Genomic DNA, 142,535 nt, shown 5'->3' with positions numbered 1-142,535 from the left:
CACAAGGTTCACCACCAGTCAGACTGCATAGGTATCTGCTGCACAGTTCATTTACAAACATGATTACTAGAGCATACACACAAAGCACTTTTATTTCAGGTATTTTGCTAAATATGATGATTCATCACTTTTGATTACTCTTCTACTGCACTCAAAGTATTAGGCCATCACTGCAGCCTGCTCGGCCTTGTTAGACGGCAGATATATTGGCAATATCGCTGATGATATCGCTGATGTGTTTCACCACTTCCATGCTTCTGGGATTTAAAAAGGGTGTGTGGTGTGTAAAAAAAGATTGGCAAATTACTTGAGAAAGACTGTATGGATACTTGCAAATTTAAGACAGAAAACCACTGGTTGAAAAGAATAGAAGTATTACATGATGGGTTCTGCAATAGAGAAGTGAAATGAAAGGCAGGAGATCAATGCATCTGTGATTGGTAAGGCGGTTTGAGAAGTCTGGACGAACATAGCAGTTACATCAATTGGATGTAGACTAAATGTAAGCCAGCACTGCACTATAAGGTTAAGCAAAAATATCTTAGGTAGGCAAATTATTGTTAACCAGCATCAACTATGAATAGGAAATTAAGGTAATAGGCAGTATTTATTTGACACAAATACTGTGTCCATGCTACCCAGTGAGAGATGACCAGATTTTTTATTTATTTTTTAAAACAGTGACAAACAAACACGAAGTGCTGAAAAAAAGCAAACTGTTTCCTTCAAGTATTTCTGGTTGGGATATTGAGTTATTTTTTTGAAATTATATATTTTTTTAGCAGTTTCAGTCTGTAAAGTGGATGAAAAAAATATTTGACTGTCCCTTTGGGGACAATGGCTTTAGTGTTACACCTCAAGAACGGTTGAGTCAAGTTAGACATACACGATCAGAAATAAAGAGCTAGATGAGGAGTTGAGAAAGTATTGCAATGTATTAGTGCTTTCAAAATGTTATTTCAAAAAGCACTTCCCACTCAGATTTCCAGTGGGTTAAGAAAACACCCCTGGGCCCTTGACAAAACGCTCCACGGTTAGAACCAGACAAAATGTGCAAGGTTTAAAGCTATATGGCATCTCTGAAACCAGATCCTTATGTTGGTGTCTCCTATTGATTACAGCTGGAGTTAGCGCGCGAAAGAGACTGAATACTCCTGAGGTAGCGATGCAGCCAGTCTGCATGGTTACTTGGTTTTGTGGGCCCATTTCAGATCGTCAGACCTGGGCTTCTCCCCAGTCACACTCTGGATCAGATCCTCAAGCCTAGACCAGAACCCCAGCTTCTCCAGGGGATAGTTCAGCCAGCCTAGGGAGATAAGACCATTATGGCTGCGTTTAGACAGGTAGCACAATTTCTTTTTGACCAACTATTTTGTTTTTTTCAAAGAGGGTTACAGATACAGGTATAACATCAAAACTCATTCATTCAGATATATTCAGTTATCATTTTCTTGTAACTGTTGGCTGCCACTCAAAACAACAGGAATGCATACAAAGATAAAGAACAGTATCAATAGTTTTGTAATATTTTGTATCCAAGGAAAAGAAACAAATCACCCCCCAGCCATTCCCCAACCATGCGCCCCGCCGGAAACAATATTTCAACATGTTAATCTACCCCCTCCAGCCTGAGTCTCCACTTACATTCCCCCAATTGTATGATGATTTCTTACGTTTTATCTGTGAGCAAGAATAAATAAACTCAAACTAAAAAAAAAAAAGAGTTACCTGGTAATATAAATGCTTCTTCTCAGATCTTTGAATGCCCTCAAACCATTACTATCCATGATATCGCCAAGGGAGAGGATAACACATTTGGATGACTGGGGCAATGTGTAGGCTGTCCTCCAGATTGCAAGGCATTATTGTTAAATATTGGATTCTGGGTATGCCATTTCATTTCCCAGTTGCATAGACAGGCAGCCCAATTCTGATATTTGTTCCACTAATTGGTATTTTTACCAATCAGATCAGCTCTGAAAAAGATCTGATGTCAAAAGTGATTTGTCAAAAGACCCAATTAGTGGGGGGGGGGTAAATAAAATCAGAATTGAGCTGTATAAATGCAGCCAAAGGGGAAAAAAATAGTCAGCTGCCAATTTAGTTTAATGATATTTTCCCCTTACTCGTATCCTGACAGACATATTCTGATACACACAAAGCCCATACCCACAAGCACTGACCTGTGGTGATGCAGAAGTATGTCTCGTGGGGGGAAACGTGATGGATGCGATGGTGCTTGCGGGGCAGGATGATGTGGCAGTTCTGTAGAAAGACCACCCAGCCTGGCAGCCCGAAGTATGTGTGCGACCACTTGTGAATCTGGTTGGTTAGGGTAACGAAAATGGCCAGTGCCATCACATAGCAGTGCCAGGGGTAGTTGTGATAGTGCTCCGCTATATGTGGATTGAGAGAGAGAAACAGAGAGAGCGGGAAAGCGAAAGAAGACTAGTTTAGGGCTCTAGAAAAGGAAGTTTTCAGATGCCAGAGCATTGGCTCAGTTGAATGATAATTGTGCCATGTTTGACAGTAGCTCACCAGGTGAGAGGGTGAGGAAATTGAAAGTCATGTGTGCTAATGGGACCAGGGTCAGCATGCAGTTGTCACCATTTGTCTCAATGAAGTCATGGCGGGTGATGGCTGTAGGGTCAATGTGATGCTCCCTGAATGGTCGGATAAAGGCCTGGGGCAAGATATCAGAAAGTGGATTCAAAATAACAGGAGAAACAGTCAATCAGAAATTAAAGACAACAATTCGACAACACACATTTTGGGGACAATATCTTGTCAAATCCAGTCCCGTTAGCAAATGCATCTCCTACTTTTCCAACGATGGGTAGCTCCACAGATCCCCAGGTGTCAGCCCCCCAGTGGACTAGACCAGAGGCAAAGTCTGCAGTCAGTATTCCTGCCACTGAGCGAGAGAGAGAGAGCGGGAAGAGATGGAGGGGACATGTAAGCAAACAATCGTGTAAATCAATGAGAAACATAACATGGGATGTAAGCCTATTCTAATGACCGGTGCTTCAGCTGTGCTTACCAATGCCCAAAAGGATGTACCACATATGACCCAGGTGGAAGTTAACAAGGAGGTGACAAAAGTTGAAGGCCATGAGAGACAAGCAGAGGACAACACTTATCCATTCCTGACATCTTTTTCCTGTGGAGACAGACAAATTAACATACCATGATTAAAGAACTGTAAAACCATAGAGAAGGCATAGGGGTGGATCTTCAAAGTAGTTAGACAATATTATGCCCAATGATATAACCTCCGAATGAAGGAAAAGCTATATACACTTGGAATGCTCCTGCAGCTTTTTGTGCAACATTTCGACCCAATGGTCTTCAACAGTTAGCAAGCATCTTTCTTTCATGACATAACTTTTTGTACCCTGTACCTGTGAGTAAATGGATGTGCAGTCACCTAACCGATAACCTTAGAAGGCTTTCTTACGCTACATGCTTTGCTGTTGTAGCTACTCATTTCATTGCGAAGCAGCTGGGACAGAAACACTGAGCTGATTCTTACAGCTCAAAGACAGTTCAAGGCCAAGCTGCCTTATAGCTCAACACCCCAGGCAATACCCTGCAAAGTAAGTTAGTCTCCTTACACCAGAGCAATGCTGTGCCAGTAAAGAGCTCTGTTCCAGGGCGTTTATGTGCAGCTCAGCCTCAACAGTGGAGGATCAGCTGCACATAAACACCATGGACCAGAGCTAATGAGGAGCCTGACCAGTTGTAGTGCTATTAGGGCTGACAGAGGAGCATTCTGGACACAGCAGCACCTATGCATTCAGTGTCTTTCAATGAGAGTCAAGCAGAAAAAAAAAGAAAAAAAACTTTCAAAAGCATCAAGTACAAAAGGTAACATACAAATAGGTTGTGTTTAGAGTTCAACTGACTCAAATAAGGAAATGCACAATTGGTACAGTGATCTGTCCTCATACATTAGGCTAGCTTTCATTAATCTTTTAAAAATACTGGGTGTAGTTAAACTGAAGTGTCCACCATTAATTTATTATGACGGAGCTTTGGTCAGTTCCTGACACCACGCACTTAGCAATTAGGGCAAATTGTTTTGAAAGGTCAAGCATGCCCCTCCCAGTGTACGTGTGGAGCGTTCTGTGTATGGCTTTTATAATATAGTTACAGTTGTAATGTAATTTCTGTATTCCGGAATTGTACCTGAACTGAAAATACTGATATTAAAATGCCTAACTTCTTTCCCGTGATCCTAATGAGTAAAATCCTGAAGTTTAATTGGCTGGTCGATATGCGTAAGTATTGTATAAATGTAACGTTAGTAGGCTACGACATTCCTGAGTGGCGTTGACAAAAGAGAGAGCTGTTGCCTCACCTGGCGAATACAAATTCGCAAGTTCCAGAGCCCCTGCGTGTTGGGGACCCCACCGCGCTGTACCTCGACCGGCTCCATTTAGCTCTGTGCTCTGTAACTCTTGTCCACACCCGTTTTCGTTCACCATTCTCGCCATGTTCCACTTCTGGTTCAACCCCTTTCCACAGCCAGGAAACCAACAGATATAGGGAGAAACTACATAACAAGATACACGCCTTTATGAATGATCGAGCGCGCTCGTTTTACAAGCCGCTTGCGCCTGGCAAAGGTGTACGCTTCGGTGCTCATGAATCTGATATCTATCTCGGTCCGCTCTGGTAAGAATCAGGCTATCCCGGGGTGAAAATAATGCGGGATTGTTTTGCCTTAAAACTGCGTTGCCTTTCTAACCCTATCACATTGAGCCTGCTATCTAAAGCAGCCAATTACGGACTCGTACTTATTCCGTAATCAGGCGAATAACCAATCAGGTAGTGAGGAGAACGAACGCATTGCCTGACCCCACCCTTGAGTGGCCAATCGGGAGCATGTGAGTTTGGCTGTTAAAGCGGCCATCAGCGGTTGCAACAATAACAAATAAAATACCCGCCCTTGTTTCGGTAAAAAGCTGAGGGAGGGGGAAGGAGAAATGTAATCGTTCTCAAATTCATAGATCGAGCTATGGATGCTTGGACTGACCATCCATGATACCAAAAGTATAGTTTTAACCATGTTTTAAGGCTGAATAGGATTTGTTTACAGTTACTTTGTTTTTAAACATTGGAGTAAAACAAGCTTACAGTTTGGGTTATGATGGGGTACGAGAGTTGACCTAAACTCATCAGGCATTTATAAGTTATATTCTTCAAGAAGTAATGTGTAAATATTAATTTACAAGTCCAAAAGTAGATGTAACAACTGCAGATTGCCCCTTTACACGTCAGACAGCGTTTCCAAGTTATACGTGGTAGGCAAACCTAATGCTAAATTAGAAGAGAGATGGGCCTTTAATTTAAAGGCAGTCATGGCATGTCAACGATGTTGAAATTATGTTTAGACCAAAACACTTTATGGTTGTATACTACAGTTTTTACAATTTCGTAATTTAACTTAACTCTCACTGACCTGTGTTAGGCCTATTTGAGATCATAAATCAACCAATTATCACAATAGAGAATTTTCCTGGAAACTATTGGGGTGATAGCCCCAAAGAAAGTAATGCAAGTCACAATCAACATAAACGTTTAATAGCCTAATAGAAAGCCTAGTCAGAGATCTCCTGAAGATCTCCTGAAGTTTACAGTCGAGTGAATTGTATCTTACAATACCGCTAGATGGCAGTGTATACTAAATATAATTTTCCAAAATCATTGAACCACAAGTCACCAATTGTTCCTTTTCCCAGTCTTCTCAATGGAAAGTGTTGACTCTGTGGGTTACAATATGGTAGGTAATGGATTTACACTCTGCCCTAAAATGTGTGATTTGATATTTCAAGTAACTCTACAAATGGTTTCAAATCTACAGTGGCAAAACCTTAATCTGTGAGTGTCTGTAGAATATAATATAATTTATTAGTAGGATATTATAGTTAGGCTATTACTACAGACAAGTGTATTTTAAAATACACATATTTAAATACTCCATGCATTTACACCCGGGTCTGTTTGGTCCTAGCGGTATTTAAGATAATGTATATGGAAACAAGTATTTGAAAATAGTTTCTAATAGTAGGCTATTTATAGAACATTATTTGAAAATACAAATAGAACTAGTTGATTTGGTCACATTATTGAACAAATACTAAAATACACAGCACATAAGTATTTAATACAAACACTCAAATACACATGTATTTGTTAAATAGACTCAAATACACATGGATTTGAACCCAGCTCTGTAGGCTCCCACTGGGCACAGACATCAATTCAACATGTAGTCCACGTTGATTCATTGATTCAACCAGTGTTGCCTATAATACTAGTAGTATGGTTAGTTGTGAAATTCTCCCTTTCTAAGGTCCTTCTCAAAACCTCTACAGGATCCCCCCCACAAGTTTACATTCTTGTTCATCTAATTTACAGTAGCTATTACAGTGAAAGAATACCATGCTATTGTTTGAGGAGAGTGCACAATTATGAACTTCAAATGTATTAATAAACTAATTAGGCATATTTGGGTAGTCTTGATACAACATCTTAAACAAATGTGCATTGGCTCATTGGATCAGTCTAAAACTTTGCACATACACTGCTGTCATCTAGTGGCCAAAATCTAAATTGCGCCTGGGCTGGAATAATACATTATGGCCTTTCTCTTGCATTTCAAAGATGATGGTACAAAGAAAACACCAAAAAAGCATGTTTTTTTCTTTGTATTATCTTTTACCAGATCTAATGTGTTATATTCTCCTAGATTAATTTCACATCTTCACAAACTACAAAGTGTTTCCTTTCAAATGGTATCAAGAATATGCATATCCTTGCTTCAGGTCCTGAGCTACAGGCAGTTAGATTTGGATATGTCATTTTAGGCGAAAATTGGGGGGAAAGGGGAGGATCCTAATTACAATTCAGAGCATGAAATCAAGACGGAAGAGGTTAGTTAGAGGGGAACATATCACACCAGCTCCGCCCATTCTTTCACAGTCTATATAAAACTTTCCTAGACTCTCACTGCTGCAATAGACATCAACTTTACTCGTCATTCGGGTGACATTGACAACAACTTTCTGCTGAGTAATAGCTAATTCTTCAAGTTTCTTGTTTTCTTCAATAACTCAATATTGTCACAGTGACATTCAGTCGTGTGACAATCAATATACGTTAGTGTTTTCAGACAGAATTAGGCCTGCTCGCGTAGCCAATTTCCTGGGCGTCTGCCCCTGGTTTCGATGTTCCCGCAATCCAGCGGGTGTTAAGATCCATGGAAGTGGCCGGTTTCTACGACAGGGATTGCTTTGCTTTCCAGAGTACAAACTACATTATCAGGCCCATTAGCGATAACAGCACTTGTAAGCAGCCCATTGACGGCTCGATGACGGAGCTTGGCATAGCCGAGAACGAGAAAGCGATAGATTTCAGTGTCTACTTGGATCCTCCTGCTGCGCACTGTCAACAACTGGCAACACAAAACGAAACTCATCAGAGAGGGGTAGACATATTCGCAGATTTCCTTGCCGAGGAAAGCAGGATAAAGAGACGTTCATCATTACAACAAAACTACAGAAACTACATATCTCTCAACGAGCGGGAGACAAGTGTGCACGAGCATAGAGAGCCATACGTCCTGGGCTATCCTGAACTGCAGGAGACCCGTGTGGACACCGTGTTCAGCCCGGAGTTTCTTGGGAACCACTTTAAATCCGGTGAAAGAGACGAGTCTCAAGAGGACCCAAGAATGGACAACGGTTCAACTGGCTACGACATGAGGTATCTTCATTACCAGTCGACTCCAAGTGGCAGCCTTGGTAACATTTCCACTGCATCCTCGTCTTCCTCCAGTCCACCCGGTACACCTGCACTGTCAGGTAAATGCACGTCGCCTTCGCGGGGCGGGAAAATGTCGTCTGGTGTCAAGGGGAAGAAGCGACTGGAAAAGAACAGTGAGGAATATAAGCAGAGGCGGGAGAGGAACAACCTTGCTGTTAGAAAGAGCAGGGATAAAGCCAAAATGCGCAATACGGAGACGCAACACAAAGTGCTGGAACTGGCCGCAGAGAATGATCGTTTACAAAAACGCGTGGAGCAGCTGTCAAGAGAACTTGCCACCCTGCGTAACTTGCTTTCTGCCACTGGTTAGTTAGTGTAAGCCACACCGGAGTGCCCACACACCGCTGGAAACCGGTACTTTATCAGGCACTGACTTAAAAACCCATGTATTGCTGTGCCATAATTCTGAAAAAGTGATTCCAATATGTTACGTTTGTGTACAGAATCTATATGTGGAAAAAGCCCCCAACAGTTTACAAGACACGTCGTGATTAAGCACAGAAGGTGCATGGAATGTGCAACCATTCATGATTCTTGACTTGTCACCTTCATTCTGTGTTTATTCATTTTGTGTATGCAGTATTTCTGTAAGGGCTTTGTATTTTATATAGAATATTGATAAATATTCTGTTATTTAAAAATACCTTTCTTTATCTGGAGCAGTGGTTATCAAGGGAAGTGTTGTAGCCCACTGCAGAGGTATGATGCAACTCTTTGTAACAGTATTGTCAATGAATTAAGTCATCTCTTAATATGATGAAAATGTACACATGTTTTAATGGTACTTGATATTTTATTGAATTAAACAGATTTATACTTTGATATTATTCATTTTGTATGTTGTTTATTTGTGACATTTCAAAAAGGTAGTAGATCATTTGACTGGTGTATTCCACTCTCTCGTTTCACACACATACATACACATACACAGAATTAAATATAACAATTTATTTATCTTTTCTCTCACATACATGTGTAAGAATTCAAGGTGTAAATAACTCAAGGAATAAAAATATAGGTGTACATAAACTCAAACATAAGGAAGCTTATATCTCTTATTTTAGACCCGTGGGCGCAGTGATTTGGAATATGATGACTAATTTGCATCTAATGATAGTTATTCAAAATGATAAGTCATGATATTGAGAACCTAAATGTAAATACCAGTATTACTACAGCGTGATTCAGTTAAACAATTCAGCAGTGTATTGGTGAAAGAAGACATACCAACTGAGTCTTTTTATCCAATGGCACCATTATCTTAAGCACACACCTCTGTCAATAGTCTGTTGGGTCCACTGACCCACAGAGGGGTTCAAGGTCTCACAAACCAAGATTAATCAGCAGCTAACCTGCCCAAACACACCACCACAGTCCTGCAAACAGCTTTTTGAAAACGTGTATAACCTGCCAGCCTCAAATATCAAGTGGCATACTTTAATATTTAGCCTATGAGACGACCCAAAAAGAAGAGTGATTTTGGATGTGGAAATAATAATAATAATAATGGTCAGTAGGACTAGATAAGCAAGTTCAGTTTTAGTTTCAACTAAAAACTAGTCTCAGTGGAACTGGCCGATAATACCAAGTTGCCATTTCTCCACATGAATGTGGAAATTACTTAAAATACTATCAAACTTGGCCCTCGAGTTGCCGTAATAATACACTCTTAGAAGAAGAAAAAAGGTTCCAAAAGGGTTCTTCAACTGTCCCCAGAGGAGTACCCTTTTTGGTTTCAGGTAGAACCCTTTGGGGGTGTATCTAAAACCCTCTGGGTTTTAGGGTACATAGAACCTAAAAGGGTTCTACCTGGAACCAAAAAGGGTTCTTCAAAAGGTTCTCCTATGGGGACAGCCGAATAACCCTTTCAGGTTCTATATAACCCCCCCTGTCACCTCACTCATAAGAACATCTTTGACATGGGCATGGCCTACTGTATACCCATGACAATGCAGGGCGGAGGTTTGGGAAGGATGCCAGTTTCAGGAGAGAGAGCAAATTGTGTATGTGTGCTTTATGTATTTCTCAATGAGGCTTTGTTACTGCACCCAATAGCTCCAAGAACATTTTCACACTGTCATTCTTCCTTGTATCACACAAAATAGAAAATACAATGTTTTGAACGTACTGGATTTCACAACACAACTTCCCATAATGGAAACAGAGTATATTGCTCAACAACATCTTCCTGTTCCATCAGTGAATTAAAATGTCACACCCAATGAAAAAAAAATCCTCTATGCAATTTTAACTTACAAGACAAATCTAGCAATAGGTTGTAATACTTAAAGGGATAGTTCACCCAAATTATACTGTACATTCACTTAATTTGATTGATTCCTAAAAGTAGTGGACACTGTATTGTCTTGTTTGGGTTTGTTTTCTAAGCTGCAGCATAGCATTAACATCATTGAGTTCTACCCTCAGTTTAAATGGATTGGCTTTGGTTATTGTTCTCAGTCTGACACACACACACACACACACACACACACACACACACACACACACACACACACACACACACACACACACACACACACACACACACACACACACACACACACACACACACACACACACACACACACACACACACACACAGAGTGGTCAAACTTGTTTCTTGGGGTGACCTTGTAGTCCTGGCCCCTGCAGCTCCTGGATCCTCCCGGATCCTTGCTAGTGCCTGTTTCAGACTGAGGAGAGGGAATTTCCCACACATATTACCGTCAATGAGCAGTGGTTGTCCGTAAACTCCACATTGCATCATACCTACTGCACACCAATAGCCCTCCTAAAAACTCCTCTGGTAGAGCAATACAAACAGAGCAGCCCCACCTTGTGTTTGAGACTTTAAACAGGACATGGTAAAATGGTAAGCTATCCCTCACATCTATGAATCACTAGTTTTGTTTATTTAGAGTGAGATCTAGCTAGATAAATTATAGCCTTTCTTGTTGTACTTTCTTTCTATTTATGTTCAATGTGAGACTTCCCTCAAAACACTCTTCCCTGAAGACACATGAAACAGTGATATGTCAACATATCTGTGACTTTTTTGGACACCATAGCATTTCAACATGATATCAATATGCAACAAATAAGTGTAGGGACGATATTGAACACTGACCAGGAAATGTACCAAGTTGACTTTTGTTGAATCATATTAATTTCTAAATTGTGTGTATGGTATACCCTTTTTGGGAAACTAAATTACATTGCTCTGTCAAAACAGTTGCATTTTACTGAAGTAATAACACATTTATAAACTATACATTAGGTGTAACTCTTTTTTTATAAATATTATTTATACACATTGGCTATAAGATTCAGGCTGGTTCCCAGACTTGCCCTCTACCATCCTCTGACCAGCTCCCTTCACTCAAGCCATGAACTGACCCTCTCCATCTTCAGAGGATGCAGCTTTCAAAGACTTGGCCTCTATTGGTTGACCTGTCATGATATATTTATATAATATATTGTCAGGCAGATACTCACTGTATCTGATTATATTTTATGTTAACAAACAGTTCACTACTACAGACCAAATAGCTGATTTCGATTTTACACATGCCAATAAATGGATAGTTCACCTAAATTACAAAATGACATATTGGTTCCCTTACCCTGTAAGCAGGTTTTGGACAAGGTATGACATCAGTTCGTGCTTTGGTTTAGTTTCCCTGGCACTAGTTCCACATGCTAATGTTTTAGCATTTGTGACACAAATCACATTAAAGTCATGGGACCAATATTAGCATTTCTTACTCACGTCATGTTTAAAACCTCCATAAGTGAATTTGTTGAGCTTCACAATCAATTTGAGATACTTTTAGATGATTTGGACATGATGCGTGAAAAATGCTAATATCAGTCCCATGACTTGAATTTGATTTCATGCCACAAATGCTAAAATGTTAGCATGTGGAAACAGTGCCAGGGAAACTAAACCAAAGCATGGATGCTGTCATACCTTGTCCATAGGCTGCTAACAGGGTAAGGAAACCAATGTGTCATTTTGTAATTTGGGTGAACTATCCCTTTAACCTAGATAAAAATGGCAGTAATGTGAGAGATGTGCTCCCCGGATATCCGGAACATGGGCTTGCTACGGGAATTCAGAAATGCTGAGATACCGTAAGAGGCAGGAGGATGATCTGGCTTGGAGTGAACCCAGATTTCAACAGCTTCTGTACTTCTCCTATTTTACTGTGAACGGCTGCAAAGAGGCAGCACTGACGTGCAGTAGCAGGGACCTGTGGTCACTGCAGAGCAAGTATTATGGGTCTTGTGAAACAGAACGCCATCCTGCTCTTGCATAAGGGAAAACATTAGCAGGTGACAAAACAACCATATACTGTATGTAGGTGTCAATTTAGTTTACCTTTGGTTACAGTGTCATACTGTAATTTGTATGTAGAGGTCAGAGATACGTGGCAAGCCAGGCCTCTATACCACCCAGAATACAATTACACAGTACAATTAAATTAAGTTGATCACTTTCTCAAACAATGATGTTATATCATACCGTATTACAATTCATAGATGCGTATGTAAACAAATAGAAACAACTTAAAAATGAGATTGGTGTTGCAAGTGAACCTGATATTGGCAATATGCAGGCAGGCAGGGGCAGAAAAGGCTACCACCACCTGAAGGGATGTAAATCAACCGTTCGTGTGGTGTCAGACTACTCACAATGGCTCTGACAATGAGCCCACATGCGAGATATGGCATCTTTACCTTTCTGATCAGATAGAGAACGCGTTAAATCAGTTCTTGTATTGTCATAAGTGATGAAAGTGTGCCTTAAATACACACAAAAGGATATTTGATCTGTGAATTGAGTTTCTAGTCACATTTTATCAGACACAGAAAAGCTTAGAGTGTTGAACATCTGAACTAGAAAGTTGAAGCATCTATCAAGTCATTGCTCTGTTCCTCAATGTACTCCCTGAAAACTTCCTAGATTACAAGTACTAAAGCGAAGGTCCGGTTTCCTTTTGACATGACCTTCAAGTTCTTTAAACCTCTTAAGGATCTGACCCTTTTTTTTAAATTTTCACCTAAAATGACATACCTATACATATATACAGTCGGTGGCCAAAATATTTGAGAATTACACAAATATTAATTTTCACCAAGTCTACTGCCTCAGTTTGTATAATGGCAATTTGCATATACTCCAGAATGTTATGAAGAGTGATCAGATGAATTGCAATTCATTGCAAAGTCCCTCTTTGCCATGCAAATGAACTGAATTCCCCCAAAAACATTTCCACTGCATTTCAGCCCTGCCACAAAAGGACCAGCTGACATCATGTCAGTGATTCTCTCGTTAACACAGGTGCGAGTGTTGACATGAACAAGTGGAGATCACTCTGTCATGCTGATTGAGTTCGAATAACAGATTGGAAGCTTCAAAAGGAGGGTGGTGCTTGGAATCATTGTTCTTCCTCTGTCAACCATGGTTACCTGCAAGGAAACAGGTGCCGTCATCATTGCTTAGCACAAAAAGAGCTTCATAGCCAAGGATATTGCTGCCAGTAGGATTGCACCTAAATCAACCATTTATCGGATCATCAAAAACTTCAAGAAGAGCGGTTCAATTGTTGTGAAGAAGGCTTCAGGGTGCCCAAGAAAGTCCAGCAAGTGCTAGGACCGTCTCCTAAAGTTCATTCAGCTGCGGGATCGGGGCACCACCAGTACAGAGCTTTCTCAGGAATGGCAGCAGGCAGGTGTGCGTGCATCTGCATGCACAGTGAGGCGAAGACTTCTGGAGGATGGCCTGGTGTCAAGAAGGGCAGCAAAAAAGCAACTTCTCTCCAGAAAAAAACATCAGAGAAATACTGATATTCTGCAAAATGTACAGGGATTGGACTGCTGAGGACTGGGGTAAAGTTATTTTCTCTGATGAATCCCCTTGCCGATTGTTTGGGGCATCTGGAAAAAAGCTTGTCCGGAAAAGACAAGGTGAGCGCTACCATCAGTCATGTGTCATGCCAACAGTAAAGCATCCTGAGATCATTCATGTGTGAGGTTGCTTCTCAGCCAAGGGAGTGGGCTCACTCACAATTTTGCCTAAGAACACAGCCATGAATACAGAATGGTACCAACACATCCTCCGAGAGCAACTTCTCCCAACCATCCAGGAACAGTTTGGTGACGAACAATGCAATTTCCAGCATGATGGAGCACCTTGCCATAAGGAAAAAGTGATAACTAAGTGGCTCTGGGAATAAAGCATCGTTATTTTGGGTCCATCGCCAGGAAACTCCCCAGAACTTAATCCCATTGATTGACCAACTCCAAGCATTAATTATGCAAGAACGGGCTGCCATCAGTCAGGATGTGGCCCAGAAGTTATTTCAAATCAAATCAAATCAAATTTTATTTGTCACATACACATGGTTAGCAGATGTTAATGCGAGTGTAGCGAAATGCTTGTGCTTCTAGTTCCGACAATGCAGTAATAACCAACAAGTAATCTAACTAACAATTCCAAAACTACTGTCTTATACATAGTGTAAGGGGATAAAGAATATGTACATAAAGATATATGAATGAGTGATGGTACAGAGCAGCATAGGCAAGATACAGTAGATGGTATCGAATACAGTATATACATATGAGATGAGTATGTAAACAAAGTGGCATAGTTAAAGTGGCTAGTGATACATGTATTACATAAGGATGCAGTAGATGATATAGAGTACAGTATATACGTATGCATATGAGATGAATAACGTAGGGTATGTAACATTATATAAGATAGCATTGTTTAAAGTGGCCTTCTGTAGCTGATATAGTGGGTTTCCCCGGGACCACCCATCAGAATGTATGCACACATGACTGTAAGTTCGTCTGCTAAATATATAATTATATTATATATTTTACATCATTTCATCAATTCCCATTATTAAAGTGGCTGGAGTTGAGTCAGTGTCAGTGTGTTGGCAGCAGCCACTCAATGTTAGTGGTGGCTGTTTAACAGTCTGATGGCCTTGAGATAGAAGCTGTTTTTCAGTCTCTCGGTCCCAGCTTTGATGCACCTGTACTGACCTCGCCTTCTGGATGATAGCGGGGTGAACAGGCAGTGGCTCGGGTGGTTGTTGTCCTTGATGATCTTTATGGCCTTCCTGTAACATCGGGTGGTGTAGGTGTCCTGGAGGGCAGGTAGTTTGCCCCCGGTGATGCGTTGTGCAGACCTCACTACCCTCTGGAGAGCCTTACGGTTGTGGGCGGAGCAGTTGCCGTACCAGGCGGTGATACAGCCCGCCAGGATGCTCTCGATTGTGCATCTGTAGAAGTTTGTGAGTGCTTTTGGTGACAAGCCAAATTTCTTCAGCCTCCTGAGGTTGAAGAGGCGCTGCTGCGCCTTCTTCACAATGCTGTCTGTGTGAGTGGACCAATTCAGTTTGTCTGTGATGTGTATGCCGAGGAACTTAAAACTTGCTACCCTCTCCACTACTGTTCCATCGATGTGGATAGGGGGGTGTTCCCTCTGCTGTTTCCTGAAGTCCACAATCATCTCCTTGGTTTTGTTGACGTTGAGTGTGAGGTTATTTTCCTGACACCACGTTCCGAGGGCCCTCACCTCCTCCCTGTAGGCCATATCGTCGTTGTTGGTAATCAAGCCTACCAATGTTGTGTCGTCCGCAAACTTGATGATTGAGTTGGAGGTGTGCGTGGCCACGCAGTAATGGGTGAACAGGGAGTACAGGATAGGGCTCAGAACACACCCTTGTGGGGCCCCAGTGTTGAGGATCAGCGGGGTGGAGATGTTGTTGCCTACCCTCACCACCTGGGGGCGGCCCATCAGGAAGTCCAGTACCCAGTTGCACAGGGCGGGGTCGAGACCCAGGGTCTCGAGCTTGATGACGAGCTTGGAGGGTACTATGGTGTTGAATGCCGAGCTGTAGTCGATGAACAGCATTCTCACATAGGTATTCCTCTTGTCCAGATGGGTTAGGGCAGTGTGCAGTGTGGTTGGGATTGCATCGTCTGTAGACCTATTTGGGCGGTAAGCAAATTGGAGTGGGTCTAGGGTGTCAGGTAGGGTGGAGGTGATATGGTCCTTGACTAGTCTCTCAAAGCACTTCATGATGACGGAAGTGAGTGCTACGGGGCGGTAGTCATTTAGCTCAGTTACCTTAGCTTTCTTGGGAACAGGAACAATGGTGGCCCTCTTGAAGCATGTGGGAACAGCAGACTGGTATAGGGATTGATTGAATATGACCATAAACACACCGGCCAGGTGGTCTGCGCATGCTCTGAGGGCGCGGCTGGGGATGCCGTCTGGGCCTGCAGCCTTGCGAGGGTTAACACGTTTAAATGTCTTACTCACCTCGGCTGCAGTGAAGGAGAGTCCGCATGTTTTCGTTGCAGGCCGTGTCAGTGGCACTGTATTGTCCTCAAAGCGGGCAAAAAAGTTATTTAGTCTGCCTGGGAGCAAGACATCCTGGTCCGTGACTGGGCTGGTTTCCTTCTTGTAGTCCGTGATTGACTGAAGACCCTGCCACATGCCTCTTGTGTCTGAGCCGTTGAATTGAGATTCTACTTTTTCTCTGTACTGACGCTTAGCTTGTTTGATAGCCTTGCGGAGGGAATAGCTGCACTGTTTGTATTCGGTCATGTTACCAGTCACCTTGCCCTGATTAAAAGCAGTGGTTCGCGCTTTCAGTTTCATGCGAATGCTGTCATCAATCCACGGTTTCTGGTTAGGGAATGTTTTAATCGTTGCTATGGGAACGACATATTCAACGCACGTTCTAATGAACTCGCACACCGAATCAGCGTATTCGTCAATATTGTTATCTGACGCAATACGAAACATATCCCAGTCCACGTGATGGAAGCAGTCTTGGAGTGTGGAGTCAGCTTGGTCGGACCAGCGTTGGACAGACCTCAGCATGGGAGCCTCTTGTTTTAGTTTCTGTCTGTAGGCAGGGATCAACAAAATGGAGTTGTGGTCAGCTTTTCTGAAAGGAGGGCGGGGCAGGGCCTTATATGCGTCGCGGAAGTTAGAGTAACAATGATCCAAGGTTTTTCCACTCCTGGTTGCGCAATCGATATGCTGATAAAATTTAGGGAGTCTTGTTTTCAGATTAGCCTTGTTAAAATCCCCAGCTACAATGAATGCAGCCTCCGGATAAAAGGATTCCAGTTTGCAAAGAGTCAAATAAAGTTCGTTCAGAGCCATCGATGTGTCTGCTTGGGGGGGGATATATACGGCTGTGATTATAATCGAAGAGAATTCTCTTGGTAGATAATGTGGTCGACATTTGATTGTGAGGAATTCTAAATCAGGTGAACAGAAGGATTTGAGTTCCTGTATGTTTCTTTCACACCGTGTCTCGTTAGCCATAAGGCATACGCCCCCGCCCCTCTTCTTACCAGAAAGATGTTTGTTTCTGTCGGCGCGATGCGTGGAGAAACCCGCTGGCTGCACCACCTCCGATAGCTTCTCTCCAGTGAGCCATGTTTCCGTGAAGCAAAGAACGTTACAGTCTCTGATGTCCCTCTGGAATGCTACCCTTGCTCGGATTTCATCAACCTTGTTGTCAAGAGACTGGACATTGGCGAGAAGAATGCTAGGGAGTGGTGCACGATGTGCCCGTCTCCGGAGTCTGACCAGAAGACCGCCTCGTTTCCCTCTTTTTCGGAGTCGTTTTTTTGGGTCGCTGCATGGGATCCATTCCGTTGTCCTGTTTGAAAGGCAGAACACAGGATCCGCTTCGCGAAAATCATATTCTTGGTCGTACTGATGGTGAGTTGACGATGATCTTATATTCAGTAGTTCTTCTCGACTGTATGTAATGAAACCTATGACCTGGGGTACTAATGTAAGAAATAACACGTAAAAAAACAAAAAACTGCATAGTTTCCTAGGAACGCGAAGCGAGGCGGCCATCTCTGTCGGCGCTGGAAGTAGGGCGGATTGCAGAGGTCTTGAAAAAGAAGGGTCAACACTGCAAATATTGACTCCCGAGGGGACCCACCAATCCTGTAGAGGTTAATTAAATACAGTGAGGGAAAAAAGTATTTGATCCCCTGCTGATTTTGTACGTTTGCCCACTAACAAAGAAAGTATCGGTATATAATTTATTTTTTAAAATTTCTTTTTAAAATGGTACCTCCTTTTCTCCCCAATTTCGTGGTATCCAATTGTTCATATTGTTAGTCTTGTCTCATTGCTACAACTCCCGTACGGGCTCGGGAGAGACGAAGGTCGAAAACCATGCGTCCTCCGAAACACAACCCAACCAAGCCGCACTGCTTCTTAACACAGCGCACATCCAACCCGGAAGCAAGCCGCACCAATGTGTTGGAGGAAACACCGTGCACCTGGCGACCTGGTTAGCGTGCACTGCACCCGGCCCGCCACATGAGTCCCTAGTGTGCGATGAGACAAGGATATCCCTACCGGCCAAACCCTCCCTAACCCGGGCAGCGCACAACTCCGGCTGCAACAGTCTCTGGTGGCACAATCAATTTATAACATTTTTGGCATGCGTTTTTCTGGATTTTTTGTTGTTGTTATTCTGTCTTTCACTGTTCAAATAAACTTACCATTAAAATTATAGACGGATCATTTCTTTGTCAGTGGGCAAACGTACAAAATCAGCAGGGGATCAAATACTTTTTTCCCTCACTGTATAACAGAATAAAAATGTATTCTCCTCATAACAGAAAATAAATATCTAAGAATTACAAGTTTTATTGTCTTGTAATTTTTTACAAGACCATTTACTTTTCAATCAAGAAAAAAAAAACTAGTATTGAAGAAAGGGAGGTATGTTTTTTGCAACTGGCAGTGATCAACAGGTTTCTAACTCTTTTTTTCTGGTGCTTACTGCACCAGATTAGTGGATAGTTGCGCAATAAGATCCTAGTCATATCGTCTAGCTACACAATGTCTCACGCTCATCCATGTACAGGTGAGCCGGCCCACACAGGCTACTCAACAGGAAATGGGGTGTGTTGGCACACATTGTTTGAATAGATGAACACACCACCCACATCAAGCAAAATGTGACAAACCTCACATTCATTTGAACCTTTCCCCTTATTTCCATAATTGAGTGTAGCTGATATTGATAAATGTATTGATAAATGTAGAAAATTATAACAAATAACAGTACATTTGTAAATATCTACAAAAAAACAATATATTTCACAATTTCTTCTGCCACTACCAAAGTATGTACAACTTTACATATAATGATAAGTCACCAATATGAAAAGCAACACAGCAGTGTCAACTGTTGTGGTGGCGGAGGCCCAGGGAGGTCAGCTCAATTAAGTTTGTTTTCATTATTACCCTCTTGTTAACTTCATCAGTCGTTGCCGTGTTTGATGAGCCCTGGGCCAGAGGAAGGAAGTGGGAGATTCAGAGTATATTGGAGGGGTAAAACACCAGCTATACAACTCAGAAATATGTCTGTTTAAACAAAGAGCAAGCTGCTGTGACCTACATGCCTTAACCGAACCTCTTAACACCAAGCAAGACCGCATGTCTCAGCCATAGCAGGCCTGACAGTGACAGGGTGTCGACACCATCAGCAAACGGGGACAGGAACAGGAACCAGTACTAATGCTCATGGGTTAGTGTCATAGCAACCGTCTCCAAAGAGATCAACTTCAGAAACTATGTTGCGTGGTCGGGATAGCAATAAGACAGTAACAGTGTTTTTCCATTAAAGTGAAGAATGCACACTCAGTTTAGGAGTGTCACGCCCTGACCTTAGAGAGACGTTTTATTTCTCTATTTGGTTAGGTCAGGGTGTGATGTGAGGTGGGCATTCTATGTTTTGTTTTCTAGGTTTCTTTATTTCTATGTTTTGGCTGGGTATGGTTCTCAATCAGGGACAGCTGTCTATCGTTGTCTCTGATTGGGAATCATACTTAGGTGGCCCTTTTTCCCTCCTTTCAGTGTGGGTAGTTAACTTTGTTAGTGGCACTTAGCCCTGTAAGCTTCACGGTTGTTTTTCGTTTGTTGTTTTGTTGGCGACATTTTACAATAAAAGGAAAATATACGCGCACCACGCTACGCTTTGGTCCACTTCTTTCAACGGCAGTGACAGAACTACCCACCAGAAAGGGACCAAGCAGCGTGGTAAAAAGGAGGACTGGACATGGGATGACATCCTGGACGGCAAGGGATCCTGGACGTGGGAGGAGATCCTGGCCGGAAAGGATCGCCTGCCGTGGGAGCAGGTAGAAGCAGAGAGGAAGTCGAAGGCAGCTGGTAAAGGGGCCCAGCGTTATGAGGGAACATGGCTAGTAAGGAAGCCCGAGAGGCAGCCCCCAAACATTTTTTTGGGGGGAACACGGGGAGTTTGGCTGAGTCAGGTTGGAGACCTGAGCCAACTCCCCGTGCTTACCGTGGTGAGCGCCGTACTGGTCAGGCACCGTGTTATGCTGTGGAGCGCACGGTGTCTCCAGTGCGCATTCACAGCCCGGTGCGCTACCTTCCAGCTCCCCTTATCGGCTGGGCTGGAGTGGGCATCCAGCCAGGTAAGAGGGTGCCGGCTCAGCGCATATGACCGCCAGTACCTCTCTACGGCCCAGGATATCCTGCGCACTGTGTCTCCGGTGCGTCTGCACAGCCCAGTGCATCTTGGGCCTGCGCGCCGCACGTGCCAGGCCAAAGTCACCATCCAGCCAGGACGGGTTGTGCAGGCTCTACACTCGAGACCTCCAGTGCGCCTCCGTGGCCCAGTGTATCTTGTGCCCGCTCCAAGAACCAAGCCTCCTGTATGTCTTCCCAGCCTGGTGAGTCCTGTGCCTGCTCCCGGAGCCAGGCCCCCTGTGTGTCTCTCCAGCACAGTGATGATCCATGGCAAGAAGCCTCCAGTGATGATCCATGGCAAGAAGCCTCCAGTGATGATCCATGGCACGAGGCCTCCAGTAATGATCCATGGCAAGAAGCCTCCAGCAGTGACAGTCTCCAGTCCGGAGCCTCCAGCAGCGACGGTCTCCTGTCCAGAGCCTCCATCAGCGACGGTCTCCAGTCCGGGGCCCGCAGCGAGGGTCCCCAGTCCGGGGCCCGCAATGAGCATCACAGTTGTTTTTCGTTTTTTGTTTTGTTGGCGACATTTAAAAATAAAAGGAAAATGTACGCTCAACACTTTGGTCCACTTCTTTCGACGGCCATGACTAGGAGGCTGGTTTTGGGTGAGTCAAAATTCTCTGAAAACCTACAGAGGATTTGTCACACTTTGACGTTCAGTAATGAAAAAATCCAAGGAAATAATGTTCTCAGAAAAATAGATAATGGAAGTGAATTGATCTTTCATTCAGTGAGACACTTCTGGTGGAGGTATTATGAGACATCACACGCTGCATTACTTGCATGCATGACCACCAAGTACTGTGTAAGTACATGACAAGACAAATGTGTCTGCATCCGTCTATTAGGTTCTAATGACTCCAGCTCCCACAAGTCATTAAGCATTTCTCAGATGGTTTCGTTTTCTGGAATTTCCAGAACCCCATATGGCCCCCATGAAGTAATTCAGAGTATAAGAGAAAGAATTCGCTTTTATACCCTAAGGGCCTCTCAGGGCTGGCTGGCCATTGGGAAGTTCCAGGTTAATGACTAAACTCAGGACATACATTAGAATACCCTGTAGGGCAGGATTGACTCCCTTTCTGATTAGTACTGTACTGAAGTCACAGGTTCAGCAGAGGAGGCTAAGCAAAGAACCAATAACTAGGTCTATGAATGTCAATTCATTGTCAAATGTAATCTCTTGTCCATTTTATCACTGAAAGTTTTTATTATGACTACATTGATCAATTAAGTCACCTAGTAAAAGGCAAATAAATATGAATCAACATTCAGCAACATTGTTCACAGCAGACCATGAATATATACAATATGCAATACAAAATATATACAAAAGTTTATTCTTTAATAATCTTCTTAATTCATTTATTATCAGGTAGTCAATCATAGTGTATTGTTTTGATCCTATCATATAAACGGTGCTTCTTGTATCATCATCATATTTTAGCATGATCATCATCATCATTATCAGCAGCATCATCAGGAGCACCATAAACATCTAAACAATCCTGCTAATGTAAACTTTTTGCATAGTACAGTTTGTACTGAATAGAGCAGCTATGCCTTTAAGACCACTTCCTATCACTGGAAATGCCTTGGTAGTACTTGTCCCAATGCCGACTGGTGCTGCCTGTTCCATCCTGTCTCTTGACGTCAGCAGAGCCTCGAGGTTTGGGAGTGCTATTACTCACTCTTTAGTTGCATTCCTCTGATGCATGTAACACACACACACTCACTTACCCCCTAGTTTTTCCTAGCGCTGTTAGTTAAACTACTAGTCCTGGGCAACAACAGTGTTGTTACCCACATTCAGGGCCAGTTCCAGGCATAAGCGACATAAGCAGTCGCTTAGTGCCCTGGTGACTTAAAAAAAATGAAATTTAGAGTAAGAATAGTAGAATAAACCAGATGCAATTTCAAAATTTGGTTGTGCATCATCAATTTTTCTCTTGTCATGTCAGTCACTGGTGGTTACTGAATTAGCCATGTTAACTAACAATTTGTAGAGCGGTAGTTAGTCTAGCCAGCTATCTAAACTTATATTAATAATGTCAGAATACTGACCGGGCACACAGGGCACGTGTCCAGGGGACCCCCATTGATTTTGTTAGTCATTCTCACTCAGATATCATATTAACATGGCATAAGTCATTACAAAATGTATTGAATTGCCTGAAATCAGCTCTAAAATTACAAAAATGTCTCTCCACCCCATATCACAATTGGTAGAATAGCAGAAAACCTGTTTCTTTCTGCCCCATGGCAAAATTAGTTAAGTGCATGAAATTTGTTATAAATGTACACGTTTTCTCTCAGCCCCATAGCCACATGTGTACAATTCCAAAAAACTTGCTTTAAAACTGCAACATTTGCCAGTGGTGGAAAAAGTACTCAATTGTTATACTTGAGTAAAAGTAAAGATACCAAAATGTCTGAAGTAAAAGTAACCCATTAAAATACTACTTAAGTAAAAGTGTAACAGTATCTGGTTTTAAATGTACTTAATTAAGTACAGTGGTGAAAAAAGTACTAAATTGTCATACTTGAGTAAAAGTACAAGTAAATGCTACACATCAAATTCCTTAAAATAAGCAAACCAGACGCCACAAACTTTTTTGGGGGGGGGGGGCAATCGCCCACACTTTGACATAATTTACAAACGCAGTACTTGTGTTTAGTGAGTCTGCAAGATCAGATGCAGTAGGGATGACAACGCTTTGCTGTCTTGCCTAAGCATTCGAAATGTAACGAGTACTTTTGGGAGTCAGGGAAAATGTATGGCAGTGAAAAGTACATCTTTCCTTTAGGAATGTAGTAGAGTAAAAGTAGTCAGAAATATAAATAGTAAAGTGTATATACCCAAAATAAGTAGTACTTCAATGTATTTTTACTTAAGTACTTTACACCACTGACATTTTCTCTATGCCCCATGGCAAAAATAAGTACAATTGCAGGAAATTAACAAAAAATGTTCTCTCCACCGTCAAGAGAGGGGCCACTAAAATGTTTTGCTGCAACGTGGGCAACCACCCAACCAAATATTGCTTAGGGCCCCCAAAAGGCTACAGCCAGCCCTGCCCACATTTGGTCTGATACACTAAAACATGCCTGAAGTATTTACAGATATTTTACCTTTGGTCTCATTGTCCCTAATGATAGACCACAACAGTTGTGTGAGTAGTGTATAACCATGAAGAACACTAAGCCATGGCTTGCATATCATGTGTACTTAAGAAGGCCGCAAAACATGGCAACACACATCAAGAGGAAGACAACCATCCAAAGCCTTTATGAGCTTGAATGTTTGTTTTCCCATGTGGAAGTTGTACAAGCTGGACAATAGTGGCAAAAATAACTATAAAATTAATCTGTACAATCACAATGTCAACACTGAAGAGGCAGTTTTGCTCCTGTCTCCTTTGCCTCCGTAATATAATGGTACTAACCAAGGACTGAAATGATGGTTAACCTTCTAGAATCTACGTTCTGTCTAAGCCCTGTCAACTAGATGCAGCCGTGGGACGATATTTTGTTGATAATTTGTAGACTGCAAATTGACCGCAAGAAGCCCAAACATAATGTTTGATTAAAACATAATAATTTCCAGCCTTGCTTACATTTGTATACGATCACTTGTCTCTCTATTATGTGTGGGGAAACACAGGAACAGATTTCTTAAATTACAATCACTTGGAGATGATTTCCTGGTGTTATTATAGTCTTTTATGTCCAAAATCAGAAGAATAAAACATAAAATAAAACTTGGGGTGCCAAATGAAACCAAACTTGGGCCAACCTCGGGCCAGTTGGGGAACCCTGCCTTAAAGTATATCATTTATTTTTAAACGTGATTTGATGAAACGTTGAATTTGGCATGGCTGCTATTAGCCAATAGAAACTCAAGGAATAACAACAGAAAGTATTTTTTTTAAACGAAGTATGTTCTGAAGTGTCTGTCCTATATCTGAGAGATATAAAAAAGATCAGGAAACTATTTGTATTTATTTTGACATGTATTTATACATACAGTAAGATTATTACTGATGAATAGTTATGGAAAACAGGAAACGTGTGGGCTACACTGTACACAATGTGCCCAGGTATGTGAGTCATACGTTTGTATGATGACACAAGGAAACTTGATTTGTCTGTTTATGTTGAAACTTGGGCTGTTTGCGTGTACTAAAGAGCCCCCTTGTGGCAACTTCAAAACCCTGGTCTTGCACAGCCTACAAAGTGTGTCACAGTAAATAACAGATATAATAAGACATTATTAAATGTCGGTATTTTTTGCCAGGTCAGCATTATCTGTCAATGGTCAGAAATCAGAATCAGTCCACAAGTGTTATACTGCCAAAGAGTTGTATTATTAAACCAAGATAGACCACTGTCTGTCGTTTCAAACGAGAACAAATCAGTCAAATTGGGCAGAACAAGCAACGAGGTGGGGAGAGCCAAGAACGAGCTAGCGAGATCCTATTGTCGTGTTCTAGCAATATTTGCATATTTCCGTTAGGGAACTCCTATTCTGTGAAGTGCGCGGTGTGCAATAACTCGAATCGTTTTGTAGATTTAAAAGGTAAAGTCGACAAAACGTAGTCCACTCTGTTCTTAACAAATTCTGGTTTTGGGAACAGAAAACTGTATTGAGATCAAATGTTTAATCGATTAGATAATTAGCATAATCTCGGCCAACATCCATCTCGTTCCATCATCTCCCACTGCCGGCCATTATTTGGTAGTGAGTGGAAACGCCAAGCCGATGCTTCACATTTATACATCCGCTGAAATATCGGTCTCATTGTTCTATCTGTGATACCGCTGTATGCTGGACACTTCTTTAAAGTCTACTGATTTAGCTGCTTAATGTCTGAGGAACAGAAAGGCCTATCTCACCTATCAAGATTATTGGTACATTGTGGTCTTCTGGGGAGAAGCAGTAGCTCAAAGAGATGTCTGATCAATATGCTCCCTTAGTATGGCGGGCAAGGCTAAGCCTAGCTTCAATGACCATTCTTAGGTGAGACATTCTCTTCTAATGCCCTTTTCATATTGGTGATGTCAATATGATCATAATTCAATCTCATACAACAAAAATTAGATTACAAGGAAAGTACAGGGACTGATTTTATTACCACAGCCTTTGTTCAGAATTCAGTCTGATAAAATAAAATCTTACAATTGACTCAGTTCCAAAACCTAGAACAAATCAGCAGTACATTTTTTTTTATTAAAAAAGGAATACAATGATGGATGTAAAAAAGAAAAAGCCAGCACAATGAAACCTGATCTGAAAAAAGTATCAAGAAGGTGTGTCCTTGGGTAGGCTTTCATACATTCTAGAGAAAAAGTACAGCTGTTGGACTCAGGAAGTAAGTAGTTCTTTTTGAGTCACTAAAGTAAATTAAACTCAGTTGAACTAATCTCATTAAAAACCTGTTTATTCAAAACTGCAGGATGTTTATGTGGGAAAAAAGTAGTAAGAACAAACTTAACAGCACAGTCCCATAACATAATATAACTGATCACCACTACAGTGTTTTATTCCATGTGCTGGTGTTTGTTGGTTGGTTTGAGACCCCAGGCTCCCTGTCCATACAGGCAGGATGGGTTTAGCTGTCAGAGGATGGGGAAAATAAAGGTCAATATAAAGTATTTGTATTGCTAGCGAAGGGGGCGTAGGGTTAGCTGCTGTCTGTGTCTCCATATAGTAGGCTGAGCTGGCATTTTTGTGCGTTAATGCAGCCTCCTGTGTTCAGATACCTGCTCTTTAATTACTATGCAACGCTCACCTGATGCATTCCCCTCCTCCTTACACATTCACTTTGTTTCTTTAGCATGAAAAGCTTCTGCATTATTCATCCAATGTGGTGACAGCAAGAAGTTACTATCCCTGAATGATATATTTAATAGGTTTGACAACAATAACAAATTGTTGCGAAATCATTGGAGACTCATTTTGGAATTTGTACATCAGCGTTAGCTGGAACCACTTTTTGAAACAGGCTAAATGTGAATACAGCATCTCAAACTAGGCCAGCCAGAACAGCTCAATACGTGTGTGCGGCATTTCCATTCAAAGCACATTATCAACAAGACACTCCTGCTTAAATGTCAAGTTAGGAATGAATACGCGGTGGGAGAGAAAAGGGCCAGGAATCAATCTTGAATACATTTCAAATCTGACTTGTATTATTAACTTGTGATGTTTTCCACTAAGACAGCAGATAGAAATCAAGCATCAGTAGAAAGCTGTTAACTCTCACTAAACACTCGCTCGCTTGCCCTCTCACTCACTCAGCTCTCGCCAAAAGGCCCTAAAACAGGGCAGTGGTAGGGAGCTCTCCTATGGCCTGTAAATGACCCACTGTATGCACCACTCAACCAGTGGAAGGCAGGGAGGGCAGTCTCTCTCAGACAGTGGCCACCCCCTAGTCTCAGTTTACTCCTGGGAATAATACTGCCCAATCATCTCAAGGAGAAAAATGTGTCTGTTTTCTTTTTACTAACGTCTCCGCAGCAAATCATTATGTTGGCACTGCAGGGTTGCCACAAATCAAGCACTGAGTAACTCCTCTTGACCAATTTTTTATTTGAAGAGCTGGATTGAAATAACTATTTGGTAGAGAAAGGTGAATAGCCAATGGACATTATTTGCAAAGGCTGAAATGGAAGAACACTTATGAGTGTGCCATTTGGTAACTGAATATAGGGTGCATGTGTGTAGGTAGGGTCAACTAGTAAACCATTCAGCTCATAGAACACAGAAACAAACACACACATCTTCCTTTACTAACGACTATGATGAAAAATTGTTGCTCACTCATTTGATTTTACATCAACACCTGTATTTGGGATGCGACACCTGAAAATTGAGGTCCTGAGAGTCCAAACTGACAGTTCATATGGGAGCTACGGTGGGTGACAAGGGAAAAGGGGCAGTCCTTCCTCCCACACTCACGCTCTGTTAAGAAAACAAGTGAGCGAGTCTGAATCAATCAATTTGCTGAAATCCAAACAATCCACTCGACCCAGTTCACCCTGCAAAAAAACAGACAAGAGAAAGGGAGGAGCAAGAGAGGGAGGAGGGTAGAGGAGATCAGTGGAAACAGGCCCGGTAACAGATGTAAGCACCCAGGGCCAGGGCAGTGCAGAGGCACATGTTGGCCAGCAGGGGGGTCCAGGCACCCTGAGCCTCAAGGCTGTCGTCTCCTGCTGCTGTTGCCTGGTCCTGGTTCAGCCCCTGTTGTGTTTCAGTCTCATGCAGCCGGTGTGGTTCCATCAGAGCTTTGGGATCTGGTTCTTTGCTTCCCACCTGGCAGCCAGGTTGATCAGCGGGGACGGTGGGAGACTGGGAGGTAGCACCATCACCACCACCCCTCCATCGCAGTTCAGTTTCTGGTGGGGCACTACCATAGGAGAGAGATATTCAGGGGGGCAACAACAGAGAGATAGGGGATATTAAATATTGCATATATGAAGTCTAGATTGCTAGAAATGACTAATTGAGCTGATCTTATTTACCTGCGAGTGTGGAAATTATTCTGCGCAACAACAATCTCTTCAGGAAAGAAGGAAGGTTCAACCGTGCCGTTGATTGGACCTTGGGGTCGGGAGTGGGGCGGGGGAGGGGTGAACTCTGGAGGAACGTCCTCTTCGTTGGAGAGCTCTTTCCACGACTCCTTAACGTAAACATTTAAGGATTGATGTGGGTATTATTTAAACATTCAAAGGCTTTACAGAGAAGAGAATAGCTATGACTTTTTACAGTACATTATGAGGGGAGACCTCTACATCTAGTTAGGGCTGCCCAAATCCAAACTATTCAAATAAACACGACCTAATTAGCCTTCTTCAATTTTTCATTAGAGGACAAGTATAACAGCATTCTATGGCCAACGAGGAGACCATATTTGGATGTGCTTGCATGATCTACTATAACACTTTGGTTCGTGGCAGCAACTAAAAGAGAAATTTAATTGACCTGCAACGATGTGTCTCCCATGATGCACTTGGCACCTTCAATAACAGCGAGGTAGGAAAATCTGAGTTGGTCAGCGGTCTGAATCAGGCCCATCCGATAGCGTCGCATCTCCAGCAGCACGTCACGAATACGCACAGTTGATGGGTCTTTGCGCATGGACATCTGCAATCAGAAATGTCACAGAAAGTTAGTTACAAAACAATAAATAATAACCTGGCATGAAGTTATGACTCTTCATAAAGTCAGAGAATGCACAACTCATTCTCAATACCACATTTGCACAATTTCCCCTTGTAGGAGGAATAAAGTTTGACATTTTTAATGGAATTCCCAGTCCAGTACTGACCAGTAAGAGGCAGGTGTCGACGAGACAGAAGGTTCCAGAGCGGCCGATGCCTGCGCTGCAGTGCACCACCACAGGCCCCTGGTCAGAGTTGAGGCACCCAGACTCCCGCACCTTAAACAGGAAGTTGAGGAAGGAGGCTGGAGATTCGGGCACCCCAAAGTCAGGCCAGGTGGTGTAGTGAAAATGTAGGATCTCTCTAGTTTCCAGAGTCTGTAAGAAGAACAAATAAAACAGAATAAGCATAAAATAGAACAGAGATATCGATTGCTGTATTGCCCTATCATAACAAGTATGAACAAGTAAAAATAAAATAAAAATGTAATGTTATAAATGACTTTGGAACGTGATAGTCTGGAGTTGCTTGTAGAAGGAAGTCATAAACCCGTTGCTTGTATACGGATGTCATAAACCCACCGAAGCTGCTTCTAAACACTTTATTAGGTACACCACCCCCATTCACAAAAATGGTCCACGTGGCCGTGAGCCTATATAAAGCAGGAGGCATCGGCGTCGAGGCATTCAGTTATTGTTCATTTGAACGTCAGAATGAGCAAAACGAGTGACCTAAGCGACTTTGAGCATAGTATGATCGTCAGGTCCCAGTATCGCAGAAATGTCCGGCTTCCAGAGCTTTTCACGCACGAGTATGTAGGGTTTACAGCCAGTCAGCGGCAGTCCTGTGGGCGAAAACAGCTTGTTGATGAGATATCGAAAGAGAAATGGCAAGAATCGTGCAAGCTAACAGGCGGGCCACAAAACAGGCAAATAACGATGCAGTACAACAATAGTGTGTAGAACAGCATCTCGGAACGTACAACACATCGATTCTTGTCACAGATGGGCTATTGCAGCAGACTAACACACAGGGTTCAACTCCTATCAGCTAAAAACAAGAAGTGTCTCCAGTGAGAATGCGATCACCAATACTGGACAATTGGGGGGGAGGGGGGGGGGGGCTGGTCCAATGAATCCCAGTTCCAGCTGCTTCATGCTGATGACAGGGTCAGTATTTGGCATAAGCAGCATGAGTCCATGACCCCATCGTACCTGTGTCAACGGTACAGGCTGGTGGCGGTGGTGTAATGGTGTGGGGAATGTTTTCCTGGCACACATTGGGTGCCTTGGGGGATGGGTGTAGCTAAGGGGCTAGGTGTACCTAATAATGTCCACTGAGTGTATATACACAAACACCACACCCCCAAGACATGCTAACCTATCACCATTACAATAACAGGGTAAGTTTTTGGGGGTAGGATATTTCTGCATCTGTAACTTTCTCATTTATTCAGGATTATCCGTTATCATGATAGTGTTTAGAAACATATTCTATTCCTTCTTACAATAAAAGTGACTCAAATGACACAGTACGTTATTTACCATTAATTTATGCTGGGAACAAAATCATCTGAAACACAACCAAAACAAACAGCAAATGCATCCAACAAATTTGTCACAAGCTTGATGTCATTGCGTGCTATGAATATGGGAACAAATACTTAACTTTTTACTACTTCAACACACATACAGTACCAGTCAAAAGTTGGGACACACCTATTCATTCAAGGGTTTTCTTTATTTTTTTTTTTACAATTCTCTACATTGAAGAATAATAGCGAAGAAATCAACACTATGAAATAACACATATGGAATCATGGAGTAACCAAAAATAGTGTTCAAGAAATCAAAATATATTTTAGATTTTACAAAGTACCAACGCTTTGCCTTGATGACAGCTGTGCACACTCTTGACATTCTCTCAACCAGCTTCACGAGGAAGGCTTTTCCAACAGTCTTGAAGGAGTTCCCATATATGCTGAGCACTTATTGGCTGCTTTTCCCAAATCACCTCAATTGGGTTGAGGTCAGGTGATTGATGGTGACTGATGCAGCCCTTCATCACTCTCCTTCTTTGTCAAATAGCCCTTACACAGCCTGGAGGTGTGTTTTGGATCATTGTCCTGTTGGAAAAAATGATAGTCCCAATAAGCGCAAACCAGATGGGATGGCATTTCGCTGCAGAATGCTGTGGTAGCCATGCTGGTTAAGTGTGCCTTGAATTCTAAATATATCACAGACAGTATCACCAGTAAAGCACCCCCACACCATCAAACCTCCTCCTCCATGCTTCACTGTGGGAACTACACATGCAGGGATCATCCGTTCACCTACTCTGTGTCTCACAAAGACACGAAGGTTGCAATTTGGACTCATCAGACCAAAGGACACCGGTCTAATGTCCATTGATTGTGATTCGTGGTCCAAGCAAGTCTCTTCTTATTATTGGTGTCCTTCAGTAGTGGTTGCTTTGCAGCAATTCGACCATGAAGGCCTGATTCACACAGTCTCCTCTGAAAGGTTGATGTTGAGATGTGTGTTACTTGAACTCTGAAGCATTTATTTGGGCTGCAATCTGAGGTGCAGTTACTTCTAATCAATGTATTCTCTGCAGCAGAGGTAACTCTGAGTCTTCCTTTCCTGTGGCGGTCCTCATGAGAGGCAGGTTCATCATAGCTTAATGGTTTTTGCGACTGCACTTGAAGAAACGTTCAAATTTCTTGAAGTTTTCCAGATTGACTAACCTTCATGTCTTAAAGTAAAATTACTTGGTCTTTTACCAAATAGTGCTTTCTTCAGTATACCACCCCCAACTTGTCAAAACACAACTTAATGGCTCAAACACATTAAGAAGGAAAGAAATTGCACAAATGAACTTTGAACAAGGCACAACTGTTAATTTAAATGTATTCCAGGTGACTACCTTAACTTCTCTAGGGCAGGGGGCACTATTTTCACCTCCAGATGAAAAGCGTGCCCAAAGTAAACTGCCTGCTACTCAGGCCCAGAAGCTAGGATCTGCATATAATTGGTAGATTTGGATAGAAAACACTCTTAACGTTTCCAAAACTGTTACAATAATGTCTGTGAGTGAGTATAACAGAACTGATTTGGCCGGCGAAAACCTGAGAAAAATCCGTCCAGGAAGTAGGGTTTTTATATTTTTGTAGTTTTCTATTCAATGCCATTACAGTATCCATTGACTTAGGACTCAAATTGCAGATCTTAGATGTCAACAGTCTTTAGAAATGTTTTCAGGCTTGTATTCTGAAAAATGAGGGAGTAAGACCAGTCTGAATGACTGGAACCTGAAGTGTCACAGAGCTTTTTCATGCTCAATCCCGAGAGTGCGCCTTTCTTGTTTGTTTACTTTTTATATTGAGGCTGTTATTGTCCGGTTGAAATATGATCAATTATTTAGGCTAAAAACAACCTGAGGATTGAATATATACATCGTTTTTCATGTTTCTATGAACTTTACGGATACAATTTGGATTTTTTTGGTCTGCCTTTTGTGACTGTGTTTGAGCCTGTGGATTACTGAAGAAAAGGTGCGAAAAAAACGTTTTTTGGAAATAAAGAGACTTTATCGAACAAAACAAACATTTATTGAGTAAATGAATGTCTTCTGAGTGCACCTATATGATTAATCATCAAAGGTAAGTGATTAATTTGATCTATATTTCTGACTTGTGTAACTCTTCTACTTGGTTGGTTACTGTTTCTAATGATTTGTCTGCTGAGCGATGTTCTCAAATAATCGCATGGTATGCTTTCGCCGTAAAGCCTTTTTGAAATCTGACACCGTGGTTGGATTCACAAGAAGTTCATCTTTAAACCTATGTTTAACACTTGTGTGTTTTCTGAATTTTTATAGTCAGTATTTCTGTTTTTGAATTTGACGCTCTGCAATTTCACTGGATGTTGGTCAGGTGGGACGCTACCGTCCCACGTTCCCTAGAGAGGTTAAGCAGCTGGTTGAGAGAATGCCAAGAGTGTGCAAAGCTGTCGTCAAGGCAAATGGTGGCTACTTTGAAGAAACCATTTTTTAAATTTGATTTGTTTAACACGTTTTTGGTTACTACATGATTCCATATGTGTTATTTCATAGTTTTGATGTCTTCACTATTATTCTACAATGTAGAATATAGTAAAAATAAAGAAAAACCCTGGAATGAGTACTGCATGTGTGTCCAAACCTTTGACTGGTACTGTAAGGGAATTTGTTCTAATACTTTTGCTCGCCTAAAATGGGGGAGGCATGCACAAAAAGTGCTGTAATTTCTAAACGGTTAACCAGATATGGATGAAAATACCCTCAAATTAAAGCTGAGAGTGTGCACTTTAACCTCATAGTCATTGTTTGATTTCAAATACAAATGTGTGAAAATAGCACTGTAACACGAAATGTAACCATTTGTTCAATGTTTGTTTTTATGTAAAAGTATTTAATTAAAAATGATAATAGGATGCTGTGTTGGGATCCACTGGTTCTATGGGTGGATAAATCTGAGAAGAACAGAAGAGGGCACAACGAGGAAGAGGAATCTTACCGACAGATTTTCCAGCTCCAGCTGACGGACAGTGTAGTAAGACTTAATGTCTTCTGAAACAAGTGTAAGCTTGAAATTTGTGTCTTCAAAGATTGCCTCCCTCTCCGCTCTAGGTGGCCAGTACTGTGCACACTTCACCTGAAAACAGAAGTGCATACATCTGATAGGGATATTTACATTGAATATGTACAGTACCAGTCAAAAGTTTAGACACCTACTCATTCAAGGGGTTTTCTTTATTTTTTCCTATTTTCTACATTGTAGAATAATAGTGAAGATGTCAAAACTATGAATTAACACATATGGAATCATGTAGTAACTAAAACAAGTGTTACATTTAAATATATTTGAGATTCTTCAAAGTAGCCACCTTTTGCCTTGGTGACAGCTTTACACACTCTTGGCATTCTCTCAACCAGCTTCACCTAGAATACATTTCCGTCAGTCTTGAAAGAGTTCCCACATATGCTGAACACTTGATGCCTGCTTTTCCTTCACTCTGCGGTCCAACTCATCCCAAACCATCTCAATTACGTTGAGGTGGGGTGATTGTGGAGGCCAGGTCATCTGATGCAGCACCCCATCTCTCTCCTTCTTTGTCAAATAGCCCTTACACAGCCTGGAGGTGTATTGGGTCATTGTCCTGTTGATCAACAAATTAAAGTCCTGCTAACCGCAAACCAGATGGGATGGCGTATCGCTGCAGAATGCTGTGGTAGCCATGCTGGTTAAGTGTGCCTTGAATTCTAAATAAATCATTGACCGTGTCACCAGCAAAGCACCCCGACACCATCACACCTCCAAACATGCAGAGATAATCCGTTCACCTACTCTGTGTTTCACAGACACGGCGGTTGGAACCAAAAATATCCAATTTGGACTCATCAGACCAAAGGACAGATTTCCACCGGTCTAAATGTCCATCTTATTGGTGTCCTTTAGTAGTGGTTTCTTCGCAGCAATTGGACCATGAAGGCCTGATTCACGCAGTCTCCTCTGAACAGTTGATGTTGATTGGTCTGAGGGCTGCAATTCCTGAGGCTGTTAACTCTAATGAACTTATCCTCTGCAGCAGAGGTAACTCTGGTGGTCCTCATGAGAGCTAGTTTCATCTTGATGGTTTTTGCGACTGCACTTGAAGTAACTTTCAAAATTATTGAAATGCATTCCAGGTGACTACCTCATGAAGCTGGTTGACAGAATGCCAAGAGTGTGCAAAGCTTTCATCAAGGCAAAGGGTGGCTCCTTTGAAGAATCTCAAATACAAAATATATATATTTTTGTTGGTTCCAACATGATTCCTTAGGTGTTATTTCATAGTTTTGATGTCTTTACTAGTATTCTAAAATGTAGAAAATAGTCAAAATAAAGAAAAGCCTGGAATGAGTGGGTGTGTCCAAACTTTTGACTGGTACTGTATAATATTGATATTTTGAGATAGGAAGAGGAAAGGCCCTTATGTGAACCACTTTTCATTGCCCCTCTGTCTTACTTAAACAGAGTAGCGCTCTCGAACTGGAGGCCCATAGTGGTTAATGAAGTTCAATATTCAAGGCAGATCATATGAATGAAATACTAATAATAATCATTGATATACTCACAGATCCTTTCTCAATGACACGGTTCAGCATCACCACTCCCATGGTTCCCTGCTCCCAAACCATCTCCCAGAAGTGGCCACATGTGTTTGGAAGGGGTCCCTTTAGAATAAGAAGAGGGGGAGGAGGTATTGTTAGAAATAGCCCCAAGTTATGCTGCAAGCACCTCTCATCCGTTCTTTTTACGTCAATCAGTAATAAATGTGACCGGCTACCAGTAGGAGCATGTCGGTGAAGATTCAAATGAAGTGTTACCCACTTTTGATATAGATATCATGACACTCAAGACAGAGTGACACTTTTACACAATCCTAAAATGAAACCTCATTGAGTGTACATGTTAGAAAATAACCCATGTGATGATAATATGATAAACCATTTATTCTTTATCAGCAAAACGGACAATACTGATAAACTGGTATGTATGTAAGTATGTAAACCTCAGTGCTTCAGCATGGACATTTGGTTAAAGAACTTCATGACTATGGAATGAGCGGAATCAGACCTCCAGGACTATTACAATGGACTAAATGGTCATTGGGACATTATAAGAAAATATATAAACCAGAGAGCATAGCCTACTGTGGGTGCGTTCATAAATTGTCTCTGAGTGCCAGAAAGCAAATTCAGAGCTTTGTCAGATTGTCCGTTGGTAAATTCAGAGCGTTTCGATCTCTGAGCGTTTAGAGCGCACACTGGATGCTCTGGCAGAGGAGTAGGGTTGATCCTAAAGTTAGCTAGCTTGTTAGCTACTTTCAGACATAAATGAGAGAACAGCTCACTATAACCATTTTAATTGCCTAGCAGAGCTGGTTAGGCTGTTTTCATGTTATCCATAGAGTTGGTGACTGTAACTGTGCTGCTGGCAACAATTGAAGTAAGCTTTTTTTGCCAATGTTTACTGACTCCGGCCATATTCAACAGGTATTGAGTGTTCGTAAATTCATCAGTTATTCTGCGCTCTGGTACACTCAGACGAGAGTGTATAGATATCCAGAGTGAATTTACAAATGCGCCCTATATCAATTGTATACATGTTTATGAACTGTACCCCTCCCCCACACCAGGTCACACAGGATGCCCGGCTTGCTTTTGAAGGGTTTGCTAGATGTTGTTTATTGTCATATATGGATGTTTGTTGTCACTGTACTGTTGTTGTCTTTATAAATTAGAAGTTGGACATTCTGAACCAGGTAAAATTGCTGTGATCTCTTGACATAAAGACAACAATTTATTCCCACAACCTTCTAGCCCAGAGTACAAACCTGAGTAAGAATGTAGCTTCTCTGTGCCTCGTCTACAGAAATTAGGCTGGCGTTAATGTAGTCGTTCACACCCAGTTGCAGGCGGATTCGGCTGTGGTCAACTGCAGAGAATGAAAGAACTTTGATGAAAAGAAATCCCTTTTGACTTTGCAATTTGTAATATCCTACGGGACTTCTGTTTAGAGATTCAGTTCTCAAGAGACATTTGTACAGTACATCCAACAGGTCTATCTGTGACTGAAACACAGCAGTGTTTATTTCTAATCCATTCAACTAAACAGGAAATACTATCTCTTTCTTCTAATCTAAATCAAAAGATAGAGTTGGAATGGGACTAAAGTAAACAACCAAGATTTAAAATACTTCAAGTCTAGTGTATGGTTGTTTCACTTTACCTCAAACCAGGAAACAAGAACATATGGACACCCTGGTTGACATGTGACTGGTCTGTCCCATAGGGTTTAGGTTTGGTTTTTGCATCTTTGTGAAAAGAGGAAACCACAACAGCTTTGCTGTGTCGAGTTACCATGAAGGAAGATTAAAAATATATACTTTAAAAGCTTGTTCTGTTGAACTGCTTCTGAGGAATATGACCTTGAAAGATCCATCTGTTGCCATACATGAGATGTGTCAAAGACTACAGCTTAACACGGTTCGGCCACAGTATATAGCACCTAAATACAAAAACAGTGTTGATTTTGAAGAGAAAATTGTGCAGGTATCAAAAGCTGTCCTGCATAATGCATCAACTTTATTATAAACTGTACTTTTATCAAATGTGTCAGTCTGTTATTATTGTGTTATTGGCATGTTTTTATCCTATGTTATGCTTCTGTAGAGATTCAATTTCCTTGGTGTCCACATCACCAACAAACTAACATGGTCCAAGCACAACAAGACAGTCGTGAAGAGGGCACGACAAAACCCATTCCCCCGCGGGAGACTGAAAATATTTGGCGTGGGTCCTCAGATCCTCAAAAGGTTCTACAGCTGCACCATCAAGAGCATCCCGACTGGTTGCATCACTGCCTGGTATGGCAACTGCTCATCCTCCGACTGCAAGGCACTACAGAGGGTAGTGCGTACAGCCCAGTACATCACTGGGGACATGCTTCCTGCCATCCAGGACCTCTCTATATATTTTACTGCTGCCCTTGAATTACTTTTATTTCTTATTCTTATTTTTTTTACTGCATTGTTGGTTAGGGGCTCGTACGTAAGCATTTCACTGTAAGGTCCTGTTTTATTCAGCGCATGTGACTAATACAATTTTATTTTATTTGTATCTAGGAACGAAGAATCTCAGCAGCTCAATCCTCATTCCTCTATATGGAGTCAAGAGTACAAAACTTACATGGGCTGACATCTCTGTAGCGATTCCGAGTTTTGTTTTCAGGTAATTTGGCAAGTTTGCAGGGCAGCTCACTTGATTGCTGACGGATTTCCTGAGAGCAAAAACAACAATACATTCAAACTTTATTTCTTAACTTGGGAGATATCTTTGTTTTGGGAGGCAAATGGTTGTTCCTATGGATGCACTCTCACTGGTATTCTCCCCAAAAAGTGTTCTGTTTATTACAACTAGTTTAAACTCTAGCTGGGTCTTAATGAGCATGTACTACTGTGCAGATGTATGGTGTGTCTGGATGATTCTGTGTTTCTTGATGTTCAAATACCATTTTCTAAAACGAAGGTTGTTCTTTACAACACAATAACAGGATACTTGTGGTATCTACTCTTAGTATGACATCTAAATGATATTTCCCTGAACCAAATGTTTGTCTGCAGTTACACAAATTATGCTGACACTATAATAGATAATTGTCATCCACCACATTATTCTCAAATATGACACATCTTGGCCACACAGTCACGCGTAGGCAATGTCTGTAATGCAGAGTATTTTAATAGTTAATAGATGTGTTAGTTGGATAAATGTGATTGAAATTGTGGTGTGCCCCTTTTTGTAGTAACATTCATGATGTCTGAACTGTGGCATGGAGTAAGTAGGGGAATCTGTCTACATTTAACTATCGATGACTCCGTCAATGACTGCCAATGTAACAACACTAATATTCTACAAGGTTTCAAACACGTGCAGGTAAACGTTACAAATGTGACAACCTGCGTTACATGGCCTACTCGATTTTACAACTGTATCATTCGAAACAGTGGGGCTTGCTAGGACAGCACCGAGGAGATTGGTCATTAAAAAAAATCGGAACAAGGTAATCTAGTTAGCTGGCTATGGTATCAAAATTGGTACATACTACATCTGAAATAATACTTTATAACCACGACACACGTGTAATAAAGTCGTTGTAAACCGACAATGTTACCATCTAGCCGACTAGGCACAGAACATGAAACTTCAAAGCCACCTTGATTTGCCAAGACGATCCTAACGTTACCTGGTAAATGGCGTTCCAACTCCCGGGTTCATCGATTGTCCGAAACTCGGCTTCCATTGCCTTGCTACAGCCGACTCTTTTCCCGACGACCAATCGATATCTATTTGTAAAGGTTAGGCAAATTGGACAGACGTTGTCCAACAAAGTGGACAACTCTTTCTATACTGTTTTTTATTTTCAGTTGCTACATAGATTACTGTTACTATTTTCTCTCTCGGCCTGGTTTTACCGGAAACACGCCGTTACGCTCCTCCTTATCAAGACTGTCCTTGGGTGGTTCTAATCCCCGCCTTCATTTCTTGATATTGGCCAATCGAGTAACGTATTTTACGGAAGTGTCAGGAACGAGGCCAACCAGTCCAGTCCAAATAACGGGGGTGAGGCCCCAAAAACCTATGGGTTAATCTTACTTGTTTTATTTTTTCAGGAATTTTCACAAACAAATAGGAACATTTTGCGTACAAGAAATAAACACTTGTTCTAATAAACAGACCCAGCAACTAGAAAATGCATAATTCATAATAGAAAATATTAGTTTACTTAAATAAACAAAACTAAGACTCAAAGTGGTCTAATCAGGGATCAGAGTACAAAAGTTAATTTAAAGACGTAGTGCTTGTTTAGATTGAACTAATTTCAAAGATATCTTGATCAATGTAGCCTAACCTCATTCAAAAAGATTACAAACAAAGAGGTAGTTTTTAAGAAACTACTATATTTAGCATAATAATCTAATTATTGTACATGCATTAATCATGTATGTCCTCCATTAGCAAACCAAATCTGACATTATTATAAGTTAAAGTGGGTATAATAAGATCATTATAATGTAATTCAGTATTGAAATGCATTCCAAAAGGTTTTAGTGAGTTGACGTGAAAAAATATGTTCTGCCATTTCAATAGAGTTACAAATAACACAATGATTAAAGTCAAAGTTAAAACTCTGTCTTAAGAAATCATTACATGTGTAAATGTCATTCACTGTTTTGAGATGAACTTATTGAGCTTTAGGTGATAAAGGAAAATAACAGTATGTGGTCCTTATTCTGACTAAATCCTAATAAAATCTTGTAAAATACAGTGCATTTGGAAAATGTTCAGACCCCTTGACTTTTTCCACATTTTGTTATGTCCCCCCTAATCAAGCTACACACAATACCCCATAATGACAAAGCAAAACAGGTTTTTAGAAATGTTTGCAAGTTCATAAAATATAAAACACTGAAATATCACATTCACATACAGTATCAGTCAAAATGACATTCCTACTCATTCAAGAGTTTTTCTTTAATTTGACTATTTTACTGTTGTAGAATAATAGTGAAGACATCATAATGATGAAATAACTAATGTGGAATCATGTAGTAACCAAAAAAGTTGTAAACAAATCAAAATATATTTTATATTTGAGATTCTTCAAAGTAGCCACCCTTTGCCTTGATGACATCTTTGCACACTCTTGCAATTCTCTCAACCAGCTTCACCTGGAATGCTTTTCCAACAGTCTTGAAGGAGTTCCCACATATGCTGAGCACTTGTTGCCTGCTTTTCCTTCACTCTGCAGTCCAACTCATCCCAAACCATCTCAACTGAGTTGAGGTCGGGTGATTGTGGTGGCCAGGTCATCTGATGCAGCACTCCATCACTCTCTTTCTTGGTCAAATAGCCCTTACACAGCCTGGAGGTGTGTTGGGTCATTGTCCTGTTGAAAAACAAATTATAGTCCCACTAAGTGCAAACCAGATGGGATGGCGTATCACTGCAGAATGCTGTGGTAGCCATGCTGGTTAAGTGTGCCTAGAATTCTAAATAAAATCACAGACAGTGTCACCAGAAAAGCACCATCACACCACCTGCTCCGTGCGCCACAGTGGGAACCATCTGTTCACCTACTCTGCATTTCATAAAGACACGGCGGGTGGAACCAAAAATCTAAAATTTGGACTTAGCAGACCAACTTTCCACTGGTCTAATGTCCATTGTAAGTGTTTCTTGGCCCAAGCAAGTCTATTCCTCTTATTGGTGTCCTTTCATAGTGGTTTCTTTGCAGCAATTTGACCATGAAGGCCTGATTCACGCAGTCTCCTCTAAACAGTTGATGTTGAGACGTGTCTGTTATTTGAACTGTGAAGCATTTATTTTGCTGGTAACTCTTGCTTGTAACTCGAAATAACTTATCCTCTGCAGCATAGATAACTCTGGGTCTTCCATTCCTGTGGTGGTCCTCATGAGAGCCAGTTTCAACATAGAGCTTTATGGTTTTTGTGACTGCACTTAAAGAAACTTTTCAAATTTCTTGACATTTTTTGGATTGGACCTTCATTGAACCTTCATATCTTAAAGTAATGATGGACTGTCATTTCTCTTTGCTTACTTGAGCTGTTATTGCAATAATTTGGACTTGGTCTTTTACCAAATAGGGCTATCTTTTGTATACCAGCCCTACCTTGTCACAACACAACTGATTGGCTAGAATGCATTAAGAAGGAAATAAATTCCACAAAATAACTTTTAACAAGGCACAACTGCTAATTTAAATTAATTTCATGAAGCTGGTTGAGAGAATGCCAAGAGTGTGCAAAGCTGTCATCAAGGCAAAGGGTGGCTACTAACACTTTTTTGGTTACTACATGATTCCATATGTGTTATCAAATCCAATTTTATTGGTCACATACACATGGTTAGCAGATGTTAATGCGAGTGTAGCGAATTGCTTGTGCTTCTTGTTCCGACCATGCAGTAATATCTAACAAGTCTAACAATTTCACAACAACTACCTTGTGCACACAAGTGTTAAGGAATTAATAAGAATATGTACAAATAAATATATGGATGAGCGATGGCCGAATGGCATAGGCAAGATGCAGTAGATGGTATAGAGTACAGTTTATACATATGTGATGAGTAATGTAGGGTATGTAAACATTTTATAATGTGCCATTGTTCAAAGTGACTAGTGATACATTTATTACATCCATTTTTTTATTGTTAAAGTGGCTAGAGATTTGAGTCAGTATGTTGGCCGCAGCCACTCAATGTTAGTGATGGCTGTTTAACAGTCTGATGGCCTTGAGATAGAAGCTGTTATTTCATAGTTTTGATGTCTTCACTATTATTCTTCAATGTGGAAAATAGTAAAAATAAAGAAAAACTCTTGAATGAGTAGGTGTGTCCAAACTTTTGACTGGTACTGTATATATAGTAGGAATGAAAAACATGCACATTCACATTAGAGGTCTGCTTGTGCGTATGTGAGTCGTGACGTATAGTCATCGTGTTTTTGTCAAAGGCTACACTGACTGCGGAAGGCTTTCCAGCAAGATTTGTTGCGACATCCTTGAAATTCATATTTTGTTAGTAATTACTTTGAAAAACTCATTCGCAATAGCCCACACTATTGCAGGAAAGCACACGCTACCATGGATCACATTTGGCATCCTCAACTGTGACTTGGACGTCTGCCATCATTGCATTGGAGTTAGCTAGTTAGCTTGCTAATGCTATCTAGCTAGGTGGTGGGTAGTTGTATTGCTTGATACTGTGTGTGCCATTCGTGTTCCTTATTTGGTAGTTTGTCTGTCATATTCATTCAAACCATTAACTCGTAGTTAGCAACGGTTATCTGCGGCTAGTTGGCCTTGGCATAACCACCTGCTAGTTAGTTAGCTATTTGAAGATGGAAAACGTCATAAGGTGACATCTTATTTAAAATCCTTGCTTTGAGTAAATCTAATTCAAACTCAAATTGGACGTAGGCCAATGTAACGTAGCTTATTTAACGAGTACAACTTCCTTCCAATTCGGCCCATACCTGGCACTAACTCGGAACCTCTGCCTTGCTGGCACACGTGACCCCCCCTAAAGCGAGCCAGTCGGCGCTACGCGAAAATATAGCAATTTGTTGGCGCATGTGGGGACACTTCAGACTGAGGAGTAAGTTCCACACATCCCCATGTGCTACACCAGTTTAGCCAAATAAATGGAACGTTAGCTAGCTATCGGAATCCAGCTGTGTTCGAATACTCGTACTTAAGTATGTAGTATGATTATTGGTCATAGTATGGATATAGTTAGTATGCCAAAAGTTCCCGGATGTCATACTACATTCGCCAAAATACAAGTATTCTTAGTCCGATGAGGTGTGGTATATGGCCAATATATGCCGGCTAGGGCTGTTCCTATGCACAACGCAACGCGGAGTGACTGGACACTGCCCTGAGCTGTGGTATATTGACCATGGCCATATACCACAGACCCCCGAGGAGCCTTATTACTATTGTAAACTGATTACCAACATAATTAGAGCAGTACAACTAAATGTTTTGTCATACCTGTGGTATACTGTCTGATACGCCATGACTTTCAGCCAATCAGAATTCAGGGCTCAAACCACCCAGTTCATAAAAGTATACTTTAAGATCCCTGTCACGCCTAAAGATTTTTCAATTGTTTAAGATGCCATTCCCTCAGGTGTTGCTTTATTATTCAGGAAAATGTCAAGACCTGATCCTCAGAACATGACCTTAACCCCCGCAGTAGGGCTTTTGCCTTTTGGTAGGCCGTCATTGTAAATAAGAATGTGTTATTAACTTACTTGCCTAGTTAAATGAAGGTTAAATAAAAACATACCTATGATTAACCCTGTTGACTCATTGGTAGGAAAGATTTGTTTTTCTTTTGGTCCATTCAACAACAATAGAGCTATACAAGCCTTTTTTTCCAACAGGTTGTTGTATCTATACTTTATGTCATGCTTTATTGGAATGGTTTTATTGATAATATCAGTTGGAAAAAAGGTTGGATGTTGCTACACATACATACTTATTAACAAAATGAAGGAAGTTTCTTTTTTTTTTTCACTATATGAATTAGTTTTAAAAAATGTAAAAAAATATATATATTGTAGTGACCACCCAGAAACAGTGTTGAATCTTTTTTGGCATTGTATTCATGTAAGAAATCTGTGGCAAGACATCAGTAGATTTATAATTGAACACATTTATGAAGATGTACACTGATTCTTTACCTATGATATAAATAAGTGGAAACAATTTTATGTAATTTTAATTTACGTAATTATTATTTTGGCCAAAATTATTATTTATAAATGTAAATGTACAAATAAAACACATTTTCTTACCTTACAAAAATAAATTGAAACATATTTTAAAGACAATTAAATACTCTACCAACAAAAAAGCTTTTAGAATTATACATGTATGTATGTCCCTTGAGGTCCTTGTGTAATGTGATATTGTACCCCCTAGCCCAATTGTCCTTTGCATATTCTTTATATGTACTTCGGTTCCCCTATGTAAAATAAAATAATAATAATACAAAAATAAAAACAATTTCTCTGAAAAATAAATACAAATAAAATCCTAAATAAGCAGTGGATACAATTGCCGTGCTTTGAGGGCCCATAATGCAATTCTTCAGAAAATGGGCGTGCCTTCACAGCATTTTCAGGTTTGAAGAAAATGTTGCAAAATATAAGTAATTACTTTTCATATAAGTTACGTTACACATTATGTTGGCACACAATTTCATATCTCCCTCGCAAGCTTTAAGCACCAGCTGTCAGAGCAGCTCACAAATCACCGCACTTGTACGTAGCCCATCTGTAAATAGACCATCCAACTACCTCATCCCCATACTGTATTTATTTATTTATCTTGCTCCTTTGCACCCCAGTATCTCTCTACTTGCACATTCATCTTCTGCACATTCTCCCATTCCAGTGTTTATTAATTGCTATATTGTAATTACTTTGCCACCATGGCCTATTTATTGCCTTTACCTCCCTTATCCTACCTCATTTGCACATGCTGTATATAGACTTTTTCTGCTCTATTATTGATTGTATGTTTGCTCTCTTGTATGTTTGTCCATGTGTAACTCTGTGTTGTTGTATGTGTCAAACTGCTTTGCTTTATCTTGGCCAGGTTGCAGTTGCAAATGAGAACTTGTTCTCAACTAGCCTACCTGGTTAAATAAAGGTGAAATAAAAACATGTATTTTGCCTGCACATTAAACAGCTGTGAACCTCAGTGGTTGAGGTCTCATGTAATGTATCATCATTTGTCATCTTTGCCTGCAAACTATGTTCAATCGCGCTTTTCTGTTTTTGCCAGATATTGCAGCACGTTGAGATTCTTGAAACTTGAGGCCCTCTTGTCAAGTACAGTACCATGGCTCCCAAAGACATCATGACCAACTCCCATGCCAAATCCATCCTCAATGCCATGAACGCACTTCGTAAGAGCAACACACTCTGTGACATCACATTGAGAGTGGAGAATACTGACTTTCCTGTGCACCGCATTGTCCTGGCAGCCTGCAGTGACTACTTCTGCGCCATGTTCACCAGCGAGGTAACTGTAAGCACAAGACTGGCGATAATGTAGAGGTGACTCCTCACAAAACCAGGACAAAAAAAGGTTGCCCGGAAATCTAATCCTAACCAGACTGATCACCAGTGTCATCAGCAATAATAACTTTCTAAATACTTTTGCTGGTGGTTCTCTTTATATGCAGAAAGAGACAGGGAATAATTGATTTACTGATTCTGAGGTTGACATTACCAAAATAGTTTCTACATATCCCTTGTGCTTAGAACCCAGCTAAGATTTGTGTAGGCTGAAATTAAACTGCTATTCATTTTTTGTCTTTCGGTGTCTTATCGGACTGCCATCTGGTTATTCATTTAATAAAAACTTGGAACTAAATTGCATGGATCATATTCACAACCACGAAAAAGCCATGAAAGTGCATAGCAGAAATAGTCCAATGCTAATTATTTCTCTGCAGCTCAGTTGACCTAGTTTCTTTCCTTTAACATTTTTAGCCCTCTATGAATAATCAGGTGAGCATTGCTCTTTTACTAACAAAGCTGACTATAATTCACTGCTTCCTACACATGTATGACAAATAATAAACCATTTATATTTTTTGTGTGATGTATTCCCCTTTAGTCTAGTCTCTTCTCACAGCCAGATGGAGTGTGCGGAGCATCCAGGGTTTGGCGAGAGAGACTACTAACTGGTACTACTAGTAACTAGTCATTTAAGATGACGTGTCTGTCTTTGCTGTTGTTCTTTTGCAGCTGTCAGAGAAAGGGAAATCCTTCGTAGACATTCAGGGGTTGACTGCGTCCACCATGGAGATCCTGCTGGACTTTGTTTACACAGAGACAGTCCTGGTCACAGTGGAGAATGTCCAGGAACTGCTTCCTGCTGCCTGTCTGCTGCAGCTCAAAGGTAAATTGAGAAGTCAAAAAATAATATGACAACCCTTGGACAGGGTGTGCTATATGCACTATACTTTACATCCACAGTATGTACTCTGCTGAATAAAGTACCATTTTGTTTTACTTAAAAAAAAACATTAACTAGGAAAGTCAGAACAAATTCTTACTTACAATGACGGCCAACCAAAAGGCCTCCTGCGGGGACAGGAGCTGGGATTAAAAATAATTAAAAAATATATCTATCTATAATAGGACAAAACACACATCACAATAAGAGAGTCACCACAACACTAGATAAAGAGAGACCTAAGACAACAACATACCATGGCAGGAACACAACATGACAACAACATGGTAGCAGCACAAAACAGTGTGCAAACATTATTGGGCACAGACAACAGCACAAAGGACAAGAAGGTAGAGACAATAATACATCACGTGAAGCAGCCACAACTCTCAGTAAGAGTGTCCATAATTGAGTGTTTGTTGTGGCTCATTTCAGTCGCTAGCTGCCATTAAAATGAAAAAAAAAAGACGAGCGATCCAGGGATGTGTGTGCTTTGGCGACCTTTTTTGACGATGAGTCGGGAAGCAAGTTCAGGGAGTGAGTGTTTTAATAAATAAACGCAACATAATACAAAACAAGAAACACGAACAACGCACAGTCATGAAACAGAAACAATAATGCCTGGGGAAGGAACCAAAGGGAGTGACATATATAGGGAAGGTAATCAGGGAAGTGATGGAGTCCAGGTGAGTCTGATGACGCGTAGGTGCGCGTAATGATGGTGACAGGTGTGCACCATATTGAGCAGCCTGGTGACCTAGAGGCCGGAGAGGGAGCACACCTTTAACAGAATGTGACTGGTGGAACGGGTGTTGTATGTGGAGAATGAGCGCTGCAGTAGATAGTTCAGATAGGGGGGAGTGAGGCCTGAGAGGGTTTTATAAATGAGCATCAACCAGTGGGTCTTGCGACGGGTATACAGAGTTGACCAGTTTATAGAGGAGTATAGAGTGCAGTGATGTGTCCTATAAGGAGCAAGTGGTGGCAAATCTGATGGCAGAATGGTAAAGAACATCTAGGCACCCGAGAGCACCCTTACCTGCCGATCTATAAATTACATCTCCGTAATCGAACATGGGTAGGATGGTCATCTGAATAAGGGTTAGTTTGGCAGCTGGGGTGAAAGAGGAGCGATTACGATTGAGGAAACCAAGTCTAGATTTAACTTTAGCCTGTAGCTTTGATATGTGCTGAGAGAAGGACAGTGTACCATCTAGCCATACTCGCAAGTACTTGTATGAGGTGACTACCTCAAGCTCTAAACCCTGAGGAGGTAGTAATCATACCGGTGGGGAGAAGGGCATTCTTCTTACCAAACCACATGACCTTAGTTTTGGAGGTGTGCAGAACAAGATTAAGGAATGGATGCTTTTTTCCAATTTTTGCCTAAAATGATGTACCCAAATTCAGAAACAGCAGGGGTTCAAACTTTAAATCAAATCAAATGTATTTATATAGCCCTTCTTACATCAGCTGATATCTCAAAGTGCTGTACAGAAACCCAGCCTAAAACCCCAAACAGCAAGCAATGCAGGTGTAGAAGCACGGTGGCTAGGAAAAACTCCCTAGAAAGGCCCAAACCTAGGAAGAAACCGAGAGAGGAACCAGGCTATGAGAGGTGGCCAGTCCTCTTCTGGCTGTGCCGGGTGGAGATTATAACAGAACATGGCCAAGAAGTCAAAATGTTCATAAATGACCAGCATGGTCAAATAATAATCAGAGTAGTTGTCGAGGGTGCAACAAGTCAGCACCTCAGGAGTAAATGTCAGTTGGCTTTTCATAGTTGATCATTAAGAGTATCTCTACCGCTCCTGCTGTCTCTAGAGAGTTGAAAACAGCAGGTCTGGGACAGGTAGCACGTCCGGTGAACAGGTCAGGGTTCCATAGCCGCAGGCAGAACAGTTGAAACTGGAGCAGCAGCACGGCCAGGTAGATTGGGGACAGCAAGGAGTCATCATGCCAGATAGTCCTCATGCATGGTCCTAGGTCTCAGGTCCTCTGAGAGAGAGAGAGCATACTTAAATTCACACAGGACACCGGATAAGACAGGAGAAGTACTCTAGAAATAACAGCCCCCCGACACATGAACTACTGCAGCATAAATAATGGAGGCTGAGACAGGAGGGGTCAGGAGACACTGTGGCCCCATCCGATGATACCCCCGGACAGGGCAAAACAGGCAGGATATAACCCCACCCACTTTGCCAAAGCACAGCGCCCACACCACTAGAGGGATATCTTCAACCACCAACTTACCATCCTGAGACAAGGCCGAGTATAGCCCACAAAGATCTCCACCACGGCACAACCCAAGGGGAGGCGCCAACCCAGATAGAAAGATCACGTCAGTGACTCAACCCACTCAAGTGACACACCCCTCCTAGGGATGGCATGGAAGAGGACCAGTAAACCAGTGACTCAGCCCCTGTAATAGGGTCAGAGGCAGAGAATCCCAGTGGAGAGAGGGGAACCGGCCAGGCAGAGACAGCAAGGGCAGTTCGTTACTCCAGAGCCTTTCCGTTCACCTTCACACTCCTTGGCCAGACTACACTCAATCATATGACGTACTGAAGAGATGAGTCTTCAGTAAAGACTTCAAGGTTGAGACCGAGTCTGCATCTCTCACATGGGTAGGCAGACCGTTCCATAAAAATGGAGCTCTAAAGGAGAAAGCCCTGCCTCCAGCTGTTTGCTTAGAAATTCTAGGGACAATTAGGAGGCCTGCGTCTTGTGACCGTAGCGTACATGTAGGTATGTACGGCAGGACCAAATCGGAAAGATAGGTAGGAGCAAGCCCATGTAATGCTTTGTAGGTTAGCAGTAAAACCTTGAAATCAGCCCTTGCCTTAACAGGAAGCCAGTGTAGGAGGCTAGCACTGGAGTAATATGATCAATTTTTTTGGTTCTAGTCAGGATTCTAGCAGCCGTATTAAGCACTAACTGAAGTTTATTTAGTGCTTTATCCGGGTAGCCGGAAAGTAGAGCATTGCAGTAGTCTAACCTAGAAGTAACAAAAGCATGGATTCATTTTGCTGCGTCATTTTTGTACAGAAAGTTTCTGATTTTTGCAATGTTACGTAGATGGAAAAAAACTGTCCTTGAAACAGTCTTGATATGTTAGTCAAAAGAAAGATCAGGGTCCAGAGTAAAGCCGAGGTCCTTCACAGTTTTATTTGAGACGACTGTACAACCATCAAGATTAATTGTCAGATTTAACAGAAGATCTCTTTGTTTCTTGGGACCTAGAACAAGCATCTCTGTTTTGTCCGAGTTTAAAAGTAGAAAGTTTGCAGCCATCCACTTCCTTATGTCTGAAACACAGGCTTTTAGCTAGGGCAATTTTGGGGCTTCACTATGTTTCATTGAAATGTACAGCTGTGTGTCATTCACATAGCAGTGAAAGTTAACATTATGTTTTTCGAATGACATCCCCCAAGAGGTAAAATATATAGTGAAAGCAATAGTGGTCCTAAAAGGGAACCTTGAGGAACACTGAAATTTACAGTTGATTTGTCAGAGGACAAACCATTCCGAGAGACAAACTGATATCTTTCTGACAGATAAGATCTAAACCAGACCAGAACTTGTCCGTGTAGACCAATTTGGGTTTCCAATCTCTTCAAAAGAATGTGGTGATCGATGGTATCAAAAGCAGCACTAAGGTCTAGGAGCACCAGGACAGATGCAGAGCCTCGGTCTGACGCCATTAAAAGGCCATTTACCACCTTCATAAGTGCAGTCTCAGAAACTTTAGAACCCAGTTCCTACATTTGAATATAAAATGTGATTTTAGCAAACAAAACTATGCTACATTTTATCTCTGGTACCCTCAAGATGACAAATCAGAGCTAGATTACTGAATGTAAGTACATTATTTACCTTCAGAGGTGAATGTATCAAACCAGTTGCCGTGATAAGATTTTTGTTGATGTACACTCTCCTCAAACAATAGCATGGTATTTTTGTCACTGTAATAGCTACTATAAATTGGACAGTGCAGTGAGATTAACAAGAATTTAAGTTTTCTGCCCATATAAGACAAGTCTATGTCCTAGGAAATGTTCTTGTTACTTACAACATCATGCTAATCACATTAGCACATGTTAGCTCAATCATCCCGGTGAAGGGACACTGATCCCGTAGAGGATAATGACTTGGGGCTAGCCACTGTAAGTTCAGAGTCACTCGCCACAACAGTGCGTGTGTGCTGAAGGCGAGCGATAGCTCGGGAGAGAGGGGGGAGTGTAGCGAGGGTACCTGTACCAGACAGGGGGAGACAGGTAGTACAGTGGGGCAAAAAAGTATTTAGTCAGCCACCAATTGTGCAAGTTCTCCTACTTAAAAAGATGAGAGAGGCCTGTAAATGTCATCATAGGTACACTTCAACTATGATAGACAAAATGAGAAAAAAATCCAGAAAATCTCATTGTAGGATTTTTAATGAATTTATTTGCAAATTATGGTGGAAAATAAGTATTTGGTCACCTACAAACAAGCAATATTTCTGGCTCTCACAGACCTGTAACATTTTCTTTAAGAGGCTCCTCTGTCCTCCACTCGTTACCTGTATTAATGGCACCTGTTTGAACTTGTTATCAGTATAAAAGACACCTGTCCACAACCTCAAACAGTCACACTCCAAACTCCACTATGGCCAAGACCAAAGAGCTGTCAAAGGACACCAGAAACAAAATTGTAGACCTGCACCAGGCTGGGAAGACTGAATCTGCAATAGGTAAGCAGCTTGGTTTGAAGAAATCAACTGTGGGAGCAATTATTAGGAAATGGAAGACATACAAGACCACTGATAATCTCACTCGATCTGGGGCTCCACGCAAGATCTCACCCCGTGGGGTCAAAATGATCACAAGAACGGCGAGCAAAAATCCCAGAACCACACGGTGGGACCTAGTGAATGACCTGCAGAGAGCTGGGACCAAAGTAACAAAGCCTACCATCAGTAACACACTACGCCGCCAGGGACTCAAATCCTGCGGTGCCAGACGTGTCCGGACCCGCCTGAAGTTTGCTACAGAGCATTTGGATGATCCAGAAGAAGATTGGGAGAATGTGATATGGTCAGATGAAACCAAAATATAACTTTTTGGTAAAAACTCAACTCGTCGTGTTTGGAGGACAAAGAATGCTGAGTTGCATCCAAAGAACACCATACCTACTGTGAAGCATGGGGGTGGAAACATCATGCGTTGGGGCTGTTTTTCTGCAAAGGTACCAGGATGACTGATCCGTGTAAAGGAAAGAATGAATGGGGCCATGAGATTTTGAGTGAAAACCTCTTCCATCAGCAAGGGCATTGAAGATGAAACGTGGCTGGGTCTTTCAGCATGACAATAATCCCAAACACACTTCCCGGGCAACGAAGGAGTGGCTTCGTAAGAAACATTTCAAGGTCCTGCAGTGGCCTGGCCAGTCTCCAGCTCTCAACCCCATAGAAAATCTTTGGAGGGAGTTGAAAGTCCGTGTTGCCCAGCAACAGCCCCAAAACATCACTGCTCTAGAGGAGATCTACATGGAGGAATGGGCCAAAATACCAGCAACAGTGTGTGAATAGCTTGTGAAGACTTACAGAAAACGTTTGACCTCTGTCATTGCCAACAAAGGGCATATAACAAAGTATTGAGATAAACTTTTGTTATTGACCAAATACTTATATTCCACCATAATTTGCAAATAAATTCATTAAAAATCCTACAATACAATGTGATTTTCTGGATTTTTTTCCCCCCGTCTTTCTGTCATAGTTGAAGTGTACCTATGATGAAAATTACAGGCCTCTCTCATCTTTTTAAGTGGGAGAACTTGCACAATTGGTGTCTGACTAAATACTTTTTTGCCCCACTGTAGGTGTCACACCCACTTGGGAGAAGCTTTTTTCTAGAGGCAGATTTCTGGTATAAAATGCCAGTGGATGGACTGAACAGTGGGAGGGGGCTTCAAAGGCCTCTAAATTTGGGTGGGGTAGGCTGTGAGAGACTCCTGCCATTGTTGGGCTCAAAGGCTTTGGCCTTTGTTGTATTTGTTCTGTCCTAGCAAGCTTGGCAGCCTAAACTAAGCGTTCAGTCCCAATAAAGTAAATTATATCATTGTATTGTACTCAATTTTTATTTTTTCTTCTTGGCTTTCAAAACACCTGTATAACAGTTCAATCTAAATCTGCTCCTTTGTAAAAGGAAATGCACACCCATCAGCACCCCTTATCAGGTTTATGCAATATGATTGGCTAATGTGTTGCTAATTTGATAATATAGTTGAAACATTGTTCGTTTTTAGCAAAATAAAGATGCACTAGTCAGAAATCGCTCTGCCATTTCCAGGTTGCAAATTTCAGTTTGTGAAAAAAACAAGCAGGTATAGTGTAGAGAATCATTGTACCATCTAAACCGCTGCAAAATATATTTTCTATAACCAAAAATATTGTATTTTTAGTTGTTTGAAGCTGATGTACAAAACCAAAAGTGAAAGACACAAAAACAACGGGAAGCAAAGAAATGACACACATAGAACATATCTACCGCTTCTTAGACTTGCTTTTAATGAGAGTGACAGATAATATAACACACATTTCTATGTGAATTTTGTCAGGTTGCCCAAAAAGTTACATATAGTTTTAAATACTTCAACATTATTTCACAAATTAACGTCCTGCACTTCTTTGTATTCCTCAGGAGTGAAAAGAGCATGTTGTGACTTTCTGGATAGTCAGCTTGATCCCACAAACTGCCTGGGCATTCGGGACTTTGCTGAGACCCACAATTGCCTTGACCTGATGCAGGCCGCTGAGCTCTTCTCTCAGAAGCACTTTCCTGAGGTTGTTCAACATGAGGAGTTTATGCTGCTCTGCCAGAACGAGGTTGATAAACTAGTTAAATGCGATGAAATCCAGGTAAACAAAGGATTTTGGATTTGATGAGGTATTATACCTGTGTTTTAAAGCTCTAATTGGATTGTAATATTGTTGTTGTTACATTGTAGCCTTTGTAAATTAGGTAGCCATTAGGTAGCCTTTGTGTCACGCCCTGGTCTTAGTATTTTGTGTTTTCGTTATTATTTTGGTCAGGCCAGGGTGTGACATGGGTTATTTATGTGGTGTGTTTTGTCTTGGGGTTTTTGTAGGTTATGGGATTGTGGTATAGTAGAGTTGTCTAGGTAAGTCTATGGTTGCCTAGAGTGGTTCTCAGGTGTTTATCGTTGTCTCTGATTGGGAACCATATTTAGGCAGCCATATTATTTGAGTGTTTCGTGGGTGATTGTTCCTGTCTCTGTGTTTGTTTGCACCAGATAGGGCTGTTTAGGTTTTTTCACGTTACATTTCTAGTATTTTGTATTGTTCGTTATTATCTTTATTAAAGATGTATCGAGATAACCACGCTGCATTTTGGTCCTCCTCTCCTTCGACGGAAGAAAACCGTAACAGAAGGACCAAGCGGCGTGGTGACAGGCAGCGGCAGCAGGAGCAACGAAGTCTGTATTATACGACTTGGGAGGAAATAGACAGGTGGGCGGTCGACCCAGGGAGAGTGCCGGAGCCCGCCTGGGATTCGCTGGAGCAGTGCGAAGAGGGTTATAGGAGAATAGAGTTGGAGAGACGAACACGGCGGCGTGGATGGAAGCCCGAGAGTCAGCCCCAAAAGTTTATTGGGAGGCACACAGGGAGTATGGCGAAGCCAGGTAGGAGACCTGCGCCAACTTCCTGTGCTTACCGGGGGGCTAGAGAGACCGGGCAGGCACCGTGTTATGCTGTGGAGCGCACGGTGTCCCCAGTGCGGGTGCATAGCCCGGTGCGGTACATACCAGCTCCTAGTATCGGCCGGGCTAGAGTAAGCATCGAGCCAAGTTTCATGAAGCCGGCTCTACGCATCTGGTCTCCAGTACTTCTCCTTGGGCCGGCTTACATGGCACCAGCCTTGCGCACGGTGTTCCCGGTTCGCCTGCATAGCCCAGTGCGGGCTATTCCACCTCGCCGCACTGGCAGGGCGACCGGGAGCATTCAACCTGGTAAGGTTGGGCAGGCTTGGTGCTCAAGAGCTCCAGTGTGCCTGCACGGTCCGGTCTATCCAGTACCACCTCCACGCACCAGCCCTCCGGTGGCAGCTCCCCGCACCAGGCTTCCTGTGCGTGTCCTCGGCCCAGTACCACCAGTGCCAGCACCACGCACCAGGCCTACAGTGCGCTTTGCCTGTCCAGCGCTGCCAGAGCCTTCCTCCTCTCCAGCGCTGCCGGAGTCTCCTGCCTGTTCAGCGCTGCTGGAGTCTCCCGCCTATTCAGCGCTGCCGGAGTCTCCCGCCTGTCCAGCGCTGCCAGTCTGCAAGGAGCAGCCAGAGCTGCCAGTCTGCAAGGAGCCGCCAGAGCTGCCAGTCTGCAAAAAGCTGCCAGTCTGCAAGGAGCTGCCAGAGCTGCCAGTCTGCAAAGAGCTGTCAGTCTGCAAGGAGCCGCCAGTCTGCAAGGAGCCGCCAGTCTGCATGGAGCCGCCAGAGCCGCCAGTCTGCATGGAGCAGCCAGAGCCACCAGTCTGCAAGGAGCCGCCAGTCTGCATGGAGCAGCCAGAGCCGCCAGTCTGCATGGAGCAGCCAGAGCCGCCAGTCTGCATGGAGCAGCCAGAGCCGCCAGTCTGCATGGAGCAGCCAGAGCCGCCAGTCAGCATGGAGCAGCCAGAGCCGCCAGTCTGCATGGAGCCGCCAGTCTGCATGGAGCAGCCAGAGCCGCCAGTCTGCATGGAGCAGCCAGAGCCGCCAGTCTGCATGGAGCAGCCAGAGCCGCCAGTCTGCAAGGAGCAGCCAGAGCTGCCAGTCTGCAAGAAGCTGCCAGTCTGCAAGGAGCTGCCAGAGATGCCAGTCTGCAAAGAGCTGCCAGTCTGCAAGGAGCCGCCAGAGCTGCCAGTCTGCAAGGAGCCGCCAGTCTGCATGGAGCAGCCAGAGCCGCCAGTCTGCATGGAGCAGCCAGAGCCGCCAGTCTGCATGGAGCAGCCAGAGCCGCCAGTCTGCATGGAGCAGCCAGAGCCGCCAGTCTGCATGGAGCAGCCAGAGCCGCCAGTCTGCATGGAGCAGCCAGAGCCGCCAGTCTGCATGGAGCAGCCAGAGCCGCCAGTCTGCATGGAGCAGCCAGAGCCGCCAGTCTGCAAGGAGCAGCCAGAGCTGCCAGTCTGCAAGAAGCTGCCAGTCTGCAAGGAGCCGCCAGAGCTGCCAGTCTGCAAGGAGCCGCCAGAGCTGCCAGTCTGCAAGGAGCCGCCAGTCTGCAAGGAGCCGCCAGAGCCGCCAGTCTGCATGGAGCCACCAGAGCCACCAGTCTGCATGGAGCAGCCAGAGCCGCCAGTCTGCATGGAGCCGCCAGTCTGCATGGAGCAGCCAGAGCCGCCAGTCTGCATGGAGCAGCCAGAGCCGCCAGTCTGCATGGAGCAGCCAGAGCCGCCAGTCTGCATGGAGCAGCCAGAGCCGCCAGTCAGCATGGAGCAGCCAGAGACGCCAGTCAGCATGGAGCAGCCAGAGCCGCCATTCAGCCAGGATCCGCCATTCAGCCAGGATCCGCCATTCAGCCAGGATCCGCCAATCAGCCAGGATCTGCCAGTCAGCCAGGATCTGCCGGAACCACCAGTCAGCCAGGATCTGCCGGAACCACCAGCCAGCCACGATCTGCCAGAACCACCAGCCAGCCAGGATCTGCCAGAGCCATCAACCTGCCTGAGCTTCCTCTCAGTCCTGAGCTTCCTCTCAGTCCCGAGCTACCCCTCAGTCCCGAGCTACCGCTCAGTCCCGTGCTACCCCTCAGCCCCGAGCTACCTCAGTCCTGAGCTGTCCGTCGGTCCGGGGCTGCCCCTTAGTCCAGTGGGGCCCTTGGTTAGGGTTACTAGGCCAAGGTTAGCGGCGAGGGCCGCCAATCTAGGGACGCAATGTAAGTGGACTAAGACTTTGTTGGAGTGGGGTCCACGTCCCGCGCCGGAGCCGCCACCGTGGACAGACGCCCACCCGGACCCTCCCCTATGGGTTTAGGTGTGCGGCCGGGAGTCCGCACCTTGGGGGGTCTGTCACGCACTGGTCTTAGTATTTTGTGTTTTCGTTATTATTTTGGTCAGGCCAGGGTGTGACATGGGTTATTTTTACAGTGCCTTGCAAAAGTATTCGGCCCCCTTGAACTTTGCGACCTTTTGCCACATTTCAGGCTTCAAACATAAAGATATAAAACTGTATTTTTTTGTGAAGAATCAACAACAAGTGGGACACAATCATGAAGTGGAACGACATTTATTGGATATTTCAAACTTTTTTAACAAATCAAAAACTGAAAAATTGGGCGTGCAAAATTATTCAGCCCCTTTACTTTCAGTGCAGCAAACTCTCTCCAGAAGTTCAGTGAGGATCTCTGAATGATCCAATGTTGACCTAAATGACTAATGATGATAAATACAATCCACCTGTGTGTAATCAAGTCTCCGTATAAATGCACCTGCACTGTGATAGTCTCAGAGGTCCGTTAAAAGCGCAGAGAGCATCATGAAGAACAAGGAACACACCAGGCAGGTCCGAGATACTGTTGTGAAGAAGTTTAAAGCCGGATTTGGATACAAAAAGATTTCCCAAGCTTTAAACATCCCAAGGAGCACTGTGCAAGCAATAATATTGAAATGGGGGGGTATCAGACCATTGCAAATCTACCAAGACCTGGCCGTCCCTCTAAACTTTCAGCTCATACAAGGAGAAGACTGATCAGAGATGCAGCCAAGAGGCCCATGATCACTCTGGATGAACTGCAGAAATCTACAGCTGAGGTGGGACACTCTGTCCATAGGACAACAATCAGTCGTATATTGCACAAATCTGGCCTTTATGGAAGAGTGGCAAGAAGAAAGCCATTTCTTAAAGATATCCATAAAAAGTGTCGTTTAAAGTTTGCCACAAGCCACCTGGGAGACACACCAAACATGTGGAAGAAGGTGCTCTGGTCAGATGAAACCAAAATGGAACTTTTCGGCAACAATGCAAAACGTTATGTTTGGCGTAAAAGCAACACAGCTCATCACACTGAACACATCATCCCCACTGTCAAACATGGTGGTGGCAGCATCATGGTTTGGGCCTGCTTTTCTTCAGCAGGGACAGGGAAGATGGTTAAAATTGATGGGAAGATGGATGGAGCCAAATACAGGACCATTCTGGAAGAAAACCTGATGGAGTCTGCAAAAGACCTGAGACTGGGATGGAGATTTGTCTTCCAACAAGACAATGATCCAAAACATAAAGCAAAATCTACAATGGAATGGTTCAAAAATGCACACATTGTATATAGACTGCCCATTTTTTTTCTACTGTGTTATTGACTTGCTAATTGTTTACTCCATGTGTAACTCTGTGTTGTCTGTTCACACTGCTATGCTTTATCTTGGCCAGGTCGCAGTTGCAAATGAGAACTTGTTCTCAACTAGCCTACCTGGTTAAATAAAGGTGAAATAAAAAAATAAAAAAAAATAAAAAAATAAACATATCCAGGTGTTAGAATGGCCAAGTCAAAGTCCAGACCTGAATCCAATCGAGAATCTGTGGAAAGAACTGAAAACTGCTGTTCACAAATGCTCTCCATCCAACCTCACTGAGCTCGAGCTGTTTTGCAAGGAGGAATGGGAAAAAATTTCAGTCTCTCGATGTGTAAAACTGATAGAGACATACCCCAAGCGACTTACAGCTGTAATCGCAGCAAAAGGTGGCGCTACAAAGTATTAACTTAAGGGGGCTGAATAATTTTGCACGCCCAATTTTTCAGTTTTTGATTTGTTAAAAAAGTTTGAAATATCCAATAAATGTTGTTCCACTTCATGATTGTGTCCCACTTGTTGTTGATTCTTCACAAAAAAATACAGTTTTATATCTTTATGTTTGAAGCCTGAAATGTGGCAAAAGGTCGCAAAGTTCAAGGGGGCCGAATACTTTCGCAAGGCACTGTATGTGGTGTGTTTTGTCTTGGGGTTTTTGTAGGTTATGAGATTGTGGTATAGTAGAGTTGTCTAGGTAAGTCTATGGTTGCCTAGAGTGGTTCTCAATCAGAGGCAGGTGTTTATCGTTGTCTCTGATTGGGAACCATATTTAGGCAGCCATATTCTTTGAGTGTTTCGTGGGTGATTGTTCCTGTCTCTTTGTTTGTTTGCACCAGATAGGGCTGTTTAGGTTTTTTCACGTTACGTTTCTACTATTTTGTATTGTTCGTTATTATCTTTATTAAAGATGTATCGAGATAACCACGCTGCATTTTGGTCCTCCTCTCTTTCGACTGAAGAAAACCTTAACACTTCGTAAATGCATATTAATGGAGTTGAATGGTTTTTGTAATAGGAAAAGTCACTGTTCCTCTTTTGTAATTACAATTCAATTTCCATGCAATTAAACTAAAATTACTGAAGAACTAAGTAACAACGTGGTGGTGTAATTATGATGATACTGAGCTATAAGAGAAACTTGATGTAAAGTGCTACCAAAGTTGCATAGTGTACTGAATTTGTTTGTGAATTCAGATAGCACACAGTCATGCTGCCTCGAGTCCATTTCTGATCTCCATTCAGGGTCGTCTTTGAAAGGGTGGGGTCACTTTTCCCAAGTCTCAAATTGGAAAGGAACAGTGCAAGTGTAGACCTGCAATAATCTCCATTAATGGGGCCCCCTGTGCAGATTTTCCTGGCTCTGAAATTATGGGGAAGACAATTTGATTTAAGTATGCTTTTGTGCTCTGAAAATTCCTGTCTTTAACTGCACAGCGCATATATTTCTTTATAAAAATATAATTATAACCATGGGACTTTATTTATAGTTTACCTATGAATTCAAAGTATTTTTGTTTGTTATGATTTTCGTGATCAAATGTCTGTAATATACGGTGCATTTGGAAAGTAATTCAGCCCCTTTGACCGTTTCCACATTTTGTTACGTTACAGCCTTATTCTAAAATGGATTAAATCATTTCACCCCCTCATCAATCTACACACAATACCCCAGAATAACAAAGACAAAAACTGTTTTTTAGAAATGTTTGCAAATGTATAAAAAAAAACGGAAATATTACATTAACACAAGTATTCAGACACTTTCCTCAGTACTTTGTTGAAGCACGTTTGGAGGCGATTACAGCCTCAAGACTTCTTGGGTATGGCGCTAGAAGCTTGGCACAGCTGTATTTTGGGAGTTTCTCCCATTCTTCTCTGCAGATCCTCTCAAGCTCTGTCAAGTTGGATGGGGAGCCTTGCTGCACAGCTATTTTCAGGTCTCCCCGGAGATGTTCAATCGGGTGCATGTCTGGGCTCTGGCTGGGCCACTCAAGGACATTCAGAGACTTGTCCCGAAGTCACTCCTGGGTTGTCTTGGCTGTGTACTTAGGGTTGTTATCCTGTTGGAAGTTGAACCTTTGCCCCAGTCTGAGGTCCTGAGTGCTCTGGAGCAGGTTTTCATAAAGGATCTCTCTGTACTTTGCTCCGTTCATCTTTCCCTCAACCCTGCCTAATCTCCCAGTCCTGGCCGCCGAAAAAAATCCCCACAGCATGATGCTGCCACCACCATGCTTCTCCGTAGGGATGGTGCCTGGTTTCCTCAAGACGCGATGCTTGGCATTCAGGCCAGAGTTCAATCATGGTTTTGTCAGACCAGAGAATCTTGTCTCTCATGGTCTGAGAGTTCTTTTGATGCCTTTTGGCAAACTCCAATCGGGCTGTCATGTGCCTTTTACTGAGGAGTGGCTTCTGTCTGGCCACTCTACCACTAAGGCCTGATTGGTGGAGTGCTGCATAGATGGTTGTTCTTCTAAAAGGTTATCCCATCTCCACAGAGGAACTCTGGGGCTCTGTGACAGTAATCATTGGGTTCTTGGTCACATCCTTGAACAAGGCCCTTCTCTCTCAATTGCTTAATTTGGCTGGGGTGCCAGCTCTAGGAAGAGTCTTGATGGTTCCAAACTTCTTCCATTTAAGAATGATGGAGGCCACTGTGTTCTTGGGGACCTTCAATGCTGAAGAAATGTTTTGTTAACCTTCTCCAGATCTCTGCCTCGACACAATACTGTCTCGGAGCTCTACGGACAATTCCTTCGACCTCATGACTTGGTTTTTGCTCTGACATGCACTGTCAATTGTGGGACCTTATATACTGTAGACAGCTGTGTGTGCCTTTACAAAGAATGTCCAATCAATTGAATTTACCACAGGTAGACTGCAATCAAGTTGTAGAAACATCAAGGATGAGCAATGGAAACAGGATGCACCTGATCTCAATTTCGAGTCTCATAGCAAAGGGTCTGAATACTTATGTAAATAGGGTATTTGTTTTTTATTTGTAATACATTTGCAAAAATGTCTAAAACCTGTTTTTACTGTCATGGGGTATTGTGTGTAGATTGAAGAGGGCATTTTTTGATTTAATCCATTTTAGAATAAGGCTGTAATGTAACAAAATGTGGAAAAGGGGAAGGGGTCTGAACATTTTCTGAATGCACTGTACACTTAGTTAAATCAAAGGCACAATTTCCTGTTATTTTTGTAACTGTGCCCTAGTTGACTGTATCTACATCATAAATGAAAACCTGACTGACTTTTCTCTTGAAGTGAAGTTGATCTCAGTTATTTGGACACAGAAAATTGGCCAGTGTTACCTAGTGTTGATTTTTCGGTCTAAAATGTATAGTGTTGATTCAGGAGTTAAATGAACTCTGTGTTAAATTAACAGTTATTGGTATAAAATAACTCCAGTGTTGGTGTTAATAACTAGTGATGTTACATTTGATACAGGAGCTCAGAGGAATGTGTGTGTCGATGCGTACATCACTTTATCAGAAGTCAAATCAAATCATCATTGACGTCCGAAGCTTCATTTGATCATGTGCTTTTTCAAAATATGTGTTGCGAGATTCCACTGATTTGGCTGTGGTTTCGGTGCTTTCTTAGATTCTCAGTGGCTTTCAAACACCGACCTCTACTGGACACCATACTTACTTTATAGTTTTTTGTACAAAAACTTTCACCTGACCAGTAGCTTAGCAAGTAGAGTATGGAACATTTGGGGATGTGAGGGTGTGAGGTTATGAGGTCGAATCCCGTTGAAGACCTACCTTTTTCAAAATTGTTTTATGTGAAACCACACTTTCTGCATTGTTGTTCAAATTTTTGTTTTATTTAATTTTTGTTTTATTTAGTATAGTAAAAGCTTATGTTTTAAGCATCCTAAATAATGCCATAGATTCAGTTTTTGAAAAAAAGTAAACTTGAAGGCAAAAAAGGGAAGTATGATATAAAGGTGCAAATCTGGTATTCCAACTGATTATAGGCTACTAAAGCTAACAACTTACCGCTGCACCACTGAGTTTTAATGAAAACCGTGGAGAAAAAATGTATATCTGATAATCACATGCTGCTATTTATTGCTGACCGGTTGATGTCACTAATGAGCATTGTGAACAGATAGTCGAAGCGCAGAGTAATGAACAATTTCAGAAAGCCACAGTTTCCCTTCACTATTAATAATCAGAGTTGAACCAAAACCACGCCCATCATTATCATATTTCCCAGAATGCTCTATTTCAGGTAGATTTTTAGAATTGTTTGTTTCAATATCTATGTCTTGCATGTACGTTGATTTATTATTTAATTAATCTTATGCCACTTAAATATAAATAACAAATGTTTCTAAACTAATCCAATCTGTTACTTGGACTCATTACACACTTTACTGAAATGGTTTTTAAAGTATATATGCTTTAGGAAGTCTCATATCTTAGTCTTCCCAACCCTGGCAGTCATTCTGAATGCAGGTTGCGGGTGAATAAGAATTCCAAATGTTGGATATCCCCACTCTGGCTGGATTACAATTGGAATTACATATCACTTTGCAAGCCAGGACAAGTGGACTTGAAGGCATGATATGGCCTGTATAAACTGTGAATTTCAGACCACTGTATTAGGGTAAAACCAGGCCCTCAGTATAAGGCCTTATGAAATACCTATTGTATTGTCAAAAAAGTGTATTATGAAAGCATTTTCGCTTAGAATCTCACTGGGTGAAGACCACAGAACTGAAAATGAATGAATGCAACAACCATGTGTGTCTGTCACTAACAAATACGGTCTTGAAACACAATTCACTAGAAAGGCAAGGAACACTGGGAAATATGCAAATAAGGCTTTACACTGGGCAGTGTGTTAATTATAACTGAAAAGTGTAGACCCTTATAGACACTGTAATACCGTGTTGATTTAAAACTGTAGAATCTACTGTGAAGAAATCAGTGTGATTGAATGCATGTTTGACCTTGGGTGGTTATACTCGAGGATTACCATTTTTACAACAAGCATGTTTGGTTTTATTGTCAGGGTGTGGTTGTCAATACATATTTTCTCTATTTGCAGGTGGACTCAGAGGAGCCTGTATTCGAGGCAGTGTTGAATTGGGTTAAACACAATAGGAAAGAGAGGGAGACGTATTTATCGGAGATGCTGGAGCATGTGCGGATGCCTTTGCTCACTCCACGCTATATCACAGACGTTATCGACTCAGAGGTGAGGCAGTAATAGATCAACAGCCAGTTTCCCGTACATAAATTAAACCTAGTCCTGGCCTAAAATCCACTTTCAATAAAGATTCTCCATTGAGAATGATTAATAGTGTGAGCCTGGAAAACAGGCCGCAAGTGTTGAGCAGGGGAATAAACTTTTGTGGTGTTTTATGTGTTATTAATGTCTGGATAAAGTACTGTATATGTTCTGACGTGTTCCAGCCCCTCATTCGATGCAGTCTTCCCTGTCGAGACCTTGTGGATGAGGCCAAGAAATTTCACCTTAGACCTGAGCTGAGGATTGAGATGCAGGGGCCACGCACCCAAGCCAGATTAGGTACAGCACTGCCCTCCCTTTTTTGAGGTGCTTTTCTTGTCCTCATAATAGGGATACAATACAAGCTTAGTGGGAGTTGCCACCTTGTTATTGATGTGAAGAAGTGATTCACTGTTGTTCCTTCAAGGTGCCAAGGAGGTCCTGCTCGTTATTGGAGGATTCGGCAGTCAACAATCCCCTATAGATATTGTTGAGAAGTATGATCCTAAAACTCAGGAGTGGAGCTTTTTACCTGTAAGTAGCATTTTTTTTAAATTAGACATTTTGGCTCTATTCTCTGATCATGATTAACTTATCCCAAGCATATTTTTAAAGAACATTGCTCGGAAAAGGCGTTACGTGGCTACCGTGTCCCTCAATGACCGCGTGTACGTGATTGGCGGCTACGATGGTCGATCGCGGCTTAGCTCGGTGGAGTGCTTGGACTACACGGCCGACGAGGATGGTATCTGGTACAACGTCGCCACTATGAATGTACGGCGGGGTCTTGCCGGGGCGACAACACTCGGAGGTAAAGGATCTTCTCTGATTGACAGTCCTCATTGTCATGGGGTTTACAAAAGCAAATAGCACTGAAGAGAATGACTGTCCTCAGGTGTTACAAAACCCTGTAAGTGTTATCTAAAGCAGACTTCCAAAAAGTTGTTGGAATGTTTCTTTTCTCACTTTTCTGCCCACAGATATGATCTATGTTGCTGGAGGCTTTGATGGTAGTCGCCGTCACACCAGCATGGAACGATATGACCCCAATATTGACCAGTGGAGTATGCTGGGGGACATGCAGACAGCCAGGGAAGGGGCTGGCCTGGTGGTGGCTAGTGGACTCATATACTGTCTAGGTGGGTATTAAATATGTTTTATTTAAGTTTGTAATGGTGTTGATGTATAAATATGTAAAATACCACCTGTTTTCCCCCTGACCTTAGTAAGGATGTATGTAATTTGTTGCAGGTGGGTACGACGGATTGAACATCCTCAATTCAGTGGAACGGTATGACCCTCATACAGGACATTGGACTAATGTTACCCCCATGGCTACCAAACGCTCAGGTCAGTACTCCAGACTATGACAATATAATAGTATCAGGGCTGTATATAGACTATATACAGTATGGTTCTCTACATATGGCTATGGTTAGTATGTCTGAAGGGCCTATAATCTTTGTTGCAGGGGCCAGTGTAGCCTTGCTCAACGACCACATCTATGTGGTGGGAGGCTTCGATGGAACAGCGCATCTTGACTCTGTGGAGTTTTACAACATTAGGACAGACTATTGGACCACGGTAGCCAGTATGACCACTCCCCGCTGCTACGTGGGAGCTACTGTCCTCCGGGGACGACTCTACGCCATAGCTGGGTAAGCCTAAACATCCCAACCCTTCTCCGACTTTAATATATTTAAAATATCCAACATTTTAAAGGAGTGGAAATTCACTGTCCTTTCATATGTTTATTGCTTTTAATGACAGACAGATGAGAAACAAATGGGGGAGACAGGTGAAGAGGAGATACAGAGTCAAGGGAGGACACAGGGATTGAACCCCGGTCTCCGGCTGAGAGTTGTACATGTGCATAGAGCCAGGAGTGTTACCATCCGACCACGACTCTGTACCCAACTTCAGTATTGACAGAGATATAGATGCATTTTGGTTGGGATTATTCATATAAATGATGTATGACAACTCTTTTAATTGATTTATATTATTCTTGCTTAGATAACATTGTAATATCTGAATCATAAAAGCAACCTCCCCTTATGGTCCAGTCTTCGATTATGAGGATGTGACTGAACACAGCCATATGATGTTGTTCATTCTCCCCTGTGCTCTTTTGTCCTCTCTCCAGGTATGATGGAAACTCCCTTCTGAGCAGTATCGAGTGTTACGACCCAGTGATTGACAACTGGGAGGTGGTCACCTCCATGGCTACACAGCGCTGCGATGCAGGAGTGTGTGTCCTGCGAGAGAAGTGAGATTTACCTAAAAAAAAGTCGGATGAAGAGGAAGAGGGCAGGCAGCTAGTCCTGAATCTGAATTTGATATTTATGTGCCACTACTATGGAGTGACACAGGGATCACTCACTTGCAGCCAGTGTGCTATATGCCCTCTCCGAAGTCTCTTGATTGATTATTTATCAGACTTTCTCATCTGAGATTGGTTACTTCTATGGGAAAACCCTTGGCATTCAATGGATAAGGGACAGGGGGTGTATAACAGAGATGAGTTATTTCAGTCTCCTCATCAACAGTTGTGGCATCCAAGAAGACATCCATCCCAACCCACTCAATCGCATGACACTCTTTTAGTGGTTCCCGTTGTAGTGGTTACCTGTGAGGTACATTTTTGACTCATCTTTTAAAGTGCAATATATTTCTCTACTTCTGTTATGAACCATGGAGCAGAAGAAACACAAGAGACTCCAGTTTGCTGCTGCTATATGCCTTATGCCCCTGTGGCCCACATTGAACCTAACAACCATGATGCCTCATTAGGACTGTGATGATTGTTGTCATACCATCAAGTATGATGATTATTTAGCTTTTGCCAGGTTATCAATTAGAAAGCCCTTTGTAGAATTTGTTATTATCTAAAGTGCTTTTAGAAACAAATCACTTTTTGAATAATTTGTATTTGCCTGACACAGTCATTATTTTCAATGTATCAAAGACATTTTGAAATGAATTACATTTTAGGGAAAGCGTTTCATAATGGCACATGATTCCTTGCTCTTTTGCTGTTCTGTCATCTTGTCAAAATCACTTTGTCCCCAGCGACAGACTGAAGAACACTGCTAATAAAGCAAAAGAGCAAAAAGTATTTTTTTGATGTGTGTATGGTGCATGCATTTGTCCACAGTGGATTTGTTTGGACAAAAAAAAAACTGACGTCTTTTGTTGTTACTTGACAAATGAATAAACATTGTGATAATTTAGCACTTTTATATTTGTATTCAGTTGTGAAGGCAATTCAGAATGTTATGCTGATGTGTACCTTTAGTACAAGCCTAGTGATTTTGTCAAGGGGTTCGGACCTCTTGGTATCATGGCTAAGGTGTTGGACTGACACTCGCACCCGCAGGGACCTGGGTTTGAGTCCAGGTTGGGCTAATCCCTGAACTGATTAGTCAGAAGTGGGATGACACTACTGTGGGCCTATCAGGGGTGTGGATGGATGTTTGGAGGGGCAGGGATGTGTTTCCCATAAGAGAGGGTGGTCTTGTGATCCTTGATAAGAGCTTTATGACAGACTGCCCCAATGCGAGAGCCTGGTTCAGTTCCAACCGGGCTACCCCCCAAATTCACAACAATATCTACATGTAGATGGAGTATGAACCAAATCACATATACTGCATATGTAAATATTTGTTTATGTTGTTCAAACATCAATACTGTAGTCTGTTTATCAAATAAGGGGGTCATCTTGTGATCCTTGATAAGAGCAGACTGACCCAAGGCCAGAGCCTGGTTCAGTTCCAACCTGGCTACCTCCCAAAATCACAACAATATCTACATGTAGATGGAGTATGAACCAAATCACATATTTTAGGTTGCATGTATCCCTTTTTGAAACGTCATCATACCTACACCGTCATCACTGGGATCCAATGACAATTCGACTGGAGTGCTCAGGTATTTTAGTAGTGTGCAAGCACACAAAGTGCAGCGCAGACCCAGTCTTACATTCCTGTGTTGGCGGTGACCATTTTCGACGGAGCTGTAAGCAAAACTTTTTGCGCATTTTACTGTATTCATTTTCAAACCCTTTTTTACGCGCCTTCAATCATCCGAATCTTGACAGGAAGAAATGGTATGCCCGCACTATACATAACTATTTTTTTAAAAATCTTTTTGCATTGAAATTCTAAATGGGGTTAGTGCATTTCCCCCAATTTTCAGTGTTATTATTAATATTTGCCACCCTCAAAGGCAAATGTATTGTTCATGCAGTCTGAAAATGTGGACCACCCGACTATTTCAGATGTTTCATTTGAAAAAAGTTGTTATTGCCTTATGCATATAGCCTCGGCCGTGCGCAGGGCCCTATCCCTATCCATTGAATGTATCCATTAGTATGAAAGTTGATACTTTGTTACTACGTTCTTACAACAATGTAATACAAAAGACAGTGAGTAGCCTATAGTATGAAGATAGGCAGAAACTGCTTCTCCAATAGAAATTCCCAATCACACTTGAAGGCGATGTCATGGCGACTTCGGCAAGCTTAAACTCATGCGCAGAAATATGTCATGTCAAACGGTCGTCTCGCACCGATCTGCGCATGTGCGGACCGCACTCCTTCGATATGTAGTTGATTTTTAGGAAAATGAAAACGTGTGACTTTCACGATGTTGGACCAATAACATGTTCAACTACTTAAGACATTGTCTCGAATCTAGCTTATGCCTTTAGATTTTTGGAAAATTAAGAAATAGGGAATATTTTTTCACCTCTCTCTCATTGACTTCTCAACCCCTGGCCTGGTCTGCTTTGTTTTTTTTTTTAATTTCACCTTTATTTAACCAGGTAGGTTAGTTGAGAACAAGTTCTCATTTGCAACTGCGACCTGGCCAAGATAAAGCGTAGCAATTCGACACATACAACAACACAGAGTTACACATTGAATAAACTAAACATACAGTCAATAATACAGTAGAACAAAAGAAAACAAAAAGTCTATATACAGTGAGTGCAAATGAGGTAAGTTAAGGAAATAAATAGGCCATGGTGGCGAAGTAATTACAATATAGCAATTAAACACTGAAATGGTAGACCGGCATGCGTTCGCGGAAGTCTTGCGCTGTTGCGCCTCTGGATTTAGAAACTGTGGTAATACTGTATGCGTGGGAATGTATACTGTCTGTGTCTGAAAGAGTGGAATCAAATTAATCTGTTGAGCCTGTGTGAGGAAGCGGAAAGTGGTATCGTTTGGGCAAAGATGGTGGACAAATGAAGATAGTTCACTCAGGCCTTTTACCATTTAAAAAAAGAGTCAGTTCCGGTCTACTTTACTGGGTGTCCTAAAGACACCAATGCAATAGCAGCTGAGTCTGGTCTACTTAGTTCATTGATCCACAACAACAAAAAACAGCGAGTTGTCTTCAGTCTCTGGTAGGGGGCAGATGCAGCAGATTGAGTAACTTGCTTGACAAACTTTCATGAGGTTTTCAACTTTCAAATGATAAATACATCTGTTAAAATATTAGCTTACTATACCTGTATTTAGGCAGGAGTCTAGGAATGTAATGTACTGTGGTACAGTAACTTCCAATATCAGTTGTGTACATCAACGAAACATGTAGTCCAGTACATAGCCTATGGGCCTATGCATGATACCTTGTGCTTTTTAAAGAATCAGCCATTAAAAAAACATAACAGGCATGCCAAGCCCCTTTCACGTCATCATACAATAAGTTACTTTGTATTCCTGATTTAGGAGTAATATTTGTCTTTGTGACTTATTGTATCATGCATATTACACAGCATTTTAGTTTTACATTTGTCCAGATGCCATTTCCTTTTCAAATGTCAGTTTATTACCACCTTGTGAGAACCTAGAATTCCCTCCCCCTGAAATCCAGTCCCAAGACTACGAATCTGGACCTGCTGAAACATGTTTCTGGCAGTCTGCCTAAAATATATTCTTTAAACACTTAGGTACAGTTTCCCAGAGTCAGATTAGGCCTAGTTCTGGACAAAAAAGTTCTGGACAAAAAAAAAGCACCCTGATTTCAAGTCCAGGACTAGGGTCAATCTGTGTCTGGGAAACTGTCTATCAAAGGAATAAATCATTTTTATTTGACCAGATTTAAGTTCAGGATCTTTGGGGATCATTATTTAGAGTTGACATAGTTACTTTAAATTTGGAGCTACCATATTGCTCTCTACTTTTGGCATTATCTTTAAATACTTGAACCACATGGTAATGTATTTCTTGATTTTTTTCTATATCCGGTTTTGCTTTTCTATCAACTTTTAATTCGGCCTCTTCAGTTGACTGTGCTTACTGAGGTGTAAACAACCAGCCAAAGCAGAAAATATAACATACACAAATGTTGTTATTAGTAAATCCTAGATGTCAGCATAGTTGAATTCATTGTGTGTTAATATAGTCCGATTTACAGTATATGTGTATCAGATGGGCTTTGCTGTTGATGTATTTTCCACTTCAGCCAGATGGTTTGAGGAACAGGAAGTAGTCATTCTGTCGTTTTTTGCCAACAGAGAGAGTGTATCTCCATCCACGTGGGCCAGGCGGGAGTTCAGACTGGCAATGCATGCTGGGAACTCTTCTGCTTGGAACACGGTGTGGGGCCAGACGGGGTGTTCAATGAAGAGGACCAGGGGCCTAATTCACGGACTGACCCCTTCAACACCTTTTTTAACACAGGAAGTTCTGGCCGCCATGTTCCCAGGGCTATATTTGTGGACCTGGAGCCAACAGTGGTCGGTAAGCAATTTAATTTGTAACATTTTGTTTCTCTCCACCCATCATTCATGTTTGTGTGTGTGATTGCACATGTGTAGTGTAAATGCATATCCATCCTCATGGGCCAGGCAGGAGTGCTAATTGGGAATGCATGCAGGGACCTGTGCTGGATGGAGCATGGTATCCAAGAGACAAGACCACTGGTGGTGGCGGTGATGACCCCTTTTACACTTTCTTCAATGAGCGTGGCTCAGGAAAGCTTGTACAAAGGGCTGTATTTGTGGACCTAGCCAGATGTAATTGGTAAGTGTTGGTGTAGAATATTGATACAAAGAAGAAGAGATGGTAAAATAATTAAATGTTGAATAAATGAGGGGTTTATTAGTGATACACATCCCAAACTTTCACAACAATAACAACTGGGCCAACAACAAAACAATGATTGAATAAAGAAAGCCCACACACAGCATATGCTGCTCCAAAGTACACACAAGTAGCCCTTGCCAAGTAATAATGAATAAAATGCAAGGTTACTTCTAATGAACTGCAGTATGTCTGTTAAGTAGTGTGCAGTAATCAAAACACTAACACTACTGTAGCAGTTCTATAAGTGTTACTACTGCACATTAATAAATACAAAAAAATCAGATTTTTCAAATTGTGAATCTACATTACACTGTGGGTGGATGTAAGTACAGCTTTATAGGCTACATAATATCAATGCACAGGACTGCCAACCAAGAGCAAATCAACAATTAATTGATACTACTGTGGTAATTTAGGTAACATTTCCAGTTGATGTCCTATATTTGTTGATGAGTGATTGTTTTCCCTGCAGATGAGGTCAGGACGGGAATGTACAGGCAGCTCTACCATCCTGAGCAGCTCATCTCTGGAAAGGAGGATGCAGCCAATAACTACGCCCGTGGACACTACACCGTGGGTAAGGAGATCATTGACGGGGTTCTGGAGCGTGTCCGTAAAATGGTAAGTATCACATTAAGACCAGATCTTGGTCATACAGTCAAAGGAAGGATTTGAGTCATAATGTAGTAATAATATAGGCTAAGGCCAATATATATGTGCATCACTGGTGTTGGTCAATTGTTTTTCTCCCTAGACTGAACAGTGCACAGGGCTACAAGGATTCCTCATCTTCCACAGCTTCGGAGGAGGCACTGGCTCTGGTTTCACCTCTCTGCTGATGGAGCGCCTGTCTGTTGACTACGGTAAGAAGTCCAAGCTGGAGTTTGCCATCTACCCAGCTCCCCAAGTGTCCACAGCTGTGGTAGAGCCATATAATTCCATTCTGACCACCCACACCACCCTGGATCACTCTGACTGTGCCTTCATAGTGGACAATGAGGCCATCTATGACATCTGTCGGCGCAACCTTGATGTTGAGCGCCCATCCTACACCAACCTCAACAGATTGATCGGTCAGATCGTTTCCTCCATCACTGCCTCCCTACGCTTTGATGGTGCCTTGAATGTTGACCTCACAGAGTTCCAAACCAATTTAGTCCCATTCCCCCGCATTCATTTCCCTCTGGTCACCTACGCGCCCATTATCTCCGCTGAGAAGGCCTACCATGAGCAGCTGACCATCTCTGAGATCACCACTGCCTGCTTCGAGCCAGCCAATCAGATGGTCAAGTGTGACCCTCGCCATGGCATGTACATAGCCTGCTGTATGCTGTACCGTGGCAATGTGGTGCCCAAAGATGTGAACGCTGCCATTCAAAATATCAAGACCAGACGTTCCATCCAGTTTGTGGATTGGTGCCCCACCGGTTTCAAGGTAAGTAACATGATTGCCTCCTGTATATGGTTTATATTGCGATTTGAGATAAACACCATCTTTCTTTTGCGGACTAAGGGGTCATTTGTTTATTTTATTCCTATCTCACCAGGTTGGGATCAACTATCAGCCCCCGACTACCGTACCTGGAGGTGATCTAGCTAAAGTCCAGAGGGCTGTGTGCATGCTGAGCAACACCACTGCCATTGCTGAAGCCTGGGCCCGTTTGGACCACAAGTTTGACCTCATGTATGCCAAACGTGCCTTTGTGCACTGGTATGTAGGTGAGGGCATGGAGGAGGGAGAGTTCTCTGAGGCCAGAGAAGACATGGCTTGCCTGGAGAAGGATTATGAAGAGCTGGGCAGAACAAGCACAGAATCTGATGATGATGAAGCGGGTGAGGAATATTAAGAACCAAATAACCATGATGTCCAATCTGTCTATTAAAAATGTCATATTCTGTCTTTGTATTCTTTCTTGTAACAATATATTGTTGTATCTGCCTGCCCTGAACAAAAACATCTGACGTTGTATAAACAGCCAGATGCACTTTTTTTGTGGTTTATTAACACCTTGTTAATCGGTATGTTTCAAAGTGCCATGTTTTGCAATTGCAATAGTTTTCAGCTTCTGAATAAAATCCGTCTTGAGTACAACATTGCAAAATATATTTTTGTTTGGCCCTAGCACATCTAGGGCCAAACTCAACCAGGAGTAGATTGGAGAACCTTACCCACGTTCTGTTGTCATGTTCTGTTTCAGTAATAATGTATTGAGGATTTATATTTAGGTTACTAACAGTATATTATGAGTCTATAGATGTATAAATATTTTATAATTATGTAATAACCAGTTGTAACCCATTGCTGGTTGCATTCAGTGAGCTGATTACTGTTGCTACTGGGCTATGGTCTCTGGATCATTATTGTGGAGCGCGTCGATGTAATATGCGACTAGCCTCAAACTGTGTTACATATTAAAACTCATCAATGCTCGCCCCCTGCAAAGCAGATACATCCAATCAAAATACTCCCATCGGGGCTATTTAAAGAACAAGATCCGGCAGCGGTGAAGGTGTCACCTGAATATATCCCTCCGCAATAATAAACAGTAGCCAGTGAGGATACAATGAAAAGCATTTTCAAGAATGAATTCTCTGAAATCAAATTTTACCAATCAAAATGGTGCACAATTATGTATATTCAACTTGTCAATGAGACGATGTTTTGTTAGACGAACAATATTTGACACTATAATGAAGATGCTGGTTTGGATGTAGCATAGGCTTCAAATGCACTGTGTGCTACAGTACTTCACGGAGCACATCAGTCGGGTGCATTCAATCTTGTGACTTAATAATAGGCCTCTACATAGCCTATATATGTTTCATTACAATTTAGTTTTTAAAAAATTGATCAGTCTGTCTGACTAAAGAAAATAGTCATTTATGCGTGGTATTTGTATATTTATATATTCATGTATGTGATTAACAATTGAAATATTTAGGAATAATTTTAGAAATATATTGGTGAAATCGACAATAATCACAATCCATGTAATAAAAGCCTATCATTTATCTTGATTTACGATGTTTAACATGCAGTACGATTGATGTCTAAGGTCAGAAAATGAGTTTGCAAACATAAGAGGTTTTAGAAATATTATATGGTATCTACTTTTTTAGGCGGACGTAGTCACTGCCTTAGAACATTCGTTTCACTGTGTGTGTGTATGTGTGTTTGGCTGAGCTGCCTCGTATTGTTGATCCCGATTGACTTCGAGAGACCCTGACATTGGAAATTAGAAGGATATACCTCCGGACAGACCATAAGATAGGTGACACACCGTTGTGACTAGGCTACCTGTGTTGTCTGAGCTCTAAGATTGGATCAAAACCATGACCCAGCCTCGGCCGGACGAGTTCAAGCCGCCTCAGGAGTGCCCAGTCTTCGAACCAAGCTGGGAGGAATTTGCCGATCCTTTTGCTTATATAAATAAGATCCGTCCAATTGCGGAAAAAACGGGTATTTGTAAGGTCCGCCCGCCTCCGGTAAGTGTGGTCGAGCTGCTGAATGGTTTAACAGATTCTTTAAAACCGTTTTAACAAAACTGACAACCACAAACACGGGGGGTTAAAGGGACCTTTTCAACATGGCGGGTGAAGGTTCTGCTGATTCTTTTGTATCATTAATGTTTATATAGCTAGCTAACTACATAATCAAGCTAGTTTTAATAGCTAACGTTAGCTACCTGACCAACTGAATTGACGTTAGTGGCATTGTGTAACTGCAGCAGGCAACGTTAATGAAAATAGCTTGCTAACGTAACCTGCTAAGACAATGTTGACTGCTTCTTCAATCACTGAAATCGTCGTGCTAGCTAATTGAGCTAGCTAGCTAACGTTGGCTGACTAACAAATCGTGAGATTATCCTTTCGTTAACGACTGATGTTAAACTAGCTAGTGCGATGACCGACCGTGAAGTCTGTCAGTTCAGTGTAAAACGACAAATCAGCCAACGTTAGTAGTAACAGCTAACGTTAGCTAGTTAACGTTACTTAAAATAAACAGCATTCGATAAACAAAAAAGCTAGCTATGTCAATTGCATTTACGTGGAGACTTACAGCTGGGCCGCTTGCTACCAAGACTGACTAGCGTAGTTTTGTCATCAGGCGAGAAAACAATACACACTCATACACCATTTGTCTTTGGCAGAAGATACCGACCCTACCGTTATGCTTGTTTACACTGAGCTGCATTGGGATCTGAACGCAATCATGGCTACATTAATACACTGTGGAGCCAGCATGAAATATGGGTCGGAAAACTTAGCTCAATGCAGGGATGGGTACCTATAAACACACTGCCCCATTGAGAAGATTGAAATACTGTTTTCTCCCCCCAGAAAACTGCCCTTTTTGTTTTCATGCTAGATAACAGCAGCCATTATGGAATGGCATATGGAGTTGATTGGCTGACATTGCCATTCCAGAATGGCTAGCTAGCATGCGATGAGGATGAAAAGAGCAGTTTTCTGAGAGAACTATAAGTATTTCAATCTTCCAGTCGATGTATCGGTGTGGATAAAGGTATAATTTGGAGTACAGTGGCATATCCCATCCATGCATTGAGGTACATTTTCTGACCCATACCTCACGTAACATTAGGGTCGGTATCTTCAGGAAACTTTTGTCTTTAATTGATTAGCTTGGTAGATTACAAAATAATAGGCAACCTTTTGACATTGTCGGACCATAGTCACTGGTAGGGTTTCAACATTTCTGTGAACTTCTGTCCTTCTGTAGCTCAGTTGGTAGAGCATGGCGCTTGTAACGCCAGGGTAGTGGGTTCGATTCCCGGGACCACCCATACGTAGAATGTATGCACACATGACTAAGTCGCTTTGGATAAAAGCGTCTGCTAAATGGCATATATATTATATATATATATATAACTTTCAATACATTTCCAGGTTTTTCAGAAATCCTGGTTACTGATTAAGAATTTTTCCAACCAGGAGTTTGTGAAAACCAGGGAATTTATTGAAAGTGCCTAGAATTTTGCAACCCTAGTCACTGGTAATGCCAAAGAGCTGTAAATTTACAGAGATGGGTAATGTTGGTTGATTAGTTACTATGAATGATGTTTTTAATGTAATTCAGACAAACCTCTTAACTAAGGATCACCTGTATTTATTAGTCTCCAGTTTGGTGTAGCCTAAACTTATTTATAACTGTGACCTTTTTGGAAACTGAAATAAAAAGGCCCCCTGAACCCAAAAAGATGGAATCCATAAATTAATAATAGGCATCAGTCAAATAACATATATTATTAGATAAGAGTTCATTAGTCACATGAACAGGATTGCAGATGTAATCCTAGGGTACACTGAAATTCTTATGCGCCGAGCACCAACAGTACAGTTTAAAAAAAAGAAGAGACAAGTATTGGTTATAAGTAATTTCATTGATGGATGTAAATATCCTGGTGGAATGGAATGTTAACTCGGTAGCCCTGACCATTTCTTGGCTGTTGAATTCCATCTAGCCATTTTGTTGGTCTTTAGGTGATGTTAGTTAGTCTAGTGGGTTTAAGATAAGGAATCAATCGTGCTGTATGCTCTACAATGCTCATGTTGTAACCCTAAAATTACTAGAAAATTGTATTGAGAAAAAAGTAATGATGTACAGTTGAAGTTGGACGTTTAACATACACTTAGGTTGGAATCATTATAACTCGTTTTTCAACCACTCCACACATTTCTTGTTAACAAACTATAGTTTTGGCAAGTCTGTTAGGACATCTACTTTGTGCATGACAAGTAATTTTTCCAACAATTGTTTACAGACAGATTATATAATTTATCACAATTCCAGTAGGTCGGAAGTTTAAATACACTAAGTTGACTGTGCCTTTAAACAGCTTGGAAAATTCCAGAAAATTATGTCATGGCTTTAGAAGCTTCTGATAGGCTAATTGACATCATTTGAGTCAATTGGAGGTGTACCTGTGGATGTATGTCAAGGCCTACCTTCAAACTCAGTGCCTCTTTGCTTGACATCATGGAAAAATCAAAAGAAATCAGCCAATACCTCAGAAAACAATTGTAGACCTCCACAAGTCTGGTTCATTCGTGGGAGCAATTTTCAAACGCCTGAATGTACCACGTTCATCTGTACAAACAATAGTATGCAAGTATAAACACCATGGGACCACACATCCGTCATACCGATCAGGAAGGAGAGGCGTTCTGTCTCCGAGAGATGAACGTACATTGGTGCGAAAAGTGCCAGAACAACAGCAAAGGACCCTGTGAAGATGCTGGAGGAAACCGGTACAAAAGTATTTATATCCACAGTAAAACAAGTCCTTTATCGACATAACCTGAAAAGCCGCTCAGCAAGGAAGAAGCCACTGCTCCAAACTGCCATAAAAAAGCCAGACTACAGTTTGCAACTGCACATGGGGACAGAGATCGTACTTTTTGGAGAAATGTCCTCTGGTCTGATGAAACAAAAATATAACTGTTTGGGCAAAATGACCATGGTTATGTTTGGAGGAAAAAGGTGGAGGCTTGCAAGCCGAAGAACACAACCAAAACCGTGAAGCACGGGGGTGGCAGCATCATGTTGTGTGGGTGCTTTGCTGCAGGAGGGACTGATGCACTTCACAAAATAGATGGCATTATGACGAAGTAAAATTATGTGGATATATTGAAGCAACATCTCAAGACATCAGTTAAAGCTTGGTTGCAATTGGGTCTTGCAAATGGACAATGACCCTAAGCATACACCCAAAGATGTGGCAAAATGGCTTAAGAACAACAAGTCTAGGTATTGGAGTGGTCATCACAAAGCCCTGACCTCAATCCTATAGAACATTTGTGGGCAGAACTGAAAAAGTGTGTGCCAGCAAGGAGGCCTACAAACCTGACTCAGTTACACCAGCTCTGTCAGGAGGAATGGGCCAAAATTCACCCAACTTATTGTGGAAGGCTACCTGAAACGTTTGACCCAAGTTAAACAATTTAAAGGCAATGCTACCAAATACCAATTGAGTGTATGTAAACTTCTGACCCACTGGGAATGTGATGAAATAAATAAAAGCTTAAATAAATCATTCTCTACTATTATCCTGACATTTCACATTCTTAAAATAAAGTGGTGATCCTAAGACCGGCAATTTTTACTAGGATTAAATCTCAGCAATTGTGAAAAAGTGAGTTTAAATGTAGTTGGCTACGTTGTATGTAAACTTCCGACTTCAACTGTAACTCCATGACCACGGTAGACAAATATACAGACTTAGAGTTGTAGGCTAAACATCTGTTACTGATCGGTGTCCCATACATGGCAAGGACTGGTTTATTGTACGATGTCTCCCTACTGCTGGGTGTTATGTGGTTCTTTGAATAATCTTTTCAGCTGTGCGATATACCTACTTATTATGATATTATGTGTAATATTTAAGTCATTCTAATAATAATATTTTATTGTGTCCTCATAGGACTGGCAGCCTCCATTTGCATGTGATGTTGACAGACTGCACTTCACTCCTCGGATACAGAGGCTAAATGAACTGGAGGTAGGGAGCAATTTTCCCTCAATGTTTTCAGCACTGAGCAAATTTCAGGTCTGCTGAGCACAAACTTGAACATGGTGAAAATTATGTGCAACTTCCTGCTTGCGTTTACTATGTACACTGAGGCTTTACCTGTTTTAAGTTAGTTTGACAGTGGTCAAGTAGGCTACTGTGGCTATTTGATCATAATGTAGGCCTACCAAAATGCATCCCATAACATTTTACCATGGAAATAGCTGATCTATCATTCAGCCAACGTGTGTTCAATGTAGGCCTACATTCCATGAGACCTTTGAAAAAAAACATGCAGGGCTTGACATTAACCTGTTTATCCACTTGTCCTTCAGACAAGGTGACTGGAAATGATTTTGTGGTGTGATTCCCATACCATTATTACAGAGAATCAGACAGATTATGCTACCCTCTGCCTATAGCTTATTCAAGCAGGGGAGGCAGGGTAGCCTAGTGGTTAGAGTGTTGGACAAGTAACCGAAAGGTTGCAAGTTCAAATCCCAGAGCTGACAAGGTACAAACCAGTTTATCTGCTCCTGAACAGGCAGTTAACCCACTGTTCCTAGGCCGTCATTGAAAATAAGAATCTGTTCTTAACTGACTTGCCTAGTTAAATAAAGGTTTTTTTAAAAGCCTGTCTCAAAATACAACACTGCGCCTTTAAAGTAAAAAAATAAATAAAAAAAGCTCTTCACCTGCCTCGCTTTTCAATGAAATGCACAGGTTTGTGCTCTTGAAGGAAGCAATCACTCCCCCATTGCTGACTACAAATGATCTATAACTGGGCTCACTAACTAACTAGGACTAACTAGCAAATGATATGAGCAAATGTGCACAGGTGGCTACATGCAGCTCTCACTTTGATCTCAAAACAAGCGCATCTACCTGGAGCGGCAGGTAGCCTAGTGGTTAGAGCGTTGGGCCGGTAACCGAAATGTTGCTAGTAGAGGTCTACCGATTATGATTTTTCAACGTTGATACCGATTTATTGGAGGACAAAAAAAAAGCAGATGCCGATTAATCAGACTATTTATAATTTTTAAATTTGTAATAAACCAAATGTTTTATTTGTAATAATGACAATTACAACAATACTGAATGTACACTTATTTTAACTTAATATAATACATCCATAATATACATTTAGCCTCAAATAAATAATGAAACATCTTCAATTTGGTTTAAATAATGCAAAAACAAAGTGTTGGAGAAGATATTGCACTTTTACTATGTGCCATGTAAAAAAGCTAACGTTTAAGTTAGCAGCGCTTCAAAGCAGCGTTACCCATGCAGAGCAAGTGGAACAACCACTCCAAGTCTCAGAGCGAGTGACGTTTGAAACGCTATTAGCGCGCACCCCGCTAACGAGCTAGCCATTTCACATAGGTTACACCAGCTTAATCTTGGGAGTTGATAGGCTTGAAGTCATAACAGTGCAATGCTTGAAGAATTGCGAAGAGCTGCTGGCATGGACTTAACACAGTTCGCAATGAGCCAGGCGGCTCAAACTGCTGCATATACCCTGACTGCTTGCACGGAACGCAAGAGAAGTGACACAATTTCCCTAGTTATAAGAAATTCACGTTAGCAGGCAATATTAACTAAATATTCAGGTTTAAAAATATATACTTGTGTATTGATTTTAAAGAAAGGCATTGATGTTTATGGATAGGTCCATTGGTGCAACGACATTTTTTTCGCAAATGCGCTTGTTAAATCATAACACATTTGTCGAAGTAGGCTGTGATTCGATGAGAAATTAACAGGCACTGCATCGATTATATGCAAAGCAGGACACGCTAGATAAACTAGTAATATCATCAACCATGTGTAATTAACCAGTGATCATGTTAAGATTGTTTTTTTCTTTTTACAAGATAAGTTTAATGCTAGCTAGCAACTTACCTTGGCTTCATGCTGCCCTCGCGTAACAGGTAGTCAGCCTGCCATGCAGGCTCCTCGTGGAGTGCAATTTAAGGAAGCTGGTTAGTGTTGGACTAGTAACCGGAAGGTTGCAAAAACGAATCCCCGAGCTGACAAGGTCAAAATCTGTCGTTCTGCCCCTGAACAAGGCAGTTAACCCACTGTTCCTAGGCCATCATTATAAATAGGAATTTGTCATTTACTAGTTCAATTAAAAATACTCACGACCCCTCATTCTTTAAACACAGTCCATATCAAAGTGAATTGCACAGATCCATATATGGCAATGGTCTATTTGCATATAGGCCTACTGCAGCTCTGATTGGTTATGCTGCACCGGTCTGTGTAGAGTACTGGCTGTGTAGAGTCTTGCATGTCAATGCAATAGAATCCTAATCCGATGTGTTCTGCCTACAACAAAATCTCTTGCATAGTTAGTTTTACATACTAAGTCTTGCTCAGTTTGTTTTATTGCAGTATGGTTGCATTGAAGGTGGCTAATATTGCGTTGATTCGATCACAATTCCCAGAGTAAAGGGAAACATTGGACTTTTCCCCCTTAGTTAACACTATCAATCTCGTGCTTCTCTGTGCGGGCTGATATTTCTTCTGCGGGCCCACACACTTGCGCTGGTTAGAGGGAAAATTGGTAAGGAAGTCACTTTGCATGATGTGTAGCCTAGATTTTAGTTTAATAAACAATACCCTTGAAGATGTGCACCACTTTGACACCTTGGCCTATAAAGGGGAATTAAACTGATTGGTCAGGGTCCCTGTCAATGCAGTTGTCTCATTGACGTAGCACTAAAGGTTTTCTATTGTGCCTACTGCCAACCATTTATTAATCACCCCCTTCAGAAACTTTGGTGAAAGGAAAGGCAAAGAAACATTTTATTTTCAGTGCACTGTTTTTTTTATTGCATCACATAGCTGAGCCAGGACACTTATCACTGCCATGATTCTCTAAATTAGAATTCCTACAGTGACTAATATATCACCCTCGTTTCCCTTTCCTAGGCACAGACCAGAGTTAAGCTTAACTTCTTGGACCAGATTGCAAAGTTCTGGGAGTTGCAGGGGTGTTCTCTGAAGATTCCTCATGTGGAAAGGAAGATATTGGACCTGTATCAACTCAACAAGGTTGGGTGTTTAGTAGTGATAGATTTGATACCAGAGCTCCGAGGCATGGGTCAAAATCGCTAAGGAGTTTTCTTCAAAGCAGTGTGCCGATTATCATTTTATCAGAATCATGTGATCAATGATCACATGGTCAACTGAAGCTTTGTTTCATCAAACAACTACCTAATTGGCTTGGCAACGGTTTCGGTAGAAGACATAAAGGCTACCCTGCGCACACGCTATGGCATGTGGGACATTATATGTGTAATCATTTGGCTGCTCTAAATTCTTTTGACCAGCAGGTACCACTAGTGTACACTGTGTTGATCAAAGCCTTGAGTAATGAAACTATTTTCGACACAATTGGCTGGAAAGCCTCAATGTTTCAAGAAGCTTTGTTTATCCATCAACTAGTGTTTAGTGTTGTTTCAAACTACTATACATTTATTCCATCTTAAATAGCATTGCACAGAATCCACTGACTCTACCTAACTTTTACACATTTTATTTCAGAATGTTGCAGATGAGGGCGGATTTGATATTGTGTGTCGCGATAGACGTTGGACGGCGATTGCGCTTAAGATGGGCTTTGCTCCTGGCAAGGCTGTTGGCTCTCACTTACGGTCACACTATGAGAGACTTCTCTACCCCTACAACCTCTTCCAGAGCGGAGCCAACCTCCTGGTAAGTTGGACAGATGCCCCAACACCAATTATTTTCCAATGGTTGAATCGGTTCCAACCCCTGCCTAACACTCATGGTTAATCTGTCTGTGTCTATTCACATTGCACTCAGAGCTTTATGAATCAGCTAATGCTTTATTAAGCACTTGGTTGGCTCATCTGTAGGCAAGTTGAGCACTGTTCAACAACAGTTTTACTGCTGTTATGCGGGAAGTATGTTTGTCTAATGTCCAGTGAGGATCGTTTTCAATTTTGAATACATTTATTGAACACTGTAGAGAAAGCATACAGAATGAACATAGATTGGGACGTTGTTGTTAACTTTGGAAGCTCTCTCTTGCTTTAGGCACCAGAGCTTGCGTCCAAGCTGATGCGCTTAGTGTCTGCTCCTGAACTTGACACGGTATGTCTGCCTCATGGTTATTATCTAATAATTAACAGATGGCACATTTTTGGTTACACAGACATGTTAGACTGCAATACAACCATTCTTTGTTTAAAATGGTCTCATAGTGCTTTGTCTGTGCACCGCTGCCGTAGTCTGGGTGTCCTTGCTGCCATAGATGTGTGCCATGTCTTTTGATTTGTTGTTGGTTGTATGTTTATTCTACATTTTGTAATGGATTAACTATGTATTGTATAACATTACATTGTATATGCCTGCAGTTTGTCCAGGAGCCAACCCTGCCAGTTGACACGAGTGACAAGGAGTGTAAACCCCCTGACCTGACCGAGAGGCAGCACTTTGTTGAGCCAACCAAGTCCTGCTGCAACAGCGCCCACAGAGCAAAGCGAATGAGAGCTGAGGTGGATGCCCTTGTCGCACAGATCCACACACACTTGTCAGAAGAACTCCTCTTAAAACCAGTAATTCAGATTGTACAACTACCCTGTAACCATCTACTTTACTCTATCCCCTTCAAATCCTTAAGTCACAAAATGGAGGAGTTGCATAAGAAAGCCAATTTGAATGTAAATTGCCTAAAGCCTTATGGGTGTTCTCAATTATTCATGCATGCATTGGCACATTTCTCTCTATTGCATATAAACTTTAAGACCATTAGTGGTATTTACTGTAATTAAGTAGAACTATATTTCTCCACCCACAGTCGGGTTGTGTGAAGACAGAACCAGGAACTGAACCCTGTGAAAACAACAGACCAAATCTGAGGAGGAGGATGGGCTCTTTTGTTGCCAAGCCCGAGCCAGGTCAGTACTGACGAGGCTTTACTTTAACCACAGAAGAGTTGACACAATATGTGTGATCGGTGCCAGTATCTACACACTTGTATACTACTCAATCCATGTATTGGGCCATGCATTAAGAGTGAATATTGGAAGTTAATGAATGATGTTCAGGCTAGGGTGTAAGATACACCGTGGGTAATCCATTAGTTAAATCCTCCGATGTTCCTCATTATGCTCATCATATGTCATTTTTCTTTACATAAAAAGACATTCCCATTCTAGTGAAACAAGAACCCATCGAGCCGGTGAGCGAGGCAGACAAAAACAAGTCTCGATATAAGAAAAAACCCAGTCTTGATGCCCCACCTCCTGCAGTGAGTGTAGTAAGTGTGGCTTTATTTAATCCATTCCTTTGAGAGGGAATACAATTAAATTGATGATCAACAGTATAATGTATTTACACCAGAACACATTGAAAACATTTTTGTGTAACATACACTACCGGTCAAAAGTTTTAGAATACCTACTCATTCAAGGGTTTTTCTTTATTTTTACTATTTTCTACATTGTAGAATAGTAGTGAAGACATCAAAACTATGAAATAAGACATGGAATCATGTAGTAACCAAAAAAAGTGTTAATCAAATCAAAATATATTTTACAAGTTAGATTCTTCAAAGTAGCCAGCCTTTGCCTTGATGACAGCTTTGCACACTCTTTACATTCTCTCAACCAGCTTCATGAGGTAGTCACCTGGAATGCATTTCAATTAACAGGTGTGCCTTGTTAATTTGTGGAATTTCTTTCCTTCATGCGTTTGAGCCAATCAGTTGTATTGTGACAAGGTAGGGGGGTATACAGAAGATAGCCCTATTTGTTAAAAGACCAAGTCCATATTATGGCAAGAACAGCTCAAATAAGCAAAGAGAAATGACAGTCCATCATTACTTTAAGACATGAAGGTCAGTCAATACGGAACATTTCAATAACTTTGAACATTTCTTCAAGTGCAGTCGCAAAAACCATCAAGCGCTATGATGAAACTGACCCTCATGAGGACCGCCACAGGAATGGAAGACCCAGAGTTACCTCTGCTGCAGAGGATAAATTAGAGTTACCAGCCTCAGAAATTGCAGGCCAAATAAATGCTTCAGAGTTCAAATAACAGACATATCTCAACATCAACTGTTCAGAGGAGACTGTGTGAATCAGGCCTTCATGGTCGAATTGCCACTACTAAAGGACACCAATAAGAAGAGACTTACTTGGTCCAAGAAACACAAGCAATGGACATTAGACCGGTGGAATTTTGTCCTTTGGTCTGGAGTCCAAGTTGGAGATTTTTGGTTCCAACCACTGTCTTTGTGAGAGGCAGTGTGGGTGAATGGATGATCTCTGCATGTGTATTTTCCACCGTAAAGCATGGAGGAGGAAGTGTTATGTTGTGGGAGTACTTTGCTGGTGACACTGATTCATTTAGAATTCAAGGCACACTTAACCAGCATGGCTACCACAGCATTCTGCAGCGACATACCATCCCATATGGTTTGTCCTTAGTGGGACTATAATTTGTTTTACAACAGGACAATGACCCAATACACCTCCAGGCTGTGTAAGGGCTATTTGACCAAGAAGGAGAGTGATGGAGTGCTGCATCAGATGACCTGTCCTCCACAATCACCTGACCTCAACCAAATTGAGATGGTTTGGGATGAGTAGGACTGCAGAGTGAAGGAAAAGCAGCCAACAAGTCCTTAGCATATGTGGGAACTCCTTCAATACTGTTGGAAAAGCATTCCAGGTGAAGCTGGTTGAGAGAATGCCAAGTGTGTGCAAAGCTGTTGCAAAGGGTGATTCTTTTGAAGAATCTCAAATATATAAAATTCCCGGGACCACCCATACGTAGAATGTATGCACACATGACTGTAAGTCGCTTTGGATAAAAGCGTCTGCTAAATGGCATATATATATATATATATATATATATAAAAGATTTTGATTTGTTTAACAATTTTTTGGGGGTCACTACATGATTCCATATGTGTTATTTCATAGTTTGTCTTCTATTATTCTACAATGTAGAAAATAATACAAAAATTAAGAAAAACCCTTGGATGAGTAGGTGTTCTAAAACTTTTGACCGGTAGTGTATAGGTTGAAGAAATGTGATTATGTGAACAAAAATTGAATTGTAGTTCCCTTTAGTTATTCATTAGTTTTATATTAAACAACTTTCTTCCCTCTGTTCTGTAGGTGGACCTGTATATGTGTCTGGTGTGTGGCAGCGGGAGTGACGAGGATCGTCTTCTGTTGTGTGATGGCTGTGACGCCAGTTACCACACCTTCTGTCTCATACCCCCTCTGCACGACATCCCCAAAGGAGACTGGAGGTGCCCCAAGTGCCTGGCTCAAGTGAGTAGTGATGTCTAGTCACCTCATCACACCAATAACCACATTCAAATGGAAGAGGCAAGTGGAAGGGGGAGAAAGTAAGGAACTTGTCTGTTGGCCTTGCATTAAAGAACAAAATTGGTTAAAGAAAATTGTGATAAATAAAAAAGAAAACCAGTTTAATTTAAGAACCAAAAAATAGTGCCATATAGATTGCGTCAACTTTGTTTATCAATATAAATTATTATACAAAATTCTTGCAAGCAATAGAATGTTATATACAGTATATAGGGGATACAACCATCCCAGCGCTGCAGATTTTGCTGCGAAGAGACAATCATTCAATCATTTGTTTTGGTACTGTCCGTATGAAGCAGGATTTTGGTCGCAGGTTCAGGAATGGCTGAAGAATTGCAACATTTACCTGGAGCTAACTCTGCAAATTAGCACTGATGGGTGATTTGAAAAGTCAGTCAACCTATCAATAATATATACCGAACAAAAATATAAACGCAATATGTAAAGTGTTGGTCCCATGTTACATGAGCTAAAATAAAAGATCCCAGACATTTTCCATACGCACAAAAAGCATATCTACATTTTCTTAGCACAAATTAGTTTACATCCCTGTTAGTGAGCATTTGATCCTTTGTCAAGATAATCCATCCACCTACCTGACAGGTGTGGCATATCCAGAAGCTGATTAAACAGCATGATCTCAACAAAGGTGCACCTTGTGCTGTGGACAATAAAAGGCCACTCTAACATGTGCAGTTTTGTCACACAACATAATGCCACAGATGTCTTATGTTTTGAGGGAGTGTGCAATTGGCATGCTGATTGCAGGAATGTCCACCAGAGCTTTTGCCAGAGAATTGAAAGTTAATTTCTCTACCATAAGCCTCCTCCGTTGTTTTAGAGAATTTGGCATCCAGTACATCCAACCGGCCTCACAACAGCAGAGCACGTGTATGACGTTGTGTGGGCGAGTGGTTTGCTGATGTCAGCGTTGTGAACAGAGTGCCCCATGGTTGGGTTATGATATGGGCAGGCATAAGCTACGGACAACGGACACAATTGCATTTTATCGATGGCAATTTGAATGCACTAAAATTCCATTAAGAGATCCCGAGGGCCAAATATATATATATCTCGTCATCAATCTACACAAAATACCCCATAATGACAAAGTGAAAAAAGGTTTTAAGAAATTGTAGCAAATTTATAAAAAAACGGAAATACCTTATTTCCGTAAGTGTTCAGACCCTTTGCTATGAGACACAATTGAGCTCAGGTGCATCCTGTTTCCATTTATCATCCTTGATGTTTCTACAACTTGATTCGAGTCCATCTGTGGTAAATTCAATTGATTGGACATGATTTGGAAAGGCACACATCTGTCTATATAAGGACCCACAGTTGACAGTGCACGTCAGAGCAAAAACCAAGCCATGATGTCAAAGGAATTGTTTGTAGAGGTCCGGGACCGGATTAGATCGAGGCACAGATCTGGGAAAGGTTACCCAAAAAATTATGCAGCATTGAAGGTCCCCAAGAACACAGTGGCCTCCATCATTCTTAAATGGAAGAAGTTTGGAACCACCAAGCCTCTTCCTAGAGCTGGCCGCCCGGCCAAACTGAGCAATCGGGGGAGAAGGGCCTTGGTCAGGGAGGTGACCAAGAACCCAATGGTCACTCTGACAGAGCTCCAGAGTTCCCCTGTTAAGATGGTTGTCCTTCTGGAAGGTTCTCCCATCTCTGCAGCAATCCATCAATCAGGCCTTTATGGTAGAGTGGCCAGACGGAAGTCATGCCTAAGTAAAAGGCATTTGACAGACCGCTTGGAGTTTGCCAAAATACACCCAAAGGACTCTGACCATGAGAAACAAGATTCTCTGGACTGATTAAACCAAGATGGAACTCTTTGGCCTGAATGCTAAACGTCACGTCTGGAGGAAACCTGGCACCATCCCTACGGTGAAGCATGGTGGTGGCAGCATCATGCTGTGGGGATGTTTTTCAGTGGCAGGGACTGGGAGACTAGTCAGGATCAAGGGAAAGATTAACAGAGCAAAGTACAGAGAGATCCTCAATGAAAACCTGCTCCAGAGCGCTCAGGAATTCGGACTGGGGCGAAGGTTCACCTTCCAACAGTACAATGACCCTAAGCACACAGTCAAGACAACCCAGGAGTGGCTTCACGACAAGTCTCTGAATGTCCCAGCCAGAGCCCGGACTTGACCTCGATCAAACATCTCTGGAGAGACCTGAAAATAGCTGTGACGCGACGCTCCCATCCAACCTGACAGAGCTTGAGAGGATCTGCCGAGAAGAATGGGAGAAACTCCCCAAATACAGGTTTGTCAAGCTTGTAGCATCATACCCAAGAAGACTCAAGGCTGTAATTGCTGCCAAAGGTGCTTCAACAAAGTACTGAGTAAAGGGTCTGAATACTTACGTAAATGTAATATTTCATTTTTAAAATAAATGTGCACATTTCAACGCAAAAACAGGTTTTGTCATGATGGGATATTGTGTGTAGATTGGGGGGGGGACAAACTTTTGGAATGCACTGTATATATTGTCTATATTTACAAAAAAAATGTATGGGGGATTGGAAATTATGCAGACAATTACATTGATGGAAGCCACAATCTATCTGCAATAAAAAAGCTGATCTACCCCATCAAAAATGTATAGAAGAGAATAAATAATCACATTCACAGTTCAGAGTCTGTACTGGCTCCTGTGAGTGTATAATATGAATGTGTTCAGCGCTGTTACTTATACAGAGTACCAAAGTTGTTAGTGGTACCTATATTTGTTAGCTATAGACCTTTTCAACTGTCAATAACACATTCTATATGCACACGCAACCAAGGGGTTCCCCAATAAACAAACGGCGCTGCAGCATGCCATAATTGTACAAAATGACAAGATCGTTGTTCTTGATCCTACCAAAAAACGGAACAAATACATTGACTTGTTGCTACCAGATCCACTAAACAAAATCAGACATGTATTTCCTGTTTATTATCCATTTGCTCTGGTGGCGTTGGCTACATTTGGCTAGCACAGCAAATAACCACATAACTAGTGTGATGTGAAGGTAGAGAAAGATCAGCTTACCTTGTTAACCAGCTAGATATATGCATTTCCCTCACAACAGCCAACTAAACTAAATGTAGCTAGCATACGAGTCCAATGATTGACAGCCACATTGTTTCCATCAGAAGTTAGCTAGCAGCAGCAATTACCCCACTATCGGCCTCTTTCCCCCCTCAATAATGCACTATCTCTCCCAGCTCTTCGTTTGCTTCTTCTCCAAAACGCAACTATATTTTGCCCACTTTAGTTTCAATTAAGAAACGTACTGTAATTTTATTGAACCGCTAGTTTGTGATAGGCATGTATTCACTTCACGCGACCTTGTTTACGTGTAGTAAAGCTAAACTATATTACAAATGCTAGCGCTGACATCTTGTGGTGATAATGTTGAACTGCATATTAATAACACCAGGATGATTTATTACGTTTTTTATGTTACCTTTATTTAACTAGGCAAGTCAGTTAAGAACAAATTCTTATTTTCGATGACGGCCTGTCTTGTTCAGGGGCAGGACGACAGACTTGTACCTTGTCAGCTCGGGGATTCGATCTAGCAACCTTTCGGTTACTAGTCCAACGCTCTAACCACTAGGCTACCTGCCGCCCCATGAAGCACACAAATTGCAACTTTATTTCAAGCAAGATGTATTTTAATTCAACCAACTGAACCTTGAAATATAACTTTCTGCACACCCACATGATAGTGATATTTGCGAATAATGTCGCTCTCCTGTGTATGTTATCCTTATGGCCTACCTTCTTTACAAGGGTAGGGCTCGCACTAATCCATTTCATGACAACATATACAGTAGCAATATAAATCAAATCTGGTAACCCTCAGCATGGTTACTCATTAATTGTCTAATGAAAAAGAGTAACCCACACACTGATCTTGCCAGTATTAGTAAATTATTAGCAAATTATTCCCACATACAAATTCTCAGATGTGAGTGCTTTTCTAATAGTATCATTTAAAATGGAGAAAGCGTCTCGACAAAATGTAAACAATGTGTGAGGGTTTGCTGATCCTGTTTCAGTATAGAAATGACAAGTCACATGTACAAGTATATTAGACATACCCACGAGGCCAATACTAATCCCATCATATGTCTGCATTGGGCGTGCATGCAATAAATAATCTCACATCTGCTTTAACCAAAAGGGTAGGGCATGGATAGTGGAGGCAAGAGAGAAATACCCTGAAGGGCCACTTTTTTTATATGAGCTGCAAAGTAGCCATGTAATGTATGAGTTTCATCCTCATATGGCTGCCCGGTGCCGGGACGTAAACCCTAATTAAATTATACTTGAAGCTAGTATGCCAACCACAGGAGGAGGAGGACAGTGAGTGTAGCAGAATGGAGCAAATTGGCGCAAAATTGCAGGAGGAGATCCTCCCGCAGCTGAGATGCTTACGGTATTAAAATATAGATACATTTATGATAGACAGGAGGAGACACCTCTTCGAGTCTCAAGGGGATCACATCACAGTTGCCACTCGAGCTCACCTCTGCTACAGTCACACCCTTTTCACCTCCTACACCACCGACAATATAACACAGCCTCTAACTGGGTGATCTGGGCCAATGTAGCAGAATGAAATACTCCCAAATTGTATTCTGTGTGTTGACTCAGTTCACACAGTCTGCTCTGCTGGCTGCTGAGGTTGATGCGAAGGAGGAGGTGGTCAGTGAGTGAAGCAGCTGAGGGGTGGGTGTGTAGTACAGCTAGTTGACAGGTGAGTCTTAGGCTCTTTCTCAGTTCCTCGATTCCTCTCATCGCCTCCTGCTCAAAACCCATTGGAGTAGAAGGTACCTTCACCTCCAATACAATTGTGTTAAAATACAGGTGAGGGGATAGGATGCGAGTAATCAAGGAAAAACAAAGTGAGACAAAGCCCTAGTAGGCATAGTGTGGTGATGTCACCTGCTCTGAGACCTAAAGTACTGTTATTCTATCCCAGTGTTTCCCAACCAGGGTTAATAGGACTCCTGGGGGGGTGCTTGGCCTATCCACAGGGGGTACGAGAAGACTCCTGAGACCATAGGCTTACTGGTAGAATTTACATGAGGGAGTGCTTCGGGGGTACTCCGGGCAGAGCAAAATATACTTGGTGGTACAGTAACCATAAAAGGTTGGGAACCACTGTTCTAGCCCAACCAATATCATGGTTTTGGTAGGATAATGGATGTTGCTTTGTGGGTATGAAGTGCTGTTATGTACAGGGGTTGTGTCCTATATCAGCCATACAGGGATTGTTACACCCACGCCAGTGATCAAGGACATTCGCTGCAAATCTGTGCAATATCATCAGACAAAGTGAGAGAGTAAGTGACAACGAAATAAAACCGACAAACGGAATGTTTAATGACCCAAAAATACACTATACTTCATTCAAAGAATCAACACTTTATTTCATATCGTACAAAGAACGCCTATGTAAATGGTTAGTGGGTTTAGACATTCATCTTACTCCCAAAACAACAATAGTAATTTGAAAAGTGTTGAATACAAATAATAAGCAGAATGTCAGGGCAGGGCTGGAACAGAAACCTACACACCCAGTAGCTAGATCTCTAGGCGCAAGGTTGGCCGTACATGTTCTAGGTCTATGCATTGTTACTTTAAATAGTATATTTGTAGTCCTACAACCAATTCTAACAGTAAACCAGTAGCATATGTAACCCATTGGAGATAGACCCATTGGAGATAGATGGGACTTTCATCTGCAGACTGGGTTTGGTAGCTTTCACTGATCTCTGTATCTGAGGTTAGGAAACATGGAAATTTAGACTACGGCTTTCTTTGTTATTCTCAAGTTATATCAAATTTGATATGTTTCGTTGCAATTGTGTTTTTGTATTATCATAGTTCTCTCTTTGGGACTGGAAACCTGTTCATTAGCTAGCTAGCTAGCTTAGCTACTATTTGGGTAGCTAATGTTGTTTTTAGCAGGTCAAACTAACTTTTGTGTCATTTAAAAAATATATATATTTGATGGCTGTCTATCCTATGTAGGATAGACCGCCATGATAAACAACTTAACCTTGTGCTATACATCATCCTAGCGTCACCTCCTGCTGCTAACCTTGCTATCCATGCAGCCACAACGTAACAGCTGTTGTTTACAAATGCAAGTTCTTTGCATTCCAGTGTTTCACTTCCACTCCTCCTCAAAAAGCCATTGAAAAGCTCTATGCGGAATTCCGAATGCGTTTGTCTGTGAAAAAAAAAAACTGTTATTAAGGTGTGATTTCTACCCTTTTTTCCTTCTTCTTTTGAACAGGAGTGCAGCAAACCTCAGGAGGCATTTGGCTTTGAGCAGGCATACAGGGACTACTCTTTGCGGGCTTTTGGAGAAATGGCAGACTCCTTCAAATCTGATTACTTCAACATGCCCGTTCATGTAAGTAGAATGTGTCTAATCCATTAAGGAAGGTCTTACAATTTTAACCTGTTGTAATTGATTCACAACTGTTTGTTTGTTTTAGATGGTTCCCACAGAGTTGGTGGAAAAAGAGTTCTGGCGCTTGGTGAGCACCATCGAAGAGGACGTCACAGTGGAGTACGGAGCAGATATAGCCTCCAAGGAGTTTGGGAGCGGATTCCCCATCAAGAATGGAAGATTTAAGGTTTCAGAAAAGGATGAGGTAGGCAGCTGTATTCAAATTAATGGGTAACCAAACCAATTCAGAATATCACACAGTAGACTCACGATATAATGGAAAAAACGTGTCTTTCAATTTTAATGTCTTGCCAATGTACCATTTTGAATCAGAATAAAAATAGATTTAAAAAATGGCTAAACTCTTTCTCATGATCTCTTACAGAAGTACCTGAAGTGTGGCTGGAACCTGAACAACATGGCGATGATGGACCCGTCAGTGTTGACTCATGTCACAGCAGACATCTGTGGGATGACTCTACCTTGGCTCTATGTAGGCATGTGCTTCTCCTCCTTCTGCTGGCACATCGAGGACCACTGGAGCTACTCCATCAACTACCTGCACTGGTACTGATGTTGACCAACCACTCTTTATTTAGGGATGTTGAAACTAAGTAATTAGTAACATGGTACAATCATAACACAGTGCCATTTTGCTTATGATCAGGGATTTTTAGTTTTCCACATTTTCTGTTTGGAGTCAGGACAATATTTTCAAGCTATTAATATCACCTTGGATACCTTATTTGCATGATGTTCAAGAATCAAGTTTTTTGTTTTTGAAAGGGGGGAGCCAAAGACATGGTATGGAGCACCTGGCTTTGCTGCGGAACAGCTGGAGGCTGTGATGAAGAAACTAGCTCCAGAGCTGTTTCAGATTCAGCCAGATCTCCTCCACCAGCTGGTCACCATCATGAACCCTAACACCCTCATGTCCTACGGGGTTCCGGTAAGTTTCTCCCTCAATGTAACTAGACTTACACCCATGTATTTCCATAGAATACTATATCATTTCAGTAACAGAGACATCATCTTGAAAGTGATATTTTCTGTGTCCCCAGATTTACAGAACCAATCAGTGTGCTGGTGAGTTTGTCATCACTTTCCCCAGAGCCTATCACAGTGGTTTTAACCAAGGTTTTAACTTCGCTGAGGCTGTCAACTTCTGTACTGTGGACTGGGTAAGATACTCATTGGCTTCCTCATTGATATTATATTGCAGGGGTTAGTTTATGTGAAGTGGACTGTTTACTAATATAGTCTGTCTTTGGTTAATCTCAGATGGCATTAGGCCGCCAATGCGTTGACCACTACAGACTGCTGCATCGGTACTGTGTTTTCTCCCACGACGAGATGATCTGCCAGATGGCCTCCAAGGCCAACAGTCTGGACGTGGTCCTGGCGTCGGCTGTCCAGAAGGATATGAAGGATATGGTCAGAGAGGAACAGGACCTACGAGATAAAGTCCGCAAGATGGTAAAGTGCACCTACAACAGACATTTATTTTTCACTTTTCAAATCAATTAATCAAAGTATTTTTTTTCTTCTAAAAAATAAGTGAGTAATAAGCAATACTATTATATCATTGCTTTATATTTCTGTATTTTTCAGGTCATAATATATCACAATATATTATTTTGATAGGCAGAGCAACGAGACCTAAACAGATTATTTTGATGTATGCATTTTTAGAGGCTTATCAAACACTAATGATATATTGTTCACTCCAATTAAGGAGAACAGCTGTCTGGTTCCCCCGTCTCTCGGGTCTTCGTTTTATAACATGATTGGGTCTGTGTCTTTCTCCCCAAGGGGGTGTTGCGTTGTGAGCAGGCGGAGTACGATCTCCTGCAGGATGATGAGCGGCAGTGTGCCAAATGTAGGACCACCTGTTTCCTGTCTGCCATCACCTGCCCCTGCAGCCCCGGCCAGCTGGTCTGTCTCCACCACATCCAGGACCTCTGCTCCTGCCCCCTCACCAACTACACACTGAAGTGAGTCATGTCTCATGTCCTGTCCTCCGACGCATCTAGTCTATCCACAGCACACCAGTTTGGCTTTAATCTCCACAGATTTTTTTCCCTTTTCCACACTGAAGTGAGTCCCGGGGTGCATTCAACAGGGCACAATGTTGTCGAACGTTCAAATAGAAATACTCTATATAAATAAAAATATGTGTTCAAATTAGTGGATTCAGCTATTTCAGCCACACCCGTTGCTAACAGGTGTATAAAATCGAGCACACAGCCATGCAATCTCCATAGACACACATTGGCAGTAGAATGGCCTCATAGGATGCCACCTTTCCAACAAGTGAGTTCGTCTGCAGAGTGCTGAAGAATGTAGAAATCATCTGTCCTCGGTTGCAACACTCACTACAGAGTTCCAAACTGTCTCTGGAAGCAAAGTCAGCACAATAACTGCTCATCGAGAGCTCCATGAAATGGGTTTCCATGGCAGAGCTGCCGCACACAAGCCTAAGATCACCATGCTCAATTCCAAGCGTTGGCTGGAGTGGTGTAAAGCTCCGCCGCCATTGGACTCTGGAGGAGTGGAAACACGTTCTCTGAAGTGATGAATCACACTTCAACACCTGGCAGTCCGACGGACGAATCTGGGTTTGGCGGATGCCAGGACAACACTACCTGTCCCGAATGCATAGTGCCAACTGTAATGTTTGGTGGAGGGATAATGGTCTGGGGCTGTTTTTCATGGTTCAGGCTAGGCCACTTAGTTCCAGTGAAGGGAAATCTTAACACTACACCATACAATGACATTCTAGAAGATGTTGTGCATCCAACTTTGTGGCAACAGTTTGGGAAAGGCCCTTTCCTGTTTTAGCATGTCAATACCCCCGTGCACAAAGCGAGGTCCGTACAGAAATGGTTTGTCCAGATCGGTGTGGAAGAACTTGACTGGCCTGCACACAGTCCTGACCTCAATGCCATCATATGTTGACTACGAGCCTAATCGCCTTACCTCACTAATGCTCTTGTGGCTGAATGGAAGCAAGTCCCCGCAGCAATGTTCCAACATCTAATAGAAAGCCTTCCCAGAACAGTGGAGGCTGTTTATAGCAGCAAAGGGGGACCAACTCCATATTAATGCAAATGAGATGTTCGACGAACAGGTGTCCACATACGTTTGTTCATGTAGTGTAAGTTGTGTAGAACAAACATGCCTCTGACATGTAGAATAAGGAGGCACATCAGCTCCTTTAATTACATTTCTGTAGTCCCCGGTGTCCTCAGATGGCTCATCTGCTCTGGCTTTGACCTCTACTGATATTAATTCCCTTTTCCACTTTCAGTTATAGATTTACACTGGATGATCTGTACCCCATGATGAACGTGGTAAAGCAGCGAGCTGAGACCTACGACGAGTGGGCATCCCGCGTGACGGAGACTCTGGAGGCTAAGTTGGACAAGAAAAAAAGTGAGAGACAAATTCCGCTTGTCTATATTCTTCTCTCCGTTAGAAGTACTTTGAAATCCAGAAATGAACCTTAATCTGGGTTTGGAAAACCGCCCCTTAAAGTTGAACTGTATTCACTCTGAACAAAAATATAAACGCAACGTGCAACAATTTCTAAGATTTTGCTGAGTTACAGTTCATATAAGGAAATCAATCAATTGACATGAATTTGTTATGCCCTAATCTATGGATTTCACATGATTTGGGAATACGGATATGCATCGGTTGGTCGCAGATAATTTACAAAACAAGGTAGGGGCGTGTAGCAGAGAACCAGTCAGTATCTGGTGTGACCACCATTTGCCTTATGCAGTGCGACTCACCTCCTTTGAAAAGAGTTGATCAGGCTGTTGATTGTGGCCTGTGGAATGTTGTCCCACTCTTCTTCAATGGCTGTGCGAAGCTGCTGGATATTGGTGGGAACTGGAACGCGCTGTCAAACATCCTCAATGGGTGACATGTCTGGTGAGTATGCAGGCCATGGAAGAACTGGGACATTTTCAGCTTCCAGGAATTGTGTACAGATCCTTGCGACATGGAGCCATGCATTATCATGCTGAACCATTTTTATTTTTTATTTAACCTTTATTTAAATTGAACAAATTCTTATTTACAATGACGGCCTCCCCCGCCCAAACCCGGACAACGCTGGGCCAATTGTGCGCCGCCCTATGGGACTCCCAATGACAGCTTGATGTGATGCAGAGGTGATGGCGGTGGACGAATGGCACGGCAATGTGCCTCAGGATCTCATCACGTTATCTGTGTGCTTTCAAATTGCCAACGATAAAATGCAAATGTATTCGTTGTCCGTAGCTTATGTCTGCCCATACCCTAACCCCACCGCCACCAGGGGGCACTCTGTTCACAACGTTGACATCAGCAAACCGTTTGTCCCACACCTCTGCTATCTGCCCGGTACAGTTGAAACCTGGATTCATCCGTGACGAGCACACTTCTCCAGTGTACCAGTGGCCATCGAAAGTTAGTATTTGCCCACTGGCGTCGTTTACAATGCCGAACTGCAGTCAGGTCAAGACCCTGGTGAGGACGATGAGCACGCAGATGAGTTTGTGCAGAAATTATTAGGTTTTGCAAACCCAATGCCAAATTCTCTCAAATTAAGTTAGAGCCACCTTATAGTAGAGAAATTAACATTCAATTCTCTGGCAACATCTCTGGTGGACATTCTTGCAGCCAGCATGCTAATTGCACGATCCCTCAACGAGGGACATCTGTTGTGTTGTGTGACAAAACTGCACATTTTAGAGTGACATTTTATTGTCCCTGCACAAGGTGCATCTGTTAATGATCATGCTGTTTAATCATCTTATTGACATGCCACACCTGTCAGGTGGATGGATTATCTTGGCAGAGGAGAAATGCTCACTAACAGGGATGTAAACAAATTTGTGCACAACATTTGAGAGGAGCTTTTGTGTGGATGGAACATTTCTGGGATCTTATATTTCAGCTCATGAAACATTGGACCAACACTTTACATGTGATGTTTATATTTTTGTTCCGTATAGTTGTGAATCAGGCCTCACATAACCTATTGGTTGAAATGTTGACCTTCTCTCCTCAGGCTTGTCAGTCTTCCGCTCCCTCATTAACGAATCAGAGTCCAAGATGTTCCCTGACAATGACCTCTTGCGTCAGCTCCGTTTAGTCACACAGGATGCAGAGAAGTGCTTCTCAGTGGCCCAGCAGCTACTCAACGGCAAAAGGCAGACTAGGTACCACTAACACAGTCAGATGTAACAGGAGTATCAGCACTGGATCATTTCCCTCCCCTGCCCACACATGATCAACTATGTCTTGAATATTCAATTCCTCAACCAACCAACTGTTTATTTAAATTTCATTACCAGATTGATTCAAGGGTTTGCATGATGCAGTTTGATTCAATTGTTGTGATAATTCTCTCTCAGGTATCGGTGTGGTGGGGGGAAGACCCAGAGCCAGCTGACCGTGCAGGAGCTGAGGTCATTTGTCAGGCAGCTTTACAACATCCCTTGCAGCCTTCCTCAAGCCCCCAAATTAAAGGTCCAATAGATACTACATGCCATGCAATGAGGAAGTTCAATATCTAAATGCCATGATATTGCAGCCATTAGAAAATGTCATTGGAATTGATTAGACCTAACTAAGATGACTGTGGAACTATGTTTAACGCGATTAGTCAGAGATGGAATGCAAATTCCGTCAATTTTCCTGCCAATTTTAACCGACCCTCATTAACCAGTTAACCAACTGCAAAAATAAATCCCAACAGTAAAATGACATGACACAGAAAATGTTATGCATGCTTACAAGGAACAGACATTTGGCTCACAGCCAAAATGCTATATTATTTAACATGCAACTATTGTAGTGAAGCAGCTAATAAAACACAATTTTCAAACTTTCACCAGAATGTAAGTCTCAGTCAAACACAGTTCTTAACAGCACACCCTGATGTGAGTGTTCCATATGACAGAGATCGACATCTCTGTTAGAAACATGGAAAGAGAGGGAATCCAATAGCAACAAATATGATGGGTTGCTAATATGAGTGGGATGGTGCCTTTGGCTTCTGGACAACGAAAGAAAGTTGACATGGAAAATAAATTCCATGTTTCTATGGTGGGATTTTGGCTAGGCTACTTTGAAGCAAGGTAAAACATGCCTCATAATAGGAAGTAAAATATTCAGGTTTCAATAAATGAATTATATTTTACCAAATTGCATAGAGCCTCCAGCTCCGATTGCAAAGTGGTGGGTGATGCGCTTAATAGCCTGCCTACCGTTGCCTAATCCTGTGCACTTGAATGGGAAGTGCGCTTCAATTACGAGTTGAGGAAGAAAAATAGTATCAATGAAAAGCTGGGGCCCCTATTTTTAATCGTGGCCATCAAAACTTTGTTTTTTAACACGTGATTGCGTTTAGAATTGTTGCGCAATGACTGGGCTTTTCACTCCAGCAGAAACTAGCTGTTTGAGGAGCAGCTGCAGCTCTCGCGCTGTTCGACAGGTGATATTCCACTCAAACTAGGGTCTGTATGCTGTGCGAGTGTGATAAATAAAATGCATGACGACTAACAAAAACATATGCTCCAATTTTAATTTCATTACATTATTCAAATTAACCTTTTGACCGATGTGCATGACCGATCAAATGTTAACCGTTAACATCCCTAATCAGAAAGTACTCCAAGGTTAAAGCATAAACCCAAATAAAACCCATCTGAATCCTCAATCATTGTAGAATCGTATTCATAATGATATGAATGACGTTTATTTTCTTAGGATCTCTTGAATTGCATCGAAGACTTCCAGCAGCGCAGTGAGAAAGTTCTGATGGATGAGGCCACCAGCACAGCGGTGATCCAGAGTCTTCTAGATGTTAGCTTTGACTTTGATGTGGAGCTGCCTGAACTTCCAATACTACGGGAGAGGCTGGAGCAAGCCCGTTGGCTGGAGGGTGTGCAGCAGACCAGCGCCCAGCCCTCCACCCTCACCCTGGAGACCATGCGGAGGCTGATAGACCAGGGCGTGGGCCTGACCCCTCACCCCTCCGTGGAGAAGGGCATGGCTCATCTGCAGGAGCTACTCACGGTGTCTGAACATTGGGAGGAAAAGACCAGCATCCTCCTCAAGGCCAGGTGAAGGCCGCACACACCGAGGATTTCTCGTTTACATCTGTAATCTTAATCTGTAAACCAGGTATTTCAGGGTTTTTTTTTTTTAGGAATCCGATGTCAAAGAAGACAAGCCAAAATTTTAGATGAGTGGATTTTAACAATAGGTTTAAGGTCATCTTCTGGGCTTTGTTATTCTGGATCATTTAGACCTGAATTTACAATAATTGTGTCCTCAGAGATTCAACTCTGGGTCTTGAATTTGAACTTTCTCTACTCTTAGCCAAAATGAGCCATGTGGTTATGGCACTTATATTAAAGCTAGTGTGGTTTCTCTTTAACGAATGTACAAACATACGGGATTACTGATTTGTACATTAGCAGAAATACAGTATGTCAGTGTCCCTGATTTTGCTTCATTTTAATTCCAGCTAGTGCAAAATGCTGCTGCTAGAATATTCAACAAGATCTACAAAAAGTGAGCATGCATATCTAGTTCTGCTTTCATCCCATTTGGTACCCAGTGCATTTTAATAATCACTGTCACCGGCGTTTTTTTCAAACAGCTTTTTTTTAATGGCATGGCTCTCCCAAGGAATGTGCATCTTCTGTGCGCGCCACATATCCACGGTTTTAGCAGTCTTTTTCAGTCCAGTTTTAATTGTCTGCATCTTTCTAGAGCTAGAGTTCTCATTCAAATGTTCTGTCATTTTAGTGTTTAGTATAGTGAGAAGTGTCTTTCTTTTTTATCTCCTCAAGGACGGATGGATAGTTTGTTTCTTTATGACTTTATCAGTATGTTGAACATTTTCTTTATTATAGAATTGTGCACAGCCCAGACCACGGTAACTGTATATGCCACCAATGGTTTGAAAGTGTAAAAGTGTGTCATGGTTGCAAGGGGTCAGTATAGATGCTTATGTAAAGCTACTAACACTAAACAATCCATCAGCCGTCAGAGGAAAAACGTTGCATGGTTCACAACCCTCACAACAGTGATGTCTGCTTACATCAGAAAGATCTTGAATTGACCTTTTATGAAAGATGGAGTGAATAGCAACAAATATTGAACAACAAGGGAAGTGAAATGTCTTAGGAATTGTCAAAGGTTTTTTTTCATGATAGTACATTCATATTTTTATGATTGACACACACCTAATGACATTTCTCCATAGTCCATACAGATGGATAAATATGATATGTATGCTTCCTGTCAGCCGGATAACTGGGCCCCCTTGTGCTGGTGACTGACCAGTCTTTTGACCAAACTGTTTTCTTCTCCACCAGGCCCCCCCCATCTATAGAAGTCCTCTCTGAAGCAGCTGAGAAGGTGGTGGGTATACCTGCTTACCTCCCCAATTGTCTGATGCTGAAGGACTCCATCAGTAGGGCCAGGGAATGGCTTCAGGAAGCAGAGGCATTTCAGGTACGGAAGAATAAAACACCACGTTTTCACAATGATGTTATACATGATGTTTATAGAAACAATGCTCCCAGGTTGACATGTAAAGGTGGAACCATTTATGTATAGAAAATGTGTATTCTGTGTACTTTTATAGGATGGAGAGTCCATTCCATTGTTTGACAAGCTCTCTGATATGGTTCTACGAGGACAAGCCATCCCAGTCCAGCTGGACCCTCTAAAGCATCTGGAGTTTCTGGTAACAGAGCTGCAGGCCTGGAAAGAGTCTGCAGCTAAAACCTTCCTCATGAAAAACTCTCACTTCACTCTGCTTGAGGTAATCAGCTGTAATGCACCACCTATGAATGTTCTATGAGTGATGTACAATATAAAGCAGTTTATTTCCCAGAAATGCATTTACCAGAATTCACAATTTTGTTCTTGTCCACAGGTTCTGTGTCCAAGATTTGAGGTTGGAGCAGGGTCCCCGAAAAGGAAGTCGAAAAAAGCTAAAGACTGCAGTAAGAAGAAGATGGTGAAGCTAGACTGTCTCAGTGATGTGGAAAAAGCCCTCTTAGAGACTGAGGACACTACCTCAGCTGTAAGTACACCTACAATGGCCATGTCTCAAACTGAATACATCTTTAATTTCCAACTCAGTTCAAAGTGCGGACCTAGGCTTTCTCTACTTCTTTCTAGTACTGGATATGTATTGTACCTCAATGCACGTTGGACATGAACTTGCATTCAAATTGCATAAATTGAAATGATTTTACGTTTATTTACCAGCTGGCAACTCTCGGGGAAGTGCGGTTACGGGAGATGTGGGCCCTCTCCTCCCTCCGGGCAGCTAACGAGTCCAAGCTCCTCCCCACGGCAGACTGCATGGACCTGAAGGTGTGTGTGTGTCAGAATCCCCCCATGGGAGCCATGTTACAGTGTGAGCTCTGCCGGGACGCCTTCCACAGCGTGTGTGTGAGGGCTCCCTCAGACTCCCGTTCAACCCAGGCCTGGCTGTGTCCAGACTGCCAACGCTCGGAGAAGCCCTCCCTGGACAAGGTCCTGCCCTTGCTGGCGTCACTGCAGCGTATCCAGGTGCGTCTACCGGAAGGCGATGCGCTTCACTATTTGGTTGAGAGAACAGTCAGCTGGCAACAGCGAGCGCGACAGGTCTCTGCCTCCTGTGGCCTTCCAGACCTGGAGGAGAGCTTTAGAACTTCACCATCTCCGGTTGGAAAGGTCAGTCACACCCCTTCTCTGAAATGTAGTTATCTATCCATTTTAAAGTGATAAAATTCAGAATTAAGAGTTATGTTAATGACCAGATTAGTAATGAATTTGATAAATATATATATTTTTTATATATATAAACAGCCACCATGTTTGACTCCAGAGTGGAACAGGACAAGTCATGATCAGATGGTCTTCTACACCGAGCAACGATGCATTCCTCTGCAGGGTCAGTTCTGTGTTATAAAGCAGTGTTGTAGAATCATTTGTCATTCTTATCACCAGCTGGACTTCTTGACAACATCATTATATTGATTAGCGCTCTACTGATGACTACTGATTATTTAACCAGCACGCACGGTAGTTGATTGAGAACATTTGTCTTTTACAATAACCTGATGTGTGCTGTGCTGCTGCAGGTCTGAGTGTGGAGCTGGAGGAGCTGATGGTGGAAGGGCTCCTGCTGCAGGTGTCTCTGCCAGAGATCACACAGCTCTACCACGTGTTACTGAACGGGCTGGGAACGCATCACACCCACGGACGCACGTCACAGCAAGAGGACGACCCCTCGGACTGTGACAAACGCAAGCAGTGCAACTCTCAGGGAAGAAGCTCTCCACAAAAAGAGGTGTGTGTGTGTGTGTCAGCATGCTAGCTATCAAGTACTGTAACTGAGTACTTGGTGGACTGTATATTCTACTTTATGTTCGCTCTCGTGTGCTGATAAGGGCACAGCTGACAAGACTGAGGAGTGCGGTCTAGGTGGTTTAATGACGCTGAAGATTCACAGTACGGACACGGAACAGCACCGTGTATGTAGCATGGATGGGCCAAGGCACTTAGTGGTATGGCACCTTGCAAGAAGTGTGTACGTGGTCTGCAAGTAAAGAGAGAAATAAAGATACAATATTGAATGCCAGATGTAGAGTGTATACATAATACAATCTCTAGTTCACGATACTATAAACAATATGCATGTAATAATAACGTGGTTATAATGGCTTAATGCTATACAAGGCAAGATGGAGCCATGCAACATGACCCCACTAAGGTTCAGACCCAGGGCCCCAAGCTTAATGATGAGCTTGGAGGGTACTATGGTGTTGAAGGCTGAGCTATGGTCAATGAACAACGTTCTTACATAGGTATTCCTCTTGTCCAGATGGGATAGGACAGTGTGCAGTGCAATGGCGATTGCGTCATCTGTGGATCTATTGGGGCGGTATGCAAACTGAAGTGGGTCTAGACTATCAGGTAAGATGGAGGTGACATGATCCTTAACTAGCCTCTCAAAGCACTTCATGATGAAGGAAGTGAGTGCTACTGTGCGATAGTAATTTACTTCAGTTACCATTTCTTGGGTACAGGAACCATAGTGGACATCTTGAAGCAAGTGAGGACAGCAGACTGGGATAAGGAGAGATTGAATATGTCCGTAAACACTCCAGACAGCTGGTCTGCGCATGCTCAGAGGACGCGGCTAGGGATGCCGTCTGGGCCGGCAGCCTTGCGAGGGTTAACACTCTTAAATGTCTTACTCACATCGGCCACAGAGAATGAGAGCCCACAGTCCTTGGGGTCAGGCCACGTCAGTGCCACTGTGTTATCCTTAAAGCGGGCGACGGTGTTTAGCTAATCCAGGAGCAAGACTTCCGTCTCTGCGACGTGGCTGGTTTTCTCTTTGTAATCTGTGGTTGTATGTAGACCCTGCCACATACGTCTCGGTTCTGAGCTGTTGAATTGCGACTCCACGTTTTGCCTGTTTGATTGCCTTACGGAGGGAATAATTACACTGTTTATATTCGTGCATATTCCCAGTTACCTTGCCGTGCTTAAGTGGTGGTTGCTTTCTGTTTTGCGCGAATGCTACAATCTATCTGCGGTTTTTGGTTTGGGTAGGTGTTAATAGTCAGTGGGAACAACATCCCCTATACACTTCCTGATGAACTCAGTCACCGTGTCCGTGTATATGTCAATGTTATTCTCAGAGGCAACCCGGAACATATCCCAGTCTCCGTGATCTAAACAATCTTGAACCATGGATTCCGATTGGTCAGACCAGCGTTGAATAGACCTTAGCACGCGTACTTCCTATTTTGACTTTCTGCATATAGGAAGGTAGGTGCAAAATGGAGTCGATCTGATTTGCCGAAGGGAGAGTGGGGGAGGGCCTTGAAGCCATCCCGGAACGGGGAGTAACAATGGTCGAGAGATTTTGTAGCACGAGTACTACAGGCAATGTGTTGATGGAATTTCGGTAGTGTGTTCTCAAATTCCGTTTTGTTTTAAATCCCCACCTACAATAAGTGCGGCCTCAGGATATGTGATTTCCAGTTTGCAGAAAGTCCAGTGTAGTTCCTTGACGGCTGTCCTGGTATCGGCTTGAGAGCAATTTTCACAGCTCTTACTATAACCAAAGAGAATTATCTTGTTAGTTAATACTGTCGACATTTGATTAAGATATTCTAGGTTGGGTGAACAAAAGGACTTGAGTTCCTGTACGTTATCACAATCACACCATGTGTAGTTAATCATGAAACATACACCCCCGCCTTTCTTCTTCCCAGAGAGTTATTTATTCCTGTCTGCGCAATGTACTGAGAACCCAGCTGGCTGTATGGATGGGGATAGTATAGTTCCTGATGTCTCTCTGGAAGGGGATCCTCGCCCTAAGCTCGTCTACTTTATTGTCCAAGGACTGAACATTAGCGAGTAAAATACTCTGAAGTGGTGGATGGACTCGAAGTCCACTCTGAATACCCTCTTCTATGCCGGCGGCGTCTTGGAGCAGCCTCTGGAATTAGTTCAAATTGCCCTCCGCCTTCTTCCCGGACAGTTCTTTATTCATATCTGCACTGTGTACTGAGAACCCAGGTGGCTGAATGGACGGGGACAGTATATCCAGAGAGAGCCATGATTCTGTCCCTGATATCTTTCTGAAAGGAGATCCTTGCCCAGAGCTAGTCTACTTTTTTGTCCAGCGACGGAACATTATCGAGTAATATACTCGGAAGTGGTGGATGGTGTTCACGCCTCCTGAGTCGGAAAAGAAGTCCACTCAGAGTACCTCTCCTCTGCCGGTGGCATCTTGGAGCAGCATCAGGAATAAATGAAATTGCCTTGCGGGGTATGAACAAAGGATTCAAATTCGAGAAAGTTGTATTTCTGATCGTAATGTTGGTGAGTTACCGCCGCTCTGATATCCAAAAGTTATTTCCGGCTGTATGTAACAACACAAACGTTCTGGGCTAATAAATGTAAGAAATGACACAAAAAAACGAAATACTGAAAAATTACTTAGGAGCTAGAAGCAGAGCCTCCATGTCTGTCGGTGCCATCTTCTGGACAAAAGGCACTGGGGAACATTACACAATACGAATTCTAGGATAAATGTCAGAAATAATATGATCGGCGAGATGGAGCTAGCAAGCTTTGTTACAGTTGCTAGCTCTTGATGGCTCGCAGTAGAAACACATAATTAGCGTATCCATAAAATTACAATATTGTCCCCAATTGTGTCTTTAGACAACCTGAAGGATATTAAATATGTACTTGCATATCAACAAGGATGCACACTGGCCTTGGCTAACACAATGAAGCTAACTTGTGGAAAACCACAGGATGGCTGAAACTTTCTCTCATTTGACTTCTCTGAGCTGGAATTGCCCAGCATGTTTTTCTCCATTTCACTGGTGGGCGGAGCTACAGCTCTGATATGACTAACTTCTATCTATTCGACTTTGATGACTACCATTTCTCCACAGCCTTTCATACAAATACATTAAATTAAATTGTATGTATTTTTATTATTGGCCTATAAAAGCATTTAGTTTATTAATGTTACCGTATCATCACTGATGAAAATAAGAAATACAGTTTACTTACTTTAAGATGTTATGTTTTTTATCTCTTCAGGATGGCCTGAAAAAGGAAGTAGTTAACGGAGCAGAGAAGAAGGCCAAGCGACGCCTGGAGAGGGAGGCTCTGGAGACAGAGCGCAGGGACAAGGCCAAGAAGCTCCAAAACAAGAGACAGAAAATGAACAAGGAGAAGAACCTGGAACGTAGGGCAGCCTCGACCTCCTCATCTCCTCGTTCCGACTTCTCCCAGTCAGACGACTCTGAAGAGGAGATGGCCATGTGTCCAGCAGAGGGATGCCAGCAGCCAGAAGGAGATGAGGTCAAATAAATCACTCACTGATAAGAACATATGAAATGATGAGCAATATTTTATGAATTGCGAAAAACCTGATTGACTGGCTGCTAGTGTTAGAGTTCAAATAAAGGAGAGAGGGACAGAATGCCTATCAGTTTGTTAGTAGTAGAAATTGTCAAATGTACTGAATGTTCAGTTCCTTTTCTCTCTTATGTCACTTGAGTTTTCTTTATTTGGTGTTTTTGACTTATTTCAGGTGGACTGGGTCCAGTGTGACGGCAGCTGTAACCAGTGGTTCCACCAGGTCTGTGTGGGTGTGACAGCCGAGTTGGCTGAGAAAGAGGACTATGTGTGTGTCGGCTGTACAATAATCGATGGCCGCTGAGGATTTGAGGAGAGAATGGAGTTTTGGAAGGAAAGTCTGACGGTTCTCGGCCTACTCCGTTAGCAACCTGGCCACACAAGTCAGGATGTCACAGACCTAGCCCTCCCTTGTCCTCATCCCCTTTGTGACAACGGTGCTATCTCCTCTTTATTGGGTTGTTGTCCAGAACTATACTGTTTGTTACTTTTTTTGTATTTTTTACATATTTTTCTTTCCTCCTTTGAACTGTTTGTGGTTGTGACATGATGTGGAGTCAGTGTGCTGCATGGGTTTCCATATAATGGGTGGTGCAAAGGAGTCAAACAATAAGGCACTCTAAAGATCCAAGGGTATATTGAACTTCCTTGCATGCAAAACCTGAGACAGATGGTTAAGGTCCCCCTCCTTCCCCATAATAAATCATGTGATGGAGAGAACTGTATTTTCTGGGAAACCCAATACTTAGTACTTCCATCATACTGACTTATATCAGTAGACTAAGTTTATTTATCTGAGCAATAATGTTTGTCTCAATTGAATTCAATGGATTGGTCTCCTCTGAACTACGTGTTGATGCTTCAGCAATGGTTTGATGTACAGAACAGAAAGCGTATCGACTGGGGTAAGTTACAGTTGTAGACTAGCAATGTAGCAGACAGAAGGAACTGGATCAACTGCCACATACACTATACAGTGCCTTTGGAAAGTATTCAAACCCTTGACTTTATCCACATTGTTACATCTACAAATCTACACACAATACCACATAATGACAAAGCAAAAACCTGTTTTGGGAAATTTTAGCAAATGTATTAAAAAATACATAAGACTTCAGACCCTTTGCTATGAGACTTGAAATTGAGCTCAGGTGCATCCTGTTTCTATTGATCATCCTTGATGTTTCTACAACTTGATTGCAGTCTACCTGTGGTAAATTCAAAGGATTGGACATGGCACACAGGTCTGTATAAGCTTCCACAGTTGACAGTGCATGTCAGAGCAAAAACCAAGTCATGAGGTCAAAGGAATTGTCAGAGCCTGAATGCCAAGCGTCACATCTGGAGGAAACCTGGCACTATCCCTGCGGTGAAGCATGGTGGTGGCAGCATCATGCTGTGGGGATGGTTTTCAGCGGCAGGGACTGGAGGGAAAGATGAACGGAGCAAAGTACGGAGATCATTGATGAAAACCTGCTCTGGGGCGAAGGTTCAATGCAGGACTGGCTTCGGAACAAGTCTCAATGTCCTTGAGTGGCCCGTACTTGAACCCGATCGAACATCTCTGGAGAGACCTGAAAATAGCTGTGCAGAAACGCTCTCCATCCAACCTGACAGCGCTTGAGAGGATCTGCAGAGAAGAATGGGAGAAACTCTCCAAATACAGGTGTGCCAAGCTTCTAGTGTCATACCCAAGGCGGCTCGAGGCTGTAATTGCTGCCAAAGGTGCTTCAACAAAGTACTGAGTAAAGGGTTTGAATACTTATATAAATGTGATATTTATGTGTAGAATTTGTATTTATATATTAATAAGGTTGTAACCTAACAAAACATGGAAAAGGTCTAGTGGTCTGAATACTTTCCGAAGGCCCTTTTTATATACAGAAGTATGTGGACACCTTCAAATGAGTGGATTTGGCTATTTCAGCCACACCCGTTCCTGACAGTTGTATAAAATCGAGCACACAGCCATGAAATTTCCATAGACAAACTTTGGCAGTCGAATGGCCTTAGTGAAGAGCTCAATGACTTTCAATATGCCAGTACGTAAAATTTCAACCTAGAGCTGCCCCGGTCAACTGTAAGTGCTGTTCTTGTGAAGTGGAAACATCTAGGAGCAACAACGGCTCAGCTGTGAAGTGGTAGACCATACAAGCTCACAGAAAGGTACCGTTGAAGCACATAGTGTGTCAAAATTGTCGGTACTCGGCTGCGTCATTCGCGACAGGGTTCAAAACTGCTTCTGGAAGCAACGTCAGCACAATAACTGTTGGTTGGGAGCTTCATGAAATGTGTCTCGATGGCTGAGCAGCCGCACACAAACCTAAGATCACCATGCGCTATGCTAAGCGTCAACTGGAGTGGTGTGAAGCTCACCGCCAACTGGAGTGGTGTGAAGCTCACCGCCATTGGACTCTGGAACAGTGGAAACACATTGATCTGGAGTGATGAATCACACTTCACCATCTGGCAGTCTGACTGACGTATGGGTTTGGCTGATGCCAGGAGAATGCTACCGATCCCAAATGCATAGTGCCAACTGTTTATTTTGGTTGAGGAATAATGGTCTAGGGTTGTTTTTCATGGTTCGGGCTAGGCCCCTTAGTTCCAGTGAAAGGAAATCTTAACGCTACAGCATACAATGACATTCTGTGCATTCAACTTTGTGGCAACAGTTTGGGGAAGGTCCTTTCCTGTTTCAGCATGACAATGCCCCCGTGCACAAAGCGAGGTCCATTCTGAAATTGTTTGTTGAAATTGTGTGGAAGAACTTGACTGGCCTGCACAGAGCCCTGACCTCAACCCCATCGAACACCTTTTGGATGAATTGGTGCACTGACTATGAGCCAGGCTTAATCGGCCAACATCAGTGCCCGACCTCACTAATGCACTTGTGGCTGAATGGAAGCAAGTCCCCACAGCAATGTTCCAACATCCTAGTCGAAAGCCTTCCTAGAAGAGTGGGGGCTGTGATAGCAGCAAGGGGGGGACCAACTCCATATTAATGCCCATGATTTTGGAATGAGATGTTTGACGAGCAGTTGTCCACATACTTTTGGTCATGTAGTGTATGTGCTTGGGTGGGTTACTTTGGGAAGGAATGGAGAGAGGTAGTTTGAGACATTGCAGTTTATATTGTGGAATAAAAACATTTTCTCCTAATATCAAAGGGACGGTTTTCATCTTTTAATTTGGTCCACTAGGTGTCGTAATATCAACACTTGTGTTGTACCACTATCCTATAAGCAGGTTTCTTGCGTGATGAATGCATAAGGATTATTGGTGTTAGTCAAAAGAACCTTGAATTAAATGGCCATAATAGGCTACAAAAGTATACATCTCGATGACATCATGCACAAACTTAGAATAGCCCCATACAAAATATAGATTATTTAATAGCTATCAATTTGCATTTTTCCTTGTGTTGTCATATGGCTCCAGTCCAGCTCCGGTGCGCTGATCTCAAATTGAGCATTGAGCAAAACAGTTATTCGAGAGGCGGCCCAGGCAGTCTTCCTGATAGTTTGGACAAGGAGATGGTACTGACCTATTTCAATTGCACTAAAAGACCATTTCAAAGAGCGACTGGAGAGGTCAATGAACCTGAGGTTAGTGTTCCAATACAACTATTATTATCAAAGGACTTTTGGAGACCGGACGTACCAATTACGCACCGGTTTGCGTAACAGGACATTTTCGTGGGAAATAATGTGGAAAGTGCAGAATCAATGCCCCGTGGAGAGCGAGGATGATTCCGATATTGACAAACTGTTAGCAGCTCTGACATCCGCCGAGGTGGAAGAGCTGCAGCGCGAACTGACCGTTATTGACCCGGATCCAACTGTGCCAGTCGGGCTCCGGCAGAGGAACCAGACAGACAAGCAGCCGTCAATTAAATACAATAGGGGGGCGATGCTTGACTACTCTGAGCGCGAAACCAAGACACTCATTCAAAGGGAGCTGTCCTTTGAGGTATGATGCCAATGTCGTTAGTTTTTGCGTAAAGGACAGCTTGTAACCAATAAAAAATACAATATTTAGAAGTTGTTTTTGCTGGTTGAACTCTGAAATGGTGTTATTACAGTAGTAATAGTGTATCCTAGATGTATGAACAGCTGTCAATTGAGTACTTTAAGTTGGCCTACCAATTTGACACCTTATTCGAGTGTCCGAGTATATCAGGACCCTCACCCTGTCAACCCTGGATTCCAGACATTGTGTAGTAATTTAAGGATTCAAGACCAGGGATGATGAATACTTTTGTGGGCAATATTTCACCCACTAACTTCAAATATAGCTGCTGTTAGTGTCTCTACTGGAAATACATCTATAATTGTTTGGCGTTCGACAGAAATAGGAATACAGACGTACAGTGGGGTCCCAAAATGATTGACACCCTTGCTAAGATTAGCAAAAATGACTATAAAATAGTTAACTGAAATACTGAGCTGTATTGTACGCAACCCCCCAAAAAGGGGAATTATATTTTATACTAATTAAATTGCTTAGAGAAGAACATTTTGCTTAACAAGTAATATTTTGTTTTTCTGAAAAAGGTAGGGGTCAAAATTATTGACACCCCTGTTTTCAATACCTCACCTTGTGAAGGTAACTGCACTGAGCCTTTTTTTGGCTATCAGTCTCCGGACTTGAACCCCATTGAAAACCTCTGGGTTGAATTGAAGAGTGCAGACTAATATCAATGATCTGGAAAGGATTCTGTATGGAGGAATGGTCTAAGATCCCTCCCAACTCATAAAACATGTTTTAAAGGCTCAGTGTCGTTATCCTCGCAAGGTGAAAGGCTTTGAAAACAGTCATTTTGAACCCTATCTATTTTTGAGAAAAAAACATGTTCATCAAAATCTTTCTCTGAGCAATTGTATTAGTGACTGTGACGATACCAGTGTCCTTTTTTGTAAATTAAGTTTATTTTTTCAGATGATACAATAATATCCTAATGATTAATAAGCTCACTGTCTAAGCTTATCTTTATCTTTAGAGACCCAGAGTATGTTGACACTCGGCTGTTGGATAAAGGCTCCAACAGGTTGCAAGTAAGGAATCGTGAGCCATGTTGAAACAGCTGCGTGTATAGAGACTATAGAGAAGTCTTGTGAACGGGCAAAATGTCACCTACACACTGGGGCATCATAAGTCTGAGGAGTTGCGAGGCAGCCCCATTTTTTCCTTTTTAAATCCTTAACAAATGAACCCCTGAGCCATAAAGAGAACATGTATAAATAGCAGGATATGTGATTCACACTGTATTCAAATGTTAACCAATTATGTAGCAGTAGTATAGTTATCAATACTTAATTTCCATCCTACAAAGCTGTACTTGGACATCTGTAGGGTGTTTGCATGTCGTCTTGTTTTCACAAAGCCCCTTGAGATCTGGAGAAGGTTTTGATGAACAAGGTAAAATACAGGCTCATGGAATAATGAGTCTGGTTAATGCTGGTTCCAATTCTAAGACGAATGAAATTCCAGAGCAGAACGCTCTGACCCATACTGCCTTTTAAGGAAACATCTGCCAGAGTTACTTACACAGTGGCTCGCAGATCCCCACCGACGCATCGCCCTGTAAGGGATGAAAAAATCCTGATTGCTATATGCAAGATATACAGTTTTACAGAGGGTGCTCGTAGAGGCAAAGTTTCATAGGTTTTTACATAGGCTGTGTCCTGACTTATGGACATTCCAGAAGCATTCAGAAAATATATGAAATGAACATACAGTACATTATTAAATAATGATTAACCTAATACTGCATTTCATACTTGTATGATTCATGCAACTATCTTTTCTTAAATACTTCATACTTAAGGAGCCAACAACTGACAGAGTGAAATGGGAACGCCTGAAGAAGATTGGGAAGAGCTGTGCTAGTTTCTTCTACTTCAAGTCAGATGACCCGGATGACCAGGATGTCATAGACCTAAACTTCTCTGCTGTGGAGACCACTAAGGAGGACGTATCCAAGGACAAAGAGGAAAAACCAGAGAGCAAGAACTTGAAGGGTGAGGGAGGGAGTAGAGAGGAAAATGAGGAAAGAGCACATAGTAGGTTAGGAGGAGATAAGGACAAAGACAGTGAAAAAAAGGAAGATAAGATTGTTGAAAATAGCAGTGAAGTACAGGTTAAAGTAAAGGACAAAAAGGACAAGTGTAGTAACAAAACCATTCACCTTATCTCAAAATTGCAAACAAAAAAGAGGATATGAAAGAAAAGGAGGAAAAAAACAGAACCAAGACAGACTCTAAAACCAAGGACCTGATTTCAAAGCTTCGAGGGCAAGCTGAGAAAGACGATAGTAAGAATAAAGATAAGAAAGAGAACTCTCAGAAAATGAAGGATAGCAAGATATGAGGAATGTTCTCTAAAGTAGAGGAAAAGCAAAAAGAACTCAGAGGGACTGAGACAAAGAAAAAGAGGAATAATGAGAAGGACAAAGAGAGAGAAAACACCCAATCCCTCAGGAAACCAAATAGTGTCCAGGATAAGACAGAGAGACAGTGAAAAGGAGACAGAAAGGAATCCTAGTAAATACAGTAAGGTCAACAATGTAAACCTAAAGAACAGCAGTAGGGATGAACGCCTGGCTGGTGAAGTCATGGAGGGAGACGAGGAGGCCAGCATGTTTGATGAGGTCCTTGAGCAGGTCAGAAAAGATTACCCTTTAATGACGGAGCTCAATGTCAACAACTCAGATGTCATCAAGACCCACACTCTCAACCAATTTGCAGAAGCACTACAACGCAACACACGTCAAGATGTTTGCTTTAGCCAACACCTGGGCTGACGACCATGAGGCTTATGCCATTGCCGGAACTCTGCGGAACAACACGTCTCTGACCAGCGTAATCCTTGACTCCAACCATCTCACTGGCAAGGGAATTTTGGCCGTAGGTCATGCCTTGGAGAAAAATATAACCGTCACTGAGCTGCGCTTCCACAACCAGCGGCACATCTGTGGAGACAAGACAGAGACGGAGATGGCCAATGCGTTGAGAAACAACACCAGGTTGATGAAGCTGGGCTACGGCTTTGAGCTGGCTTGACCATGAACGACATCCTGAGTCGGAATATGGACTTGCAGCGTATGATCTCTGTAATTGCAAACAAAGGTTTCTGTACCAAATATTAAGTTCTGCTATTCTGATGTATCAAATACTTATGTCATGCAATAAAATGCAAATGAATCACTTAAAAATCATACAATGTGATTTTCTGGATTTTTGTTTTAGATTCCGTCTCTCACAGTTGAGTGTACCTATGATAAAAAAAATGACAGACCTCTATATGTAGTAGGAAAACCTGCAAAATCGTCAGTGTATCAAATACTTGTTCTCCCCACTGTGTGTGTGTGTATATATACATATATATATATATATATATATATATATATAAAGCCAGCATTTCCCTTGAATTTACAGTCAGGAGGAATATCGGTGAATAAATCTAGTCTAAATCTTTTACCCTCTAACAGGTTGATGTTCCAGAGCTGCTTCAGTAATGGGCAGGGGATCACAGGAAGAATAAGTTGGACTTGATACAAAAACAGAACTGCATTTGTCTTATAGTAGTACCTGGGGTGAAGCCTTGCTTCCGTTGTTGCTGCTGAGATATGGAGAGATATCTAACGCAGTGGGTACTGTGAGTCAGAAGGTGGTGTTGGTGAAACCACCTTAGGCTACACTGTTAGGCCTGTTGACTTCCCACTCCCTCAGTTGAATCTCTCCCTCCTTTTCTCCTTAGATGTTCATATTTGGTCATTGCATTGAAGACACAATATGACGTAAGAATCATTTCTAATTATTTTTTAATTACTGGATGATGGTCAGTTGGATGTTCTGCTCTTTCATGTGAGGCTTTGTTCAGCTAAGAGGTGGGGAGAATGGGGGAGTTGCACAGCAGAAACAGAAAAGTTCAAAGGGGAAAACAACTGAAAGGAAATTTTTAGACAGTTAAGTAGCCGTAAGAGGAATGAACAAAGACATTTTTTAAATGTTTTTTTAAAGATCATTTTCCAGTGTCACGATTAAAGGATATTATATACAGAACAAAACTATAAACCCAACATGCAACAATTAATTTATTATTTTTTATATTTTTATTACCCCCTTTTTCCCTTAATTTTGTGATATCCAATTGGTAGTTAGTCTTGTCCCATCGCTGCAACTCCCCTACGGACTCAGAAGAGGACAAGGTCGAGAGAGTTGTGTGACAAACTGCACATTTTAGAGTGTCCTTTTATTGTTCCCAGCACAAGGTGCACCTGTGTAATTATCATGCTGTTTCATCAGCCTCTTGATATGCCACATCTGTCAGGTGGATGGATTATCTTGGCAAATGAGAAAGGCTCACGAACAGTGATATAAACTCATTTCTGCACAACGTTTGAGAGAAATATGCTTTTTGTGCATATGGAAAAAATTCTGGGATCTTTTATTTCAGCTCATGAAACATTAGACCAACACTTTACATGTTGCGTTTATATTTTTGTTCAGTATAGCTAAATAAAACATTTAACCAAACACATAGCTAGTATGCAACACACAACTTGTATCTGAAGTGTGCGTAGGTTCTTAATCTGGTCAATGTGTAATATAATAGCAGTTAATCGCTATTAGTTGTCTTTCGGGATGGCAGTTGCTTCCAACATGAAAGTATGAGGGACTTCCCTATAGATGGCAGGAGACCTCTTGACCTTTGCAAACATTTCACTGTGATAGATTGTGTCCTGAGAGGGAGGGAATATATTTTGAGAATGCTTTTGAGAATGTTGTGTTGTTTAGAATTGACTCATGAAGGGTACATACTGTATCATACAGATGTTTTATGACGTTAAAATATACCAAGACACGTAAAGATTTTTAACTACTAGTAGAGGACAGTAAAGCACTGCGGTTGACCGGTCAGGCCACAGGTGTTACCTGTTGTGTTCAAGTGCAAATTCTAAAATGTATTTACAGAACCAAACAAAACACATTCATATGTCTGGTTTCGAGAGTGCATCTAATAGCTAATAACCAGGTCATTTAATTCCTCCAGATGAACAATTATGGGATATTTCGTCTGTCTTTGATGTCTCCGTCTGCCTCATAGGCTTTTGATTTAACAAAAGTAGCATTTGTCTGTAGCACTTCCTTCCTGAAACATTGCAATCAGTTTATTTTTTCACTTCCTGTAATAAGGCAAAAACAGCCCAAAGCCACTGCAAGTGATGCTGCTGGGTAGCGACTGATATAGTGACAGTAGGATCATTTGAGAGAAAAGGGGATCTGGTGAAATAAGAAAAACATTTAAAAATGAAATTCTATCTGATGATTCTCCTTTACTTGCCAGGTGAGTTTTAACACAAACCATTTTTGTTGTTGTTGATTTGTTGTTGTTGATTACAATTGCAGACAGTTTTTGTGGTTGATTATTTTCTTTGTGAAAGAGACTCCTGCATAGTGCAAATTGTATAGAATACACTTTTGCCGAACAATTCCACATAGTTTTTGTTTATTTCACGTTTCAACTATTATTTGTTATTATGATAAAGAATAACATTGTCCTCTCTTTTATCAAGTTTTAAGCTGTTATGCAAAAAGGAGCAAAATTGGAGAGCATGGACATGAAGGTGGATCTTTAGACATTAAGTGTTCATATCCAGATGGATATCAATATAAGCCCAAATATTTGTGTCGCCACCCCTGTTCCTACAGTGACGTTCTCATCAGAAGTGTGAAAGCGGACACATTTGTCACAGTAGGAAGATTTTCTGTGTATGACAATGTCCATGGACATACTTTCATTGCCACCATCAAAAACCTGAAATTACAGGACTCTGGACTTTACTATTGTGGACTTGATCAGTGGGGAAGAGATGTTTTAACAAAAGTAGATGTCTCTGTGAGTAAAGGTACGCATATTGTTTTGCTTTTATCCCATTTGATTGTCTTTGAATGCGCAAAAATCATACTTGGTCTACCCTCTACTGTTTCTACCCACAGCTCCATTGGTCACTTCACTGTTTACACCTGATAGGAAGGACACCACACAAACAAACAGATATGTGTCCTCAGAGGTCCCCACATTTACGCAGGTTGACATAACTTTAAATAGCTTAAAAAATAAGCTCCTATTGTACAATTATTTTTTTATTCTAATAAATGTTCCATTTATCTTCTGTATGCTTTTGTTATGTCACTTTAATGGTGCCATGCAAAAAGTTACCTGTTGCAGATTGGGATGTCGCACCAACATCCTCATCGATTCTGATTGACAGCACAGGTAATTTAACTTTAGGCTACTCTATTTTGTTCTAAAAACACTGAGAAATGGGTTTGATTGAGATTTTGTTGAATTATTCTCTTTCTTTCCTTTAGGTTTTCTACGTGTCCATGTTGTTGTGGGAGCTGTCGGACTGTTGATGTGTTGCACTGTGGTTGCACTTTGTGTATTCTTCAGAAAACGGTCAATGCCGTGCTCACTGAGTAAGACCAAGTTCCCTTTCTTTGATATCTTACCTACATATAATGCAAGTACGATAATATTATTTGTTTATGATATGTTGAAGCCTCTAATTTGTGTCCCTCAGCATTTCCAGCATCTAAAGTATCAGATCCTGTAGCCATTGCACAGGTGAATTGGATCTTGGTTTATGCTTTATCATAGTTTGAATAAGATTTTGCATGTCCTCATCAGACAGCCGTCATTCTGCACCAACTCGGTCAACAAATAAACTCGACCCAATTCCCGCTCTCTCTTGTTCTCTTCCTCTCTCTCAGGGTGAAGAGGACACTTGTCATGTGTATGATGAGATAATTATGAAAAGCTCTAACATTCTTCCCCAGGAAGACAGTGACTTGTACTGCACCGCACATTTAGGAGAACCCCCACTGAAAATAGATGACAATGCTCTCTACTCTCTCCTGACACTAAAGCTACAAGGACCTCAGTGAGAGTCACAAGTCTTTAGTTTATAGAGGGCATTCTCACAACACTGCAGGCTGTTGATAGTGTACATATGTACAGTATCTAGAAGCTTTGGGTTGGTTGGCAATAAATATTGCTATTGTTTTGTATATATATATATATATATATATATATATATATATATATATATATATATATATATATATATATATATATATATATATATATATATACACTGCTCAAAAAAATAAAGGGAACACTTAAACAACACAATGTAACTCCAGGTCAATCACACTTCTGTGAAATCAAACTGTCCACTTAGGATGCAACACTGATTGACAATAAATTTCACATGCTGTTGTGCAAATGGAATAGACAACAGGTGGAAATTATAGGCATTTAGCAAGACACCCCCAATAAAGGAGTGGTTCTGCAGGTGGTGACCACACTTCTCAGTTCCTATGCTTCCTGGCTGATGTTTTGGTCACTTTTGAATGCTGGCGGTGCTTTCACTTTAGTGGTAGCATGAGACGGAGTCTACAACCCACACAAGTGGCTCAGGTAGTGCAGCTCATCCAGGATGGCACATCAATGCGAGCTGTGGCAAGAAGGTTTGCTGTGTCTGTCAGCGTAGTGTCCAGAGCATGGAAGCTCTACCAGGAGACAGGCCAGTACATCAGGAGACGTGGAGGAGGCTGTAGGAGGGCAACAACTCAGCAGCAGGACCGCTACCTCTGCCTTTGTGCAAGGAGGAGCAGGAGGAGCACTGCCAGAGCCCTGCAAAATGACCTCCAACAGGCCACAAATGTGCATGTGTCTGCTCAAATGGTCAGAAACCGACTCCATGAGGGTGGTATGAGGGCCCGACGTCCACAGGTGGGGGTTGTGCTTACAGCCCAACACCGTGCAGGATGTTTGGCATTTGCCAGAGAATACCAAGATTGGCAAATTCACCACTGGCGCCCTGTGCTCTTCACAGATGAAAGCAGGTTCACACTGAGCACATGTGACAGACGTGACAGAGTCTGGAGACGCCGTGGAGAACGTTCTGCTGCCTGCAACATCCTCCAGCATGATCGGTTTGGCGGTGGGTCAGTCATGGTGTAGGGTGGCATTTCTTTGGGGGGCCGCACAGCCCTCCATGTGCTCGCCAGAGGTAGCCTGACTGCCATTAGGCACCGAGATGAGATCCTCAGACCCCTTGTGAGACCATATGCTGGTGCGGTTGGCCCTGGGTTCCTCCTAATGCAAGACAATGCTAGACCTCATGTGGCTGGATTGTGTCAGCAGTTCGTGCAAGAGGAAGGCATTGATGCTATAGACTGGCCCACCCGTTCCCCAGACCTGAATCAAATTGAGCACATCTGGGACATCATGTCTCGCTCCATCCACCAACGCCACGTTGCACCACAGACTGTCCAGGAGTTGGCGGATGCTTTAGTCCAGGTCTGAGAGGAGATCCCTCAGGAGACCATCCGCCACCTCATCAGGAGCATGCCCAGGCGCTGTAGGGAGGTCATACAGGCACGTGGAGGCCACACACACTACCGAGCCTAATTTGGACTTTTTTAAGGACATTACATCATCGTGGTCCTTCTGTAGCTCAGTTGGTAGAGCATGGCGCTTGTAACGCCAGGGTAGTGGGTTCGATCCCCGGGACCACCCATACGTAGAATGTATGCACACATGACTGTAAGTCGCTTTGGATAAAAGCGTCTGCTAAATGGCATATATTATTATATTATTATTATACATCAAAGTTGGATCAGACTGTAGTGTGGTTTCCACTTTAATTTTGAGTGTGACTCCAAATCCAGACCTCCATGGGTTGATAAATTTGATTTCCATTGATAATATTTGTGTGATTTTGTTGTCAGCACATTCAACTATGTAAAGAAAAAAGTATTTAATAAGAATATTTAATTCCGATCTAGGATGTGTTATTGTGTGTTTGGCTTGCATCTGTTTGACTGTTTCCTCTGATATGTTTGAGATGGCTTATTTCTGGGACTTCAAGTGGAAAGTATGCTTTATAATTGCATACACGACTACAGTATTCTGCATGCCCACATTATCCAAACAGATTTTGTATGGCAGTAGGCCTACTTTATAGTTTTTGTCAGTCCTCAAGTTTATAACGCGAAGACTATGGAAATAAAATTATAATATCTTATTTAATAACATTTGCACTTTCAGTGAGTGCATGGTTGCCATGATACTCAGATGAGCCATTATGGTTTTATGGACTACAACATTGTGAATCGTCAGGCTGCCTTGAAACTACAGTTGCTAGTGTGCACCGTCCGTTGCCATTTATGGTGGGAGAGGTTAGCTAGCTAGGAATTGACGTTTGCAGAGGTTCATTGAAGTCAGCTACAGTGAGGTGGCGGGGAGACAAAACACGGTGAGTAACGATTATCTCTGGTCATAGCAACATTTTGGGGATAATCAATACTCGAACATGTATATAGGTCGTGAAAATGTTAGAAACGTGTCGGATGGCCAGGTAGGACAGCTAACGTTCAGGCCGGATGGAACGTCTATGGGAGGCTAACGTTAGCGAAGCAGCTAGCTAAAACAACAAGCCGAAGGGAGTTGTCTGTAGCTAGTTCACACCAGTGGTTCACACGCCTTAGTTAGCTAGCCGCGTTGGCTAGTTGAACATTAATTTACTTAACTATAAAGAATTTAGCCAGGCACTACCCGGTTAGCTCGCCTAGCTACATACCGTTGGTTGTTAGCTATAACTTTGAATCGGACCGGGGGACGTTAGCTTAGCTAGCAAACTTCGCCATCTAACTTGACTGGCTAGGTACAGCTGATCCCTTCCTCTGAGTTTTAACGTTACACTGAAACGTTCTGTTGTCGAAGTGATGTCAGACACATAGTTAGTTGCAAGTTATGTTTCCTATTAGTTAGCCAACTAGTCGGGGTTTCCCAAACTCGGTGCACGTTCTGGTTTTTGACGTAAGTACAGTAGAAACGTTACACAGCTGACTCAAATAATCAACGAATCATGAAGTTTTGATCATTTGAATCCGCATTGTAGTGTTGGGGCAAACATCAAAACGTGGGGTCCCGAGGACCGCAGATTTGGGGAAAGACTGATCTAGATGGATAGATTGAGGGGCGGCAGGTAGCCTAGTGGTTAGAGCGTTGGCCCAGTTACTGAAAGGTTGCTGGATAAATCCCAGAGCTGACAAGGTAAAAATCTGTTGTTCTGCCCCTGATAAGGCAGTTAACACTTTTCCTAGGCTGTAAATACGAATTTGTTCTTAACTGGCTTGCCTAGTTAACTAGTTTGTTAAATGCAACCTTTATTTATGTAAGTAAGGGTGGCTGGTGTTGTCTTTTGAGAATGTAAGATTTGACACGTGATTTGACATTCAGGAGCACACCCATGTGCAATAAAAGCAATTTCCCATCAGGTGTTCCTTTTGTATGCATTCAAGTCAGGATTTTTAGACCATATCTGTCAAGTTTAAGAGTGTAGGCCAATATGTACTCTTAAAGGAACCTAACTGTACCGTTGCTCCTTTAGGTCCAACTAAGGTCCTTGCATGTTATTTTCATTGCCAAATTACTCCATCTAAACGTGAATCGATTCTCAAATGCAAAATACACACTTACTGTACACTGTTTTACCGGCTTCATTACGGTTGGATCAAACTTCTAGTGGCCCCCTTCTGTTACGCACAGGTGATTTGACCTAGACGGGCGTCTGGGGAAGGTACTTGTGCTGTTTTAAAGCTAATTCTATGTATTTTGACATGGCTTAGGCCTATGACCACGTTAGATGAATTCAGAATGCTTTGAACATTAAATGAACACTCAAAATTCGATGACTTTGAAATGTAAAGTATGCTCATATTTTTGTCACTCTTTTTAGGTCGTTTGACAATTTATACAGACAGTACATACTAGAGGTCGACCAATTATGATTTTTCAACGCCGATACCGATTATTGGAGGACCCCCCCAAAAAAAGCAGATTAAAAAATATATATATATTTAAAAAAATTATATATAAAAAAAGTATTTGTAATAATGACAATTACAACAATACTGAATGAACACCTATTTTAACTTAATATAATACATCAATAAAATCTATTTAGTCTCAAATAAATAATGAAACATGTTCAATTTGGTTTAAATAATGCAAAAAGAAAGTGTTGGAGAAGAAAGTAAAAGTGCAATATGTGCCATGTAAAAAAAGTAACATTTAAGTTCCTTGCTCAGAACATGAGAACATATGAAAGCTGATGGCTCCTTTTAACAGGAGTCTTCAATATTCCCAGGTAAGAAGTTTTAGGTTGTAGTTATTATAGGACAATTTCTCTCTTATACGATTTGTATTTCATATACCTTTGACTAATGGATGTTCTTATAGGCACTTTAGTATTGCCTTCCATTGCAAATCTACCATTCCAGTGTTTTACTTGCTATATTATATTTACTTTGCCACCATGGCCTTTTTTGCCTTTACCTCCCTTATCTCACCTCATTGGCTCACATCATATATAGACTTGTTTATACTGTATTATTGACTGTATGTTTGTTTTACTCCATGTGTAACTCTGTGTCGTTGTATGTGTCGAACTGCTTTGCTTTATCTTGGCCAGGTCGCAATTGTAAATGAGAACTTGTTCTCAACTTGCCTACCTGGTTAAATAAAGGTGAAATAAATAAAATTGCCAGTGTAACAGTAAAGCTTCCGCCCCTCTCCTCGCCCCTACCTGGGCTCGAACCAGGAACACATCGACAACAGCCACCCTCGAAGCAGCGTTACCCATCACTTCACAAAAGCCGCGTCCATTGCAGAGCAAGGGGAAGAACCACTCCAAGTCTCAGAACGAGTGATGTTTGAAACGCTATTAGCGCGCACCCCGCTAACTAGCTAGCCATTTCACATCGGTTACACCAGCCTAATCTCGGGAGTTGATAGGCTTGAAGTCATAAACAGCTCAATGCTTGAAGCACAGCGACGAGCTGCTGGCAAAACGCACGAAAGTGCTGTTTGAATGAATGCTTACAAGCCTGCTGGTGCTTACCATCGCTCAGTCAGACTGCTCTATCAAATATCAAATCATAGACTTAATTATAACATAATAACACACAGAAATACGAGCCTTAGTATGGTCGAATCCGAAAACTATCATCTCGAAAACAAGACATTTGTTCTTTCAGTGAAATACGGAACCGTTCCGTATTTTATCTAACAGGTGGCATCCATAAGTCTAAATATTGCTGTTACATTGCACAACCTTCAATGTTATGTCATAATTACATAAAATTCTGGCAAATTAGGAGGCCCAAACTGTTGCATATACACTGATTCTGCGCGCAATGAACGCAAGAGAATCTAGCCAGGTGACACAATTTCACCTGGCTAATATTGCCTGCTGACCTGGATTTCTTTTAGCAAAATATGCAGGTTTAAAAATATTTACTTCTGTGTAATGATTTTAAGAAAGGCATTGATGATTATGGTTAGGTACAGTCGTGCAACGATTGTGCTTTTTTCGCAAATGTGCTTTTGTTAAATCATCCCCCGTTTGGCGAAGTTCGCTGTCTTTGTACGGAAGAAATAGTCTTCAGAGTTCGCAACGAGCCAGGTTAGCAGGCAATATTAACTAAATATGCAGGTTTAAAAATATATACTTGTGTATTGATTTTAAGAAAGCCATTGATGTTTATGGTTAGGTACACATTGGAGCAAGACAGTCCTTTTTCGTGAATACGCACCGCATCGATTATATGCAACGCAGGACATGCTAGATAACTACACATGATTTTATTACTAGTTTAACTAGTGATTGATTGTTTTTTATAAGATAAGTTTAATGCTAGCTAGCAACTTACCTTGGCTTCTTACTGCATTCGCGTAACAGGCAGTCTCCTCGTGGAGTGCAATGTAATCAGGTGGTTAGAGCGTTGGACTAGTAACTGAAAGGTTGCAAGATTGAATCCCCGAGCTGACAAGGTAAAAATCTGTCGTTCTGCCCCTGAACAAGGCAGTTAACCCAGCGTTCGTAGGCAGTCATTGAAAATAAGAATGTGTTCTTAACTGACTTGCCTAGTTAAATAAAGGATAAATAAAGGTGTAAAAAAAAACTGCCAAATCGGTGTCCAAAAATACAGATTTCCGATTGTTATGAAAACTTGAAATCGGCCCTAATTAATCGGTCGACCTCTAGTACATACATATTTTGCCTTGCCCATTCACCCTCTGAATGGCACACACACAATCCATCTCAAGGCTTAAAAATCCTTCTTTAACCTGTCTCCTCCCCTTCTTCTACACTAATTGAAGTGAATTTAACAAGTGACATCAATAAGGGATCATAGCATTCACCTGGTCAGTCTGTCATGGAAAGAGCAGGAGTTCCTAATATTTTGTACATTCAGTGTACACGTACAGTAGTTCAACTAGCTAGTAATCCATTACATTTTCCAGTAGCTTGGTGGTAGTTGACCTAAATTAAAATCTAGGTCCAGTTTTCAGTAGTTAATTACTTTTATGTCGTGTAGCTAGGCTAACTACTGGAACTACACAACTTTTTAAAATGTACCTTTTCGGTATCGGACTTGCCTAATTCTCACTTGAAGCTGTTTTGGGGTTTAATTAATAGGCTAAATTCCATTAATCCGTTAAACATTCTGTTAACATATGACCCCAAAGTGATTTGTTCTTGCAATTTGTAGTCTGACAATACAGATTTACTGATGACACATTTTCACAACGTAGTTTGGATGAACTACCTCATCAAAGTAACTTTAGTTAGGTAAACTATAGTTTTCTTAAGAGTAGCTTTAGTCTAGTGTAACTCCTTCCAATGTGAAGTTATTGGTAGCTTGGTAAACTCCATTTTCAGAGAAGCTTCCCCAACACAGCACGGTAGCATGCACACAATAATGTGATTATTGTGGATAGTCAGGTTAATGTAATAGTCCCGTTTACATGGACACATGAAATCCGGCTACTGATGGGACTTTTGATCAATGCAGGAAATACCCAATCAAGATAAACGTTCTACCACTGACTTATTTTTGAGAAGACTTTTTGATTCTGAGTTCTGACAAAGTTTGTATGTGAAAAATATTTATAACATGATGCATACGTTCCGTTTTTCAGAACTCACTTCACTCGCACATAAGAGGGATGCTTGCGCTACCACACACTGGCAAATGCGCAAATCAAATATCCAGCTGGAGCGATGATTAAGCTGTTACCATGTCCTAATCATTTGAAAGATTGCTCAGAAAACCAGGTGTTTTAATCGGCGTATGATTACCTCGATTATGACATTACTCCAATTAAGATAAGCAGAGTAAGGTGTTTACGTGACTAACGCCATACTCGGCATTCTGTCATAATCAGTTTAATATTGAATTATTAGTGTGCATGTAAACATACTCACCGATGAGTAGATGATTCAGGCTAATGTACACCTACTGTTTGGCAATGTGTGTCCCACTCCCAACTCTGTCAAAGTGCAGGCCTAAGATTATTCACAAAAAGTTAAATGCAATTTATATATTTCTTCTGTCTTTTTCCTAGTTTTGTGGGGATTCTTTGGAGTAGCCTAGCTCCTTTGGCTCCCAACACAGCATCCACACCTGCCCACAGATGTCAGTGTGTCCTGGGAACTGCTAGCCTTCCCTCACTAGATGTAGTGGGGAGTTGTCGTTTCCAGCCTTGAGCACAGTAGGTTATGTCCTTAGAGTGGGTGTTTTTGCTATAAAATGAGTTTCAGTGCAGAAACTAGGCTATTCTATGCTGACTGGGAACGCACCACTCACAGAGCATTAGTAAAACATAAAATAACATGTAGGCTTATGTTAAGAGAATACTGGTTCTGAACCCTCACTGACTTATAACATATCAAGAGGCTAGTGTGCTCACTGTGCTGGTGTGCAGTGGGCATGGTGGATGTGCCAAATTCCTGTCAACATGGAGACACTCAACATATTAGCTGTGTTTTGCAGGAATACTGACATTGGCATTGATCATGTGAAGTTCTACAGGCATTTGCAGTGATCTACTAAAGTATTGGGGACAGGGAAACTGTTGTTATTTGGGCTCTGTTCTTCAGCACTTTAGATTTTACATGTTACAATGACTGAGGTTAAATTGCAGACAAATATATATATATATATATATATATATATATATATATATAATATTATACAAAGTATTAACTTAAGGGGGCTGAATAATTTTGCACCCCCAATTTCAGTTTTTGATTTGTTAAAAAAGTTTGAAATATCCAATGTCGTTCCACTTCATGATTGTGTCCCACTTATTGTTGATTCTTCACAAAAAAATACAGTTTTATATCTTTGTTTGAAACCTGAAATGTGGCAAAAGGTCGCAAAGTTCAAGAATACTTTCACAAGGCACTGTACCTATATCAGGTGAAAAGTTGAGAAATTACAGCGCATTTTGTACATAGCCCCAACATTTTTAGGGGAATGTATTGGGACAAATTCACATACGCTGAGTGTACAAAACATTAGGAACACCTGCTCTTTCCATGACAAAATCCCTTATTGATGTCACCTGTTAAATCCACTTCAATCAGTGTAGATGAAGGGGAGAAGACAGGTTAAAGTTAATGTACAAATAGCATATCCCCAAGATATGCAAAACTCTTACCATTACAATAAAAGGATAGGCTAGCATTGGGGGGGTATATGATATTTGTGCGTCTAACTTTCTCAAACTTTCATACTTATTCACGATTCATTCAGGATTATCTGTAATCATGGTAGCATCCACATGAAGGTAGATGTGTTTAGAAACCTATTCTATTCTTATTTACAATAAAAGTGACTCAAATGACACATTATTTATCATTAGTTTCTATTGGGCACAAAATAATCTGAAACACAACCAAAACAAACAGAACATGCATCCAACAAATTCAGTCACAAGCTTGATGTAGTCATTCCGTTCTATGAATATGGGGCCAATACTTAACTTTTTACTACTTTAATAAACATACAGTGGGGAGAACAAGTATTTGATACACTGCTGATTTTGCAGGTTGTCCTACTTACAAAGCATGTAGAGGTCTGTAATTTTTATCATAGGTACACTTCAACTGTGAGACGGAATCTAAAACAAAAATCCAGAAAATCACATTGTATGATTAAGTAATTAATTAGCATTTTATTGCATGACATATCAGAAAAGCAGAACTTCATATTTGGTACAGAAACCTTTGTTTGCAATTACAGAGATCATACGTTTCCTGTAGTTCTTGACCAGGTTTGCACACACTGCAGCAGGGATTTTGGCCCACTCCTCCATACAGATCTCCAGATCCTTCAGGTTTCGGGGCTGTCGCTGGGCAATACAGATTTTCAGCTCCCTCCAAACATTTTCTATTGGGTTCAGGTCTGGAGACTGGCTAGGCCACTATAGGACCTTGAGATGCTTCTTACCGAGCCACTCCTTAGTTGCCCTGGCTGTGTGTTTCGAGTCGTTGTCATGCTTGAAGACCCAGCCACGACCCATCTTCAATGCTCTTACTGAGGGAAGGAGGTTGTTGGCCAAGATCTCGCGATACACGGCCCCATCCATCCTCCCCTCAATACGGTGCAGTCGTCCTGTCCCCTTTGCAGAAAAGCATCCCCAAAGAATGTTTCCACCTCCATGCTTCACGGTTGGGATGGTGTTCTTGGGGTTGTACTCATCCTTCTTCCTCCAAACATGGCGAGTGGAGTTTAGACCAAAAAGCTCTATTTTTGTCTCATCAGACCAAATGACCATCTCCCATTCCTCCTCTGGATCATCCAGATGGTCATTGGAAAACTTCAGACGGGCCTGGACATGCGCTGGCTTGAGCAGGGAGACCATGCGAGCGCTGCAGGATTTTAATCCATGACGGCGTTGTGTGTTTCTAATGGGTTTCTTTGAGACTGTGGTCCCAGCTCTCTTCAGGTCATTGACCAGGTCCTGCCATGTAGTTCTAGGCTGATCCCTCACCTTCCTCATGATCATTGATGCCCCAGACCGAGGGTGATTGACCGTCATCTTGAGCTTCTTCCATTTTCTAATAATTGCGCCAACAGTTATTGCCTTCTCACCAAGCTGCTTGCCTATTGTCCTGTAGCCCATCCCAGCCTAGTGCAGGTCTACAATTTTATCCCTGATGTCCTTACACAGCTCTATGGTCTTGGCCATTGTGGAGAGGTTAGAGTCTGTTTGATTGCTTGTGTGGACAGGTGTCTCTTATACAGGTAACGAGTTCAAACAGGTGCAGTTAATACAGGTAATGAGTGGAGAACAGGAAGGCTTCTTAAAGAAAAACGAACAGGTCTGTGAGAGCTGGAATTCTTACTGGTTGGTAGGTGATCAAATACTTATACCATGCAATAAAATGCCAATTAATTACTTAAAAATCATACAATGTGATTTACTGGATTTTTGTTTTAGATTCCGTCTATCACAGTTGAAGTGTTACCTATGATAAAAATTACAGACCTCTACATGCTTTGTAAGTAGGAAACACTACCGATTTTGCAGGTTCTCAAATACTTGTTCTCCCCACTGTATAAGTGAATTTATCCCAATACTTTTGGTCCCCTAAAATGTGGGGACTATGTACAATTTCTAAACAGTTCACCTGATATGGATGAAAATACCTTCAAATTAAAGCTGACAGTCTGCACTTTAACCTCATTGTCCATTGTATCATTTAAAATCCAAATTGCTAGAGTACAGAGCCAAAACATCAACAAATGTGTGACTGTCCCAATACTTTTGGAGCTCACTGTATTTGCTTAAGCGCTACTCCAGATGTTTCACCTGTAATCAGTCAACTAAAGGTCATCAGATAAAAGTGAAATGTCTTTCTGAAACCTTTGTGACACACACTTTGTTTCGTATTCTTATTGCAGCTGTAGGTTTAACTTCTACTTCTAAAAATGGGCTAATATCAGAAACAAACACAGAAGTGTCCTTTCTTGGTTTGGTCATTATTTAAGAAGAGCAATTGTAATTCTCTTACTATGATCTCTGTTCTGTTTTTTCTATATGCACATAATTTTCACAGAGGAAGGGGTGTGTCTCAATGGCCTGAGGATTGAATGGACCTTTGTAACATCCCGCATACCGCCCAACTCTCATGCTGCTGCCGCTTGGAATTTGTTAGGTTTGCATAGCTAGATAATGATAGTGGGTTTGGATTGTTTCTCTGCACAGCACATACAATGTATTTTCTCATGGAGGAGTTTTCGCCTATGCCTGTTAGTAATTCCTATTGGACATAAAGAGACATTGATTTATTGGAAGAAAAGATACAATGACAACACGTTGAAGCGATCCCACTTATTTTCAACGTGGTCCCGTTGGAATACAGACAAAACAATACCAAAGGTGTCATGGGGATAATATTCTGTAGAGAAAAGTTTCTCTTGGCAGGTGCCTCACGTTTCCATGGCTGGCTCCAAGACCGAACAGGAAACGATTACGGGATAGCTTTGTAATATCAAGTCATAAAAACTGATGAGTTTTTTTATTTTTATAATGTTGTGCTATTTTAACAAGCCTTACTTCTCACCTTGCCAAGCTGATAGAGGCGGCGACGCCTCACCCCACATGGCCTTCTCCTATGCATGCTAATTAGATGAAGCTATTTGTGGCACTATGGCTATTGCCTACCGTCTCCATAGAGACTGAGCTGTTTGACAATTAGCATCAGTTCACTGTCACTCAAGTGTTATAGGGCGTCATTTTATAAGGGGGAAATGAATCTCTGGGTCATCTTGGCTCTATTTGTTTCCTTCTTTTGAAAAGAAGGCCTTATCATGTCGGCAGATGTACCTGGATAGTGAGTCAGAAAGAGAGATCCTTCTTTTGGGGAGTTTCAGTTTCTGAATATGTATTGTCAAAGGGGATTACCGCGACAAGGCAGTTATGTTTAGGCGTGGCTATGTATAACTAAAGTAGTTAGATAATGGACGGGCCAAGGGAACCGCCCACAATGTGGTGTCTAGAGCTGATGAAAACCGAAGGGAATTATTGGCTTCTCCTCATGTGTGGCCTGCAATGTGTAACATGATATAAATAGTGACGTAAGTAGGCCTAACCAATGTTCTCTCTCTTGTCTCATCTCTTGCAGACTTTTGTGCCGTCGAGTGAAGTAACCCCACCATGCGTGAATACAAGCTAGTGGTTTTAGGCTCAGGAGGTGTAGGCAAATCTGCACTGGTTAGTAGTAAAGGTTTCTGTTTTGAGTCATTCTGGGTGCATTGAGTGCAGGGCTTTAAAGTGTGACCATTTTGGTCGCATATGCCCCTAAATATTTTGCTCTGTGACTTGGAATTTCAATTTGGGAGCACCAGTGCACCTAGAACAAAAAATCTGCCAGATAATAATTGTTGTAATGATTAAGCTGCTCTAGAGAAAAAAACAGCTCGTCTGTAGCCCAAACCATTGAAAAGTTGTGACCATATTACCGGCACTACGTTTTTTTCCTCCTTCTATTGCGCATTGGCGCTACAGCTGGATGCGTCTCTATTGGCGGGCCATATTTTCCATTCATAAACCATGTCGCGGGCCATATTTTCCATTCATAAACCATGTTGCGGGCCATATTTTCCATTCATAAACCATGTCGCGGGCCATATTTTCCATTCATAAACCATGTCGCGGGCCATATTTTCCATTCATAAACCATGTCGCGGGCCATATTTTCCATTCATAAACCATGTCGCGGGCCATATTTTCCATTCATAAACCATGTCGCGGGCCATATTTTCCATTCATAAACCAATCGCGGGCCATATTTTCCATTCATAAACCATGTCGCGGGCCATATTTTCCATTCATAAACCATGTCGCGGGCCATATTTTCCATTCATAAACCATGTCGCGGGCCATATTTTCCATTCATAAACCATGTCGCGGGCCGTTAACAACTTGTTCAGTCATGTTACCGCATTATGCAGCTCATTAGGAAACATTTTTTTTTTCCCCACAATGTTAGCTAACCTAATATTCCACAAATGACTTTGTAATTTCAATGACAGGTATTTGTATCCACATTTGAACTTTTATAATCAACAGATGTTTTACCCTGGAAACAGATTAGTTTCCTGGGCACAACATGTGCTTCAAAAATATTGACAAGTCATATAGGACCAATGAACGCTGTATCTAAATCAAGTAAAAAACCTTATTTTCTGGTGTCTTGTTTTCCAGAAAATACGATTTAGGTACAGCCTTTATTGGGCCTATATGACTTATTTTTGAAGCACATGTTGTGCTACCAATGAAATTTTTTAATTTAGAGCCCTGATTGAGTGGCTGTTTTGATTTGGAGAATGTATGAGTCACTCTCTACATTCATGTTCTCTCCTTGCCTTTTCTCTTCCAGACTGTCCAATTTGTACAGGGTATTTTTGTGGAAAAATATGACCCCACAATAGAAGACTCCTACAGAAAGGTAAGCTGCCCTATAGTTACCAACTTTTCAATTGCCACCACTGATGTCAAAATGCTACTAAATGTTACTCCCTCCCTTCCCACAGCAAGTTGAAGTGGATGGGCAGCAGTGCATGCTTGAAATCCTTGACACAGCTGGAACAGTAGGTAGAATGTGTCCATGTTAGCCATATTGACAGATTTTAACAGTAAATATGACCCGTATGTCATGGAGTCTTTCCTCTGCTGTTCTACAGGAGCAGTTCACAGCGATGAGGGACTTGTACATGAAGAACGGTCAAGGCTTCGCTCTTGTATACTCCATCACGGCGCAGTCTACATTTAATGATCTACAGGACCTTCGGGAACAGATCCTGAGAGTAAAGGACACTGAGGATGTGAGTATTGTAGCTTATCAGGGCTCAGTCACTGCCATTGACGTGCTTCCAACACTTGGGCCTCGTTGTCAATGCATTTATTACAGCTGCTATGAAATCTATGATACGTTTATGATTTATATGCAATTTTAACGGTGTTTTAAATTAAGGAGTTGGCTCTTATCTTGTAATCCTACTGCTCTGAGAGCCATAGGTTCTCTCAATAGGGTATTCTCTGTGCTGGAAGAGCATAAGCAATAACAAAGTAGAAATGTCATGAGAGATGTTTGCCAGTTTCAGTTTAGCTCTTATTTCTGCCACATGCAGAGTTTGTACATTATTGATTTGTTGTCACGTTATGGAGACTTATATGGCCTATATTTTTGCTTTGGAAAGCAACAGGGTAAAGAGCTATAGTCTCTCATTGTCTTCTATCTATTTCTCATTATTTTGTATCAGGTCCCCATGATCCTGGTGGGCAACAAGTGTGACCTGGAGGATGAGCGTGTGGTGGGCAAGGAGCAGGGTCAGAACCTGGCCAGACAGTGGAACAACTGTGCCTTTCTAGAGTCCTCAGCTAAATCAAAGATCAATGTTAATGAGGTAAGCCCCACCGCTTTCATTTCCAGTCACCTGAACTGAATGAATGTATGTTACGTCTCGGAGTTGACGAGAATTGCAATAAGAATATACATCTCATCAAGTAAACAAGTGTGATTATCTGGGGCTTATAACAGATGTATCTCTACTGGCTCCTTTGGTCTGCTTTAGATTTTCTATGACCTGGTCAGACAGATCAATAGGAAAACACCGATAGAAAGGAAGAAGGAAAAGAAGTCAAATTGCACACTGCTCTGAAGCTCCCCCTTACAGCAGCTCTGAGCGAAGTGAGTGGGCTAAGATGGGATCCAATGGGTGATATGGAATCTGTGTCTAATGTTATCATCGTCCCATGAGTATGGCACCAGCTAATGTACCTGCATTGATATATTTGTTTTCTGTCAGAATAAACTGAAAAAAGGAATAAAAAAGTACCTGTGGAGTAACATGTCCTCTGTCTCTACCTGTAGGAAGCTGCAATACAATACTGGTGCCCAGTTGGAACGTGCCAGCATTTCAAGCCCTTTCAGTAACGAATGGAGATGTTTGACAATAGCAGAAAAGTAATTCTCTACTTCACCACTCTAATAATGGAGGATTCTTCATGGATACTCTTTGCTTTGTAATGGTTAAGAAATCCAGACCGTTTTCTCTCTTTTTAATTTTGTCAATGGGACAGCCTTGTGATGAAGAGTTTTCCCTTTCCCCTGTTTTATAAATTACAATTTAAAAGATAGAAGACTACCAAGCAATTTATTGTGGATTTGGACAATTGGGTTGTTTGCAGATATTTTCATATATTTGGCTCATTTCAAAATGTTTGCAAAATAAATCATGGTAAATATTGGCCCTTTTCATTACCTTACCCATCTGCAGTAATTGTGTCAACAGTAATGCATCAACTTCCATGTTTTCTTTCTCCTATTACTTTTAAGAAGTTGTATTCATCAAATAACATATTTACTAAGTGACTTTGTTTTATATGGGAAGCTGCAATGCTTTCGTCTTTCCCATAATATATTCTTGTTTTGTTTTTTTGAATAATGAAGCTGTGGGAAATGTGTTTTATAGAGTAGGGGAAATAAGGAGACTTGATTTCTGTCTTGAGGTTGAAAATATGTTGTACTAAACCAACTCTATTGTGTCTTGTTACCTTGTCGCAAATGATTTTCCAGCTTTTATGAATGATAAAAAATGCACATTTTCATTATCTTTTGTCAATGCATTTTATTTTCTCTATACATGATGATAATCAATAGTTGTGAAGAATTTTTGCCTGTTGCAAGTCTCTAGTGTTTTGCGGGAACATTAAATGATTGTTGGCATAGAATTAGAATGAGACAGCTCGCCTTTCTGAAATACAGCCATGTCGCATCGTTACTGATGCGCCAACTGCTGCCTCCAATCGTCACAGTTCATCCTGTCTAATTCAGGCCCATTATTTTTAGCCTGATTTAGAGTTTCCTTTTTTTAAATGATAAGATTTAAAAGCCTGATAACTTATCCTAGAAAATGACCGATGCAGCAGACAAGCTCGAGATGTTCACATGCAGGAATTTGAGAAATGCAACAGCAGTGGCTCTTCATGAGACGTGGCCACAGCAAAAGGCCTACTACTTGGCTTATGAGGAACCCCCCAAGCAGGTGCAGGGTTGTGTGCCAGGCTTGCTGAGCGGAAAGGCAGACAGGTCACCTGTTATTGTTCTGCAAGGGCAACAGGGTTTGCTTCCGCGGCTGTGTCACGAATGTCAGACCGAGCTGACTAAACTCAACTCCATGGTGAAGGAAGTTACTGATGAACTCCACCAATGGGGTTGAGCAGAGACCAGGCTTTGTGGAATTCAGCTCCGACTACATAAATTCGCCCAAGCTCAATACTTCAAAAATGTTTAATTATGAAATGCTTACCTTGTACCTATGTTTGTCCTCTGTGGTTGAATGCCTTTGTTAGCAGAAATCCATACTTTTTCATTAAACGTTATCAAATACAACCCCCCCAAACAAACGACCCTCTGTCGTGGGCTGCTCAGCTTGGCACTCTTATTCTCACTTCAAAAGCAGCTAAATCTGTGGGAAGCTGCAAAGGAAATGGGGAGGAAGGGTGTTTAACCTGGCCACTGTGCCCAGGTTAATGAGGCCACATTGTTGACAAAAAAGGCCTCCAAAGAAGTAAATTAATCCAATCAGCTGAATAATTATTCAGAATGGATCACTTTTTTTGTCCATGTATATATTTCACATTAAACTGATATTTTCTCAAAATAGTAGAAACAAGTTTAAAGTTTTATTAGGACATCAACATTGATGGAGCAATTCTCATACCAGACAGTCAGGATGCTCTTGATTGTGCAGCAGTAGTATTTGCGGAAGACTGTGCTTCTACACTTGCATTGCTTGCTGTTTGGGGTTTTAGGCTGGGTTTCTGTACAGCACTTTGTGACATCAGCTGATGTAAGAAGGGCTTTATAAATACATTTGATTGATTGATTGACCTGGGGCGATATGCCAAATTTCTTCAGTGGCCTTAGGAAGTAGAGACGCTGCTGTGCCTTCTTGGTGAGTGGTGGTGGTGTTGGTCCATGACAAGTTCTCTGTGATGTGGACTCCGAGGAACTTGTGACTCTGCTGCAGTCCCGGGGATGTGGAATGGGGCATGTTCCCTCCTCGGCTTTCTGAAATCAACTATCAACTCCTTGGTTTGCTGATGTTGAGGGAAAGGTTGTTGTCATGATTCAACAATGCCAGTTCTCTTACCTCCTCGCTATAGGCTGACTCGTTGTTGGTTAACAGGCCTACAACCGTTGTGTCATCAGCAAACTTGATGATGGGGTTGGTGTCGTGCAAAGCCACACAGTCATGGGTGAATAGGGAGTAGAGGACTTAGGACACACCCCTGGGAGGACTCTGTGTTAAGAGTGTTCACAATCCTCACAGCCTGTGGTCTGCCCGTTCAGAAGTTCAGGATCCAGTTGCAGAGGGATGTGTCCAGACCCAGGGCTTGGCAACAATAGTGTTGAATGCTGAACTGTAGTCAATGAACAGCATTCTCACATAGGTGTTTCTCTTGTGCAGATGTGTGATTTGGATGTGGAGCCAATAAGAATCATTGGGATTGATTCTGCTGACATTAAATGCTGAAGTACGGGCTTTCAACATTGTACAGATATCTCCGTTTATCCAAGGTTTTTGGTTGGGGTATGTAGGCAAATTGGAGTGGATCCAGTGTGCCTAGCCTTGAAGTTCATTGAGTGCCGCCTTGGTGTTTGCTTCTAGCGGTATGTACACAGTTATGATAATAACACATTCATTCCCTCTGCATATAGTGGGTTCTGCATTTTAACATCAAGAAACTCCAGTCTGGGCGAACAGCAGTTGCAATGTTTTTAACTTTGATACACCAGGAATTGTTTGAGAAAACATGCCTCTCACCCTGATTTACGGAATAGAAGAATCAAGTGTACGTAAGCCATGTCTCAGTAAAAAGAGACACAGCATATCCTGATGTCCGTCTGCGATTGAATCACCCACGGACTGGTTTATAATAATATACTATTCTACCCTGAAGAGTTTGCGTGTATTTGATTGAAATTAGGTTGCAGCAATGAGACGCTTTCAGAGCGGGGCAGAGAAAAGAAAAATAAAGATTTCATTTGAACAGAAAAATTACACATGCCATTGTTGTCGAAGCAGAGGACATGTACAGCATCATATACTTGGGATACATACACTGAGTGCACAAAACTTTAGGAACGCTTACTCTTTCCTTGACATAGACTGACTAGGTGAATCCATGTGACAGATAAAATCCCTTATTGATGTCACCTGATAAATTCACTTCAATCAGTGTAGATGAAGTGGGGGAGACAGCTTAAAGAAGGATTTTTAAGCCTTGAACCAATTGAGACATGGTGTGCCATTCAGAGGGTGAATTGGAAAGCCACCTCTGCCTGGCCTCTGCCTGGGGCCTCCAAATCACTAAGTCCGTCCCTGCCACCAGTAGGTGTCAGTATAATTACAGACTGTACCAGGAGACATGGGCTCCCGAGTGGTGCAGTGGTCTAATGCGCTACAGTCCCTGGTTTGAATCCAGGCTGTATCACATCAGGCCGTGATTGGGAGTCCCCCATAGGGTGGCGCACAATTGGTCCAGCGTCGTCCGGGTTAGGCCGGGGTAGGTCTTCATTGTAATTAAGAATTTGTTCTTAACTGACTTGCCTAGTTAATTAAAGGTTACATTTAAAAATATACATCATTAAATAGGGGCCTGCTTTCAGACAGGTTTGACAGGCCTATGTGTGTCACACCATCATAGTATGCCTTTCTTGGTATTTAATAAGTAATCTATTAAGACATGTTTCCAGTACAGTATCTTTGTGGCACATGGATCATGTTGGCCTTAACTACACAGAGGAGCAACAATCTCCTTTACAGCAAATTAGGCCTACTCATATAAAGCAAAGTACTGAATGCACTTGCAAAATGACATTTTAACATCTGCTAAGTTAGGTTTCCCCACCTGGCGGGGCACTGGTGATTTCATTTCGCCTCCCAAGTTTTCTGAGCCCCCCCACACATTTTTTTTCAATGGTCATTGTTGGACATAAAAGACAGTAAAAACACCAGGAACTCAGCTCCAAGTGATTTTAATTATTCCCGATCATTCCCACTCATAATAGAGAGACAGGTGATCGTGTACAAATATAAGCAAGGCTTGAAATTATTATATTTTAGTCAAACTAAACATTACATATGCAGTCTACAAATTATTTGTAATTATGTTCCGGGCCCCTGACCATCCGCTCAACATAAAATCGGCCCGGGGCTGAATCTAGTTGATGATCCGTGTGCTGTGTTGTCAAAACGGCCATCTCAGCACAGTTCGTTTCAGCACCGATGAAACGTCCAACTGTTTCATCATGGCTCCTCCTGCCAGTGCAAATGCATTCTTAAAGAAAACCGCACAATCATTAATCGTATGATGATCTAGCGTGCTAACATTTTACTGTTAATTTTCTATCATATGGTAGAGCTAAATAAATCACATTTTTCGTCAGGATTTATTATGAAATATCGTTTTCGCTTTCCCACCTCCCCTCGCCTTTCCTCCCTCCCTTTCTCCCCCACACACTCAGACATTCATACATATACGCGACCCCTCCCCCCTTCCATCATTTTCTCATCTCCCTTGCCCACTCTCTTCTCTAAAACAAACATGGCCGCTAAATCTGATGGTGCACCCGTCTCGTTGCGAAATGACATCCCGCCCGAGTGCCTGTCCGGTTCAGCTCAACGCTCGCCTCAGTGCCAACCTGCTAGGAAGCGCTACTCGCTCCTCGACTGTAGCTGGACGATATGTGCACTTTTGGTGTTCTTTTCGGACGGGGCCTCAGACCTGTGGCTGGCCGCGGACTACTACCTCAGGCGGAACTACTGGTGGTTTGCATTGACACTGGTCTTCGTGATAGTTCCATCTGTGGTGGTTCAGGTGTTGAGTTTTAGGTGGTTCGCCTATGATTATTCGGATACCAACGACAGTAGCACAGCCGCAGCTGCCGTGGTCGCAGCATCCGGAGCGAAGAGCCATTTCAGCACCAAGGACAGCGAGCAAGGGGGCGCTGGCCGCGATGCTGCGGTCGGGGCATTGCCTACGACCGGCACTATGGGAGGCGCCCGGGGCTGCTGCAGAGCCTTTATGTGGCTCTTTCAATGCTTCATCCATATATTTCAGCTAGCACAGGTCTGGAGGTAAGATCACTCATACACGGATACTGTCCTGGCTTGAACGTGTGTGTGTGTGTGTGTGTGTGTGTGTGTGTGTGTGTGTGTGTGTGTGTGTGTGTGTGTGTGTGTGTGTGTGTGTGTGTGTGTGTGTGTGTGTGTGTGTGTGTGTGTGTGTGTGTGTGTGAGAGAGAGAGACGGGGTTCTGCTTAGATGGTGATCAAAACATTATTATATCCCTACTAGGCTACTATGTTTGGGTTTGTTGTAACAGCTCAATTTGAAACATTATTGTTAAAACATCTCCTAATGTCAGCCTTTTCCCTCCTAAACTAAACTCGCCCAGAGAAGGCTACTCTATTCACAAAGTCGATATGTCTTTTGTATCGCTTTCTTTGACGTCTGGTAACGAGGTTAGGGAGTTGTAGGCTCCTCCCCCCTCACGAGCTTCTAGGTCAATAATCTCCCGGGGAAAATCGTCTACTCATCCACACCATTCGCTTTATGAACACACACATCCCATTTGTCTTTCTTCCATCGTTTGAGTGTGAAAGTGTCGGATCATCTGTGAGATGGGGAGTGTTAGGATTTCAGGACATGGTTTTCCTATGTTATGGATTTTCTATCTATGCCATGCATGCCAAAATGATTGTGAAAAATAGGCTAGACATGTTAGGAGGATGTAACAAATATATCTTAGCCTCATTGCATTTCACAGTGCAGATATATTGCTCGGTAGGTCTACTCAGCCACAGATACAGTAGTCTTCAGAATCAGCCACAGATACAGAAGTAGTAGTCTTGGAATCAGCCATAGTCTGTGATGATTGGTTTTGACAGGCTCTAGCTGTTGCCTTGAACTGTAGTGAGAAGATTGGTAGGCTAATAGTATTCACAGCAGCCAGTGATATGGACCTCAGAGGCAAATAATTAATTATCTATGTCCTTCTATCCCCCACCCTCTCTCTCTCTCTTTCTCTCTCTATCATTGTTCCCCTGGGACAGAAAGTAAGTTTACATAGCTCGGCAACTGTATGTCAATTACATGTGAGGGATCGACCTTCAGGTCAATTCACTGTCACTTGAATGAGTCTGCTGGCACATGATCTACTGTAGAAACACTGTTTGAATAGACAACCACACCATCAGTTCTTTCTTTGCAAAATCAGTTTTCTGCTCTTTTTCACTGCATCTGTATCTTTAAACTCTGCATCATTGGGAAAGGTTTGTAAGCAAGTGTTTCACTGTAAAGTCTACACCAGTTGAATTCAGTGCATGTGATAAATACAATTTGATTTGATTTTAGATTACTCCATGGGCAGGATTGACATATTCTTTATTTCCTGGTATAGATTGAGACACGGTACAGTCCCATCTGAGGAGTCTATTGAAAATCTCTTGAGGCAAAGTGGTATTAGCTGTAATGCCATTAAAGCTGTTGTGTGTGCTCTGTTCCATGCTGCTGGTCTTGGACTGGCGTGTCTGCACATTAAAGAGGATTACCATTGAGTGTTTTACCCTCAGGTGTTAACTCTGGAATTAACTGTCACTGATACACAGACAGACAGACAGACAGACAGACAGACAGACAGACAGACAGACAGACAGACAGACAGACAGACAGACAGACAGACAGACAGACAGACAGACAGACAGACAGACAGACAGACAGACAGACAGACAGACAGACAGACAGACAGACAGACAGACAGACAGACAGACAGACAGACAGACAGACAGACAGACAGACAGACAGACAGACAGACAGACAGACAGACAGACAGACAGACAGACAGACAGACAGACAGACAGACAGACAGACAGACAGACAGATGCACTGGGATAGAGGCGAGTAAAGGCTAGTGATGCTGTTCTGGGGTCAGCAAAGCATGTTGTCATTATATTTAAATCAGCTTGGATGATATTAGATGGGAGTGGCATGACAGGATGCTTTTGGATCACTTTGAATGAGAATAATCATCATTGGGAAAGAAAAGCATGCATTTATGTGTGTGCTGTGTGTATATGACATCCCCAGGCAGAGGAAACCAGAACAGAAAGGGTTATACTAACTCCCTCCTGGTTCACTGGGCTCATTGAGATACTATAGGACAGGGCTCTGTTTTGTCCCATCCACCCTCTCGCCATCACCAAGCCACATTTACTTCCTGTTCCTCCATCACAGAGACACTTTTCTCTTTCACACAATCAGTCAGAGGTAATGATGCATGACAAAAACAGTCACTCCATTTACAGAGGTTGATGTCAAATGAGAAAGTATCATTTTATATTGTCAAAGCGATCACTTCTGTAGCCTGGAGAGGACAGGATGAAGTGACCAGACCGATTCAGGCTCAGTGGCACTCTACCAAGAGACAAACAATTACCCGTTTTTCTGTCTGGATGGAGTGACAGCTCCCAGGCTGTCTGGAGAGTTGGAAGTTCAGTTGCTAGAATGAGGCTGGACTAAGGCTGCAATGAGCCATCTGTCTTGGAATGGTGCTGTCATGTGGATAAAACAGATTGATATGGAGTGTTTCTTGAGAGCTGGGGATTCTTCTCTCGCAATTTTTTTTTGACATTATTCCAATATCATACTCATGCCCTTCCCTCTCTGTCCCTATCCCCCCACCTCCCTCTTCCTGTCTGATGTTCCACAGGTATGTCCATGCCTTGTACTTGGGGGTGCAGAGTCGCTGGCGTGGGGACCATGAGCGCCGTCATTTCTACTGGCGCATGATGTTTGAGAGCGCTGATATCAGCATGCTGCGCCTGCTGGAGTCCTTCCTGAAGAGCGCCCCCCAGCTGGTCCTGCAGCTAAGCATCATGGTCCAGGCCAGTCAGGTCCTCCCGCTGCAGGGTGAGTCACGTTCTGAACACAAATACTGTCCTGAACATTAATAATTACTAGTGGCATGAACATCTCAAACTCCCCAATTCAATCCACTGTGATGGCCTATCCTTGACATTGACAGGTCCTTTACCGTACTAATCACCATCTCAAACTATCCAGTATCTCGACACATTCTATACCCAAACCCATTTATATTGCTTGTGCCTATACCTTAATAATCACTCACTAGTGACATCACCCTCTGAAACTCCCCCAAATGTGACATCACTCAGTCAGAACTGCCAGATTTTCAATCCACAACATCCTTCATTTAAAAATGCCTACACCAAGATGGGTGAAAGCTGACACAAATTCTGGCATACTGGTCTGGATTGTAGGAATGTTTCCCCGGCCTGAAGCATTCCTTAGACTACAAAGGAGCGTTCTGCTTCACATGACACTCAGCTCAGCAGCGAGTTCTTTTAATCTCATGACTGCCAGACCCTTTTACACTGCTAAACCTCTACTTTTCTTTCCTGTCTCTCTCTCTTTCTGCCTGCCTCCTGTCTCTCCCTGCCTCTATCTCTCTCTCCAGGCCTCTCAGCCTCTGCCTCGCTGGTGTCCCTGTCCTGGATGATCGCCTCCTACCAGAAGGTTCTGAGGGACTCTCGGGACGACAAGCTGCCCATGTCCTACAAGGCTGTCATTGTGCAAATCCTGTGGCACCTGTTTACCATCGGAGCCCGTACGATGGCCTTTGCCCTGTTCGCCTCCATATTCCAGCTCTACTTTGGTATCTTCATTGTGGCCCATTGGTGCATCATGACATTCTGGATCATTCAAGGCGAAACAGACTTCTGCATGTCCAAATGGGAGGAGATCATCTATAACATGGTGGTCGGCATTGTGTATGTTTTCTGTTGGTTTAGCGTGAGGGAGGGGCGCACACGCTGCCGTATGCTCGTCTACAGTGTGGTTGTATTTATTGAGAACGTGGCACTCACCACATTCTGGTATCTGTACCGCGCCCCACAGACGTCAGACTTCAATGCCCTGCTCACAGTGTGTATGGTGGCCAGTAGCTACGCTCTGGGCACCTTCTTTATGTTTGTATACTACTGCCTGCTGCACCCTGACGGTCCTATCTCAGGGTGGGGATGGGGGGTGCCGGAGGAGATAGCAGTGGAGTCCTGCCTTTCCCCAGCTTCCTCTCTCCCTCCAGATGTAGTGGCCAGCCCCCCCAGGACCCTGCAGAGGACTAAAGGGGGAGACCGTGAGCAGATGGGAGGGGCTAATTCAGACGTGTTTCTGGTACGAACACTTAAAAGAGGAGTCAAGGCTACTCTCCCACCCCTTGCCCCTAGTACAGAGGGGCCAGTCATCCGTATTGACTTGCCCAGGAAGAAGTACCCTGCCTGGGATGCCCACTTCATCGACCGCCGGCTGCGCAAAACCATCCTGGTGCTCGAAGGTGCTGCTCCGGTCACACCAAGGATCCAGTACCGCTGTCTAGGCTCTCCCACAGAGGTGATGGAGTATGAGACCACGGTGTGAACCGCAGAGAGTGCTGTTACTCAACTGGCTTCCAGCCAGCCGGTAAGGCCCCACAGTGGCACACAGCTGACTAACTCCCTCTGAGGATCAGTTCTTCTCCAGTTCTGCTCTGTCGCCCGTCGGTGTTGTGAAGCATCTGACATGGAGAGGTGGAGTGTGTCCAAATGTTTTCACATCAAAGGTCTGGGACAGATACACAATGTCTAATGTGGCTTAAGTAGGTGACTAGGTGAGGTGTGTATATTGGTGTCAGTATAATTTCTCAGGTTAGGGGGATGGTACAGGGAGGGGTATGGGCCAGGGGTCAGAGGTTAGGGATCAGTGAACATGCAGAGGGACACATAAAGAGGAGCTGGGCTTTGTGGCTAGCTGTCAATCAGAGAGAAACCATCCTCAATGAACGTGCTTCAAAGTAATGTCCTCTCAAGCCAAGACAAATACCATTAGAGACAATACCTAAACCTTATGAATACCTATGACAATATTTCTGTTAATTTATGATGATAATATACCATAACAGTAAATAAGTCACATGGGTATGCTTAATACATATCCATCTATCTGAGCTACTGGAACAGGACATTTTGACCTGAAGATGACAATGGAATATCTTACTGCTGTGTGTGATTTGTCATAGCTATTTATGCATGTTTAAGTAATCTCAAAGCCTTAATAAGTTGTCTAAAATCCATAGGACGATTTCTAAAGAGCAAGGGAACTTGAAAAAATGGATTGAGATGAATGTTCAGTACACTATGTTTTCTACAGTTGGTGTGGTATTACAACAACATTCGTGTAGTAAAACAAATAGAAAGTAGGCTGGATACAGAATGTGCAGGATTGCTGCACCATGGATTGCTATATTATGTCTAACTTGTCTGGACTCCGGATGCCATGTATAAAATAGTTTAGATTTCTCTCAATCTTCATGATGATGATACAGTATGTGCTTTGTGTGTATCTAGGTTGTCATTGCTCCATAAATAAGTGTTCTATCTGTCTAGCACTAACAATTGAGCGTATTAACTTCAAATCCAGAAGAAGAAGACAGAACCATGTGGCTGAGAGGCTGAAACTGGGAGCAATTTTATGTGAGGAGCGGGTGCACATGTGTATGTTGTACATTGGGGTTCATATGATATTGTGTTGTAGAAAGATGCTGTCCAGTTAACTCAATTCTCCTGTTAGCACGCAGATGAATACAGTATCTCCACATAGCCACAGAACTATGAAGCCACGGCTCCATGTTGGTGCTATCTGTTGAGTCTGTGTATAACACCACGGCTTAACTTATACAGTGTTCTGGTCTGGATTCATCCATCAAACCATACTGGTTTGGCTGGGCTGTACCTCAAACACACATACCAGAATCAAAGCCTTAAACGGGTCTTTCCAGACTGTTGCTGGTCACTGCAGAAAAAAAGAACAAAGACTTTCATTATGTTGTTGTTGAGAAAATAAAGAGCAATGTGTTTACCTTCTATGACCAATTCATTCTTTCAATGTGTGCTTTTCAGTAACCAAATGCATCCACAGTTATCCAAAATATAGTTAATTATCCTAAATATACATACATGTACAGTACATGTGGGAACTGGAAATTCATCTTTTAGGTCAGTTAAATACAGTTATCAAACTACTGTAGAATGGTTTAAATGTGAATCATACAATTAGACAGACGGACAGAGACAGATGGAGAGAGAGACCGAGCGAATCATTCTACTAAAGTGACAGATTGTTCTGATTAGATGGCCCAGTGGTAAACAGCTAAACCCTGTCTCATGTAGCAGTGGATCAGTGGATTATGAAACACTACTCTGTTGGCTGCTGGCACCTGAGTCCAGCCAGAGGTCATTGGGCCAGGTGGGGCTGTGTCCACAAAATTATTTATTATTTATCATCACTTTCAACAGAAAACAGTTCACTGCCCAGCCACTCTTATCTCATATAGGGGCACAATATTGAAAATCTGCAGCACAATGTAATTCAATATAAATGATCACCGACCTTCTCAATGTAGTTGGCTGTTATAAATAAGCTCCATATACTTACCATGAAGTGCACCGATTGGTGAAATGAAATGAGTAAATAGGACCCTAATAATTTATGTAAAAATATATTGGTTAAGATTTCCAAAGATGTCCAAAGTTTTGCTGAATAAATGCATAGGGTCTAATGTATAACAATACCTTGGCTATGCCTACTATTGTACCTACAGTATGTATCTCTATCCATTGTAACGATGTATCTACCAGTTGTTACAAATTCCTCTCTAGCATCTGTAGCTTAGTTGGAAAAGCATTGCTTTGGATGCCAGGATAGTTTGTTCATCCCCACGCATAAAACATATGCACACAGGACATAGG

The 142,535-nt window shown here is 42.0% G+C and overlaps 10 protein-coding genes across 19 annotated transcripts in view; 8 read left to right on the top strand and 2 right to left on the bottom strand.

Annotated features, from left to right (window-relative positions):
• peds1 (plasmanylethanolamine desaturase 1) overlaps positions 1-4,700 on the bottom strand; it is a 6,681-nt gene extending 1,981 nt beyond the window's left edge. Inside the window, exons 1-6 of the mRNA XM_035738858.2 lie at positions 4,361-4,700; positions 3,041-3,160; positions 2,823-2,914; positions 2,539-2,683; positions 2,184-2,396; positions 1-1,306 (exon numbers count right to left, since the gene is read on the bottom strand). The exon at positions 1-1,306 is cut by the window's left edge and continues 1,981 nt beyond it. Of these exons, the coding sequence (XP_035594751.1) occupies positions 1,185-1,306; positions 2,184-2,396; positions 2,539-2,683; positions 2,823-2,914; positions 3,041-3,160; positions 4,361-4,496 (828 nt within the window). The 5' untranslated portion in view covers positions 4,497-4,700 and the 3' untranslated portion in view covers positions 1-1,184. The remainder of the gene's footprint in view (positions 1,307-2,183; positions 2,397-2,538; positions 2,684-2,822; positions 2,915-3,040; positions 3,161-4,360) is intronic.
• Positions 4,701-7,005: 2,305 nt separating this feature from the next.
• Positions 7,006-8,657, top strand: LOC118359928 (CCAAT/enhancer-binding protein beta-like). The gene has a single exon (XM_035738857.2). It carries the CDS (start codon positions 7,265-7,267, stop codon positions 8,138-8,140), a length of 876 nt encoding a protein of 291 aa, XP_035594750.1. The 5' UTR covers positions 7,006-7,264; the 3' UTR covers positions 8,141-8,657.
• A 16,858-nt stretch (positions 8,658-25,515) lies between these two features.
• On the bottom strand, positions 25,516-38,644 carry LOC118359926 (tyrosine-protein phosphatase non-receptor type 1-like). The gene is made up of 9 exons (XM_035738856.2): positions 38,394-38,644; positions 37,337-37,427; positions 35,983-36,083; positions 34,721-34,819; positions 33,120-33,257; positions 28,732-28,941; positions 28,386-28,547; positions 27,926-28,083; positions 25,516-27,810 (listed from the first exon to the last, which is right to left on the bottom strand). Exons 1-9 carry the CDS (start codon positions 38,448-38,450, stop codon positions 27,501-27,503), a joined length of 1,326 nt encoding a protein of 441 aa, XP_035594749.1. The 5' UTR covers positions 38,451-38,644; the 3' UTR covers positions 25,516-27,500.
• Positions 38,645-41,644: 3,000 nt separating this feature from the next.
• On the top strand, positions 41,645-65,511 carry LOC118359925 (kelch-like protein 12). 4 transcript variants are annotated; one of them, XR_004820777.1, is made up of 13 exons: positions 41,645-41,910; positions 44,530-44,775; positions 45,501-45,654; positions 52,398-52,615; positions 62,096-62,245; positions 62,464-62,578; positions 62,706-62,812; positions 62,894-63,089; positions 63,259-63,417; positions 63,530-63,628; positions 63,750-63,936; positions 64,049-64,252; positions 64,425-64,559. XR_004820777.1 is itself a non-coding variant. In XM_035738854.1 (12 exons), exons 2-12 carry the CDS (start codon positions 44,587-44,589, stop codon positions 64,549-64,551), a joined length of 1,695 nt encoding a protein of 564 aa, XP_035594747.1. In that variant the 5' UTR covers positions 41,645-41,910; positions 44,530-44,586; the 3' UTR covers positions 64,552-65,511. The 4 variants fall into 4 exon arrangements, 3 of the variants coding, with proteins under 3 accessions (XP_035594747.1, XP_035594746.1, XP_035594748.1); XM_035738854.1 differs by lacking the exon at positions 64,049-64,252 and having other exon boundaries at positions 44,530-44,769; positions 64,425-65,511; XM_035738853.1 differs by lacking the exon at positions 64,049-64,252 and having other exon boundaries at positions 64,425-65,511.
• A 705-nt stretch (positions 65,512-66,216) lies between these two features.
• Positions 66,217-72,389, top strand: tuba5 (tubulin alpha 5). 4 transcript variants are annotated; one of them, XM_035738849.2, is made up of 5 exons: positions 66,217-66,386; positions 68,801-69,026; positions 69,844-69,992; positions 70,126-70,806; positions 70,919-72,389. In XM_035738849.2, exons 1-5 carry the CDS (start codon positions 66,384-66,386, stop codon positions 71,216-71,218), a joined length of 1,359 nt encoding a protein of 452 aa, XP_035594742.1. In that variant the 5' UTR covers positions 66,217-66,383; the 3' UTR covers positions 71,219-72,389. The 4 variants fall into 4 exon arrangements, with proteins under 4 accessions (XP_035594742.1, XP_035594743.1, XP_052338259.1 ...); XM_035738850.2 differs by lacking the exon at positions 66,217-66,386 and adding an exon at positions 69,134-69,308 and having other exon boundaries at positions 68,883-69,026; XM_035738852.2 differs by lacking the exon at positions 66,217-66,386 and adding an exon at positions 69,163-69,308 and having other exon boundaries at positions 68,890-69,026.
• Positions 72,390-72,501: 112 nt separating this feature from the next.
• On the top strand, positions 72,502-105,494 carry LOC118359923 (lysine-specific demethylase 5B-B-like). 2 transcript variants are annotated; one of them, XM_035738847.2, is made up of 28 exons: positions 72,502-72,857; positions 76,814-76,891; positions 79,841-79,963; positions 80,456-80,626; positions 80,972-81,028; positions 81,292-81,432; positions 81,735-81,834; positions 82,081-82,196; positions 84,067-84,225; positions 90,599-90,718; positions 90,804-90,962; positions 91,143-91,324; positions 91,544-91,706; positions 91,819-91,938; positions 92,039-92,233; positions 92,570-92,751; positions 94,068-94,192; positions 95,820-95,970; positions 96,166-96,280; positions 97,523-97,878; positions 99,142-99,280; positions 99,414-99,593; positions 99,708-99,857; positions 100,046-100,495; positions 100,631-100,715; positions 100,906-101,114; positions 104,402-104,665; positions 104,898-105,494. In XM_035738847.2, the coding sequence occupies exons 1-28, from the start codon at positions 72,705-72,707 to the stop codon at positions 105,024-105,026; spliced, it is 4,572 nt and encodes a 1,523-aa protein (XP_035594740.1). In that variant the 5' UTR covers positions 72,502-72,704; the 3' UTR covers positions 105,027-105,494. The 2 variants fall into 2 exon arrangements, with proteins under 2 accessions (XP_035594740.1, XP_035594739.1); XM_035738846.2 differs by having other exon boundaries at positions 81,292-81,492.
• Positions 105,495-105,651: 157 nt separating this feature from the next.
• Positions 105,652-112,016, top strand: LOC118359922 (leiomodin-1-like). The gene is made up of 2 exons (XM_035738845.2): positions 105,652-108,694; positions 110,553-112,016. Exons 1-2 carry the CDS (start codon positions 108,320-108,322, stop codon positions 110,946-110,948), a joined length of 771 nt encoding a protein of 256 aa, XP_035594738.1. The 5' UTR covers positions 105,652-108,319; the 3' UTR covers positions 110,949-112,016.
• Positions 112,017-113,003: 987 nt separating this feature from the next.
• On the top strand, positions 113,004-115,762 carry LOC118359467 (CMRF35-like molecule 1). The gene is made up of 7 exons (XM_035737984.2): positions 113,004-114,073; positions 114,303-114,635; positions 114,727-114,818; positions 114,946-115,006; positions 115,102-115,209; positions 115,314-115,357; positions 115,504-115,762. The coding sequence occupies exons 1-7, from the start codon at positions 114,037-114,039 to the stop codon at positions 115,675-115,677; spliced, it is 849 nt and encodes a 282-aa protein (XP_035593877.1). The 5' UTR covers positions 113,004-114,036; the 3' UTR covers positions 115,678-115,762.
• A 2,127-nt stretch (positions 115,763-117,889) lies between these two features.
• Positions 117,890-131,275, top strand: LOC118359921 (ras-related protein Rap-1b). 3 transcript variants are annotated; one of them, XM_035738844.1, is made up of 10 exons: positions 117,901-118,055; positions 123,215-123,361; positions 126,717-126,815; positions 127,785-127,873; positions 129,042-129,110; positions 129,196-129,252; positions 129,346-129,486; positions 129,925-130,068; positions 130,237-130,352; positions 130,536-131,275. In XM_035738844.1, exons 4-9 carry the CDS (start codon positions 127,817-127,819, stop codon positions 130,321-130,323), a joined length of 555 nt encoding a protein of 184 aa, XP_035594737.1. In that variant the 5' UTR covers positions 117,901-118,055; positions 123,215-123,361; positions 126,717-126,815; positions 127,785-127,816; the 3' UTR covers positions 130,324-130,352; positions 130,536-131,275. The 3 variants fall into 3 exon arrangements, with proteins under 3 accessions (XP_035594735.1, XP_035594737.1, XP_035594736.1); XM_035738843.1 differs by lacking the exon at positions 126,717-126,815; XM_035738842.2 differs by lacking the exons at positions 123,215-123,361; positions 126,717-126,815 and having other exon boundaries at positions 117,890-118,055.
• Positions 131,276-134,755: 3,480 nt separating this feature from the next.
• Positions 134,756-140,940, top strand: LOC118359920 (XK-related protein 7-like). The gene is made up of 3 exons (XM_035738841.2): positions 134,756-135,810; positions 138,443-138,642; positions 139,211-140,940. The coding sequence occupies exons 1-3, from the start codon at positions 135,086-135,088 to the stop codon at positions 140,167-140,169; spliced, it is 1,884 nt and encodes a 627-aa protein (XP_035594734.2). The 5' UTR covers positions 134,756-135,085; the 3' UTR covers positions 140,170-140,940.
• Positions 140,941-142,535: the final 1,595 nt, after the last annotated feature.

This window comes from Oncorhynchus keta, chromosome 27, assembly GCF_023373465.1.
Source record: "Oncorhynchus keta strain PuntledgeMale-10-30-2019 chromosome 27, Oket_V2, whole genome shotgun sequence".
NCBI lineage: Eukaryota > Metazoa > Chordata > Actinopteri > Salmoniformes > Salmonidae > Oncorhynchus > Oncorhynchus keta.
The sequence above is the reverse complement of the archived record's forward strand: the minus strand, read 5'-3'. Positions and strand labels throughout refer to the sequence as shown.

Coding starts and splice junctions, on each gene's coding strand:
- LOC118359928 (XM_035738857.2), top strand. CDS start 7,265: ATGGAAGTGGCCGGTTTCTACGACAGGGATTGCTTTGCTTTCCAGAGT.
- LOC118359926 (XM_035738856.2), bottom strand. CDS start 38,450: ATGGAAGCCGAGTTTCGGACAATCGATGAACCCGGGAGTTGGAACGCC. Junction 34,820..35,982: donor GAAGCTACATTCTTACTCAG/GTTTGTACTCTG, acceptor CTTATTCTAAAG/GGACCCCTTCCAAACACATG. Junction 33,258..34,720: donor GTGTCATTGAGAAAGGATCT/GTGAGTATATCA, acceptor TTCTGTTTTCAG/GTGAAGTGTGCACAGTACTG.
- LOC118359925 (XM_035738853.1), top strand. CDS start 44,587: ATGGCTCCCAAAGACATCATGACCAACTCCCATGCCAAATCCATCCTC. Junction 44,776..45,500: donor TGTTCACCAGCGAGGTAACT/GTAAGCACAAGA, acceptor GTTCTTTTGCAG/CTGTCAGAGAAAGGGAAATC. Junction 52,616..62,095: donor TTAAATGCGATGAAATCCAG/GTAAACAAAGGA, acceptor CTCTATTTGCAG/GTGGACTCAGAGGAGCCTGT.
- tuba5 (XM_035738849.2), top strand. Junction 69,027..69,843: donor CCTGGAGCCAACAGTGGTCG/GTAAGCAATTTA, acceptor TTTTCCCTGCAG/ATGAGGTCAGGACGGGAATG. Junction 70,807..70,918: donor GGTGCCCCACCGGTTTCAAG/GTAAGTAACATG, acceptor CTATCTCACCAG/GTTGGGATCAACTATCAGCC.
- LOC118359923 (XM_035738846.2), top strand. CDS start 72,705: ATGACCCAGCCTCGGCCGGACGAGTTCAAGCCGCCTCAGGAGTGCCCA. Junction 90,719..90,803: donor ACTTCAACATGCCCGTTCAT/GTAAGTAGAATG, acceptor TGTTTGTTTTAG/ATGGTTCCCACAGAGTTGGT. Junction 99,594..99,707: donor CTCACTTCACTCTGCTTGAG/GTAATCAGCTGT, acceptor TCTTGTCCACAG/GTTCTGTGTCCAAGATTTGA.
- LOC118359922 (XM_035738845.2), top strand. CDS start 108,320: ATGAACCTGAGGTTAGTGTTCCAATACAACTATTATTATCAAAGGACT. Junction 108,695..110,552: donor AAAGGGAGCTGTCCTTTGAG/GTATGATGCCAA, acceptor TTCATACTTAAG/GAGCCAACAACTGACAGAGT.
- LOC118359467 (XM_035737984.2), top strand. CDS start 114,037: ATGAAATTCTATCTGATGATTCTCCTTTACTTGCCAG. Junction 114,636..114,726: donor AGATGTCTCTGTGAGTAAAG/GTACGCATATTG, acceptor TTCTACCCACAG/CTCCATTGGTCACTTCACTG. Junction 114,819..114,945: donor AGGTCCCCACATTTACGCAG/GTTGACATAACT, acceptor CCATGCAAAAAG/TTACCTGTTGCAGATTGGGA.
- LOC118359921 (XM_035738842.2), top strand. CDS start 127,817: ATGCGTGAATACAAGCTAGTGGTTTTAGGCTCAGGAGGTGTAGGCAAA. Junction 129,111..129,195: donor TAGAAGACTCCTACAGAAAG/GTAAGCTGCCCT, acceptor CCCTTCCCACAG/CAAGTTGAAGTGGATGGGCA. Junction 130,069..130,236: donor CAAAGATCAATGTTAATGAG/GTAAGCCCCACC, acceptor GGTCTGCTTTAG/ATTTTCTATGACCTGGTCAG.
- LOC118359920 (XM_035738841.2), top strand. CDS start 135,086: ATGGTAGAGCTAAATAAATCACATTTTTCGTCAGGATTTATTATGAAA. Junction 135,811..138,442: donor CAGCTAGCACAGGTCTGGAG/GTAAGATCACTC, acceptor GATGTTCCACAG/GTATGTCCATGCCTTGTACT. Junction 138,643..139,210: donor TCAGGTCCTCCCGCTGCAGG/GTGAGTCACGTT, acceptor CTCTCTCTCCAG/GCCTCTCAGCCTCTGCCTCG.